This window comes from Haliotis asinina, chromosome 2 (assembly GCF_037392515.1).
Source record: "Haliotis asinina isolate JCU_RB_2024 chromosome 2, JCU_Hal_asi_v2, whole genome shotgun sequence".
NCBI lineage: Eukaryota > Metazoa > Mollusca > Gastropoda > Lepetellida > Haliotidae > Haliotis > Haliotis asinina.
In genome coordinates, this window is record NC_090281.1 from 4,592,746 (window position 1) to 4,728,435 (window position 135,690).

Here is a 135,690-nt window from a genome sequence, read left to right on the forward strand (position 1 = left end):
TTGAGATCCCTGAAACCTATGTGTGTGTATGTTGAGATCCCAGCACCATATGTGTGTGTATGTTGAGATCCCTGAACCCTATGTGTGTGTATGTTGAGATCCCTAGCCTGTAACGTATTCGTGAAACATGTGTTGGGTTTGGTTTTACTAAATGCCCAAATATTTCTATTTTGAAACCAAATAGAGCAATGTTTTTCAGGTGATGGTTCAGTTGACATGAATGAGTTCCTAACACAGTGGGGCGACCTAACGCTCATCCCGGTCCAAGTTGGCAAGTAGAAGCTGTGTCCCTCGATGAGACATGACATTTGTACACTAAATAAATACCGTAGTGTCTAATCAAATTCTGTACACTATTTGTTTTATCGTTGAAAGCGATCCGTGTCAGTGTATAAGGGCATGTCCAGGTTATCCAACCAACCACCTCTTAGGATACTATATTCCTTAATGTGTCTATGTCTTCATGTAATGTACCATTCTGTGATGATGGTACAGATCCTGCTAAGAATGAAATGACGATGAGGGACGAGTGTAGAGACATCATGTCCACGGCCACGTCAGTCACATTTCTGCAATATCATAAATGACAACATCATCAAACTGGACCGGACAATCCAGCGATCGATATTTATGAACATCCACGTGGGCAACTATCCACGCCTTTGGGGTCGGTGCTAGGATACCGCTAGAGCACATGGGAATTTCCAAATGACAAAAGTGCACTGTGCTTCTCTTTAATCATGGGCGTCATCAGTTCCATTCACCTAGCGGGACGATGGGGTAGTCCAATGGTTAACGCGTTCTTTCGTCACACTAATGGTCCCGTTTCGATTCTTCACAAGGATACGACTTGTAATGCCCATTTCTGGTGGCTGTGTAAAACTATTACGCGCCAAACTAAAGGAATATTCATTCAACATGGCACTAGAAATGGTGGGTTCGTGTTTTATCTTTGTAAACTGACTGACAATGGCATTATGCTAATCATGGTATAAGTATGAATATAGATACTGATTTAAGGAAACCGTGAGCCAGCTATTTGTGAACCTGATCACATGACACAGATAACACGTTGACATTGCCAACAGTATGGTAAGTGGATTTTTTCTTTGTGGATTTTAGAAACCAAACTTGAATAAAACATGTATATCGTGATCACATCTAATTTCAAATACATTTAGGAATAGACGACATGGAATTGTACGTCTTAATACAATTAAGTAAAATTTCCTGTCAGATTAGAAATAAATAAATCATTTGTACACAAGAAGCACAGAGTTCTATAATCTTGTAAAATGCAAACAAATATATACTATTAGCCTACCCAGCCTGATCACGACCAGTCTCTTTTATCTTGAGTGGTACACAAGGTGACAACATAGGATTTGTACAGGGTGCTCGACATACAGGTCACGAAACAGAAACATCGGCTGAAACGTTCGCATGTGAAAAAGGAAATAAATTAAATAATCCATAGAACAGTTTAAATGATGTACAGTGAAGCCTGCTAAATCCGGACAGTAAACGTATTATAGAGATGTTCCGATTACCGGGGTTGAAATTAACGAGATGTTGGTGTAGTTTACATGTGGGTCAGATATCTCAGTGTGTAGATAGCGTGTTATCAGCACTTCTAGCTGGATTGTGGAAGAGACAGGTGTGTTCGGTCACATCCGACAATCAAAGAAACAGGTTAATTCTTGTACTTTTTACCTGTGAACATTCTTCTGATATGACACGGACTGTCCACTGCTTCATTGTATAAAGGATAAAGTCTTTGATCAAAGTTGTCACGTTTGCTTCATTGACACACATACTACCTCTCACAAACACAGTTACACACGCACGCACGCACGCACGCACGCACATACAGACTCTCTCAAGCATACATCTCTGACACAAGGATACTCACAGTCTTGCACCAGTAGACACCATGCACAGTGCTACTACATATACTTTCATTACATGTTAATACTCACTTATTAGCTATTAATAACACGTACTTACAATCAATACCACTAAACAAGATGTGTTTGTCTCCTTTGTTGACGGAGCTGCCTCCGAGCTCCGAGGTGTGAGAAGGTCAGTACCCTTATAACAAAGTTAAATAATGGTATTTGTTGTTTACCTGCCTTTCATTCGGCATTACCAGGAATACAAGGACGGGTTGGCTCTATGTAGAGTGTCAGCGTTAAACTTCGGTAAGGTAACTAACTGGGCTAGCGCCCCAATTGCGTCACTACACAAGTGAAATAACATAAATAATTGTTAAATATGGTATTTTGGGGGTTACCCTTAATTGTTCAAGTACAGATGCCAGTGCTTTTTGATGAGTCTCAATAGGGGCTCGAACCAAGACCCCGCAGAGTCAGACACCTAATCGCCATCACACTAAGTCGCCTAACACTAGCAAATAGCAAATAACACGGAATCCAATGAAGCTGTCTCCGCATGTTATTTAACATACTAACCGATGACATCACACTTTCAGACTAGCCTGCCCGGGATATCGTGTTTAGTCGTCGTCTCGGCTGTGGCCCTGGGGTGAGCAGAGTCCCTGTATGTTGATATGTTGTATTGTTACCATTGTATATCGAGGGTACCTGACATTGCTTGATGTGACCTCCACTCTGGTCTGGTGAACCGAGCGCCTGGGCAGAGAGCGATACGTCGGAGTCCCGTTACATGATGTTACCTAGCCTCGGGGTTAAGGTGGCAATCCCTGGTAGGTTAGTCAGTGTGCCGCATGTGAGTCGCTCATCCATGTATTTTCACCGTGTGAGGCGTCACCCTGGTATTGAATCATTGTTGTTTTTTTGTTTAACGTTGTTCCAACTATATGGCAGCAGACTGTAAATATTCGACTCTGTCTTGACTATCCAGTGATTGACATCATGAGCGTCCATCTGGAAAAGCAGTGGATAGCAATGACAGTCAAGAGACACATCAATGTGGTCACCTGACTGTTGCTGCTGGCTAAAAACACGTGGCTATAGTGAGCCATAGCTCCCGGTAACTTCCCACTATACTTGCTGGTCCCAAAGTTACAGTCCACACATTGCCTACAACAAAAGCGAATATTTATGTAAACACTTGTAAAGGTATTATGAAAGATACATTGTCCGTCTATATTTCGTTTACTGTTACATAATGGCTGTGTTAGTGTTGAACTGACGTATGTGTGGTGTTCGGCTGGCAGGGTGATTGGCCACCCCGGGCGTCCTCCACTCATGGACCCCACCCAGGCCAGGCAGTTGTTTCATCTGGCCGAGATGAACAAGACAGCGGATGGTTTTCTCACCAAGACGGAGGTTGCCGACATCTTTAGTGCATTTGATGTTAACGGTGAGCTCTGACGAAAATAAGTATGGTTTAATGCGGCCCGACGAAAACTACCAGATCTATTGATGAAAAATCAGATCTGTTTCCGGCGGATCAGTGATATCAAGTCTGTATGCGGTATCTAAGTCTGTATACAGTATATATCCGGGTAGATCAGCGATATCAAGTCTGTATGCGGTATCTCAGTTTCTACACAGTATATATCCGGGTGGATCAGTGATATCAAGTCTGTATGCGGTATCTAAGATAGACCAATCCTACATCTGTGTATTGCCAGGCACATATATCACATTCATATCTCGGTGGTTTAATGATATCGACTGTACGTGTACTACTGGCTGAAGTGTATAAGTCCATGTTTAGGTACATTAATAAGATTTTATATATTACTGTAAACACTAAGTTTACTGGCTCATTGTGCTATGGTGGTCGATGTGCAGTTTCTTTCCAAACCAGTGCACGTATCGGGTTCTCGTGTGTTTGGAGCCCACCCTGAACATAAGCATGTCAGCACAATCCCTGGAATCGTTTGTACACTTAAATCCAACATTGTCAAGTGGAGTTATGTCCCCTCAGCCTCTCACTACGGTTCTGATCTAAGTTCTGTCTATATGTCTCATAAGACGTTGCTGTGTCTGCAGGAGACGGGATAATCGTGGAGACAGAGTTCACAGGTCAATGGCAGAGCCGAAATCTCGGCAGCGTCCTATCCGCCGTTTATCTCTTCCACCGCGCCGACACCGACCAGAATGGCGTCATCACCCGAACACCCGACATGGACCGGGTTTTCAGCTACTTCGACCTTGACGGTAGACATTTTGATACACTGATAAGCTAAGAAAACCAGCTGTATGATGAATGTAGACAGTGTTTCACTGTCAGACGGTCCTCTGGCTTGCTGTAGTACGGGTATTTAGGGGATGGAGTTGTCACGATGTCTCGTTTTGCCCAATATGTAGCCAGTGTTGTTCAAGTTTGACACCACTCTTTGCATGCTATGAGCTGTGCAGATATCTCCCAAACGGCGTTTCTTGATTATTCAATAGGAAGTCACATTCATAATCATTCCGTGCGGTGGGGTAGCCCAGTGGTTAAAGTGTTCACCAGACACGCCAAGCACAGGCAAACTGTAGCGGAAATGGGGGTTCCGCAGCATAGGGAATATGACCTGTCTTCTTATATGCGAGCGAAGCGAGCGAAGGGTGCCAACGTACTTCCCTCGCTTCGGATCGAAAATGTTTTTCAGGTCAAAATAAAATATGGCTACCATCAAATTTACACTCACATTTTGTCACTTGTTTGTGCTCTCAGATTTCCTACTCCATGTTTTATTCAACATTTTAAACGCCACTCGTGGTATTCAGATCGTTCTTCGCCTCCATTACCCCAGTCAGCTTCCGGTTGAAAGGAGTGACGGGGTAAGAATAAGCAGATTGTTAGAATTTTCGTAACATTTATTCTACATGAAAACCAATTCTGGCGTAATAGGCGAATGAAGCAGGGGAGGCAACTGTATGTATTCCATATGGAATAATACCCTCCTGTTCCTTCACTCCGTTGAACCTGAAGCTGGAAGGGGGAATGGAAGCAAAGAACGGTCTGATATACCACGAGTTGCGCTTAAAATGTTGAATAAAATATATTTCACGTGAGTAATTTCTCAACATGGGTTGGGAAATGTGAGAGTACAACCAAGGGAAGAAATGGGTATATACCTTTGATGGTGCCGATATTTTATTTTGACATGAAAAATATTTTTCGAACCGAAGGGAGGGAAGTACGTTGCCAACCGTTGTTCGCTTCGCTCGCATGTAAGAAGACCGGTCACTTTCTCCATGCTGCGCAACCCATTTGTGCTACAGTTTGCCTGTGCGCCAAGGACCGAGGGTGCATGGGTACAATGTGTGAAACTCATTTCCGGTATCACCTCACCCATATCCGGTGATATTTCTGAAATATTGCTAAAGCGGCGTTAGATAGAACGCATTCACCCACCAATCATTCAAGAGGATGCCAGATGGATACATGATGTAAAACTGGCCCATGGATTTCTCACACTGACAGCAATAAGTGAAGCTTCATAAAATACCTTCCAGACATCACATGTGAAGTGTGGGTGAGTGAGTGAGTTCTAGTGTGAGTTGACTGGTTTGTAAAATGCTAAATGTAAACGTGGTTGACGTTGGCAGGAATATAAGAAGCGTCATAAAATATATTTCGGTGCTCAAATCTCCAGCTGGTGGGTGAGTGAGTGAGCGGTTGGTGTTTCCTGCAGCCGGAATCACAACAAAGGAATAACGTTCTTGACATCAATCACAACAAAGGAATAGCGTTCTTGTTATCTTAGTTTTCAGTCATATTGTACATTATTTCCAGATAACGGAAAAGTCAGCGAACCCGAGTTTGTCGTCGTTTGGGCGAGTCTGACTTCATAAATGGAGCATACACATGAGGACAGATACACTTTCATTATACTGTGGAACACGAGTAAACAGGAAATAAAGTGTTTCCAAAACCTGAATTCGTTCTTTTGGTGTAAAATTTACGTTTCTGAAAATTAAGGGAGGACTGTTATGAGGTAGACAGTACCTGTAACAGGTCCCACCCCCCACCCCCCCACACTCTTTCACACTTTCGCAACCCCGTACGATAAGCGTGGTACTATTTAGGATCTCACTTTCGATATTGTGACAACACATGTTTTAATATATGGGTTTAAGTCACAGAAGAGTTAACAACAACATGGCAACATGCGAATCACATATAACAATAAACCCATTTAGCGTGACCAACGACCTTTTACGGCACGGTTACAAACAGATGACGACATCATGGCTGCCACGAAATAATGGTCTTAGTTAAAACTTTGTAAAAGAAGAAGAATCTCGGAAGTTCAAGCGTTAATTACATCCGTGCAGCTGTCACAAGGAGCTCGTCACGTACACGCAGGTGATGAAGGCGATACGGGTGGATGAATCTCAGTTGGGTATTACTACTTAATCAAACACGCCAGGTGCAATGTAACCTTTGAAAAACAAGCAACAACCCGTGAGGTGTCACTGCTTTAATGGTGGTATTTTACCCACCTGCTGTTTATAAAACCACGATGGGATGCTCCAGTTACCCGATGGCTCCCATACAACAGGTGTAATAGGCGATAACATTCCTACAGGTGAGGTTAAATTTTACAGATAACATTTAATGGACACATCACGTCTCTTATATAATGGTTTAATCATGTCACTGACTAGCGATTCATTGGTCCCGAGAGACACGAGGACTGGTGATTGTGTATGCATTTTGGAAAATAGGGGAAAGCTCGAAAGTTAATATTTTTTGTGAAGAGCCTCTTTGTTTCCTTGCACCCCTTTGCATAGCTCTAAGATGAGTGTCTAAATTAGTGGGAGGAATTTGGTTGTTTGGTGTTCATCGGTATCGGCTGAAGCTGACGATGTCCAAATTCCATTGTTTCGAATTTGGTAACTGACCCAGAAATCGAACTAGAGCAACTTACACGCAACTGCTTACAAAAGGTATTAAATCACTGGAACCAACTAAACATTGCCAAATAACTATGTCATATGTCATCCACTTCTAGGTAATCCTAACACAAAACTATAATACAGTAACAACATTGTTTCAGTATAGTGAGTGAGTTGAGCTTTACTTGTTTGCTTTTAGCACTGTTCAAGCGTAATAAGCATATCACAGTCGGGGGCATCAGGAATGGACTTCACTATAATATTACTGCCCGATAACAATTAGAAAATCTAGATAAACAGATAAACAAGTGAAAGCATTCAAAAGTGTTTTTTACTTAAAATCTTTTTACTTTAGTCTATCGAAAGTATCAATTTTTGAGTAGCCATGTAACAATGGTGAGGTGAGGGTCTATGGGTACAGAAGTAAAGATATAGGGGTGATGGTCTGAGGGTAGAGATGTACAGATGGTGTGGTGATGGTCTGAGGGTAGAGATGTAAAGATGGGAGCCACCATGTTCTTACTGCTAATCCGTAGCCACAGGTGAGATGGTGATTAAAAAGGTAGAAAATGTTAATGAGATACGCTGAGCCTATCAAACATATGTTCACAAGTGGCTCGCGAAGAATATCCGGTAGTTCAAGAACAGCGAACCTCCTTATCAATATGTCATCTTGTTTAGTGTTATATGTCACAGATTGCACGAGGAAAACTGCCACATGCGGATCTAACGAGTAATGCGCTTGATAAGGTTTCCACGTCCACAATCAGAGACCTCTACAGGTAAGTGGCAGAGGAGGAAAGAAAACGTTGCCATACGGTAAAAAGATACTTCGTTTAAATATCCTCAAGAAAGATCATGAGGATTAGGTTTTGCAAAGAATAACTGTCTATGATGCAGAAAAAAACTAGTTGTTGACAGTAAATAGAGGAGGGTCGCAATGAATTATATAATCATCCAGGAACCATTCGGTTTTTACTGGAGGCTTGTGGTTGAGCGTTCGCTTGTCACGACGAAGTAATGGGTTCGTTTCCAGCCTATTACATAGTACAATGTGTACCCATTTTGGTGTCCGTGATAAGTTGCTGAAGAACTTACTCACCCACTCCATTCAGTGGGTTTTGGGAGGTTCTCTGATGTCCATTATTACTTGTTCATTACAGGGATGATGACCCCCTTCTTTCTTTGTGCCTGTCTTTTTGTAGCAGGGTGAGTAACTACCGAAATATGAATGTTCCAGTCCAGTTATTGACTTGGAATGGCATTGTGAGCTTCTGTGGTAGGGGCGGTTATACAGGATGGGGATAGTTGGGGCGGTTATACAGGATGGGTAGTTGGGGCGCCTATACAGGATGGGGACAGTTGGGACGGTTATACAGGATGGGGATAGTTGGGACGGTTATACAGGATGGGGACGGTTGGGACGGTTATACAGGATGGGGACAGTTGGGACGGTTATACAGGATGGGGATAGTTGGGACGGTTATACAGGATGGGGATAGTTGGGACGGTTATACAGGATGGGGTAGTTGGGACGGTTATACAGGACGGGGTAGTTGGGACGGTTATACAGGACGGGGTAGTTGGGACGGTTATACAGGACGGGGTAGTTGGGACGGTTATACAGGATGGGGTAGTTGGGACGGTTATACAGGACGGGGTAGTTGGGGCGGTTATACAGGACGGGGATAGTAGGGATGGTTATACAGGACGGGGTAGTTGGGACGGTTATACAGGATGGGGATATTTGGGACGGTTATACAGGATGGGGACAGTTGGGACGGTTAAACAGGATGGGGACAGTTGGGACGGTTATACAGGATGGGTAGTTGGGGCGTCTATACAGGATGGGGATAGTTGGGACGGTTATACAGGATGGGGATAGTTAGGACGGTTATACAGGATGGGGATAGTTGGGACGGTTATACAGGACGGGGTAGTTGGGACGGTTATACAGGATGGGGTAGTTGGGGCAGTTATACAGGATGGGGTAGTTGGGACAGTTATACAGGGTGGGGGTAGTAGGGACGGTTATACAGGATGGGCTACTTGGGGCGGTTATACAGGATGGGGTAGTTGGGACGGTTATACGGTATGGGGTAGTTGGGACAGTTATACAGGATGTTGTAGTAAGGACGGTTATACAGGATGGGGTAGCTGGGACGGTTATACAGGATGGGGGATATGCGGGGCGCTTATACAAGAAAGGGGAAAATGGCCGTCGGCTGTAGTGGATTCGTGGTATGAAAGGCGGTTATACGGGATGGAGGGTATGAGGGACATACAGTATGGGGTAGTTGGGGCGGCTATACAGGAGTGGGATAGTATGAGCGATGTGGAAAAGACTGCGTGGTGATGTGAGAGGAAAATAATGTGGAAACAGATACGTGTACAATATCCTTGGATGGAATGTACAGAAGGATGACGTAACGGCCGGGGAATAGTTGAGGTGCAAGGAAAGGACTGAGGGACGGGTCGGGTAAGAATGATGGAGGCGTTGGGGACGTAAGTGTGTTAGTCTGACAGCTGACATTCAATGACTGCTAGCTCCAGTGGTCCGCATTATCCCCGACCTCCTATTCAGGGTTGCGGGGCACCCAGCTAGACCTCCACTGTGGGACCTGAACAAGGCCAGACAACTCTTCCAGCTGGCTGAGAAGAACAACGGTGTTACAGATGGTGTCCTCACAAAGACAGAGGTCGTTCGTATCTTTACAGCTTTCGATGGCAACGGTAAATAACGGTCAATTACAATACGTACCTGTATTACCAAGTTTAGCAATACTTACTCCCAAAAACGCGCACCCATCCACTCACATCCGCATACTCACATCCATACAGTCACATCTATATACTCACTCTCATACACTCACACCTATATACTCACTCTCAAACACTCACACCTATATACTCTCACTCACATACTCACACCTGTATACTCACACTCATACACTCACACCTGTATACTCACACTCATACACTCACACCTATATAGTCACTCTCATACACTCACACCTATATACTCAAGCTCATACACTCACACCTATTGACTCTCACCCATAGACTCACAGCTACATACTCTCACTCATACACTTACACCTGTATACTCACACCCATACATCACACCTGTATACTCACACTCATACACTCACACCTGTATACTCACACTCACAAATGGTCTTACAGTCCAGTGTACCCTTTCAAACCACCGTGTGGCTAATTCACTACCATTAACATCTTGTAATTTAGCTTATCTTTAAACAACAAGATTCAACATTCGGCAGAATTAGACACAAATGATTCTCTATGATATTTTCTAAACGACCATTAAGGGAGATAACTTGGGATGACTTAGTTTATGTTAAAAATGAGCAAATTTGAGGTTTTGTAAACAATTGAAAAACATAACATTTTGTTTCTTGGATATATTTATTGACACAAACAGCCAAGAAAATATGACAACAATTATATTGCTCTGCTTATACTTCTAATTATGTAAGTCAGGTCTAACATTTCGAAGCGATATGCCATGTGTCACGTGACACATTTGACGGGGTGTACGGTACGTACACCCAGGAAATCCGCCTACATCGCCTCGTATGCTTTGGCCATTAACCAATCAAAATTCGACAAATTCAGCTTAAGGGTAGTAAGTACATGTATTGCCAAGTACAGCAATGCGTACATGTATTACAAAGTTTAGCAATACGTATATGTATTACTTAGTTCAGCAATACGTACAAGTTTTCTCAAGTAGAGCAATAGGTACCTGTATTACCAATATTAGCTATACGTACATGCCTTACCTCTCTTACCTAGTTTAGCAGTAAGTACATGTATTACCTGGTTTAGCAATACGTACATGTCTTAGGTAGTTTAGCAATACGTAAGTGTATTACCTAGTTTAGCAATGTGTACATGTCCTTCCTAGCTGAGCAATACGTACTACTTTAGCAATATGTAACCTATTACCTAGATTAGCATCACAGATGTATTATCTTGTCAAGCAGGTTTGGCTAGGAGAATTCTTCAACGCCTGTGATGAAAGGATATGACTGTGTTACAGTAGCTTGATGTTTGCAGGTGATGGGCGCGTCACTGAGACAGAGTTCACAGCCTACTGGCAGAAGAAGAATCTGGGCGATCTCCAGGCCGCTGTCTACATGTTCCACCGCGCCGACACCGACAACAACGGCGTCCTCACCGTCACTCCAGACCTCGACAGAGTCTTCAGCTACTTCGATACAGATTGTACGTAGTTCATGAGCGTATGCAAAGGGAGATCTAAGTCCTTGTGCACTTACATTAACCACACATTCTGATCTGGATTACTGTTAAAGACAGACTAGAGAAATAGTAAACCTTATTCCCCTAAAAGGAAAGTAAGTAGGTAACCAACGCTTTTTCAAAACCTTTGGAAACGTGATTGTAATCAGTCACTTTAATCGAAAGGCGATTTGAATTATAACAAATTAGAAATGTTCATGGTTTAATTGACTGTAATGACTATGGCTGTGGTCCGACAGTTTACGGTTCCCTATTCTGTTTGCAGCCAACACCAAGGTGAGCGAGGCTGAATTTGCTGTGGTGTGGTCAAGTCTTACCAGCTAAACCATTGTAGAAACAAGCCTTAATCTGGAATAAAAACCTCTTTCGCTACACTTCTATTGATTGTTACAGTAAAAGTAACTGATGAAGAGACTAATTTAATGCACACTTATTCTGCACATATTTTTTGTGAGCTATTCGTATGACTTCCCTCGATATTTTGCCTTGTGCCCAGTTATTTCGGGGGACCAGAACTATATAGTCTCTCTGACGATTTATTAGCTGCACAAACATGTTAGGAAGCATTAATAATATTTTTTTAAAGTGTGTTCTCAGCCTTAAAAGAAACACAATCTCCTGCAAAATATTCATGATCTTTAACTGAAGTTGTTTAACATATACATAACAGCAAAAACAACTGTTTTTGTCCAGGATGAACATATAAGACAAGCATGAGCAAGACTATTATGAGATTACAGGTTTTCTTTTGCTATTCAGTACATTATGAAAGTGACGTTTAACAGATGTTCAAACGTGTTTTATCTGCGACTTCTGGACTAAGTGTACTTGTTGTGTGTAGATGTGGATACCGGTCACATCAGTGTCTGGTATCGGAGAGTTAGTTATCCCCTGTATCTCATGCTTGTCAGTCAGTCACGTTGGGGATCGGTGGGTAACAATGGGTACACCGGCTTTGGGCCATGGAAGTCAATGGTTATGACTCTGTTATTCACACTACCTTCCGTAAAATGACTACTATAAAAGTAGAACTACTACAAAAGTGATACTACTGACTATTGCAGTAATAGTTACCAATTGTGCCTATTACCAGAATTCATAAATGGATTTTAGTTTAGGAAGCGCATGATCGTCTCGTCGATTGTGTAACAACACACAAACAAACACAAAGTCGATTTTGCGCAGTCGTGTGAGGACAGAAACAAATGGTACAGGTGGAGCTGGATTTGATTACCCGATGTCATCAAAACATGGTGTCATGAAGAGGACAAAAGAAAGTGGTCGAGAGAGAACAAAGGACATTGACTTTTAGTACTTGTCATACACATTCACCCACATGCACTCAATTTACCACCTACCCTCTCACACCATACACCTACACTCATGTTCTCACACTTACATACTCACACTCATACACTCAAAACCATATAGTCACAACCATCATACTCAAAATCAAACACTCCTGTTTACTCACACGCATACATTCACACCCATCCATCCACACTCATATACTCACATCCATATACTCACACTCATACATCCACACCCATATACTCACATCCATCCATCCACACCCATATACTCACATCCATCCATCCACACCAATATACTCACATCCATCCATCCACACCCATATACTCACATCCATACATCCACATCCATATACTCACATCCATCCATCCACACCCATATACTCACATCCATACATTCACACCCATATACTCACATCCATCCATCCACACCCATATACTCACATCCATCCATCCACACCCATATACTCACATCCATACACTCACACTCATACATCCACACCCATATACTCACACTTATACACTCACATCCATATACTCACACTCATACATCCACACCCATATACTCACACTTATACACTCACATCCATATACTCACACTCATACTCTCACACCCATATACTCACACTTATACACTCACATCCATATACTCACACTCATACATCCACACCCATATACTCACATCCATCCATCCACACCCATATACTCACATCCATCCATCCACACCCATATACTCACATCCATCCATCCACACCCATATACTCACATCCATACATCCACATCCATATACTCACATCCATCCATCCACACCAATATACTCACATCCATACATCCACACCCATATACTCACATCCATCCATCCACACCCATATACTCACATCCATCCATCCACACCCATATACTCACATCCATACACTCACACTCATACATCCACACCCATATACTCACACTTATACACTCACATCCATATACTCACACTCATACATCCACACCCATATACTCACACTTATACACTCACATCCATATACTCACACGTATACATTCACATCCATGTACTCACACTTATACACTCACATCCATATACTCACACTTATACACTCACATCCATACACTCACACCCATATAGTCACACTCATACATCCACACTCATACATCTACACCCATATACTCACGTCCATACACTCACACTCACACACTCACAGCAATATACTCAATCTCATACACTCACACTTATACACTCACATCCTTATACTCACACTTATACACTCACATCCATATACTCACACTTATACACTCACATCCATACTCTCACACCCATATACTCACACTTATACACTCACATCCATATACTCACACTTATACACTCACATCCATATACTCACACTTATACACTCACACCCATATACTCACACTTATACACACACATCCATATACTCACACTTGTACACTCACATCCATACTCTCACACCCATATACTCACACTTATACACACACATCTATATACTCACACTTATACACTCACATCCATATACTCACACTTATACACTCACACCCATATACTCACACTTATACACACACATCCATATACTCACACTTATACACTCACATCCATACTCTCACACCCATATACTCACACTTATACACTCACATCCATATACTCACACTTATACACTCACACCCATATACCCACACTTATACACTCACATCCATATACTCACACTTATACACTCACATCCATATACTCACACTTATACACTCACATCCATACTCTCACACCCATATACTCACACTTATACACTCACATCCATGTACTCACACTTATACACTCACATCCATATACTCACACTTGTACACTCACATCCATACTCTCACACCCATATACTCACACTTATACACACACATCTATATACACACACTTATACACTCACATCCATATACTCACACTTATACACTCACACCCATATACTCACACTTATACACACACATCCATATACTCACACTTATACACTCACATCCATACTCTCACACCCATATACTCACACTTATACACTCACATCCATATACTCACACTTATACACTCACACCCATATACCCACACTTATACACTCACATCCATATACTCACACTTATACACTCACATCCATATACTCACACTTATACACTCACATCCATACTCTCACACCCATATACTCACACTTATACACTCACATCCATGTACTCACACTTATACACTCACATCCATGTACTCACACTTATTCACTCACATCCATACTCTCACACCCATGTACTCACACTTATACACACACATCCATGTACTCACACCTATACACTCACATCCATGTACTCACACTTATACACTCACATCCATATACTCACACTTATACACTCACACCCATATACTCACACTTATACACACACATCCATATACTCACACTTATACACTCACATCCATACTCTCACACCCATATACTCACACTTATACACACACATCCATATACTCACACTTATACACTCACATCCATATACTCACACTTACACACTCACACCCATATACTCACACTTGTACACTCACATCCATGTACTCACACTTATACACTCACATCCATATACTCACACTTATACACTCACACTTATACACTCACATCCATACACTCACACTTATACACTCACACTTATACACTCACATCCATATACTCACACTTATACACACACATCCATACACTCACACTTATACACTCACATCCTTATACTCACACTTATACACTCACATCCATATACTCACACTTATACACTCACATCCATATACTCACACGTATACATTCACATCCATATACTCACACTTATACACTCACATCCATATACTCACACTTATACACTCACATCCATACACTCACACCCATATAGTCACACTCATACATCCACACTCATACATCCACACCCATATACTCACGTCCATGCACTCACACTCACACACTCACAGCAATATACTCAATCTCATACACTCACACTTATACACTCACATCCTTATACTCACACTTATACACTCACATCCATATACTCACACTTATACACTCACACCCATATACTCACACTTATACACTCACATCCATATACTCACACTTATACACTCACATCCATATACTCACACTTATACACTCACATCCATACTCTCACACCCATATACTCACACTTATACACACACATCCATATGCTCACACTTATACACTCACATCCATATACTCACACTTATACACTCACACCCATATACTCACACTTATACACACACATCCATATACTCACACTTATACACTCACATCCATACTCTCACACCCATATACTCACACTTATACACTCACATCCATATATTCACACTTATACACTCACATCCATGTACTCACATATATACACTGACATCCATATACTCACACTTATACACTCACATCCATGTACTCACATATATACACTGACATCCATATACTCACGTTTATACACTCACATCCATGTACTCACATATATACACTGACATCCATATACTCACGTTTATACACTCACATCCACACTCTCACACCATACCCTCCCACACATATACTCACACATATACACTCACATTCATACCCTCTCACACTTTACCACCGTTCAACACCGACACTCATACTATGGCCAAAGGTTATGATTCGCTGCCACAGCCATGAACTGACAAACACAATGCTGGGTCACTTTGTCTTTGTTAGTGCCTGCAGACATCTCTAACATACAGCTTATCAGTTGCCGACTATCTGCCATATGTGTTGTTCCATATTTTCACATCCGTTATGAGTGCTCAAAAATGCACCAAACTTCCCCATTGAACTAGAACTAAACCAGCAATATGTATGTAAGTATACCCAGATTACATTAATGTTGTCTGTCAAGTGTCAGTTGGAATCTGTATTTGTAAAGAATAATGTAACATTGGAGTGAGTCCACCTCGCTTGCCTATGGTCCATGTGGCGTGTCTATAGTTTAGCATGCCACAGGACGTCAGTAGGGAGTGACTTCGACCATGGTGACTTGTATGTATAGTAATGATATTCAATGCAGTAACGTACCAAAGACCTTTCAAGGGGCAGTACATTTCCAAGACTAGTACAGATTATATATAGTGAAGTGAACACCATTACTGAATGAAATTTAAACGAAGCGTATGGTTTCATGAAACTGAGTGATGCTGGCTGCATAACATGTCGGAAAGCGAAATCTATAAATGAAGCAAGTGCAGTGAGTGAGTTTGGTTTTACGCCGCTTTTAGCAATATTCCAGCGATATCGCACCAGAAAATGGGCCTCACACATTGTACCCATGTGGGGAATCGAACCCGGGTCTTCGGCGTGACGAGCGAACACTTTAACCACTAGACTACCCCACCGCCCAGAAGCAAAGTACAGATTTTCCCAGGTCTTACTGGTCTGGTCTTACTGGTTCCCTTTTCATTTCAAATGGGCTTGTTTGTTACTATCAAAATGTTATATATTCAGAGACTAGGGGTTAAGCAACCTCCGACCTGGGCCTAGATTTTCGAAGCTCTTATAGCGCTAAAATAGTCGTAAGTTACTATGGACTTACGACTTACGGCTATTTTAACGCTAAGACAACCTCGAAAATCTAGGCCCTGGTTATTACTGGATGATGAGTTCAGTCCATGCATGTGAAGAAAATGATTACTCCAGTCAAACTCTTACCTACTGATATGAGCACTGCAACTGACAGTCATCTTCTCATATGTTGGGCGATGATCAGGGCCCTTATTCTCGAAACGTTCGTAGCCCTAAGAATTCTTAACTATGATTGTAGCCAATGTGTTAAGAATGTTCTTAAGAAGTTCGTAGGGCTACGAACGTTTCGAGAATAGCTAGCCTGGTGTTTAATGGTGACTCTAGATCTTGTTCAGCCCGGATAATGCAACATCCGGCGTGTTGTTTCTCAATACATTGTATGGAACGTGTTTTTTATTTGAGCATATGAGTTCACAATTCAACAATACACCTCAGCATACAAAGTGTTCAGTAGTTCAATAAAAATTCCCTCACTAAATAGCTGAAATTGTTCTGATTCTGTTTGTGTCTTAAATACACGACACAGTTGAAATTAAAGTTCAGGGTAACAGGGTCTGCACTTTAACTAACTCCATATGCTTTCATGCACGTATAACTCTCGAACAGGTTACCATTCTCAAAATAATTTCGGTGTACGTTTACCTTTGATCACTGAGAGTTGAATGTATATCTTTTTATAATGTTCCGGGTTTGTAGATCCTCGGCTTGCCCATTCTCTGTGTGGTCATCGCTTCAACTTCAGCTTTGATCATGCCGAGAGCGAACAAGACGACCACACCCGACCAGAACACCCATCACACGGGACCGTGAGTTCACCTCCCACATCAACAATACCTATTTCAGTCACTCTACCTGAACAATCTTCTCCACAGAGGATACATTCATCCCAAAATTTAAGTGAAAGATGCACGGGGTTTGGAACCATTAACCTGTCAGCCCTCGAAAACAATTTCTTTCCCTATCTTTAAAATGTAATTTTGTTTTGCATTATTATATGATATTTGTATAGCGCCAATATCCAGCTCTGATCAGCTGCGAGTAAATGCAAGTAATGTAGCTTTCCCATCATTACAAAGTACCCATTCACAGCCTGGTGGACTTGGGCATATAGTCACAGTACCTTATCCAAGTTTACAACATGTTGCTGGAACCGCAGCTAGGTGTTTGCACATATTCATATGGCCACCGTCTTGTCACATAGCAACGGATTCGGGAGTTCTTTTAAGCGCACAGGGATTACTAGTCTGGTGTCTTAGATTGCCGACGAACTCATACTGTGATGTCATGCTACATACCTATTATGACATCAAAATGAAGAGGTACTTTTCAATATTTCAAAGTTTCCGATTATATTCGGTTGATATAGAGAATATGACAGGCTCCGCCCACTCAAGCTGTCATGGACGTGTCATCAGAGGGATAGTGGACGAGATGTAGGCATCAGAAACAGCATGTGATTACTGATGAAATTCTAATTTCCCCAACAGGTTTGTGTAGGGTTTTTGTAAGGGGTTAGGATAGGTGTACAGGAGGGGTGTTCGTTCAGGATGTTGCATAATGCCTGGACCCGACTTCGACTGATTACTTGAGTCAGCCTCCTTTCTTTCTCAAGCGTGTTGTATATCTCGCCACTGTACCAAGACGATAGCAATCTCTGCTGTAATACAATACAAACCAGTAGTGCCCGGGATAATCAGACAAGCAAACTGCAAGAAAATATTTGAAAGAAAGAGAATGGAGAATAGAATGTGTATTGTTTCCAATGAACCCACCAGTGAAATGCGTAACAGCATATCTCTGGTTAGTGCATTCAACAACGACCTGCGTCTGCTGTACTTGTCCACAGTGTTTTGTATGATACAGGTGTGTTTCCACTTCCAGGGACCACATGGACCAGGTGTCTGTGGACAGCACACAAGCCAGGACTGTCTTCCGGGACCTTACACTGGGAAATAACACTCTCAGCATGCAGGACCTAGAGAGATTCCTGAATAGCTCTGATACAAATGGTAACTACATGACTTGCCAAAACATATTTACCTCATTACATATTTCTGGAGATGGGAGGGCACAGGTAAATGAGTGGTCTCATGCCTTGTATGTCGCCTCATTGTGTTTTCTACCTTAGCACACATAAGCTTGCTGCTGGATGCCTATAACGTTTTCTCGTTGTTTCATGAGTTGGGTGACCAGGGAAAAAATATGGTCATTTTCCTTTCACATTAACATTATCTACGCATTCAGTGATCATGGTTGTTATAGAATATCAGGTTGTTGTATTCCAAGGGGAAACGTTCAACGGCCGTGACCTTTCCAAAAACTCAAGGGCAGCTAATCTTAGTTTCTACGCAGGATGAAATGATGTCCCTTGGCACATTATGCTGTTCCGGTCAAGGCTGCCATGCCCTATGTGTTTACTGATGTGACATCGCAGAGCTCCACACGTTTGCTTTCGATCACGATTTTGTCTTTTAGTTTAGCATTGACATAATCTGCCCGTGTATAAACAAATTTCTTCCTCATTCTGAAATCTAAAAGTGAGTCGGACAAGAGACAAGTCTTTTTAATCCATACATTTTAGATTAATACAAGTATTCCTCAAACAGGAAAATACATTTGCCGTGGCTTTTGAAATTTGTGTAAAAAGGAACAATAAGAAATATAATAATTATTGTCAAGGAAATAGGGTTAAACGTACCCCCCCCCCCCGCAACAATTAACATACTATAAATAAGTATTTAATACACATACGTAACATTATTATTATTCATATTTACCTATCATATCTTTACAAAACCATTACTTGCGTGATATATTTTGTATTCTGCGCCAAATCCCCCGAACAGCTGTGAATTACCTAATGCCATGACATCAACTGACAAATCATACATTTAAGTACTACGTCATGAGGACATGTTGTATATATTTTGGTATTTTGTAGTAGTTTAATACTTTCATAAAACATTGATAGGTATTTCTGTGGTTGCAATATCACATGATATCGTCTATGTGATCATTTCCTTCAAAGATTTGTCGGATTATTTCTCATGACAATTCTGCAAGGTGCAACTGATTGAGGTATGTGTTGCGTGTTTAATTAAACGCTTCCACTTTTTTCGCGCAGCTTGCTATGAGCACTTGCAGACAACTGTACACAGGAGTCGAGTTTAAGAAATTCGTGCCTCCACCGTTGAGATATTCAATCATTGTTAAGATCGCAATCTTGTTGTCTTGCAATGATGACGATGGCGCTAAGTTCAGCTTTGTACACGTGGATTAGGGCAAGTGTATGGAGACTGTAACGCTGATTGTAAGACTGGTTGTAGTAACAAGGCATGTGCAACTGTTCTCTGGTCATGTACCACCGGATTCGTTGGTTATTTTAAGTGCACGGGATTGTGTACTGTACACTAGGGGTTGTGACAACACTGAAAGAGTCTGCACATAGTTGACTGCAAGATTTTTACACCCGGTCACAACTGGGCTCGATCCCGGCACCTCAAACTCGCTACCATGGTCCTACAAAATATAGCAGCAATAAATGGCATGTGAGGGGTTCATATTAACATATGTTATGTGTACTTTTATCAGATGACGGCCAGGTGACAAGTGACGAGTTTCTCCAAACGTGGTTCCAATATAACGTTGGTTCACTTGTCAACGCAGTCGCCTTCTTCTTCAACATCGACGTCAACAAGGATGACAGGATCACCGCCGATGTCGATCTCAAGTACATATTTAAGATTTTTGATAGAAACGGTAGGTTGAACTATCAGGAATAAGAATTTGTGTGAATTGGAGCCACTTGTATATCGAGTTATCTTGAATTCGAGATAAAAGGAGTGCTACTACAATTGTTTGTAGATACTGACTGGTCTGTTTTGTTTCAGCATCAGCATCTGGGATCTTTGAGCTTAGGGTTTAATAATGGGTTTTAACAATAAAGATTAACAATAGGGTTTAACAATGGAATTTAACAATGCCGTTTCACAAAGGGGTTGAATGTCATATTGTAGCTGCCAAGTCCTACTACTACCGGTTTCAAACTCGTATATCAAAAGAATGCCATACCATAGTTTAATATGGATATCCCACAATGGCACAAAGTGTCTTCAAATCCTTGTTTCATACCTTACTGCAAGGCAAGGTAACAAAACCTTTACAAACAGTTTGGTTTGACTCGACCCTTGACCTTCCGTTCATCGTGAGGACGCTCTGTGTACTGATTACGGTGGCAGTCAAATAGCTCAGTACAACATCACCTTCATGACGAGGGGGTTGCTTTTCCCCGTTGTTTTTCGGATACTCTGTCATCTCTTTGTTTCCTTGATAACTGATGCTTCTTTCCTACTGTGGCATCTTTTCATGATTTCTTGGTATCACGGTACTGGTGAGTAATTGACGCTTGATATTAACATGGTACGTAACTGTCAATAGGATACATATATGTCGGATGCATGCAGAAAGCTCCTCTTTCTAAAGTTACTGCCTGTTAACGATGACTTTGTTTCTCGACAGACGACGGTGCCGTAGATGAGGCGGAGTTTGTCGTCCAGTGGGTCAAGTTGTCATCTCTGTGACGATTAACCGAATACACACAATTCACAATTACCAAAAATAAACTCTTCTTACGTTACTTGTCTTTGCTAGTCCATTGTCTGACGCTGCACCTACCATATTCCAGGAGCAAATAGTTAGGTTCTGACCAGACAACGTCATCACGTACACGTCATCAACCGAATCACCGAGACTGGCTAACGGATTGCCGCGGTTGCCTCCTAAGATCTAACCCGAAATGCCCGGATGTTGTAGGTTTAGGTCTTCTGTTGTCGCCTCTCCACGGAAGAACCAAACAATTGTTCCAATAATGGCGTGCAATTTTGTGTGTACTCAAGCGATGAAGATTTGTCGGTGATAGATGCATGTATATTTATTTTTAGTATCAAGTTGGAACGTACACTGAGACGCACGTTTCGAAAATATGAAATCTCATGAAAATAGGCGTTCATGTTTATGTCTTCAATTTAAAACCTTTACATAAGAATGTTACGTCTATTTCGCTGTTCAGGACATAATTCCTCTTCAACGCAAACGCACTACCACTAGCACTATGAGATCAAATGGTCGATATATAAATTAACTCCATTCGCCATCCAAAACGTGGCCCGCGGAGATATTCATATGCAAGGTCTAGCCACGTCTCCAGGGAAACTGCAGTGCAATGATCTCTTGATGAATTACACCTGATACCAAGTTGCAACTGAATAACGTAAATAATTTATTTTTATTGATTTATTCTTTATTCCCACGGGCCGAGATGTACTGGAGATCCTTAAGTCTTAGTTCACAGGTGTAAATATCCATTCATGTCATCATCATGTTGTTCCCGTCATCTAGACGGCACCCGGATCATTGGAATCTATTGTGACGTCAAGTCGAAGTGACGTCATACTAGAAAGGATGTCTACCTATTTGTGTTCTGAAACACCGTTGACCTTCATAAAAATCCCATTTCAATATTAGTCAAGTATGAATAAATTGTGCGTTAGTATTAAATTCTAAATAATTAAGAGATTTAGACACATTCGAAACTGGAAACACTCTTGTACACACAATCAAACTGGATTCACGAAGACTGATATCCAGGTCGAGATTCCTGTCACCTCACTGTACATCTGATTTATAAGGCCGTTTATCCCTAGTGGCTGAGCTTCCACTCGGTTAACAAAGGTTTGGACGTAACTTAATCCTCAGTAATGGTCTGGTGAGCAAGATGGTAGTGACATGATCCGCGGACTACACATCATTGACAGGGCGACTTGTGGTTGGAACGCGCAGCTGGATGAAGAGGGGTAACACAGTGAGAGAGGTAGGTAGTGTCCACGGGGGTATATATGCTGCAAACCTGCCCAGAACACTGGCCTCCGGTGCATGGGGGCCAGCTGGAACACTGGATATCTGTCCCGTGTAGACGTCGTGTTGAAAGGAAACGGATGGTCCGTTGTCCGAATCTACAATGATATTGCGCGAAAGGGAGGGCTAGCTACATCTATGTGTACATTCTGATAAGACAGGAGGTCGGGCGAAATGCGTGTTTGCATGTACATAGTGTCAAGACTTTGTAACAAGATAGCACCTCTGAGGATGTTGTTCCAGTCAATTGAATCCTCACGACAGACGACATGGCGTACATTAAAAACACAAGTGTATGTAATCTAGGCTGGTATGTTTGTTCATCTTACTCTTACATATGTACTCGTCCGGACAAATGACAGCTCAAACATTTGATGTTTGCTAATGAGCTAGAACTAGCGGTCTCAGCTGACTGTGACAGTTACAGCTCAAGTTCTTAGTTTTGTCTACACCAGATTATCTATAACTTAGGGACTAGATAGGCCATGTATGAAAGATAATGTAATGACTCACATTTCAAACGATCCGCAAATATATTGATAAAAATAACAGTTTGAAGGTGTTCACGTCATGTACTTTAGCAGAGCGTGATATCTGTGTGACACACACACACTGAATAAAAACAAATAATTCCTTAGCACAGGTATACTTTGTTCAATGCTGACCGGTTTCACACCGTATTCTCTAGAAGGAATATCTACTGTTTATACTGCCGATGTTGCATACCTTTTGTAAAAACGTAAGAAGTCACCGGAGCGTCAAAAGTGAATCTGTCATCTACAGTATGGTTCAAAATTATTGAGAATAGCTAAAGCATTTCATATTATTAAACGAGAACAAATCAGATAAAATTGAATGTATTGTGAAAGTGAACTGACCTTTTCATGTTGTGTAGGTAACAATTTAATATTTTATCAAGTCTCCTTGAGCTTCACGGCACAGTCTAAGACGTTTAGGCATACTTCCTATCAGAGAGGTTAGTGTCTCGTGAGTTATGCTGTCCCAGTATCGGGCCACTTCTCTCTTCATGTCTTCAATTTTTGTCAACCCCTTTTGATTCACACATTCCTTCATCATCCCCCAAATGTTCTCAATGGGATTTAAGTCAGGACTATATGCAGGAAATGGTAATGCAGTCACATTTTTCTCCTGAAACCACTGCTTGACATGTTTTGCGGTGTGTTTAGGATCATTATCTTGCTGCAAAATCCAGTCATTTCCATAAAACACATGTGCACTTGGAAGGAGAAAATTATCTAATATGTTAGTGTAGCGTTGACTTGTCAGATTTCCCTCAAACACACACAGCGGGGTCGTTCCTAATAAGGATATCCCTCCCCATACATGAAACTTTGGGCTGTATTTAGGTCGTCGATACAACGGTGCTGACGCAGACTTTGTCCATATTTTCACATTATTGGGATATACCCATATTGAGCTTTCATCAGTAAAAATCACATTTTCCCAGTCAAAGTTTTCATGTGCCAAACACGACTCAACACGCCTGTCTTTATGTTCTTGTTTCATGAGAGGAGAAGGAATCCCAGTCTTTTTCTCCCATCCAAGATCAATCAAATTTCTTCTAACTGTACATTTTGATACAACTGTTGATCCCCTTTCTATCATTTCATACCTGATGTTGGAGATGCTTGCCCTTTGCTTTTTAGACGCTAAAATTCCCAGCCGAACGCGATCTAAGAAGTCCAACTTTCTGGGTCTCCCTGCTCCTTTCTGGTGCCCCAAATCCTTTCCCTCTTTAAAATTCTTCCTAATCCTATACACAGTAGAGAGAGGAGTTCCTGTTCTCTCTGCCAATGTATTTACATCATCAATTCCTTGATTACACAACTCAAAAATCAACCTTCTTTTATCTTCAACAGACATTGTTGACAGTGCTGAGGAAAATGACGTCTGCTACAAATTCAGGGGAGGTAACTCTAATTGTACTATACTCAGTAGGCCAAGAAGAGTTACCTCCCTTATACCATTACTTAGTTTTAAGTATCAGTGAATCAGTTGAGGTGTTAGGATAGCTCAAAGTAAGAAGAAAAATTCTCAATAATTATGAACCAGACTATATTTGCCTCTGTTGCACCTTCAACAGATATCTGCGTGTCTGTCCGTGATGTGCCGCGCTTTTATCATCTGTATCATCATCGCAGTCGACTGTCCTCGACTGGGGCTCATGATCTCTCCCAGGAAGGTCAAAGCAGGTATGATATTAATAATTAATATTATTTCTGGGGGTAAAATATATCGGTGCACGTATTGTTGTTTTAGGCATATGTTGTTAATGAAAACCCTTATAAGGAAACCTAGGATAGCCTAGTGGTTAAAGGTTCGCTCGTCGTCGGTTGGGATTCCTGACACGGGTACAGTGTGTGAAGACCTTTTCTTATGTTCCCCGCTGTGTTATTCCTGGAATACTGCAAGGCGTTAACCCCCTGGATGCCGAGGTTTTTTTTCAGGCGCACATTTTCGTAAAGTTTGAAAAGTGAGCGTTGTGCGAGAATTGCGCTCGCGTGGTCCTGGATCTGCGTACGACTATAAAATTACACACAAATGTAGAATATTTAATTTCCTATCCGTTGGTATAAATATAACTGCGGCTACCTCAGGGGTTTGAAGAATAGACACTACTGAAGGTTGTCCAAAACTTTTGTGTGCGCTAAAAAACGGTAAATTTCTCCGTTTTTTATCGTGCACCGATAAAAGCACTCTGCTATGATTTTTTAAATTTGTCATCTTTACCTAAAGTGTGAGCGAAGAAAATATAACTTGATATCTGAACGACATAAGTGTATATGAAATGGATGTATGTGCTAATGCATAACGTCACACGCACAAAATAAAAAGATCCCTGAATCAAGGAGAGAGTCCTCATAAACTCCTGTGTACCCTTGTCAGCGAAAACGCCATTTTGAAAGAAATCGGTCATCGGTAGAGATGTCACACGTCAACATTGTTGCACATATTAGGTAATTTCTTTGGGGTGAAGGTCGGTTGAACAAGAGAATACACAATGGCCCTATATCAGTCCGATTGCACTTTCAGTATTGTGATGTATATTTTGCGTATCGTTCAGATATTTTTTCATGAAACTGATTTCAGTATCTGCATATATCCATGTTCAACATCATATCATATGTGGATACAGGGTATGCGTTTTATTCTTTGAAAGCTTTTGATTGTTTGAATAATATTTATATGGGAAATTGACTCAGTCTATACCACATTTTAAGCCTCTACACAAGTGTTGGAAGATCACGCGTAGACATTACTGCAACATGTGCTTTAGTTCCTGTGATGTGCAATATTCAATACGCTGGGACAAATATTGCAGTTTCATATGAACAGGTTAATAAACAGCGATTTAATTCAACCTTATAAGTAAAACTGATAATATTAATGAAAATGATTTGTACATTGTATGAAATGTATAGGCACACATATTTAAAGGCATTGTCTTCTTAATTGCATTGGTTTGTGTCGTTTTTATAGACAGAACAGTTATGAAAATTGACTGACCGGGTGCAAGTTTGTCAAAATCGTTGTATGATTCATTATCATTGTTTTAGGTAATAAAGTCAATTCAAATTCGATTAAAACATTTTTTAATGGCAGAATACCTAACTCAAACAATATTTATACGAAAATTGTTTTAAAATATATAAACCAGGCCATGTCTTAATTTGGACAAACTTTACGTCCATATTCTAATAGTTCCATACTGAAAAAGCGATCTCTTTGTACCTTTCATTTCACACTTATGAAGTGAAATAATCACATAATCATAAGAAGAAAAGTCTATTTCCTAAATGAATATTCAATGAATATTCAGGCGTTATGAAATGTTAATTTATGCCAATTTGATGCCAGACAGGTGCGCGTGTTGCTCACAATAAGATACGTAGTAAAACCATCTAATTGTTGATATATTCAGGACACTATTTCAGTGGTAAAACCATTCGTTTTATGTTTTGTCTAAAAAGTGTTGAATTCTGACACAGAAGCCGAGATCTTTTACACATTGAGTGGAAATTAGGTTGGCTATATATACTAATCAGCAAACCAGTGTCGTCTTCTTCCGACGTCACAAAATACACAAAACATGGTCATAACTTTCGGCTTAAATAATTACAAACAAAACCAATCTCAATGTTACATCATCGATTGGACGAACAGGAACGATCATGGCAACGGCGGTAAACAAACAAGTCCACATGCATCGTGATGGCGAAGATACCGTGGCTCCATACAGCTTTTTGATATTGCACTAGTGCAACCTGAACTACAAAATGTACCTCATGTTTATGGCTATACTTTTTACCTACTTGCACATTGTCTATATTCATATTTTACTGTGAAAACAGACTTCATCTGGGAAACAGACTGATGATCCAAACTCTTGGTGCAATGATTACATTGACAGTGATTGAAAGACAGACTCTTTTTTTTCTTGTGATGAAATTTCTTAAAAGTAGTATGAAATTATCATACCAGACCTAGAATAGTTTTGTTGTAGTGATGTTTTGAATATGGAATATCAAAACTACAAGTGACAGATAATTCATTGTTGAGCAGGAGGTGCAACCTGTGTTAGTCTGTGGCATCAAGGTAATCATGTAAGATTTCCTTTTCCTAATACTGAGCTCTGCGGTGAGTGGTTTTTGTTGTCCAGTTTGGAGCTATTTCATTAAGATTTCAATCTGGATTTTTTCATTGCCATATGTATATGGCAAAGACATATATATCAAATGCTTCCAGATCTTAAACAAAAGACTGCTCAGTCCTTGGCATTGTGTTATTCAAGGAAGACTGTTCTTGGTGTTTCTTGCTCTATGATGGTTTAGACTATTGAACACTAAATAATTGGAGTATATCACCATCAGACACTTCAGCAAACACTCTTTGAAAGTTCAGTATAGGCTCATTTCATATTGTGACATTGCTCCTAAACCCAGGAAAAGACAATAAGGCAGAATAATTTATATTTACAGAATATGAAGCCTTTGTCTTTCACCAGAGACAATACAACTTATTATATGTATATGGTTTCTTTTTTAATCAAATGATAACGCTAACATTTTCTGATAAATATACTGGTACTGCAACAACATAAATGACATTAGTCATGTGTGATTCAAAATAATTCAGCAAACAAAGGGGTACTGTTAAAAACAAAAATAGCTCATCACCCATTTGTATTTGATGTACATTTTGGCACGATATTATAAAGAAATAAAATACACAAAATAATATGTAACATCTATCCATATGTTTTATGGCATACACGTAGTTGTATTAAAGAATTGTGTAAAAATGTCAGTTTTCCACATTACTGAAAGACATTAATTAAAATTTGGTTATTTATACGTTGCTAATGCATTGACAGATCCTGAGTGTCTTTGCCGATGTCTATTTGGGGGAGAAAAATATTTGTCATATTATTGATATCAATTAACATATGAACATATATGAAAAGATTTAAAGTTGTAACCAGTTATGAAACATAAAGCAATGACAAATCTATCATAATTATTCAACAAGAACGTTAATTTATTGCATAAAATTATGAATGTAATTCAATTTGTTCTGAAGTGAGACATATAATTTTTCCAATCATGTAATATGAACGCAATATTTATCAAATCATCCCCGATTTCATGTGAAACTATAACTAAAAATATATTTTATTTTATAAAACATGTGAACTGCAGTTGCTATTACACTACATCGTCACAAAAAGAAAAGCATGAATGTTATTTTGAAACACAAATGCCATATCCGCGCGCACCTGTTGTTGAGAATGATGTTTGTAAACGTTTTTGTGTCGGACCATGTGAAAAAAAGAATAAGCTGGGATCCACATGCATCACAATTATATCTTTGCTATCTCTACATTCTGTAATGTGCCTAATATGAACAAAAATTCAAATTAAAGATACTGAAAAACTTGCATCTGCAGTGTTGATCGACTACTGTTTCCGGGTCACGGGAGCATACAAGGTCAAACTTGTTCGGCTATAAGCGAATTATATAGTCAAAAATACACCCAGAAATTTCTATCTATGAGCTGCGATTAATCATTTTAAACAGTTATTTGTGCTAAATTTGGGTTTGTTAGACGAAATATCTCCTACTTTTCTGTTAATATTCAATAGCGAATGAATTTCATCAGGCAATCCCTGTCTGTGACATCACATCCGGTGACCTTTGCACTTACTAGAAAACAAATTAGATTTCACGATCTTAATTTTCGTCTGTCTCTCGTCATACTAAACAGAAAATGATACATGGAACACTTGTAGAATGAGAAATTCTCCCTCTTTCGCCAGGTCTTACACAGATGAGTTTTGTAATCTTTCTTCTGACCCAAAAATGAAGGAGTTGGACGAAGCGCGCCATGTTTGCTTTTCGTATGTGTAACACGATCTAACACCGGCTCTTTGCGAGTTTGTGCAAACGTCAATGAACCATAACACTTGAAATTTGCACTCATGAATGTTTATAAATCATGTATTTTATTCTGTTTTTTTCATGACATGACACGTTTAAATAAACGCAATAGTGCCTTTTCAGTAAGACCAGTCATGACATTGAAAGTATGATTTGTTTACGACGAACGTTTTTGATTATTTATTACAGAATTAATTTTTAATTTGTTGTCGCGCGGATATTTGCCGATACAAATATACGAAATTAAAGTCAGATACTTATGACATATCAGTAATAAGAATAATGAAATCGGTTTGCGCTAATTGGACGTTATTCGGTTCCTGATTCGGCTGTCAATCAAGTAATTAAGGTAAATTCAGGAAAATTTACATTATTTAAGTTTGTCTTGTAATTAATATCTGTACGTTTGAAATTATCTGGGCATTTTTTGATAATAATGTTTATTTTTCTATCTAATATTAATGAACTGAATATTTTTTCAGTTGTTCCTTAATTAGTGTCACACCAACTGTTGGAAATCACTCACCCTCTTATCAGCGCCTTATGCTGCAATTAATTCAGCAGGCTAAAGGTTAAGCTCGAAAATATCTAATATTTATCGTTTGCTGTGATTTTGGCAAGAGGCCTTTGTAACCACGACATTCTCGTCAGGTCCTGAGAAGCTGCTTGCTTATGTTTATTTTATTTCAAATTTTACTCATGGTAATAATAGTGGCGGTGGGGTACAATGGGTACAATGTGTGAAGCCCATTCTTGTGTCCCCAGCCGTGTTATTGCTTAAATGTTGCTAAATGCGGTATGAAAACATACTCACTTTTGGTAATAAAAAGGGGTTATGATATGACAGTTTTCCTTTCGCCAGCCATATCAGCCCTCCTAATATCCCTCGCTTCAAGTAAATGTCCTTGAGCAGTGTTTTCTAGCAGTACACACGTGCACATTACACTCCTTGTCCGTACAACCACCAATGGGGTCAGGGTATGTGTTTGAATTAACGGAAGAAAATCACCCCAAAACAACCCCCAAAAATCCTTTCACACAAATATACAGTTTTGTAATAACTGGAAAGTAAACTACCTTTCAACCTGTCTACAAGACGGTTCACGGAGACCACTGAGTAATTTTGAAATGAAAAAATGAAATAGGTTATTAATAGTCATCTTATATGGAGATGTGTATAATGTACTTATATTAATGTTTGCTTTGAATTGATTGTTGATAACGCACATAACACAGTTAATTTGATTCACCAGTGAAACTGTTGAACTCTACGCAGTTGGGTAGCACTGTAAAAATGTCATGCTTCTTTGCAAATTGTCGGGAGATCCTTTCTCATAATGTCATTGGACCATACATTACTAAATGTATACCGAACTGCCCGTCTCTGTTCCAGTAATAACAGCTAGTGCAAGGGCTTACAACACTGGGCAGTCAGCTGACTTCAAGTGTCAACTTAAAACAGATCACTTCACCGTATACGACCTCCGTTTTGTGTCCGTGCCTGCGTCACTGGCGACCCGTGGGACGACGAAGGTCGAGGACAACACCACCATGACGTTGTCGGTAACGTCACTATCGGTCAAGGACACCGGGACGTTGTATTGTGTCACCAGCAACACAACCCTAGCCAGAAAACAGATTTTTGTTGGCGGTAAGTAGACTGAGTGAGTATAGTTTTACGCCGCTTTATGCAATATTTCAGCAAAAATCACTGATCACTGCCAGGGTCAATAGAAATGGGCTTCATACATTGTGCCCATATGGGGAACCCGGTTCTTCGCCGTGACGAGCTCGTCATGCCGAAAACCCGGGTTCGATTCCCCACATGGGCACAATGTGTGAAGCCCATTTTCTGGTGTCCCCCTGTTGCAGGAATATTGCTAAAGGCGGCGTAAAACTAACCACTCAGTCACTCACAGACCAGACAGAGTAGCAACAAATACCATCTCTTAACACGTCGTTTATCATGACGCAGTCAAACAATAAAATAATCTCTCCCACTCGTACCAACAACCACTCAAACGCAAACGTTTTATTAAAAATAAGTGTTTAACCAAAATCAAACTAAAGCTATGACGTTAACGAGGTTTCATGAAATGTCGGTCTGGATTTTTAGAATATATTTGTGAGTGGCCGGACCCTTCTGCAATAATCTTCTATCACCGCAAGGACAACTGTTGGCATCACCTCAATGACAGTTGTTTGCATTGCGACAAGAGCAACTATCTGTATTACTGCAAGGGAAAGCGATTACTTTACCACAAGCGCAACTGATCGAATTGCTGCAAAAGGAACTGCTTCTATTACTGCAAGTTCAACTGATCGTGTTACTCTATCATTGCTTACATAGCACCCCCGGTGGCGGCTTACAACATCAGCTGTGTTTCCCACAACCAAGAGGAACTTATGTGCCAGGTACAGGTGGCAACAAGGCAGCCTCAGACAAAATGGACAATCGAGTACACAAACAGGTAGGCCAGGATCTGTTGCTTGAAGTGTACGGAGTGGCTGAGCATTTGTGAGTACATCACGGTGCGTATACACTAGCTGAACATTTATGGACATATCTAAGTCGTTAGTACGTGACGGTACGTACGCACTAGCTAAACATTTATGGACATATCTAAGTCGCTAGTACTTGACAGTGCGTACGCACAAGATGAACATTTTTGGACATATCTAAGTTGTTAGTACTTGACAGTGCGTACACACTAGCTGAACATTTATGGACACATTTAAGTCCTTAGTACTTGACAGTGCGTACGCACAAGATGATCATATATGGACATCTAAGTCGTTAGTACTTGACAGTGCGTACGCACTAGCTGAACATTTATGGACATATCTAAGTCGTTAGTACGTGACGGTACGTACGCACTAGCTAAACATTTATGGACATATCTAAGTCGTTAGTACTTGGCTGTACGTACGCACTAGCTGAACATTTATGAACATATCTAAGTCGTTAGTACTTGACGGTATGTACACACAAGATGAACATTTATGGACATATCTAAGTCGTTAGTACTTGACAGTGCGTACACACAAGATGAACATTTATGGACATATCTAAGTCGCTAGTACTTGACAGTGCGTACGCACAAGCTGAGCATTTTTGGACATATCTAAGTTGTTAGTACTTGACAGTGCGTACACACTAGCTGAACATTTATGGACACATTTAAGTCGTTAGTACTTGACAGTGCGTACGCACAAGATGATCATATATGGACATCTAAGTCGTTAGTACTTGACAGTGCGTACGCACTAGCTAAACATTTATGAACATATCTAAGTCGTTAGTACTTGACGGTATGTACACACAAGATGAACATTTATGGACATATCTAAGTCGTCAGTACTTGACAGTGCGTACACACAAGATGAACATTTATGGACATATCTAAGTCGTTAGTACTTGACAGTGCGTACACACAAGATGGACATTTATGGACATATCTAAGTCGTTAGTACTTGACAGTGCGTACACACAAGATGAACATTTATGGACATATCTAAGTCGTTAGTACTTGACAGTGCGTACGCACAAGATGAACATTTATGGACATATCTAAGTCGTTATTATTTGACAGTGCGTACGCACTAGATGAACATTTATGGACATATCTAAGTCGTTCGTACTTGACGGTACGTACGCACAAGATGAACATTTATGGACATATCTAAGTCGTTAGTACTTGACAGTGCGTACACACAAGATGAACATTTATGGACATATCTAAGTCGTTATTATTTGACAGTGCGTACGCACTAGATGAACATTTATGGACATATCTAAGTCGTTAGTACTTGACGGTATGTACACACAAGATGAACATTTATGGACATATCTAAGTCGTTAGTACTTGACAGTGCGTACACACAAGATGAACATTTATGGACATATCTAAGTCGTTTTTATTTGACAGTGCGTACGCACAAGATGGACATTTATGGACATATCTAAGTCGTTAGTACTTGACGGTACGTACGCACTAGCTAAACATTTATGGACATATCTAAGTCGCTAGTACTTGACAGTGCGTACGCACAAGATGAACATTTTTGGACACATTTAAGTCGTTAGTACTTGACAGTGCGTACGCACAAGATGATCATATATGGATATCTAAGTCGTTAGTACTTGACGGTACGTACGCACTAGCTGAACATTTATGAACATATCTAAGTCGTTAGTACTTGACGGTATGTACACACAAGATGAACATTTATGGACATATCTAAGTCGTTAGTACTTGACAGTGCGTACACACAAAATGAACATTTATGGACATATCTAAGTCGCTAGTACTTGGCTGTACGTACGCACAAGCTGAACATTTATGGACATATCTAAGTCGTTAGTACTTGGCTGTACGTACGCACTAGCTGAACATTTATGAACATATCTAAGTCGTTAGTACTTGACGGTACGTACACACAAGATGAACATTTATGGACATATCTAAGTCGTTAGTACTTGACAGTGCGTACACACAAGATGGACATTTATGGACATATCTAAGTCGTTAGTACTTGACAGTGCGTACACACAAGATGGACATTTATGGACATATCTAAGTCGTTAGTACTTGACAGTGCGTACACACAAGATGAACATTTATGGACATATCTAAGTCGTTAGTACTTGACAGTGCGTACGCACAAGATGAGCATTTATGGACATATCTAAGTCGTTATTATTTGACAGTGCGTACGCACTAGCTGAACATTTATGAACATATCTAAGTCGTTAGTACTTGACGGTACGTACGCACAAGATGAACATTTATGGACATATCTAAGTCGTTAGTACTTGACAGTGCGTACGCACAAGATGAACATTTATGGACATATCTAAGTCGTTATTATTTGACAGTGCGTACGCACTAGCTGAACATTTATGGACATATCGAAGTCGTTAGTACTTGACGGTATGTACACACAAGATGAACATTTATGGACATATCTAAGTCGTTAGTACTTGACAGTGCGTACACACAAGATGAACATTTATGGACATATCTAAGTCGTTAGTACTTGACAGTGCGTACACACAAGATGGATATTTATGGACATATCTAAGTCGTTAGTACTTGACAGTGCGTACGCACTAGCTGAACATTGATGGACATATCTAAGTCGTTTGTACTTGACGGTACGTACGCACAAGATGAACATTTATGGACATATCTAAGTTGTTATTATTTGACAGTGCGTACGCACAAGATGAACATTTATGGACATATCTAAGTCGTTAGTACGTGATGGTACGTACGCACAAGATGAACATTTATGGACATATCGAAGTCGTTAGTACTTGACGGTACGTACACACTAGCTGAGCATTTATGGACATATCTAAGTCGTTAGTACTTGACAGTGCGTACACACAAGATGAACATTTATGGACATATCTAAGTCGTTAGTACTTGACAGTGCGTACACACAAGATGGACATTTATGGACATATCTAAGTCGTTAGTAGTTGACGGTACGTACGCACTAGCTAAACATTTATGGACATATCTAAGTCGCTAGTACTTGACAGTGCGTACGCACAAGATGAACATTTATGGACATATCTAAGTCGTTGTTATTTGACAATGCGTACGCACTAGCTAAACATTTATGGACATATCTAAGTCGTTAGTACTTGACGGTACGTACGCACAAGCTGAGCATTTATGGACATATCTAAGTCGTTATTATTTGACAGTGCGTACGCACATGATGAACATTTATGGACATATCTAAGTCGTTAGTACGTGACGGTACGTACGCACAAGATGAACATTTATGGACATATCTAAGTCGTTAGTACTTGACGGTACGTACACACTAGCTGAGCATTTATGAACATATCTAAGTCGTTAGTACTTGACAGTGCGTACGCACAAGCTGAGCATTTATGGACATATCTAAGTCGTCAGGAATTGACAGTGCGTACACACAAGTTATATAATGTTTGGTATGTGTCATAACATTCAGAGTCATGGTATTAAATATAGGCTTTTGTATTCGTATAAACAACCCATTGTTAGAGCAATAGCCTTGTAGATTAGTTTCCGCTGAGGTTGCCAGACACGCGATCCATGTGATCATAAACCACCCATCACATGACTTCACTGACTGTTCCCATCCCCAGTTATACATCTTGTATTGTGACCTCAACATTTTGCTGATCAATCACAGCTGATCCAAATTCGAGGTTTTCACCCGCATGTATTGTCAGATTCAAATGTCAATAATATTACCAACTTTCTTGTTTTGTTCTCGAAGGACATGGCGGGTCCTTGTGAACCATACACATGTAACCCTAGGTCTTTCATAGCACTGTTTAATGATGTTGTACGGGGACAGTGAGCTCTTGGATGAGCTATGGTAAATACTGAATTCGTAGTTGAAGGCAAAGAATTTATATCGTATGGCATGACGGCGGGTTGTAAATGATTGAATATGGACCAGACAATCTTGTGATCAACAAAGTAGTAAATGTTATACCAAGGAGCAATTACTGAGCAAGACGTGCTTTTCTGTTAAGCTCTTCAAAAGTGGCGCGGCTGTGACATTATTTTTTCATTTTCTGGGGATTGACTTGATGCCTTATGTTTATATTTATCAATCGGGATAAAATATTTCCAACCTCACAATAATATACTGAACAGCAAAGAAACGCATTTTCGAAACAAATGAATTGTAATAAAGGAAACCGTTCATGGTCATGTCTTCTATTTGACAAAAAGTCAAAGTTCAGCATAGTTCAATGAACGTCTTATATATCTGACAGAGGTTTGAGGGGAGTGTACAGAACGTGTAACCGCTCTACAATATGTGCCATCCACATCAACAGCATGGACGGCGACAAGATCTTCTACCCTACCTACCGTCACACGTTCCGCGTGAACGCAACCAATCGTTATGGACGCGCCACAAAGACGTTCGAAATGGACCCATTTCTTGTTGGTAAGTGTATAAATAACATTTGCCTAGTCGCCATTGTACAACAGGTGGTAACTGGTGTTATGTGTGTGTCTTCCATTCCTCGATGTCTTTAGGAATGTCTCCAGCAGCGGGTCTCCAGAGTATACCAGAAATGGTATTCACACAATATTCGGATTCGAACCCGCGCCGTCGATGTGACAGGCAAACGTGTTATCCACTAGATTACTATACCGGGTCTTTGTCTCTCTTAATGCATTTTCGTGCATCGTGCATTAATGCTTTATTAGAAATGTTCAGCTATATAACGACTGTCAACACCAGTCTGGACGACATGGTCTGGTAACTGGTGTCATGAGCATCGATCTACGGAACTGGAATACGATGAGATGATGAACCAGATCAGTCCGATAACCCGATTCCGCAGGCCACAGCTGACATCAATCATGAAGTCATGGAGCACAAACCTGTTCCATGCCTTTTCATGGATCCAGTTACATCTGTGATTGATTCTTTGTTCACAAGGCAATGGGAGTAATTAAAGTGTGCATATGTCTCAACAGATGTGATTACTACATAAAACGCGAGTAACCGCTGACTTATCGCGTTATATCATTCAAATCGATAGCGAAAGGTGACAACTTCCTGCTGAACTGAACCTATGTTGATCATCCTACACCAAGCAGTCACAAAATGTAACTGTTCTAGGCCTAATTTGCCGCCCTCGTTGAATTTCTGAAGCATTTTCAAAAATTATTTCAAGTGAACCTGCACATTTTCCAAATAGTCGCGGACCCCTGCCGTTTCAAATCTGAGTCCCTCCCTTTTGCATGCGTACTCATTTTCTCTAAGCGTTTCAGCCAATGATCACAGGGACTGACTGGACGTTTGGATGTTGCAGTGTACTCGCAATAATTGTCCTACCCTTGTTTGGCCAATGTAACATGAGTAGATATAACTGTTTGAAAATGGTTTAACGATAAGATCTGGTAAGTGACACGAACGTGCCAAATGGCAGTTTTGAAACGACTATATTCAAACAAACAATTTATTATGTCACAGAGAAGGGATGCATTGTCTTCGTTGTAAATCAAGACGTTGCACGTTCAAGGTTCTGATAGAGCGGAACACAGGCATAGGAGTAACAAATGTCAGCTGCATATAGATGTTCACTTTACCTCATTGTGGCAAACGTAGCATATACTGCATTGAAGAGGTCAACGTGACCTCCTCTGTACAGGGAGCGTGGTGTACACTGCATTGTAGATGTCAAAGTGACCTCTGAGGGAACGTGGTGTATACTGTACTGAAAAGGTCGACCTGACCTCTGTAGAATGAACACCGCATTGAAGAGGTCAACTTGACCTCTATACAGGAACATGGTTTATACTGCATTCAAGAGGTCAACCTGACTTCTGCACAGGGAACGTGGTGTATACTGCGTCTGAATGTTCGTTTACAAGACGTCTTAAAATTTGTTATGACACACATGACGTTGGTTTCTTAACTGTATATTCCTAATGTATCCCAAGAATTCGTGGATCCATTTGCTCATGGTATAAAACTGACAGAAAGATCTTTAAATAAATTCTGAAACATTCCTTATTATCACAAAATTTAACAGTTTTTCCTTCACTGTCGTAGATTTTGAAGAGTCAAATTGCTCATATCATGGTTTCAGTGCATGTGTTGAGGCACACGAGTGGCCTAGCGGTTTAATGTTCCGCACTCCAAGGTGTTGAGTTCAATTCTTTGAAGTGACCAGACACTAGGTGGTCATGGCTTCGAATTCCGTTTCCCTCTGATATGATACTGTTAGCCACCATCGTACCTGGGTTCTTTGGGGCCACCAAAGTGGTACACGTCCAGAACCTACATCAACCCGGGCTTCCCTCCAGCATCAAACTGACACACGGTGAAATATAACTCACTCACACTAGGGGTTGAATGGGTTTTGTTCGATATTTCCATTTCAATTCACAGTTTCCAAAACACAGTGTTACGAGCCTTCTATTCGCACTCTGTAAGGAATCTGACTGACCTTCCTGGTTTTAATTCAGTGAAGCCGGATCAAGTACAGGATGTGATAGCTTGGATCCTCAACAGCACGTGCCTCAATGTGACGTGGAGGGACGCCAGCGACTCTGTTGTGGCTGTGCAGTATACCGTGACAGCTGACACACAGCAGGTGGGTTACACGTGTCTATTGCTGAGCCTCACACTTTGGCATATGGTACAGTGGGTAGTTGAATGAACTGTGCTTTATATATCACAGATCAGTAGTGTTACATGTCAATCTTCTATTTTAATAGAAGGCTTAACCAGACCTTCTGGGTCACACCAGGAATGAGATTGCACTCTAAACGTAATACAAAGTATTGTGAAGAAACTACACAGTTCGTGCAAGGCGGAGAGGCAATGTAAATTCCAATAGCAACAGAAACACATATATAAATGTATAATTATAACATGTATAAAAACAGAAATACAGTGTTGGAAAGGTATGTGAAGTGATCAATGTAAGTGACTGTTAAGTCTTTGAATGTCATTTAGAAGTGTAAATACATAAGAATGAAGATTTTATGGATATCAATAATGGATATCCATAAAATCTTCATTCTTAAGTGACTGTTATATTGGTCTTTGCTGTAAGTATAGTTTCCAAATTAGGCCAAGGATATATCCACCTAGAGAACTGTCGTTTACACGATTTAGGCAGAACTAGATAGAGTTAAATCTCGTCAGTTCAAGTCGTCATTCCGTTTAAAATATTCATACCGTCTAACATTATTGACTCTCATTGTAACACATCAATACAGTTAATACATGTTCTCTGTTCGAGTGGTTCATTATTACATCGCCCTGCTTCCTCTCATGGGAACGCCGCTCAGATTCAATGACGTTTTACGGTATCAGCATAAGATCCTTCTCTGGAGGGGTAACGGGTTAAATGTTTGACAGGACGGTAATCTAATCTTTGTCTGGAAACAGTTCCATTGCCATAGACAAGTTGCATGAAAACGTATGACAACCCTGACCTGTGATGTGATTTAGCATTAAGCAGGAAATTTAGTGGGAAGTAACTGACAGAACAGCATGATTGCCAATGACAGTAGAGCTGAACAACGTTGTTTCAGTAGCTGCAAACGAGTCAGCATTGCCTGACGTCATCGATTAGTCAGTGTTTGCCCTGTCATTTTCATGGTTTCACGGCATATGAGGGCGTGACAATGGTTCCTCCTTTCACGGCAATGGTTTCTGCATGTTTGCTATGGAGCAGTTTCTAATTTTAATCATGTCCTGATTTATTCTTTCGTATTTCAAAAAAAATATCCCGTCCAAATTGATTCATAGTGGATTGATAGGTCAAATGCATGTTTTCTCGACGCATTTCAGAAAGACATGGTTCTCTCTAACAAAGATCCTGTATGCATATCGTATCGTTTAACACATGAGTTCACCTTTTGTAGAGTAATAATGTTAAGAGTAAACAATACAAATGTTGATAAAAAAACAAAAACAAAACAAAACGAAACAAAAACAAAAGAAAGCTAAAAAAACCAACACACAACAACAAACAAACACCCCCAAAAAGAAATAAACAAACAAACAAAACACAAAAAACAACTATCTAAACAAACAAAAAAACCCAAAAACCAAAACAAATAAAATAATAGTTTCCAAAACAATTACACTGACAGGACAGTAGCAGTAAAAATATAATGGCAGTAGAAATAAACTGGACAACAAATTTGAACACTGAGATTTCATTTTTGTTTGAGTATCTTGCGTTTCTTTTGGTGTTCAGTATATAATGGCAATATAACATAAAAGTAGCAATGGGAGAATTGGTAAGGGCAAGATGCAAAAAGGGAGTTACCTTCACATACCTGTAGGTTGTAACGTGAGGCACAGTTTGTGGCAAGGATCGTGCATTTGTAGTACCTTCCAGAACTCTCATTCTAAATATAGCACAAGTCTAAATATAACTTAGCAGTGCTCCTTCGTGAATATCAAGAGAAACGCTGTAATGTACTTGAAAGTGATCACACATACCTCGTCCGAATGTCTTGTTAGTGGAGCAAACTAATGACAGGGTAATTAATGTGTGGTACATTCAGGCGTAACAAAGTATATGTGATGTACGTAGTTTTATTCAGGTGCTTGTGGCTGGAGATGACGACAGCAAGACGCACTGGGTCATCGTGTGCGACTTGCTCCCCTACAGCAGGGTGGTGGTCTCGGTGACGTCACGACCTCTACAGGGAGGGTATCCAAGTGACCCGATATCGGCTACACAGACCATGCCAGAAGATAGTGAGTGTTACATTCGAACAATATATGTTTGTATTCGAACTATTTCTTTATTAGAACTATGATTATGCCCCCCCCCCCCTTCCCAAACAAAAAAACCCAGCCAAACAAAAAAATTAACAAAAGAAAAAACAAAAACACACACATATACACACATACGCACATATGTACACACATGTACACGCATGTGTGTATATGTTTGTGTGTACGTTTGTAGTAAATGGTAGGTTTCTGTACAATATGACTTGTTTAGGTGGCATTGCCTCCTGTATATCTGATTATTCATTACGTTCTGCGTATCTGTTCAGATGACCATTGCTAGCTTGATGATGGTTCAGTGGGTCATTGATTGTTGTTTGCCTATTTGGGAGAGCTGTATTTGTATATCTGTTCACGTGTCTATTGCTTGCTGTGTAGTGTTACGTTCCATATTGATTGCGATCTGCCTTTTTCGTGAAGCACCACGCGAATTTCCCTTGATATATTGCTTATCGACGGGCTGTTGTTTCAAAACATTTGTTGTTAAACAGGTTTGATTGGAAATTCGTACGGTGTGGTCGCGTATTTCCCTTTATAAAATACAGTGAGGCGTGAAAAGGCATTCACGCTGCCTTATAAAACAGAGTCAGATTACTAAATAATCCGATTTATTGATTTCCTAGCATGCCATGCATTAATCATTGTTTACATTGTTGTCAAACCACTACTGACATACTCAGTAATTATTTAGTCGTTGGATGACATATTCGTCAACGTCTTATCCTAATCCTCAACGGGACTACGGGGATCTCAGCGTCACATCTTTTCATTGGAAGCATTACGTCTTGGCACCTTTGTTCTTCAGGACCCTCACCGCCTGTAATCCAAGCATGGTCGTACACAACACTGGCAGCAGGTGCGCGGAGGAAGGTCGCAGTTTACTGGCAGGTACGGTTCAAGAGTACGTTCGGAGAGGAAGAATGCAGATTGTGATCTTAGAGCAGTGGGAAAAGTGAACACACTCAATGTGGACTTTTTATAGTACATTTGTATTTGTCTATTTCTAAACATTGGGATGCTCAAAGCGCACGGTCTCATTGTTGTCATCCCGGATAACCCTGTGAGGCGGTAGGAAGTTAATAGTTACATGACATATCACACCAGGTGCAGTGTTTCGGGACAAATGACCAATGTGTTTTGTAAGCCGAGAGATTAAAAAAATGTTAATGCTTGAGGTTTCCCAATACCTAACACGCTTAGATATAAGAACTTTGCATACACAAGTAAAGTTACTAAGTGTTTAATTATTTCAGACCTGAGTGTATTCTTTACTCTGATGTAAAACACGTTAACAGTTTCTTGATTTTGCTAATAGTAACAGTTCTTGGTAAAAGTGGCATTGCTTATCAAGTATGTATATCATGTATACAAAGGGGAGACCAGAAACACAGTTTTATACATCCAACATTCACTATATCCCGGCATGACAAATGAAAGTACCCAAGGCGGTGTTGTATAAAACCTTAGCGCTAAGACTACCTTAGTCTGTTAAGGTATGGATGTTACGGTCATCTTAGCGCGTAGACCGCTTTGTACAACAACCCCCAGGTGTGTCGCAAGTCCCATGATACCAGCTGAAAATTTGAAATACTTTGACCCAACACCCTTTTGTTTGTATCCTCTCACAGTTGATGACGTTCGTCAGTATGTTGATATTTTGGTGATTTACAGGTATAACAATATTTCAGTGTCACAGATGATAATCAACATAGCGTTTGTTCTTGAATGTATAAAAGACACATCCCTACAAAGACGTAGACCCCATTTGGCGCCCTACGAAGGCCTTATCCTCCTCGTCCAATGCTATCTACCAATGCCTTTTCCGCCTCATAAATATTGCATACCAACGTCTCCTCCTCCGCGTCTCATGACGCATACCAAGGTCTTTTCCGCCTGGTCTTATGTTTACCAACGTCTCCTCAACTAGTGATGTGTACCAAGGTCTCCTCTCCTGACCTAATGCTGTCTACCCAGGCCATCTGTCTTGTTCCATTTATGTCTACCCAGGTTGTCTGTCCTGATCCACTGTTGTCTACCCAGGCAATCTGTCCCCATCTACATTTGTCCATATAGGCCATCTCTTCTCACTCACTGTTGTCTACCCAGGCCATGTGTCATCATCTACCGTTGTCTACCCAGGCCATGTGTCATCATCTACCGTTGTCTACCCAGGCCATCTGTCATCTTCTACCGTTGTCTACCCAGGCCATCTGTCATCATCTACCGTTGTTTACCCAGGCCATCTGTCTCCTGTTGTCTGTCTGTTCAGGCCCTCTGTCCTTACCAACTGTTGTATACCCAGGACAACTGTCCTCAAATACTTTTGTCTATCCAGGTCATCTCTTCTCACCCGCTGTTGTATACCCAGACCACCTGACATCATCTGTTGTTGTCTACTCAGGCTATCTGTCCTCACATACTGTTGTCTACCCAGGCCATCTGTCCTCACCCACTGTTTTCTACCCAGGGCATCTGACATCATCTGTTGATGTCTGCGCAGGCCATGCAATCTGTCCTCACCTACTGTTGTCTACCCAGGCCATCTGTCCACACCTACTGTTGTATATCCAGGCCATCTGTCCACACCTACTGTTGTATATCCAGGCCATCTGTCCACACCTACTGTTGTATATCCAGGCCATCTGTCCACACCTACTGTTGTATATCCAGGCCATCTGTCCACACCTACTGTTGTCTACCCAGACCATCTGTCCACACCTACTGTTGTATACCCAGGCCATCTGTCCACACCTACTGTTGTCTACCCAGGCCATCTGTCCACACCTACTGTTGTATATCCAGGCCATCTGTCCACACCTACTGTTGTATACCCAGGCCATCTGTCCACACCTACTGTTGTATATCCAGGCCATCTGTCCACACCTACTGTTGTATACCCAGGCCATCTGTCCACACCTACTGTTGTATATCCAGGCCATCTGTCCACACCTACTGTTGTATATCCAGGCCATCTGTCCACACCTACTGTTGTATATCCAGGCCATCTGTCCACACCTACTGTTGTATATCCAGGCCATCTGTCCACACCTACTGTTGTCTACCCAGACCATCTGTCCACACCTACTGTTGTATACCCAGGCCATCTGTCCACACCTACTGTTGTATATCCAGGCCATCTGTCCACACCTACTGCTGTATATCCAGGCCATCTGTCCACACCTACTGTTGTATATCCAGGCCATCTGTCCACACCTACTGTTGTATATCCAGGCCATCTGTCCACACCTACTGTTGTATATCCAGGCCATCTGTCCACACCTACTGTTGTCTACCCAGACCATCTGTCCACACCTACTGTTGTATACCCAGGCCATCTGTCCACACCTACTGTTGTATATCCAGGCCATCTGTCCACACCTACTGTTGTATATCCAGGCCATCTGTCCACACCTACTGTTGTATATCCAGGCCATCTGTCCACACCTACTGTTGTATACCCAGGCCATCTGTCCACACCTACTGTTGTATATCCAGGCCATCTGTCCACACCTACTGTTGTATATCCAGGCCATCTGTCCACACCTACTGTTGTATACCAAGGCCATCTGTCCACACCTACTGTTGTCTACCCAGACCATCTGTCCACACCTACTGTTGTATATCCAGGCCATCTGTCCACACCTACTGTTGTATACCCAGGCCATCTGTCCACACCTACTGTTGTATACCCAGGCCATCTGTCCACACCTACTGTTGTATATCCAGGCCATCTGTCCACACCTACTGTTGTATATCCAGGCCATCTGTCCACACCTACTGTTGTATACCCAGGCCATCTGTCCACACCTACTGTTGTATACCCAGGCCATCTGTCCACACCTACCGTTGTATATCCAGGCCATCTGTCCACACCTACTGTTGTATACCCAGGCCATCTGTCCACACCTACTGTTGTATACCCAGGCCATCTGTCCACACCTACTGTTGTATATCCAGGCCATCTGTCCACACCTACTGTTGTATACCCAGGCCATCTGTCCACACCTACTGTTGTATATCCAGGCCATCTGTCCACACCTACTGTTGTATATCCAGGCCATCTGTCCACACCTACTGTTGTATATCCAGGCCATCTGTCCACACCTACTGTTGTATACCCAGGCCATCTGTCCACACCTACTGTTGTATATCCAGGCCATCTGTCCACACCTACTGTTGTATATCCAGGCCATCTGTCCACACCTACTGTTGTATATCCAGGCCATCTGTCCACACCTACTGTTGTATATCCAGGCAATCCCCAGTAATCAGCAGCATGGGGTGATCCGTGGTTTCCGTGTGATGGTCCACCGGAGGAACACGTCATTTGTGACTGAACACATTGTACCCAACACCAGTTTGTCGGTCCTCGTCGACGCCAACCTCAGCATGTCTGTGGAGTATGTGATGTCGGTGCAGGCCTGGACGGATGTAGGCTACTCCGATGTCACGGATGCATCGAGAATCTCTATACCTGTGGCATCTCAGAGTAAGTCAGTTTTATTTTACACATTATCTAGAAAACCTGGCGGTGTATCTAAGGGGGAATGAGACAGTATGCAAGTTTAGTTCATGTCCCTGTTGAGGTGTATGTCAAAATGCCTGAGTGCGTGTCATTTATATTGGGGAAGAAAACTGAATTTGTTGAGATCATTAGTAACTGGAACGGTGCTGACAAAACACAAAACGCAAGCTGGATTAACAGGTTACCGCTACCGAGTCTGAGGGACATAACTCAGTACAGCCGTGGTCCCTATCGCCGCTAGCAATAGTCCACCTATTTTCGTGTTGTGATTTCATCAAATCAGGGCAGGGTAGTCTTGTGGTTAAAGCGTTCGCTCCTCACACTGAAAACCCGGGTTCGATTCCGCACATGGGTATAGTTTTTGAAGCCCATTTCCGGTGTCCACTGTCGTGGTATTGTGGAATAGTGTAAAACGAGGCGTAAATTTAAACTTACTCACTCAAATCAGACGGATGTATCACATCGTGTTGATTTCACTGATAAGGTGCAATCGTTGATCCGGCATGGGTGGTACATACACACAACGCGCCGGGTATTACTTAGTTTTCTATTGAATGGATGTTTTGTGGCACTTTTCAGAACAGACTGCAGCAAGATGGGTAGACGTCATATTCGTGCACGATGATGTCTATGACATATACTGGGATGCCGTCTTCAGTTCGGCGACATCAACGACACTACTTCACTGGTGTTATGGCCAAATGTCAAGTCCAGGCTATGTCTCTTGTGAGGTATGTATCTTACCCAAACTCATAGCCTTATTGCTGAAACACGCATGTTGATAGGGTCAGGAGTTATTACCAGTCCTACACTTGTTGTGTTGAGTAAAGGGTAAAGATGATGGGGTGGGTACCTACTGTGGAGGACGATCTAAGATGAAAGATGAGGTGAAGACAACTAGAGCATCAGAACCTGGGGATAGTTCTGGAGAAACTATGTTGCGTGTGACATATACTCTTCCAAACAAATCGGGGATCTATATTTTTTTGTTTACGATTAAACATATTTAGGACATTTATCGGAGCCAGTCAGTGTTGATATGATATTATTGAATGTTTCGAGAGTGCATCACCATTGCACTTCCTTACAGCCATAGTTATTTCGAATGTAGTCGATGTTGAAAGATGATTGGTGGATGGCATGTAATTTGCATGTATATGATTTTCATTTTAAAACAAACGATTAGAAACAAACACTAACAAATGTGTGATGCAAGATGACTGTCAAAATAACTCTTCTAAGTGATTTCAAGACCTTCTTGAAAAAACGTCAAGATCAAGAATGGGACACCCATACAGGTGTATGGGATGTATGGGGCTACTGCATTGTGCACGTATATTTTATCAAATAAATTACAGTAATATGCTAACTCCAAGTTAGCTACAGCTCATGATGCAGAGAATATCGTTCTGCAAATTGATCGGCCAACGGTCACGAAACCATTTGCAAGTTGCTGACGAGGTCGTATTTCCAAGTAATGAAATACTCTAGAATGAAGGCAACGGCTGACTTCAGTGAACCAAATCCTCTGGAACAGACAGAGAGGGGTGAGGGATGATGGATGATGGATGATGGAACGGCTACACAAAGAAGGGGGCAGAACGGGGGCAGAAGAAACGAACGGTCAGGGTCAGGAGAGGAGGAAGATCAGGGACAGACGAAGAGGAAGATGAGGTGCAGGGTAGGAGGGAGATCAGGGGATGAGTGGAGGAAGATCAGAAGCAGGAGAGGAGGAAGATTAGAAGCAGGAGAGGAGGAAGATCGTGGGCAGGAGATGGGGAGGAAGAGGGCAGAAGATGAGCATGATCGGGGCAGGAGAGGTCATATAATAGAGAATATTATATGAGTGCCCATGTCATATTATGTTAACGACAGTGTCTAACGAGTGTCTAAAAGTTGGTATTTCACGAGCAAGAGCGAGAGATATACTGTTATTTAGGCACGGGTATCGTAAATATAGCATGATATGGGCACAAATATATAATTTTCTGTTTATTACCGAAGTCGGCGGCACGAATATAATATTCTGCTTGTTACCGAAGTCGTCGAATTGAGGAAAATAAACCCACATCAACAAAATAGGCATATAGTACATAACGTCATAGAGGAAACATGGTGTCACGTCAGCATGACCTTTTGCTGTAGGGCATTAAGATATGAACCGCGATATTTTAGCTCTCGTGGGTAATAAAAGTCTTCAATCCCTTGTACGTATTGACTTGTGTCTGTGAAGACGTTATATATGTGCTGTGCATGTTGCAGAGCAATATCCGCTCCAGGATTGAGGGAGAAGCTGATGGACATGGTGTAAAGGCGAATGTCGAAGAAAAGTTCGTCACCACGTGCAGTACATGTGTCTGGCATTTTGGAGTTTCCATGGAAACAGACGGAATAAATACTGGAATCGTATGGAACAAATGCAAATTCCACAAATTCGAAGGTGATTTAATACCATCATGCAGAAGTGTTTAATCTAACTGGCTTGGTGATTTCCATCATGCTAGGTCTGTATGTTTATCAATTTGTCAAAAGGACACAGTAACGTATTTGCTAAATTGGCACCTTCATTGGACCTGTATTGGTTACAGCGTCTGCCGGTGATGGCAAGGTCCGTGGTACGAACCCTGTAGGGCTGGGCCGGGTAACCCGGATAGACGAGTGGGTTGTGTGATGATTTTCACCCGGATACTCGTCTCAGTACCCGGACTCGTTATGATCATGTCACTAATAGGTTAAGCAATGTAATATGTTTTTAATGGGTAAGGTTGTATTGTTTTTGAAGATTCAGACATAATTTACAGTCGAAGGCTTTGAATAATGTGCATGGTAAGATATTTGAAAACTCGAAATTTTTGCCATTTCTTTCAAATTGGATGTCAGTAATCAACATAACGGGTATGGGTGTAGGGTAAGGTAATGGGGTGGGGTGGGGGTGGTGTTGGTGGACTGGTACCCGGGGGTAGTCAATGTGGACTCTTCCCAGCCCTAGAACCCTGAGTACGGCACACCAAAGATGGCATTGAGAAGACATACCAAAGACATTTCTCGGCATTATTATAATATTCCTTGTTGACTTATCCACGTTAAACAGACACAAGTCTGTCACATGGTATGGAAGTGCGTTAGGGCTATACAATCACACACACACACGCGCACACACACACGCACCTGGAAAATTCGTGATAAAGACTAGATTCATCGTCAACTTGGAGAGACTTGCTGTGAGTTATCTCCCTTCTTACCACGTAAAGCTGATCAGTGACCGGTACGTGCTCTAGTTCTTGTTCGCTGTTTTTAGCACCGCTCGTCAATGACGTCGTCGTGAACAGACTGTCGGATACATCGGTGGAGGTGACGTGGGGCGTGCCGTGTCGGATGAACGTTGGCAGACCAGAGTTTATTGATGTTGCAGTTATACTTGGGAATACTGATCGGGCACGTTGCGAAAACTCTCACCGTGAGTATACATCTCTATGTGAAATTGAGAGTTTTTGATTGAGGTAATATAAACTATGTGTATCAAAACTGAAATTATAATTGGTCAGCTTTGGCGGACAACAAGGATCATTCATCCAGATATCATGCCGACACATGAGTCTCAGATTCCCAGATTCGAATTTTCTCGTGTGAAAGTGAAACAACTCTGGTTACAGAGAACTCCAATTTCTGGTTTCATAAAAAATGGTATTTACACATGAATTTAAATTTTAAACTTTATTAACACACTATTTCTGTATTTAATGGCGAGGTGTAGGCAGCATGACCTTTATTAAGACGTCAGTGACTGTCCCTGTTTGAGGAGGTCGAAAGTAATTCCCAATGCATCCGGCTCACTGGTTACATCTGTTATGTGTGTTTTACGCTTGTTTTGTGTAGTTCTGTAACGTATGATGAGATTGATGTAATATCTTTTCCGTACCAGACCGCCAAAATCTTCTAGCGACAGAGCCTCGTTTTGAGATTCCACGATTTCAGTTTCTGTCTGTCTGTTCACTGTACGACAGTGGTTGCAAGGATTAGAAGGAGCGTAATGTTGCAATATACACGTGCATGAGTGTATACTGATTGATATTTATGTATTTAGTTAAATGAGTTTGTCTGAAATCTCTGAGTAGTAGGAAAAGAATACATTCCGCATCACTTCCGGTGGTGCTCTGACGTAGCTTCCGGTTCAAATGTGGTGCATCGAATCACGCGACGTCGTCTGACCTCGACGTTGTCATTGTTCTCGGGGTCAAGTCGATAACTGGGACGACGGTAGCTCTGTTTAACGACCTCCCGTCCTCGAATCGTGACGTCCATATTACTTCGAGGTCGACTCTGATAAGTTTTCGAAGACGTTAACGTCGCTCGCGCTGAACTCTCTTCGGGGTCGAGATTGACGTACGTTATGTCATTTATTATTTACGGGGGAGACATATATGTATATATAAGGGCATATCTTTGTGGTGTTAGACCGAGCGAAAGGAACCTTTCGTGTCAAGCATCTTCGTACCAGCTCCTGAGACTTGTCTAGGAAGTACAATGTTATTATTATATATATATATAAAGGAAACTAGACGAGTGAGCATAAAGAAAATTCCTATATATCTAATTTAGAAAAGCAATGAAAACAAGCATGGGGAAATGTCGAAGAATAACTGCAAGCGAGTTTTACAGGAGAAGACTGGAAAAGTTTGGCAACACCAGAATGAAAGTAAGAGAACTCCCTCAGAATGAACCGCTGAAAGTAATAAGCAGAGATATGATCGCGATAAATGGAGAGACGGGAACTGTCCAGTTATTCAAGTTTGTTGTCCAGAATGAAAGTCTTACATCGGGCGACAGAATGGAAGTCCATATCTCGGAGAGATTTACTGACCAAGCTGCAGAGAGTACTCATGTTGTTCATCAAGGTCAGATTCGAACCAGGAAAGGACACATGGTTAACGAGCTATTGATCTACGTAGTTGAAAAAGTCGAAACCTGTTCAGGGGAATGAGGGATTGTCTATCAACGACAAACAGTCATCAAGTTCTTCTATCATCAATAGTCAGATGAAAGAATCCGCTATCAACAATAAAGAGGACGATGAAGAAACAGCTATGTGCAGAGGACATGATATTGCAGAGGAAACGGGTTCCACCAGGTATATCTTGTGCACTATCTGTGGCGAGCCGAATCATGATGCTCAGCATCCCACATAGGAAGATGAACACAGGTTTTGTGATACCTTTGGCAAACGCACGCACGAGGATTAGTCTGTTATCAACTCTCACGTGATGTAATCCTGGCGATGAAATAAGACGTGATGTAATGTCAAAAGAGGAGAGAGGGTGTTGTACCGTATAACAGTGATGGTAAAGAGTAGCTAGCTATTATTTTCAATATCAGTTGTTTAATGATGAAGAACTAAATCATTGTGATTCATAATCAAGATTGTGTTGAATCAATGGTGATATATATGTAATGTAATATATTAATTAAATAAAATGATGATATAGACGTGACTTGTTATTCATCTGTCACTGAAAAAATGGTTTGACTTTCAAGTCCTTGTATCACCTAACAAACATAGTCATTTTTGCTGATGTAATTGTTGTCTTTAGTAATAGGTAATATGTAATATGTAATAAAAATAAGTAACTAAAACTGTTTATATAAGTACGTAGAATGTATCTCACCTCAGTATACCGTGGACCATCGAAAATGACGGACTGTGAATATCAGAGTGCTGCTGCTGCTGAGGAGTGTGTTCAACTCACGGGTGTTGAGCATCCAACAGAGAAAACAACGTGTGAAGATTCGCTTTACTCCCCGTTCAAAAGAAATGTCAGAATGAAGAAGAAAGACCTCCCTCGTGGTGCATTAGGCCTATTGTTATCACTTTTAACTTGTTCTTTTATCGCGGAATGGACTGTCTGACGCACCAACAGTCGAATGGAGAATGTTCAACCAACTGAGACGTCTCCGATGGTATTTGTTACCCGTAATGATATCAACACCAGTGTCATGGGATGCCCTGACCATTCGTTCATCAAGTTACCTTCCTCCACAAGACTCAGTGTATGCAACGTTCGTAACAGAACGATCCTGGACATTCGTCTGTTTTTCACACAACAAGCCTACTATCAAAGGCATTGCACTTTTATGTTGACTGAATAGAAAACGTTACTTCCATTGCTACCCTTCGTCCGTCGTGAAGTGCGGTCAAATAATCATCCTGTTACGCAATGAAATTAATTAACCTCACATTTTATGACATTGGTGTTTCAGGCTTATGATATACACGTTGCACTATTATGATACAGATGTAATCATTCAAACTATACGAATAAAACAAATGTGTTATGTTGCTATTTTTGTTTTCCTAGCAATTCATAGTGTTCATAAAACGTGTGATAGGTCTACATAACGTAAAAGGAAAAAAGAAAGGTATATAACAGATTGTTGGCAATATGTTATGTAAAATATGTGCATCACATCAGTTGTCCATAGAAGAAAAAAATTAAAGTTACCTACAATGATTTCAGCAGATAGTGTAGACAAGGTAAACAGTAAATAACACTGTAAATGAAAGTCGAGTGAAATCACCATTATTTGAGTCTATGACAGAACGACACCATCTACCTATGGACAGAAGCAAATTCCGAATGCTAGACCTGGGAATGTCCACGGAAAAAAAGAATGGTATTCTATAGCAGAAACAACATAATCGAGCTTGCGTTACGTGGTCTAGCATTATTTTGTTCATAAACGGAATGATGTGTGACCTTGATGATCTCATCACAATAACCCTTGAGCTGTGAGATTCCGCTGAATGAGAACAAGATCTGTTCTACCACTGAACGAAATGGCCGCACACACCATAACGTCACCTCACCAAATCTGTTGACGTCCTGAGCTCGGGATAATGTTCATGACATCGTCTATACATGCGTGATCTCCCGTCTTCACGTCTCAATAGAAAAACCGCATGGTTCCGATGGTTCGCCAGGATATCTTGTAGGGTACTTGCCAACACTGTTTGTAGCCCATCTGTCCAATCTCACAATTCTGTTGAGCCTTAGTAAGTTTAGTCCTGTCTTTATATCACCACAACCTGTTTTAAAGCTGTCACTAATAAAGTAACGAAAGTTTCATCATAAAGAGAATAGACCTATGCTATTTCTCTCTCTCTCTCTGTGTGTGTGTGTGCGTGTGCGTGTGTGCGTGTGTGAGAATAGTACATAATTAATAAGAATAAGGGAGAGAGTGAGTGAGTGAGTGAGTGAGTGGGTAAGTGAAAGTCACGGTGGCAATATTTCAGCCATATCGTGACGAGAAAATAAGAATGTATATTAATATGAAAAATACAATTTTTAATGTCAAGTGTAAAACATATCTAAATATATACTGTATTTTAGACATCATCGAATAACCATGCTCTACTTAATTCGAAATACGTTAGAGACTGTATGTCTCTTTCATACTGAAAAACCTTACCAGTACTTTTAGATGATACAATCTAGATTAATCTATCAATATATCTCTATACCTAAAAATAATTTTGTGTTCCTGAATGCATTTACAAAATATAATCGGAAAATATCTTTGAAACTGATAAATATTAAATCTCTCATATTAATAGAGTCACCGTATATCTCCATGTCTATGTCTTCTTGGTCTGGAAGTGTAAGGTTGTGGGTTGAAGCTGTTTTAAGTAATGTCTAATGATAAGAACGAGAACGAATTCTGGCAAGTTGTGAAAGCTTGACATGTTGATCTGAAAGTGGAAAACATATACGTATTAAAAGCTAATCAAACATTATTACATGTTGTACTCTGAAAACATTGTTACAATACCTTCTTCATGACAATGATTCCAATATTCACATTTTATTCATGGTTTGTGTGATACCACAGAAATAAATGGCGGTTGAGGTTATTAATTTAGGTACACTTATAGTACTTTTGCTCGCTCAAAAGCCACACGGAATAGTCGTGTTTTACATTTCTTTGTACTTACCAGTAAAGTTGTAAGTGTTCCGACGTCTGTAGGGGCATTCTTTTTCTGTTTTGCTCGTTCTAAAAGCCATAATGAATAGGTGGCTTTTAAACGCATTGGACATAGCAGCAGTCAGTCTCTTTCTATTAAGTATTTTACTATATTTTTACATTACCATTGTTTATTTCAAATGACCGAACAGCTTGACATGAAACACCAACTCATTTGATATGTGATTTAGTATGTGATGCCAAGGTGGACCACTTGCTGTTTCTAAAATGTCTCCGAATCATGTCTGATATAACGACAAGGTCTTGTTCGCTTGCCTGATGCATGTGACTATTTACGAAATGAATTTGACGAGAAAAAGCATATGCCTGAATGCATAATATGAAAAGATTGGATACCTTCAAATATTCAGAAAGGATCACCTCCAATTAGTGGTAACTGGATATCATAACACAGTAAACTAGTAACCTAGCCTCGTAAAGGACTAACTGTCAAACAAAAATCACCAGCACCTTAGTGCTACCATTAAGAATTGCCGGGCTTACACATAATTGTTGCTAAAAAGATCGGACATGACATCAAATTTTTGTTATAAATATGATTGTTTGTTATAACCTTTATCATGATAGGTTTGCAAAATGATTTGCAGAATGTAAACATATACAAATGACAATCTACTCACATCAGGAGTATTTCTTTTATTCGACAAAATATGTTTGAACAGTGAACAGTTTTACACTGATTCCAATTTTCTTAAGTTTCCAGGTACACCATGGCTTGATTTGCGGTTCACGTACAATAGTTTTACACCATGTTTTTCTTTAGCATAATGATGATGCTTCGCAAGGAGATGGTTTGGTACCTCCAAACTGCGAAACTGTCTGCAACCACTCGGTCTGTTGGAAGAACGCAAAACAACAAAGCGAATCATTTTCAAAAGGTTGGAACCTTGTATGACAGTTCCATTATCCGGGTTTACAAGTTCCAGTTTATCTGTCACTCTCAAGTCACCTGAATCTATTTTGTTTTTGAAAAATAATCGCAAAACCATTAATTTCCTCACTGTCTTTGTAGAACATCCTTTGTCATTGTGTTGCTGCCGATTGTTTCACTCGCTGTCTGATGATGATGATGATGATGATGATGATGATCCTGATTCACTAGTGCGTGATTCGTCTGAGGAGAATTCTGCTGTTTTCGAGTGAACATCAACTGTTGGTAAGCCCCTCTTGTCGAGAGTATCATAGGTTTCGTCATTTTCAAACCTCAGCGTTAGATTTACAGATGACAGGTACAAGTAATTGAATGAATTACAGCAAATTTGAAGGAATTGCATCTCAAATGTAAACAAACGCAGCCCACTCGCGAAACAATTGCAGCGATATCGGTAGTTTAGCGGTAACAACAGAGACACATCGTCCCTATCGGAAGCAATGTCGGTAATACTGGAAACACACTCGGCCATTTTCGGAGATTTTTCGGTCGCGAGCGGAAACTCACGCAGCAAAACATGTGTTTCTGTTATTACCGTAAAGTTTCGCTAGTGGGCTGCGTTTGTTTACATTTGAGATGCAATTCCTTCAAATTTGTTGTAATTCCTCCAATTACTTAGGGGGGCCTGAGGTAGGTTTGACTGGCTTTTATACAAACGGGTACAATCATCTGATGTGCAATGATAAGCTGACGTTTGTGACGTACACTTACTTTCTTGCTGGCTATTTCTATTCGAATGCACTTCCTGTGACGTGAGAGTCGAATTTGATGAGAGAGCGTGGTATACAAGTGCAACAGCAGCTGATTCTTGCATATCTGCATCATTAAATCATCTTCCTTAGGAAGTGTCTCTAGAAACTGAATGTTGGAAATTGAATTTTGCATGTCATCGTACACATCGTGCCAAACTGCATAGCAATACACGACCAGGTTGGGCGGTGGTTCAAACATATCCTTGACCTGTTCCAACATCCGTTTCACCAGATGGGTTTTGCCGGAAGAACTTCCTCCTGTGACAGATATAGTCGTTGGTATTTGAAAACGTTATGGGCAAGTGCTTTCTGCAAAGGCAGATACATCACTAAAGTGATCCATGGGTGTACAGTACCGATGTTTTGAAACAACTGAAGTCATTGTCTCCCGTCCACATCGACTTATACCACGTGTTTTCACTCACAACATAAAGCAATTTCTTCCTGGTCTATTTTTTATTAATGTTTTCTGCGAGTACAACGTATAGTGAATATTACAATGATCAGGATTGAGAACTGTGTTATGAACAGCATTTGGAACATAAAACAACATTCACTAATATTACAATGATCAGGATTGAGTACTGTGTTATGAACAGCATTTGGAACATAAAACAACATTCACTAATATTACAATGATCAGGATTGAGAACTGTGTTATGAACAGCATTTGGAACACAAAACAACATTCACTAATATTACAATGATCAGAATTGAGTACTGTGTTATGAACAGCATTTGGAACATAAAACAACATTCACTAATATTACAATGATCAGAATTGAGTACTGTGTTATGAACAGCATTTGGAACACAAAACAACATTCACTAATATTACAATGATCAGAATTGAGTACTGTGTTATGAACAGCATTTAGAACACAAAACAACATTCACTAATATTACAATGATCAGGATTGAGTACTGTGTTATGAACAGCATTTGGAACACAAAACAACATTCACTAATAATACATATAGGTATGGATAGTACACGACAAACACGAATCTGTATCTGAAATAGTGACAAATAAACGTGGATACGTATTCATCATTCATGAAATGATCATTCCTGTCGAACTGCGGTACAATATCAGGCATGCGTGAATTTGCTTTGAATTTTCATAAAAGATAATACAATGTAAACAGCCCACAGGTATTCAAGTTGTAAGATTGTATTTGTTCTGTATTGCATGTGTAGGAGCTGCTGTTCTCATACTTCACGTAGTGATCAAATACGTTATCAACAGGCTGCTCCGCCAAACTGTCAAAGAGTTCTGCTTTGTGCCCTTTGAAATACATGGCAATCCAGTGACGACCCTCTCTTTGTTTCACATCTGTATTAACAATAAGTCCCACACCTTTGGCACGCAAACTAGGGGTTATAGTGGGTAAAGTATCTTTGGAGTAAACGCCCATGACGTGAGATTGTAAACTCGGATCACACTGTATGGAACACATAAGTTGAGAGGTCTTCATTCTGTTTTTTTACTTCACAAACACGTTGCGGGCTTGGTCGATTTCGATGAGTCAAGATGACGCCACTCAGTGTCCTGGTGAGCGCCGCTTCCAGATTTCACCAGGTTCAGATACTCGGAATCTGCGCACATTTTGTCCATGTAGAAGACGAACAAGGCATTCCCCATGAGAAATGCCTGTCTGCTGATGCCATTGCCCTTGTCTTCCTTCCACAGTCCCATGTCGTCGAGCATGTTGACGTAACAGACCACATCGTCTGCTTCGGCGGGTTGTCCCGACACACTGACTCCGTCGATGTACAGCGTCATGGACGACTTGAAATCATACGGATTGTCGGTGTAGGTAGTTGAGTTCTTTGCTTTGCGTCAACATTCCTGTATTGACAGATCCTGTGACGTCACTGCTCTCCAGATCCATGTCGACTCCATATCTTTGAAGAACAACTGTGTAGTCAACTGAGCGTTTTTAGCTTCCGCGCCATATCCCAGCAGGACCTTCACGATGCTCTTGTAGGCGCAATGGCAACGTTGATCTGTTGCGAGAACAGATTTTGTTGGAATAAATTTATGGGCGCCACATTCTCGCCCTCGATCAAAGGCTGCATCGTTGATTTGGCTAAAGGTCGCACATTCACGATAGTCTGATAAGGAGATAAAGTGAAGATTTGGGCACCAGCTCTTCGAATTCTTTGTCATTCAACAGTGACGTGTCGCTATTTCTGTACGAATGTGCGTTTTAAACTGAAGATATCCTTTCCTTGCACAGGAGTACACTTGAGTGCTTTGGCCGTCTTGGAACCGTCGGGGTTGTTGTCGGTCCGGCTTATCTTCTTTGTTGTGACGTCCCTTTCGCCCTCCTTGCGTTTTAAAGCCTTCTGCCTTTTGTCTCTAGCTTCCTCTCTTTGTACCTCGCTTTGGGATTCCGACGTCGTTTGCAAAGTGACCTAGTTGGATTATATTGTTGTCGTTGTTGTTGACGAACCGGGATCACCAGCTTTTCTGCTTTCCCATGGAGCAGATGAGATGTTTTCCTCACGTGTTTGTTGTCGAAATAATGTTTAAACTTGGTGTGGTCTGGGAAATGCGGCGGACGTGAATCCATGGTTTTTACTCCACAAACGGAGAGCGTCTTAAATGAAGTGTGGCGTAGGTCTCCTCCATTATGATTGAAGCTGTGGATGCATTTTCTGACTTAAAGTACAATTCGATATTGTCAGTTTCTTTCAGTTTACCATGAATGTTAAATTCAGTACCAAACGTGTAGGCAGGTCCCTGTCTCAAATCGATGCGTCTCAGTACGTCTACAATACGTCTACGTAAGAACCCGTGACTTTGAAAGATCAACCTTTCCAAAGTTCAGCTCCGTTAAGGACAATGCCCAGAATCCGTCGAAGACTAACCGTTGATTTTATTTGACGCGAAAATGATGGGGTGTATTAGCCGGAAAGGATGTCGTTTTAGAGTCAGAGCTTCAAGAAACACATACTTCTCCATATTTATTACACTTCTTTCAGTTCGCTTTCTTCTACGAGTCAAAAGATTTGGGCCAGCCAACCCAGCGTACCAGAACATAGGTCCTTCCATTCACCTTTTTCCTTTCAAGAACTTTCTCGAGTTGCCAGAGTACATCCGAGGCTTTGCTGACTTTTTGAAGCTCGTTCCCATAAAAGGACCCAATCACGGGTTCATCGTGAAAATCTTTCAGTTTGTACTGAGGAAACCCCTGTTTCCGGTTACGTTGAGCCACTTTAAACAACTCCTCTGTCCACTTGAGGTCAAGTTCTTTGCTATCCTGAGATATGAGATGCTACCAAGATCGTCCACTTTAAATAAGCATTTCTTGATTCTAGGTTTGCTGACTTTTCTTAAAGGTTCCAGGTAGATGTGATTCCATACTCTCACTTCATTGGTGCTATTGACTTGTGCTGGTGACAGCTTGGGTAGAGATGAATGTAGGGTATGGTTGTAGTTGTACACTAAATCCGGTAGAGCATCCAGGTAATGTTTGGTGTTATTATCGGTCATGTACCGCGTAATCAACTATTTCAGTGTTCTCTTAAAACGCATAATTACTTTTTATGTTTTCGTTGCGAGCTATGGTGAGCTTTATTTTTTGTGTTTTGTTTTTAAAAAAAACGTCTTAAGTACACCCTTAAATTCACTTTCACCATCTACTTGCACTTTCCTGGGACGTCGTTGCTCAGGGATGTTTTTGAAAGCACTTAAGACAGATTCTGGCTTTTTGTTTGACAGAGGATACACAAATGCAAACCTACTTAGTATGTCAATAGCCACAGCAAATACCGTATACCTTGCAATTGATTCTCTTTGCTATAGTGTGATAGATCGGCAAGGTCTAAGTCGAACATCTCATTGACGAAATTAACCCTCACTCTCATGCGTTGGAATTTATGTCTGACTGGTTTGTGTACACTGTAAGCATCTTGGTTCTTGACAAACCATTTCACCTTCCTCAGTTTAACATCAGCCGGTCTATTCGCCCTTAACACATCACGCAGTTTGCATGGTCCATAACAAGCTCCCGGTTTGGAGGGGTTTCGATTAGGTAATAAGTAGTTTATTGACCCTTAAGCATTCTGTTGCTACACATTATTTTTGAAAGTCTTTAAGCAAAGGAAGAATCGTCTCTATCAACATTTCTTGTTTTGTTTAAATCTGTTTTCCAAAAATTACATATTAAGCACACACGATTTCAAATCGTGAACATATTCTATTGTTTTAAACTGTGAGTCTCGATAATCTTCACATTGATAGGGAAGCAAACTGAAAGCAGTTACTGCATTGAAATTTCAAGGATGGGTCATCGGTCAACAAATTCATCCATCTGTCAATCACGTGATCATCATTCACCTCGGTCATGGCGCAGTTAAAGTATCTGTCAAGTTGCTCCTCTTCTGACATGTCACGACAAGTATGAACTCGTTCTTCATCAAACATACAACCAAAACACAGTTCCCATGAAAGTCGTTTCACGATTTTAGTAACTTGGAAACTATAACACAGTCAGAAGTCCTTGTGCATGTTTTAGTTGATTCACCATGGCAACTTCGTCTGAACACACAGGCACTCTCCTTGAATTTTTTATGATCACGCGTTTGGCAGCTTTATGTTCATCTTGAAATTTTCCCCTGGCATCTTTCACGCACTCTTCACGGTCTTGAAACCATTCACTGGACTGTGTGACGGTGGACTCTTTCGGACAATTTTGCTCACTCATCACTTGCTTCAAGGTGTAGAAGGTTGCTCGGTTGTCTGATGTCATGTTTAACATTCACTGATGATGAGAAACTATTTCATGAGCAAAAATCTCTTCAATTCAAACAGGATAATGTTGACAATTAGGTTATAGTTTGATGCAAAACCAATACGAACCATTCTGTGCTTCTTGTTTCCATGATATCTATTCAGCAAGTGGAGTTGTAAACTTGTTCTTGTTTCTTGAGTTGTGTAAGAATAACTAGTTTAGTTTGCATTGATGTGAAACCACTGTCTCCCATTGGACGGATTCAAATGAGTTACCAACTCAATGTTAAAAGAGAATTTCCACGAACCATGGTCTTTGGTGGATTGTAAGTGTAAGCTGAGTTAAATACGAAATTCCATTGTTCCTTCAAAATATTCATACCATCCAACAATATTCAGACATAATTAGATAACATTCAAATCATCGTAACTTACTCAGTTCCTTTTGTCCTCTATCATTCCTTTGAATTGACTTATTCGCAGTATTCGCACATCTCTAAGTAGTCCTTCACAGCTTCCAGTCATCCTGTAGTGGTACATTTCCACTCACTCTGTTTTAATAACAAACAAACTAAAAAGTGAGTCATACAATTTAACATATGAGTTTCTGTCATACATGTATCTGTTTATTTTTTTTAACAGACAGATTTTTAGTAATAGTTATTGTATAGTGTTTGTTTCTGACATATATGTTTGCGTTTCTATCGTAAATATTTTGTTGCTGACATGTGAATTTCAGCCTGTGTCATGTATTCAGTTTTATTCTGGATTTAGTGTTTAAAAACTGATAAGTCATTTTGAATTGGTTTCACGATATATTTTCCAACATTATATAACAAGATTATTTTGATATCACTTTATAAGTTAAAAAATAATGAACAGTAAAATACCTTTTTTTTCTTTTTTCTTTCAGGAGCGCATGTTGATTTCACTTCATGATGTAATCGATGTTTGCTAAACACATATTGCACTACTGAGTGATTTTATGAAAACAAATTCTTGCTTTGAATAAGGAAGATACAAAGTCCTAAGTTGGATTAAATCCATATGGTCGAGACCCGATGCCATTTGCCACAATGTATCGCTTGCCATCGTGTGGTGACAATGCCAGTTTAGTCACTCTGTGTAGAGTGTGTTGTGAATAGATCGAATCTGATGAAAAAGTACCCATGTTTTGTTTGTGTTTAAAAAGACAGTCTTTATACATCTGGTGGCGAAGGTGTTTTTTGACACAGGCTTTTTGCACGCCTTTGACCCGTTCAGTGGGAGTTTTGTCAAAAATAGTCCAACAAACTCTCTGATGGTTTTACCACCCACTTCCTCTTTCATCAGACCGATGTCTCTTTCCATGGAATGAAGTGGATGGTCTTTGGGATAGTTGGAGGTATCAAATTATGAGGTGAAGGTTAGCTAACATAAAGTCTTGAGGATCGCGGAGAGGAGTATCCACAGGGGCCCAGATTTGATAAAAGAAACTATCCGTGTCTGTCATAAGTACCCTGACGTGATCACTAGCATATTCCTTTAACATGACATGGTAATGGAAGTCGTAGAGAAGTCTTTTTGCGTGTTCCTAAATAGTGAAACCCACGGCAACGGGTTGGTTCAATGTCACAGACACCTTCTCAATGCTCCCTACAACCCAAAATTCCGAACAAATATTCATGCTCATGAAATTAGGCTTTGATGTGTACTTCCTCATCCTTTCCTCGGTAGTGATCAATTCAATCGGGTTGTAATTTCCTACGTTTTGTAACTGTTTTCCAAATACAGCATTTGAAAGCAATTTAAACAAATCTTACGGAAAGTCGTCTGTGGCTTCTTTTCGTTTTTGTGTGCTAAAGTCTATATAAGGCTTAATCCATTTAGATTGAGTAAATTTCAAAACTTTGTGTACTTTTGTCAGTTTCAGACCCAATCGTAAATATTGTTGCAATGTTCCGAAATAAATGACATAATTCTGCTTGTCTTTCAATGTTGAAGACAGTTTCGTTCCCGTGGGTGGCTTGCTCTCGTTCTTCTTTCCCAAGAGACCTAAGTCTACGAGCAGTTCACGATGACAGGGTGACAGGTCTTCGAAGGGAATGCTTTCTTTGGTGGGAGCGAGGGGTAAGGACTGATGGATTGAGTGAAGATGACGTGGGTATTCCAAATCACACTGTAAAATGTAACCAGCGTCACCTTCGGGATTGAGTTTCAACCAATCGATGACATCTATTTCATCTATCCATTGCTGTCCATTAGCTCCTTACAAATAGTCAAGATCATAATACATCAGGTAAGATTTGGGTTTGGATGTGTCAAAATCGAACTTATGTTTGTTGTTAGCTTGGGCATGACGATAATTGATGCTAGCCACACCTCCTCTCACTGTATTGGAGACAAAAATTGTACACGTCTGGATCACGCCTGTCATCAAGAGACACGCGTCCATGGCCATCCCCGGGAGGTTGAAGTACCGACAAGGATCGAGATTGTAATATGAATGTCAGAATATTACGTAAATTCCATTAATATTCTGTCTTGGTAGAAATGGATACAACACAGGGTTTCAAAATTACAACAATGCTTTAGACCAGACAATCGCATATCGTTGTGACATTTTAAGACAGGAACAAATAAGGGTCTTTTTACACTGTTAATTATCACTTAATCGTTCATTCATTCATTAGTTCAGAGAACAATGCCCACTCACTGTTAACACAGGTGTCCACATGGCATACAATAACACTCAGGCTTTCATCTCCAACACACGCAAAACTAGTGTAACATATGTATAGGTAAATATTTTGTGTGTAAAACCACAAGATATACAGATGTCTTCGTCGCGATCGTATCCATCACGAATGTTTTTTAGAAAGCGATACGAACGTCGCGAGCGACGTTATCGTCATCCAAAACTCATCAGAGTCGACCTCGAGGTAATAAAGACGTCGCGATTCGAGGACGGAAGGTCGTTAAACAGAGCTGCCGTCGTCCCGGTTATCGACTTCATCTCGAGAACAATGGCAATGTCGAGGTCAGACGACGTCACGTGATTCGATGCACCGCATTTGAACTGGAAGCTACGTCAGAGCACCGCCGGAAGTGGTGATAGCACCATCGGAAGTGGTGCGGAGCATATTCTTTTCCTACTACTTCCTAAGGACTGCACTAAGTTGCGTAATAGGACGGAACCCAGTCACCAGGAAACGAGACTGCTGTGTGTTTTGACTTTTGTCTCAGTTTTTGTGTCGATCATTACAGCCTTGATACTCTACCTATCCCTTTCTTACAGGCGGGGGTTTCGTCCCCATGTCTGACGCTCAGTGACACCTGTTTTGCACATGACACTGATATCTGTCTATATTTACAATTGCAGCTGTAAAGGTGGCGGCAAAACACGACGGTGACTCCGTCACCCTGAAGGTGGGCGGCTCCTCCTATACCGTGTGCGTCAGAGCTGTAGGGGGAGGAGTAAGTGGACCCTGGGTCAGGAGGAAAGTCACCACCCCGGTGACTGTGGGTAAGTTGGTAAACTCACTGCTCAAAGTGTGGGCGTTCAGTGGCAACACGGTCTCTGACAGGTGTGAGGACCTGTCCACCACAACGACCACTTCAATACTACCAATCTCCCCTCCACCATCACCAACTCCAACGACAACGATATTAATATAAAACACTTCTTTCTGAACAAACTATTGGATAATTAAACAACACGAAGTTTGAATGATTGAAATTTCATTGCTGCTACGTTGTCCTGTGGTTCAGTTCCAAACTCAGCAATACCAAAACCGCGTCGTCACCCTAATGTATCTGGAGTGGACTGAAAGCGGTATCACTCCGAACACCCAAAATATACCCAACTCACGCGTACACGCATTCATCGCAAGATTATTGTAACTCCACATTAGACACTACTTTCCCTTGCGACTCAGTATCCCACCTCTGACAGGGATAATCAGATGTCAGTAAGCACTTACTGGCAAACATATATAAGAGGATGCGTTTACGAGAAGTAACGAGCACGGGAATGAGCAAACCCATTTGATTTCTGAAAGGTCGAGTAGATGCAGGTTAGTGCACATGTCGTGCATGACGATGGAATCTGTTCCGCGCGTTGGAGTTTGCAGTTCGCATTGCACTCGATAGCAGACGACCTGGGTCCCCTTCGTTCACAATGGCAAGCGCCAGTTGGCGACACTCATACATACTAATACGGGTCAATTGCCAGGTCGGCGCTCAACGTACTCCCCTTTGCCCGTATTTACACACATTTTGAGAATCAAAGTTCCGTATGTTTGAAAGATAAGAAACATGCCTGTCATAAGTGGAGGCGTAGACATCAATACGTTATTCTTTCGTGGTGGGATAGCCTTGTGGTTAAAGCTTTCACTCGTTCACGGGTTCGATTCCCTATATGGGTACACTGCATGGTGCCCTTTTCTGTCGTACCCAGTGATATTGCTGGAATATTGCTAAAGGCGGGGAAAAATATTTAAACTCAATCATTCTTTTCTTTCGACTCAAGAGTGAGAAACCACACAGCAACAAAGCAGAACAATTTTTTCCACAGGTTTCATGAGCAATCCCATTTCACTGTCAAAACAAACAAGGGTCTTTTTACACTGTTAATTATCGCTTAATCGTTCATTCATTCATTCAGGGAACAATGCCCAATCACTCATTCACTGGTAACACAGGTGTCCACATGGCATACACTAACATGCTTTCATCTCCAACACACGCAAAACTAGTGTAACATATGTATAACTGAATATTTTGTGTGTAAAACCACAAGATATACAGATGTCTTCGTCGCGATCGTATCGGTCACGAATGGTTCTGTCAGTTTGTTTTCGACTCAAGAGTGAGAAACCACACAACAACAAAGCAGAACAAGGTTTTCACAGGTTTCACGAGCAATCCTTGTTGTTTTGTTGCGCAGCTCTCGTACCGCGGGAAGTGATTGTTTGGGTACCAGTCAGCTGTTCAACACTTGCAGCAGCCATCTTAATAACGTAAGTCTCATAATCGATTTAGTTGTGGGGTAATGACTTTTAAGAGCAGATGTAATACTCTGAAGGTCAATATGGCTGCAGTCATTTCTTTATTTGTATGTATGGTGATACATATCTATTGTTGGCATATTTGATGGCTCTGCTTTCAGTTCCATATATTACTGCAGAAGGAAAAAATGGTTCGCCAAGATTCAAATCCAGCTGCCGACCTTAATTAACCGTTTGGTATGTATCTTGTGGTTTCTTTGTTGGTTATTGTCGTACGCAATATTTAAGCTCTACGGCGGCGGTTTGTAAATAATCGAGTCTGGACTGGACAACCACAAACATGAGCATCGATCTACGCAGTTGGGATACGATGACAAACATTAACCACGTCAGAGAGTCTGTACCACCCGATCCCGTTAGTCGCCTCCGCATAGAAATGAGAGGATTTGTTTACTCCTCATAGTGTGAGCCCAGTGTGAAGCCTGTGTGAAAATTATTAATTTATCACAACTCTCTGCTTGATGTCTGAGAAAAGACAAAGCTGATAAAACACACTTTTTATGCTGACAAACGTAGATGCATGTCCAGGGTGAACGGGACTCGAACCTATGATCATACGATTGTGGCGTGTCCAAAGGGATTGAATGAAACTGCTGAGTCGCATATCTGTTTTAGACATACGTCGATAGATATTCGGTGTAATGCGTGAGTAGCTACTGCTTGTGCTTTTTGTTCCATGTTCACCATTCTCTAAACTCATCTCACTGACAAGTTTTGCATTGTGTTGCCAGGATAGCCCAGCATCAGAAGAAGGCCGTTTTCTTCCTCCGATGAATCTTTCCTCGGAGACGTCGACAACTGCCACGATGAAGGTAATACACCTGTGTTTAGGTTTTACCACGTCCCGGAACATTCCAGAAATGACTTTGGATAGCAGACATGTGCACAGATTCTACCTATATGGGCAACTGTCGGAAAAAAACCGTCCGTGTTATTCATTGTCCCACATATTTGTAGAGGGGACTGGTTAGCCTAGTTGTTAAAGCATTCGCTGAATCTTGCTAACACCGGCGTTAAACCATACTCACTCACTCACTCTTTTATATTAGTATGATCAGTGTGAAGGACAGATTGACAATAACAGCAGTGCATTGTTCCACAGGCGAGTTATCGGGATACGTCCAAGACAGTGTCCAACTTGGAACCCAGAAACGAAACAGTGGGTACAGGCCTCCTGACCTACGTCATTGCAGGGGACGACGTCTCCACAGACAACAGCATCGACATTTGTGTGGACATGTCAAGTTTATCATCAGTGGACGGAAACCTCAAGCGCGTTGGTGAGAATCCTGATAACCTGGCTAAGAAACATCGGATGAGAGCGAGCAACTTCACCTTACAAGACTGTCACTCTGAAGAACATACAGGCTATGGGAGTCGGTCCCCGTCGAATGTGTGGCTGCAGGGAAGCTGTGGCTGTGCCACTGGGTCAGTGGAGTTTTCAGATTATGATGTATGTGTTGGCGATCCCTGCGACACAGATGGAAATGGCCTGGATAGTTATCATACGTGCTCCTTGGTTCGTGACCCTGTGCAGCACGGTGTTGGAAAGCAGCATGGCCTGTCAGACACGTGTCTGAAAGATGCCAACATGTGCATGTAAATGTAACTGAGGACGCCATCAAGGCAGTCTGTTATAGATTTATAACAGAGATGTAAGTGTTTTATGCCCTTATACTGCCAACTGGTCACCACGGCGATTGGTTTCAGCATGGTTAACTTTCACCTGAATCAACACGATATTGACAATTAAAGCTTGATATTGAAGACTCTCTTTCGTCAATTCCATTCCAAAGTACTGAGCAACAAAAGAAACGCAACTTTTGTCAGTATGTTTAAATAGAACATGAACGCTTACTTTTATGAAATTTCATTTTTTCGATGCTTGCGTTTCTTTTGCTGATCAGTATGTCAAAGACGTATTTGTGTGTTTAGAAATATTAATTTAATATGTTCTAGGACAGGAACCATGTATTCACAGTTATACCACCAGCACTGACCGTTTTTCTTTGTCTCGGGACACCATGTCTCATGTTTATAGCTACTGTAAACTCTCTGAGGCTGGACGACAACTTATAATCTTACAGTCCCGTGTATGAGACGAAACAGATAAAAATCTTCCCACTATCTCTGTAAAAACAGTTTTATTGAAATATTCTACTGTCATTGTGGTGCATGTCACAATGAAAACAAAGCGATTCCGTGTCCACGTATGACAGCTGTATTTATATTAACCAAGCGACACGTATGCTAATTACTGTAATACACATTATTGGGCGAAACTAAGGAAGTATTGAATACAGTCTGTTTGATCGTGTCCTTGAGCATTACCCTGGGCTCCTATAACCACCCGGTGTTCAGACATACGTCCGGGTTGGTGGGTCATGTGACCCCTGACTTATACCTGTCCGACATAAATACGACCCGTATTGATCAGAAATGGAATGTCTTCAGTTCAGGTCAAAGGAGGGGTAAAGTGTCCAAGCACTGAGACATTGCTACACTTTTCCTGACTGGACAACTTGTCGATAAAAGGCTACGGAGTCTTTGGGTGTCCTAGGTCTCGCGGGGTCGGAGAAGTCGATGCTGTAGATGCCGAATCTCTCCTTGTAGCCCTGGTGCCACTCAAAGTTGTCAATGAGCGACCATAGGTAGTACCCCCGGACACGGCACTTGTCCTCGTTGATTGCTGAGGATATAGAAACAGTCGAGTTATCAGACGTTCGCCACAGCTCCAATATCATCATGACATTGATTAAGGAACTCAGCGTTTACTTCGGAACAGCAGGCTCGACACACCAGACGTATGAGATATTTGTACTTCTACATGTTCCCTAAGCTCGTATGTCAAGGGGAAAACCAAAACAACCATCGAGGGTACATCAACCCATGGCCCCCGAGAGACCAGTGAACAACGTACTTCAACGTATGTCAATTTTAAACTGTTTGAAGCATGGGTGTCGGATCGTACACTTCAGCCAACGTGTGTGAATCAAACGATTCGAATCTTGAATCTTGCTGTTTTCCTCTAAGGTATTGTCTTGGTGAAATCGCGGCGGTGTACTTCCCCTTCTTAATATTCACAGGGACTACATTTAAACGTTATGTCAAAACTTATTTATTGGAATGCGAGACAACTCCTTTCGTGGTCGTCGCTAGTTTTTGCAGACGACTCAAGAGAAACAAATCTAGAGTTATCTGCATTCGCAAAACATCGCTAATGTCCGTGCATCATATGTGATTCAATGTTATTCGAGGTAAAGAAGTGCTGTCACGAAGTACCGAATGAGTTCCCATTGGCAGCAGCGTAAATTGCAATATGCCTCGCTTGTAGGTGGGGTACATTAAACATAATAGAAGAGAGCTTAGCTAATCAGAAAATGACATTTACAGTGTTCCCAGAAATTATTGAGAAAATCTTTGTTTTTTTTCTAATGATGCTAAGATTCGAAAAAGGGCTTTCACTATGCACTAAGCATACTAAATAAGGGAGACAACTGTTGAAGGCTTAGAAGGCAACTCATTACGTCAAGAGTTATCTCCCTTGTCTGAGCAGACGGCTTCCTGTGTTGACATGGCAGAATTTACAGCAAGAAAGAAAAGAAAGCTCATTCTAGATGATTTTGAAAGGAGTGAGGCTGATGCTAAAGTGTTAGCTTGTAGACATGGTCTTCCTCTGTCTACAGTATACAGAACTTTGAAGAATATTCAAACAGGAACCAGGATAGAGCACAAAGCAGGGGCAGGTCGGCCTAGGAAATTCAGTGTTGTGGATCGCCGAAGACTTGGGCAGATTGTGAGTAGGGGCAAATTGAAAATAGTTGAGAACATCAGAAATGAAATGATTAGCAGAGGAACTCCTCAGGTATGCAATGAAACAGTTAGGCAGGAATTACAGAGACTTAATTGGGTGAAAAAACGTGGAATTCCCTCGCCGTTGATGAAAGATGCACAAAAGGAAAAACGTTTAAACTGGTGTCGGGCTCATGAAAATCAAGATTGGGATAATGTTTTCTTTTCGGATGAAAGTTCTGTTTGGCTTTTCCCTAATTGTGTGAAAATTTGGACCAAAGATACAGTCAAACCTATCTACCAGCGACCAAAACAGCCCGAAGTTTCACATGTGGGGTGGCATATCGGCTCGCGGAGTGACGCCATTGTTTGTTTTCACGGGAAACTTGACAAAAGAAAGATACGTTGACATTCTAAATGGTCACTTTCTTCCGACAGCACAAACATTGTATGAAGATGATTGGATTTTCCAGCATGATAATGACCCAAAACACACTGCGCGCTACACAAAACAGTGGTTGTTCAAGTTTTAGACTGGCCCAGTTACAGCCCAGACCTAAACCTAATTGAGAATGTGTGGGGTGTCATGAAGGACAGAATAAACCAAAAGGGACTGAGAAATATTGAAGATATGAAGGCCGAGGTGGTCCAATATTGGGATACCCTGTCACACGATTACCTACAAACTTTGATAGGTAGTGTGCCTAGGCGTATTCAGGCATGCATTGCTGAGCGAGGAGGTCTAACAAAGTACTAAAACAACACTGAGACTGTAAAAGGATGATGTTTTAACATGTTTATGTAAGTAAAACGCCAGACGTTAATAAACGTATTGAGTTACATGACGCAACATGATTCTCAATAATTTCTGGGAATACTATATTTGTGAGGTAACATAGATCAGAACGTACCTTTTGATAGTTCTGTCAGATGTTCTCGGAGGTACTGGATCCTGTCTGGGTCATGGAGAACTCCTGGCTGCGTGGTGAAACCGTTCTCGGTTATATAGATGTCGGGATCACCGAAGTCATTCTTGATGGTCCCAAGCAACTTCCGCAGACCCCAGGGTACAGAGTACAACCAGTTAGACACAGCTCTGGGAAGCAAGCGTTAAATATTACTACTACAAGCTTAACTTAGGTGAAATGAGGGTTAAGATGCGACTAACGGGATCTGGTGGTCAGGCTCGCTCATTTGGTTGACAGATGTCTTTGGATCCTGATGCTGGACGTAACCCTCTGAGATCCCATGTCGGTCTGACATGTATGACCACACCACCAAGTCATACTTACTCGGAACTGTCTTTCTGGTTTGTCTCCTTAATGCCTGCTAGTAACAGACAGAGTAACACAAACGACTATATTTTCAGTGTATTGAGATGACGCGACAGGGGGTAGATGTCAGATGCAAAGTGTGACTTGGATATGGTCCACATCATCTACATACTTAATACACAACCTGTACAGTTGGGTCTCTCATGGTGAGACTTCTAAATATATTTGAACTATCTGCTCATTAGGTTACAATAACTCGTCATTCGATTCCCGATCAAATCTTATGTGATCAAGGTAACAACATTGAATACCTTATAGTAGACATTCAGGGTACATTTCCATGCTTAATGCAATTGTGGCAAACATTATGCCCCCTAATTACACTTTCTACCATATGTTCCCATATTTGCAGATAAACTGACTTCCCTGTACATGAGTTAGTGACAGGTACCACGACTAGGGCGAAGCACCCTCTAGACTTCTGGCAAGTGTTTTATCGCTATTGCTTTTATGCTGTAGTTCGCAATGCAGCAGCTATGTCAAAATGAACCCGTTTTAGTACCAAGTCTTACCGTGGCCATGATGGGTCTGTCTGTCCTTCATAACTTTTGTCTCCTAAATAGCCTGGCGTGTCCTCCATCGGCTTACTGGCGACAAGTCGAGTCGTGTAGTAGTTCAACCCGAAGAAGTCGCTGCTTCCTGAACATTTAGTGAGTGAGTGAGTGAGTGAGTGAGTGAGTGACTTAACACTGGTTCTAAGATGGTATCTTGTCAGCTTAATCATAGACAGGCGTCATTATGTGGATGGGTAAGGAAGGAGCCGACAATACGAAACGTCAACGGATATAAGTACTCCTATCTCTCTTACGTGAACCGTACCATATTAAAAATGAAAACAAAATTTGAATTTGGCGGAGTTGATTGATACTACACGGTATTTGTCTACCGCTTTCAATGTCGATACACCTCTAAAACCTTTCAACACTTTAGCATTCTGTGACGAAATGCATGCTATTGAATTACCCCTAAGTTAAATCAGCCTTAGTTGATCCCTGTTGAGTCCATAGTTACCTTTAATTCACCACAGACCACTACTAACACCGTTACGTAAGGGCTGGTAAGGATTTACCTGATGCTATGATAGTCCTTGTAGGATATTTTTGCACCACTGCAACATATCTGCAAGAAAGCTACTGGACCGCTGCAAGGTTTCTAACAAAACGCTACACTAATACAAGACCACAGTAACATTTCCGTAACAACTCTATTGGATTATCATACTAGCTCTACAAAATATTGGATTGCATACAGAGCTCTACAAGAATTCCACTGATCACTGCATGATTTCTACATAAATGCATCTAGATCACTGCACGAACTTTACAAAGGTTCTGCCGGATCACTCAAGAGATTTGTAAACAAGAACATTAACAATTACTTCAAGGTAACACCACTATCGCATGTCTTTACACACGAAATGTAAAGGACCAAGACAACTGGACCATGACAGGACCACCAGATGACCCACAAAGGAGTACCCGAGGACCACCACAGGACCACCACAGGACCCACAAAGGAGTACCCGAGGACCACCACAGGACCACCAAGTCAAGTAACCACAGAGTTCAAGTAACCCAAAACATAAATTCGTCAGAATCCTAGGCTTGTTGACACCGTCTTCATAAATCTCTTCATAATGATGATCTTCCCCCAACAAACCTTTTAACAGAGAGGACTCAACGCTATTAAGGAAGTAAGCGAAAAATCAGAGCCGTGCCACTGCAAGGATTGCTACCTTTAAGATAAGCCTTCTCCTCCTCAGTGAACGTAGGTAGACGAGACTTGCCAGGCTCACTCCGACTGCTAATTCGCTCCTTCAGCTCCTCGGGATAGTCACCGTTGACAAAGATGGGGTTGGTGAAGAGTCCTATTTTGATCTGGAAGTACCGGAGACGGGCCTCAACGTCAGCTGGGTTAGATGGATCTTTAGGCTGTGACCAGTCACAGTTCAGGGTGATACCGATCCGACCTGATGGGCACATGGGAGAGAAACAGGGCGAATAAATGCATGTTTGACTTTCCAGGAGAGTGCGTTTAGTTTTACGCCGCCTGTAGCAATATTCGAACAATATCACGGCTAAGGACACCAGAAATGGGCTTTAACAAATGCACCCAAAGGAGGAATCAAACCCAGGTCTTTGGCGTGTCGAGCTTTAACAACACGGCATCCCCACCGGTAGGTTTTGTACATAACTATTAATAAAAGAGTCATTCCCCCTGGCAAGCAGTATGTCATCTTGTAAACTTTCCCAGGTTCTTTATTCTTTCTTGTCCATAAATATTTAAGATACTATAAAACACAAACTTGGTTTTCTTTTATCAACACTATTTTCGACAAAAGTGCCCTCTCATACATTTTTGAAAACTCATCGATCTTGCATCATGCCCTGCTTCGATGGTTGATACAACACTAACCGATCAAATTCATCAATACTGGCTATCAGAAATTAATGCAAGTTCAATAGGCATATACTACATACTTTTAAAGGAAAAACCAAGGTCTGAAAACGAACCTTTCCTAAATAAAGTTTTATAAAAAATTCTACGTTTCTGGATAAATAATCATAAGATGCTGATGGACAAAAGGCCGATATGTCTAGGCTACACAAAGTTACCTTTCTGTGTAGGTCTGTATTTCTCGTCGTAGAGTCGGTAAGCCTTGCCATGGGCCCGCACGACGTTGAAGGAGACGGGGTAAGGGCCGATGTCCTTGAAGTCAGCTCGGCCGGGTGCGTGCCAGTCAAGAACGTAACCGTGGTCGATGAAGATATCGGGTTCGTTGAATGTGATCCAGAACTTGACCTGGAGTATGAGCATGGCATGTCATGTGATCTGAATTTCTGTGGAACTAGATGACCCAATCATCAACGTTTGTTTTCAAGCCTACTTCCCATGACTACTTGTTTAACCTCAATGATTTGTAATATGTCGGAAAAGACCAATGTGGTATTGCGTGTCTCTAACATACCATCAACTGGGCCACTCTAATTCCAGTTATAAGTGTGCTAACGCCACAAGCCTACCTGATTTCACCAAATGGCAAACGTTACCGGCTTGCATGAGTCGTGACATCACAGGCACCAATGTGTCATTCCAACGTTGTCTCTAAGCGAGACACGCCGCTGTGCTTGACATTTCCTAGTCAGATACCCGACAGCTACTACAGGTGTTCAAGAAGGGCTTAACTTGTACTTTTACAGGCGGGTGGTTTATGGCGCTTATCACAACCGACTTGGTCGGTTGGTTGGTTTTACAGTTTCAGGGCGACTTGGGCCAGTAAAAAGCCTATTTGCGCCTGACTTGGTCGAGGCTTGCTCGAGTTGCCTCCCCTAAACTACTTCGCACTCATAACCGTTCAAGCCTTAGTCCATGTGGATTCAAATGAGAATGATGAATGATTAAACATCTCGAAATGGGGATAAGTCCACAAAACATAAATTAGACACATGGTCCTAAAACCTCTCTACCCAACAGGATCTGAAATCTGACGTTTTCGGCTCGATCGCGGAAAATGTTGTTTCGAAACTATCATGTAATAGTGTGCTATTTTCACGCTTCTCATTTTCTATTTTCACGATAAGCAGACGCTCTATCGATTAGGCTATCCTTTGTTCCTAAGAGATGATGACCAACGAACACCAGTATGGTAACCGTTCAAAGTTCTTGAAAAGTAGTCTGCTTGGAGAGTTATGTCTATATTTTGCCCTACCCAAAACAACTTGACAAATGTTGACATGTGGACACACATATGGTGACCACGTACGTCTGTCTTATACAGTATCGTACACATATGTAAATCCAGATGTACCCAATGTGTCTTGAAAATATTCTCGAGCATATGAGGACTAACACTAATTACAGAGAATGGGAACTGACTACGTTACAGCAGTATCTATTCGTGACTTGTAGACGTACACCTAAGCGTATTCGCAGCTGTAGTTGCAACTGTAGACGTACACCTAAGCGTAGTCACAGCTGTAGCTGCCGTTGTAGCCGTGGATGCCTCTGCAGTTGTAATCTTACCCGGTCCCCGAATCTGTCGAAGCAAACGTCAGCATACTTGAGGAAGTAGGGGATGATGTCCTCGCTGGCCCAGCCCCCCACCTTCTCCTCCAGGACGAGGGGTAGGTCCCAGTGGTACAGCGTGACGGACGGCTCTATGCCGGCGTCCAGCAGGGCGTCAATCACGCGGTTGTAGAAGGCCACGCCCTTTTCGTTCACCTCGCCGGAGATAGGGTCAGGGATGATTCTGGGCCAAGCCAGAGACATCCTGTAGCTTGATACCTTGAGTGGGATACACAGACCGGGTGAGAACGTAGTGGGAAGAAATGATATTATTCTGACCAACAAAAGAAACGAAACTCCGGGACGCAACCGTGTCTTTTTGTCAAGCTTTTAAATGAAATACATTTCACAAAAATACGCCTGAGATTTAAATATATGAGATTTAATTTTTTTCGAAATATTTTATGGATGAGAACTTTTATTTCGGGAACACGTCGTAATGCATATTATTGATGGCTTTCAAGAAACGTTAACTGTATCACGAAATAAAAGAAATTGTTATAACAGTTTGACAATATTGCACATCCCAACTTCTTAAGTGCCACTCAGAGAAGGGTTACAGAGAGATAAGGCACTGACATGTGACTGTCCACCTGAAGCAAATCCTGCTCTGTGAAACAAGAGAGTTGGAGAGACAAGTATTCATTCACCTCACTCATGCAGGAAGGATGACATAGGCCAATAATGTTTTATATACTAACAACAAGGATACTGGGTATTGATCAAAACTGTCAGTACCCTACACGGTTGGACAAAACTATGCTGAGCACGAGGACAAAATAACGCTTCATTGCATCCAACCCCATGGTTTGACGCTCATGATGTCAATCACTGGATTGTATAGTCTCCATCAGAGCATTTGCAAACCACAGATATACAACTATAAAGCTACTGAATGCGGCGTTATACAAACCAACATACGCAAAGAAAGAAACATGACATGGTCCAGCCCCCACTGGTGGTCGGTATATTACTGGTTTGCAGTAATTAAATCCTGTCTCTCAAGCATGTTATCATAGTAACCAAGTCATAACCAACACAACTATAGCCTGTTTGTAGTGAAAACGTACCGATGAATTAATCTTTAAACAAAAAAGCAGATCAAATAAAGTGAAATCAAAATTGCGAATTTCCATGGTATGACGCCTTTTCCATTTGAATATTTAAATCTCAGAGTTTTATTCAGCTTAAGATACAAGTTGTTTATCAAACGATCATGGTTTCAAATCGGTATCATTGGTTTGTATGATAAGGGGTGTGGACATTAATGAAACACTGAGAACAAGGAGGGTTAACGCTCATCACATACCGCGCATGCATTTATTTCACTGCTACAACTACTGCGCTTGCCCCTTTGAAACTATGATCGTTTGTTCAAAACAAATCTATGATTTAAATTCTTAGTGGGCAAGGTAATTTACGTTTTTGTTTAAAGTGAAATTCATCGGTACATTTTCACCGCAGACCATAACCATATATCGCCAAATCCCGCCTCACACCAATACGTCCGTCCGACTCACCCCCAGGTCCTTCATGAGGGCAATATCCTCCGGGTACTTGTTGTAGCTGTCGCAGGCCACGTCACCAGACGCGCCCTTGTCTTGCATCAGGGATGCATCGTGGGTAAACACGTCCCAGATGCTCAGACCCTTGCCTAGGACAGTGAACAAGTGAGGTATGACAGGTACTGATCATCAACGTGGAGTCACAATTCAATAACAGATAAAACACACAGAGTCCAGGTCCGTCGACATGGTACACGCACCCCAGTTACGTAGATCGATGTTCATGCTGTTGATCACAATCTCGTCTGGTCTAGACACGAGTATTTAAAAACCGCCGCCATATAGCTGGAATACTGCTGAGAGCGGCGTAAAACACCAATCAGCTAGCCAGTCAAGTATACACTCACCGTCCTGGTCCCATGCTCCTTCTATCTGGTATGACGCCGTTGCCGTCCCCCACACAAAGTCGGAGGGAAACGAGTGCGTGCCTTCAGCCATTTGGATTTTGCAACTCTGGAACACAACGCGGAAATTCACGATAAAATATGCAATGTATTACGTGGCATTTGACGGGATAACAAAACGTTTATTTTCGTGTTTATGGTGAAGGTGTACTGCATCCCTTGTGTCTTGCCAGTGATGTGTAGAGACTTCAGAACAAAAGATATATTAAACCTTCCACTGATTTTGTATAAGTTTAGGTCACAGGCATATTTATCCCATCGTTTAGAATATAATTCATGCAAAATGATAATTGTATATATTTTTCACAGCTAAACGTATTTGTTCGATTGCAGTCTGTCGTTTGCTTCGGCGATTTTTATTCAAGAAAACTGAGACATGAATTCCTATGTTTCAGTTGATCTTATGATATAAAGCTGTGATGCAGGTGAAACATGCACGGATGATATCTGTGATAAATCAGTTGCTCTAGTGTGGAAGTTCGCGACAGCATTATTCCTGTCAGGCAATGAACGTTACATTTCATATGGCAGACAGCAATTGGATATTAGTACCAACAGACGCCACCCAGCTCTTTTCAATTCAAGCCCACTGCTTGTTAATAAAATGAACGCATAGCTGGAAATATGCTATGAATAATGTTTCCAGCAAGCAAAAGTGGTGATCAAACTGGATGGATCGGACATAAAAGAGAGCAAACCAGACTTTCATAATGAGTTAAATCTTTTGCTTCGGAAAGGTGAAACAAAATTGTATCAGAATAACGTTGTTATCAAACTGAAAGATGGCGAAAGGAAAATATCTCCTATATGCATGTTTCTTGTACAAACATGGGGAGTTTGGCACAGTTTGGGGGCAATATTTGAAAACTAAATCTGTTCTTGACTCTATCGAGGACAGTGGGGTAGCCTAGTGAATAACGCGTTCGCTCGTCACGCTGAATACACGGGTTCGATTCCCCTCATGGGTATAATGTGTGTAATCCATTTCTGGTGTCCCCGCCGTGCTATTGCTGGAATATTGCAGTTTTTCGCGGCGTAAAACTAAACACACTCACTCACTCACTCACTCTTGACTATATCCTGTTGCCGTTCCTTATAGTAGTCATTATGCATACATGCTGCATATAAAATATTGTTTGATATATATTATCAGAAATTATGACGGAAATAGTTCCATGTATTCACCCTTGACGTTGTGCCCTTACATGCATTGTGTCCTTATATACATTGTGCCCTTACATACATTGTGCCCATACATACATTGTGCTCCGCCATATGGCTGGAATATTGCTGAAAACTAAATTCACTCTCACCCGTGTACCTTTACATACACTGCGTCCGTATATACAGACTATGGTGACCTACATACGTATCACTGAGTTGCCTTTACGTGGGTTATATCAACACATTTACCCATATCACTCAAAGTGGGTTAAAGGATAATAAAGTTTTAACTTTATTGAATTTTTTAACTTTATGCAGGATGACTCGGTGTACTACGAAGTCTTTAAACTCTAAGCAAATACTGCTCCACAACACACTCATCTAGGCACAAAAAACAACTGGTGATTTATTGAAATTCCCTTCAAGATTGATCTATAGTTTACCTTATTTGATTAAAGGCGAGTTTCGTTTTGACGGCTTGTATGGTTGTTTTCGGGGGACGTGGGCCAATTAGAGGCATATTTGCGCTAAACACATTGACGTGAAATCATACTTAGGCTCGCCAAAAGGAATCAGTTTACAGAAAAGAAGCGACGACACTATTAATATTCATTTCGATAGGCGTATAATGTATCGAATAACCCCTGCTTCATGTTAAGGATTAAAGACCTAAAGTAATCACTTCCATTTCTGAAGCATGAAATGCTCATTCATTAAAAAGCATGAGGTTAAGCGTTAAAGTGGTATAAAAACACAGAATGAAATCTGTTTAAGCCATCTGGGAGTCTGACTAGATCATATTTGCCAGATGGCAAGACAAAAGCCAAAACTGCCCTTTGCACTGACCCATACAGAATATTGAGGCCCCAAACTGTGAAAGAAAATATACGCGGCGTTGAAAGAGAGTGTGACCTCCGTTAGATTCCAATTTTATGAACAAGTTGCTACGAAAAACCCAAACAACAATATACGTGTATTCCTTTCTCTGTTTACAGAATATATCCAGCGTTCATGACGGGAATGGATTTAGACTGAATGTGTAAATGTACTGCAAGAAATAATCAGCAACAAGTCGCCATACAGAGAGATGAACATCTTCATTCTCACGTGCTCATCACGACATAACTAATAGTGCCACGTGCATGCTGAATGAGCCAGTAGAAACTTTCAGCAATAATCATTATCATCGCTAGTAGGTTGGAACTACTAAATATCAATGTCCTTGGTATTGATATAACTGAATACATCACGTACATTTTCGTTGACCTTTGAGGAAAAAACGCCACCTCCCTCAAACGATAAAATTGCTGCAAACACACAAATATGCATAAATACATGCACATATTAACACTATCATTTATCTTCGCATAAGATATTCAACCACATGAACACGTTATAGAAAAGAAAAATATATACGGAAATAATTCGCTCCAAAGCGTCATTTCCCTCTAAATGTAAGGTAAAGTGACACATTATCTTCCTTTGTTTAACAGCGTGCGTATTTATCAGGTGAGTTTGCAGAGTGTGTCCCAGTGTAGGGGGTGATATGTCAGAACCCAGCTCGGTACACACTGAACCTGGTGTACCGGTCAGTGTCAGCCGTCGTGAAACACACATCGAGGTCTTACATATTGCTCCTTCAGGATTCTATGGTTCTGTTTTTCAAACAAATTTTGTATGTAACCAATTTTTGAGTTTATCACCCTGCAACCTTTCATCTTGAAATAGAGAGGGAAGGGGAATCTTTGAATATGAAGACGCATAAAAAAGTATCAAGTGGTTCTTTACTGTCCTCTAACAAACGTTGACGATGCCAACACATACCTAGCAAAATATGCTGCTTACATCTGCGTTACGGTTAATATTCCACGCAAGAGGTAACATACGCTCTACACAATGCATACAAAGTGTTTGCATACGCCTTACGTAATGCTTATAGAAGCTTTTCAGGGAATTCAACATACGATCTTCATCGTAATCAACAGCGTTTACCCACCTTTACGTTTGATTAATATGCACTTTTAGTTGTGCTTCCACTGCGCGTCTTGGGTAGTTACTAGTATTACATACGCCTCAGTTAAACTATGATAGTACTTAGATATGGATTCCATATGACAGCCTTGCATATGTTTTCATATTACTTTCACACGCCTTACGTACGTGGTACATAGGCTTTCGTGGTACTTTCATACGATATGAGCACACGATACACGGCTTTCGTGGTACTTTCATACGATATGAGCACACGATACACGGCTTTCGTGGTACTTTCATACGATATGAGCACACGATACACGGCTTTCGTGGTACTTTCATACGATATGAGCACACGATACACGACTTTCGTGGTACTTACATACGATTTGCGCACACGATACACGGCTTTCGTGATACTTTCATACGATATGAGCACACGATACACGGCTTTCGTGGTACTTTCATACGATATGAGCACACGATACACGGCTTTCGTGGTACTTTCATACGATATGAGCACACGATACACGGCTTTCGTGGTACTTTCATACGATATGAGCACACGATACACGGCTTTCGTGGTACTTTCATACGATATGAGCACACGATACACGGCTTTCGTGGTACTTTCATACGATATGAGCACACGATACACGGCTTTCGTGGTACTTTCATACGATATGAGCACACGATACACGGCTTTCGTGGTACTTACATACGATTTGCGCACACGATACATGGCTTTCGTGGTACTTACATACGATTTGCGCACACGATACACGACTTTCGTGGTACTTACATACGATTTGCGCACACGATACACGGCTTTCGTGGTACTTACATATGCCTTGCTTACATCTTACATACGAAATTACATCAGCATACAGTAACACAATTACTTCTGTAAACGTAATTAAAAATTCAGTTAATGTTTCCAGATTTTACAAAAGTAGTAAAGGCTCTATGACTTGATTTACTCTTCATCAGAATGGGCTTCACATTGTTCTCAGTCATAAATGGGGAAGCTGTTTGTCGTAAGAGGCGACTAACGGGATGGTCAGGCTCGATGACTTGGTAGGCACATGTCATCGGTTCCCAATCAATGCTCATGCTGTTGATAACTGGATTGTCTGGTCCAGACTCGATCATTTACAAACCGCCGCCATATAGCTGGAATATTACTGAGTGCGGCGTACAACTAAACTCATTCACATTATTCTCATGTGGGAAATGGAACCCGGATCTTTGACGAGCAAAGGCTTTAGCCGCTAGGCTACCCTACCACTCCTTCATTCAATAAAGAAAATCTGCTAAATAATTGAAAAAGTAGAGTGGTTAAATTTCTGTTCAAATATTGATTCACTTCGCTTTATTCGAGACAAAAAGTAATTGGTTCGATAATAAAATATCGATAACACTTGACGATGTCAGATTTGATGTACAGCTTTGGCAATATATTTATTGAATACTACACTGCAACTCAAGTGTTTGTGTGCTGATGCGTTACGCCCGCGTAGGTCAACAATAAACTGATAAAACAAGACTTGTACACATCTCATTTGGTCAATATATTCCTCTCGGAGCAAAGCGTCCTTTTGTAAACAAGTTCATGATGGTAGTTCAAGAGTTACTGTAAATTGATGTAATATTGTAGTGGCACATGCAGGGTTGGCTGTGTGTAGTTAATCAAATTGTTGGCAATATGGAGATATATGTTCTGACTAATATTGACCTAAGACTGTTTGATAACCTTTAAAATGCAAACATGGAATAGTTCTGTCAAAAGTGTAAATTATCAAATTCATTTTATCCGAGAAATGTTAACCACTGTTACCAAATAGGAAAGTATTCCTCACTCACTGTCAACATAACCTGAAACTTGGTATGAATCATTCTACATGTGGTACATTTAAACTTGCAGTTCGTATGGGGGAACCAACGCATATCCTAAAAGCACAACGAAAATATGTCACAGAAATTTGTAGATTTTATACACTGTTTGGACGTATGCCATGTTTTGCTTAAATACCAACGTTATTCAAGTCTGAAACTTAAAAACTTCCTTGACTGAAATTATTTTATCTGAAAACTTTGATGCTATATGTGACACATCGTCCCTATTTCATGGCAGGTGGTTATAGGACCACAATTACCACATTGACAGGCGAAATTCATGCAACCACAATTTGCGTGTAATTGTGGCTTATTGGGTTTATATGGGTATGGTGTCATCTTCCAAAGAGCATAGCCGGGAAGAATGTTGTTATACGATCCCCGGATCAGCGTATCCTGTCATATAACCGACACAGAGAACGCGTTTACGAGAAGTAGTTTGTAAAAGGGAAAGCAGATGTAGGCAAGTGCACGTGCAGTACATGACGATCACTCACCTCACGACACTCGACTGAGGAAAACACGGGGCCCCTTCGCTCACAACTGCAAGCGACAGAGGGTGGCAGTCATTCATGCTAATGTGGGTCAATTGTCAGGTCGGTGCTCTACTTATAATTGTTTGCCAGTAGGGCACACAAATTCGACAGCTGACCATGGATGCCCAGTCGTACCTGCTGTCAGTTTTGTAAGAGCAGTGAGTGAGAACAGTAGCTATCCACTGAAACGGACACAAAACTGCACAGCGAACCGGGAGGATAGGCAAACGCACTTTTACAACCCTTGTTGTAAGTTAATACAGGTTCACGATCGCGAATGAGGTGAGGGAGGTGTGACCAGCGGAATTGCACGTGCACAGATCTGCTGGGGACGTGCCAAGGTACAAACTCAGCCAACCTTACCCTCAAAGGGCTTCGTTTAATGGGTCCTATTCACTGAGTAGAGTTGCCTCCCTTGATCGGACCAGAATCCTGAGTCTGTGGGCTCGAGTCAAGGTTCGCTATAGTTTTTCTAGGTTTGTCAGCCCCGGTCAGTGGTAAATGTCTGAGATGCCCTCCAACGTGAAAAAACTCTACACGCCGTGATGTAACTGGAAAACTACTCATGGAAAGCGGCGCTAAACCCAACTGTTTCAACGTTTGTTCGAGCAAGGTGATGACTGCCCTCGTGACTCAAAGGAGAATATAAAAAAATCAAAGGGATAACGCCACCATGTGTTTAAACTGCGGTGGACTTACGCTCAGGAAATCCATCCAACAAACACCTCAGGCCGCAACATGCGAATTTCCCATCTTCAAATATGCATCTGAACATACAGCAAACCAGACAATAATTACACATAAGAAGTATTAACCGACTTATATAGTTTCTTGAACACATAAATACTGGTGATACAACTTACCTAGCCGACGCCTTCTGCTGTTGAATCTGTTATCGTAACCTATATAACGAGAAGACAGTGTCCTTGACCTTCTGTCAACTTGCATCAAAGACCCGTAGCAACTATCATTATCGGGGTCGTGTGAATGTCGTGATCTTTCCCCTTCTCTGTACTCTTCATGAGTGTCAATAGTAGATTCCTTAGTGGGTGACTAATTGTACTATCTGTCATTATCTCCCTTGTTCCTGATAACCGTTTTAAACTGACCCATCGCTTATCAATAGACGGCACATGCACGTCCTCAGCGGCGACTGTTGGTTACTGACTTCGAGTGAGACCAAAACGCACAGGTGATCTGATAACCCATTCAGATATCATTACTCCAACACAGTAATCTGTTACCCCGATACAGGTCGCTGAACTAAAGTAAACTGGCCAAAAAGAAAGACTTACACTTGCATTTCGTATTTTGTGAAAAAAACCGAATTTACACGAATGAAACGGAAAATGTGCACAAAGTTACCTGTATCAAATTAAGGTATAAAAGCTAACCAGGTTTATTCTCTTACACCAGTTTAATCGACTGACAACCAGGAACATACCTCGTTTAACACCAGAGCAGAGGGAGAGAGCCATCGGTATGTTACAGATGGAACACTCACAAGAGCATGTGGCTTGAATCATGGGATGCTGCAAATCCACCGTCGGAAGACTTGTACCAGTACCACGGACATACCAAAGAGTGGTATACTGAAGGTCACTACCCAAACCAGAAAGAGGACCGTCATTTACGAAGGTTTCGCTTGAGGAACCGATGCATCACTGTGACATCCAGTCAGCAAAAAGGCTGTGGCCTAAGGACTCGGCATTCACGGTCTCGGTGCCAATCGACCTTTTAGGAGCATGACGCGAATGCCGATATGCTAGACTGAGATGAACCAGGACTGTGCGACACTAGGAGCAGCGAAACTGAAAATTGACGAACGCAAGTTCCGGCTCTTTAGGGTCTCTCCACAACTGAATAGTTTTGAGAATAACTGGGACGTCATTTTGGAAACACCAAAATGAACCATTGACGAAAAACGCTTTGGTAGCTACCCAGAAAAAGGAATGGCGGCGAATTCCTAATCAAGACGTCAGAACACTCACCTACTCAGATCGACGCTGGGTTCGGGCCGGCATCACTGTTAGGGGTGGCCACTCCCGTTACTGAACAATATGTGCTGCCCAGAAAATTGTAAAAGCTCCCAATCGATTCTGCATTGGTGATCGTATACTGGATAAAGCACTCCAATGTCATTCGTGTGATGAATGATTGCTTTTGCAATAAAACATTTAGTGTTTTCATCTCAACTGCATCACGTTCAGCTTACACTCTACAACTGAAACGCTTCAGTACTGAAACATTGTTCCAAATGTTGTTTACACAGTTCACACAAACACCCACCATATTATAGTCTTCAGTGCATGGTGGAAAGTGATCTAAATTATGTGGTAGTGACAACTCACACATCTCTACACAAACTTACATCTGTCATGGCGCTAATGTTGCATCGTACTGCAAGGCCTAAAGCATGCTGGTATATTTTACAGGTTATGTTGTTTTCTTCGTTTTCGACGTGGTGCCGACGTTGATAACAAACCACTGCGATAATGTTTGATATGTGAAATAGCCCCCACGTTTCTACTTCGTATGTGTTGTGTTTGACTTTGGTGGTTACTCTTTGGATGAATAGTGATTGCTATTGTGATTAGTAACTATGTGTGGTTCTCTCTATTGGTGGCTATTACTAGAGGCTACTGTGTGCACAGTTTTCCTGTTGGTGGTTACTACTAGAAGCTACTATGTGTACGCGGTGTTCCTGTTGGTGGTTACTTCTAGAGGCTACTATATGTACGCGGTGTTCCTGTTGGTGGTTACTACTAGAGGCTACTATAATTATGTACGCAGTGTTCCTGTTGGTGGTTACTACTAGAGGCTACTATGTGTACGCGGTGTTCCTGTTGGTGGTTACTGCTAGAGGCTACTATGTGTACGCAGTGTTCCTGTTGGTGGTTACTACTAGAGGCTACTATGTGTACGCGGTGTTCCTGTTGGTGGTTACTACTAGGGACTACTATGTGTACGCGGAGTTCCTGTTGGTGGTTACTTCTAGAGGCTACTTTGTGCACACTGTGTTCCTGTTGGTGGTTACTACTAGAGGCTACTATATGTACGCGGTGTTCCTGTTGGTGGTTACTACTAGAGGCTACTATGTGTACACGGTGTTCCTGTTGGTGGTTACTTCTAGAGGTTACTATGTGCACACTGTGTTGCTGTTGGTGGTTACTACTAGAGGCTACTATATGTACGCGGTGTTCCTGTTGGTGGTTACTACTAGAGGCTACTATATGTACGCGGTGTTCCTGTTGGTGGTTACTACTAGAGGCTACTGTGTGCGCGCGGTGTTACCGTATGCGGTGTATGTTTTACGCCGCTTTTAGCAATATCCCGACAACAGCACGGTGGGAGATACCAGACATTGGCTTCACACTTTGTACCCATACAGTGAATCAAACCAGGTACCCAGCGTGACAAACGAACGGCTATTCCACCCCCTATTCAACTAAACTGACCGGCAAAAGAAACTATACGATGTATTTCAAGAGGTCATTATCCAGAGCACCTAGGCACATAATGATACTACAGCGGTGTTAACATGATCTTTACTCAACCCGAGCTAAAATCACACGAATATAACAGCAACAAGTGGCGTCACATATACTCAAGTTCACTTCAGTTTTCTGTCAGAGGACAAACAGGTACTGAGTTACACACAATAAATGTTCACTACCATCACTTTAGTGTCCTCTATGTCCACCCCTTGCATCAATACAGGCATGAAGCCTCCTTCTAGCCGAAGAAGTCAGATGTTGGACAAGGTCACGTGTTACGCGCCATTCATCGTGGAGGGCTTATGCAAGCTGGTGTCTATTCTTTGGTGGGTTAGGGCGTTTCCGAACGCTCCTCTTTAGTGCACTCTACATGTGTTCCATCGGGGACAGTCTGGAGAATATCCTGGCCACTGTCGAAAGTTGTTCCTCTCGTCGCGGCCAACGACGAACAACTCTGGCCCAATGCAATCTCTGACGTCTGTGTTCCGAGGTCAACACTTGTCCTTTGAAAGATTTGTAGGCTCTGATACCTGCAACCCAAATACAGATATCCGTGTATCCACCATGCATTGACTGACAGGCGACCAAACGAATTCACCGCTGATGACGTTACCGCCAGGAAACGGTTTCTCGGGTGTAACGTCCTCAAATACTGTTGGTATTCTGCTGTAGTTGTTACTCGCGGTCTCCTACTTTTTGGTCTGTCCTGTGTCTGCCTATAACGTTGTAGCAGTCTAGAGACGGCTACACGGGTGCAGCCGAGGGTTCTTGCAACGTTGGCGAGTGTCAATCCCATCAACAGCATACCTATGCCCTCTTTCACGTTCAGCTCCATATCTGTGGTGATGTATCTACAAAAATATTATTTCTTTTCAATTTGAGAAATGGTACTTCTGATGTACTTTCTCTTGCCGGTCGGTGTTTTATCACGTCAGTAGTGACTACATATAGCCTTGCTAATAAGCATAAAAATATTTTCCTATTTGGAATTTTCCTGCTCTGTCGACCACTTAATTGACCAGAGTCTCTTGACGTTTTTGTATATTGACACCACGATTGAAGCATCGACCCAGTTGTGAGCAAATCCAGTACTCTACGGGAGTCACAATAAAAACAGGTACACGGGCTTTTATATTTTCTTCTGATTAATCCCGATCCCTGGGTAGAAGTTATTTTCATGTGTGTACATTTGATGAGAGCAAGTTGACGTCCATACGTATTGGTTACGCTGTATATGATACAGTTTGCGACGGACTGCGCCTATACGAGCAAGTCGTAATGAAACGTAACGCATACTATTCAATATGATTTTATGTGTGGGACGGACAATGCCTGAGTCACTTCGTTAATCTCGGCCTGGGATCTTGGCAAGAATAGGAACCAAAGTGACACAGGCAACATAAACTGGGAAAATAGATTTAAATGTTAATTTTACGATCTTTTGGAGTGGGCAATAGTGTTTGCTTACATACTCAGGTTATATAGAGAACATTTCATTGTATTTATTTGTATAAGTGTGGTATGGATAGACTGAATGACAATCTGTTTCCACATCTGTTTTTATTCCAATGGAATATATACAGTCGCTCTCTTGGGTGGGCTATGTGTATGAACGATAAAGTATGGGGCCGACATGACTGAATTGTTTTTGTCAATCTCTCATGTGGCTTACATTTAAGCAAAAATATTAACAGCTGTTGCTGTCATATATTAATTGTCTCATGAAGGTAATCTCCATTGATAATTCTCTTAATACATATAAACGCGAAACCAACAAAATGACTAAATTCTTTCATCACAAATATATATATATATATATATATATATATATATATATATATATATATATATATATATATATATATATATATATATATATATATATGAAATAATATATAATTATTTACTTTTTACAAGTGTGGTTTCAGAGATGGATCACTTTCTTCAGGTTCAGGTTTAATTCCCTTTATTGGTATCAGATATCGAATTTTAAACTACTCGCTATAACAAAAGTTAACATCTTATGGAAACTTTTCAAGTTAATACAGTGTAACAGTAAATACAAAACGTTCTGCAGAATTCAGATCCCAAAAGGATCTATGGTACCCGCATCAACTACATCCCCATCGAAACACAAATTATTGCATTATGTTTACCTATGATGAAGTTTGAGTGTATATTTTCCTTTGCCAAACATAGACGATGGGGTAGCCCTGTGGTTAAATCGCTTGATCGTCACGCCGAATATCCGGGTTCAAATCCCTACATATGTACAATGTGTGAAGCCCAACTGTGGTGTCCCCAGCTGTGTAATTGCCGGAATTGCTAATAGCTGTGTAAAACTATAATCACTCATTAACTTTGCCAAGTAAACCTCAATTAGCTGATGTAAGTGTACATGCATGACTGATCACAACTGCACCTCACACTGACGAAACTAATAGCCTAGCATATGTCAGGTGTGTAATAAATAAGTGAATAACATATATATATTATAAACTGCAAAATTAATATAAAGTCTCATTGATCTTCAGTGATTGACAGCACAAAGAATAGGTGAAGCTAATCGATTTTAACGCTCACATATTAAACCTTCACCGCTGATTAAAATCAGGAACCTTCTCTACTTAGGATCAGCAAGTTGACGCGGGGACAATACATAAGCATACAGATCTATATAACCTCAAAGTTCCCCCTGCATTATTTCACTGAGCCTGGGAGGCACAAGGAGCACGTTGATGTGTATGCGATCGGTGTTGTTAAACATGATCCTATTCTTGTGTACCCCGATCTGCATAAATAAACAACTCGGCCGGAGCACCAAGCAACGTCTAAAGACGAAGGAGCATTCCATTTGGAGGTCGCCTTTGGCCGTGCTCAATATTGACAGTGCAATGTTGAACGGTAAATCACACCAGTACTCTTGAGATCTTAAACACTCACAAAAGCCTGCTACGAGCAACAAACAGACGATTGCGGATTGCCGGCGATCTCGATTTTTATCGACCCTGTAACGAGACGTAAACGAGATCGAGAGTGAAACTGACAATACTTCATTTCATGTCAACTACGGTTGAGAGCAGACGACATCTGCTTCCGGCGACGGCGATTAGGCAAAATGTCTAACTCGTTTATGTACGATAAGGTTGTGTCGGTTATATCCAAACCACCCGAGAAACGACAGGATTTTGAAGTTCACACTCTTGTGTCATGGTTTCGGAAAAAGTCTCAAATGTGTTCGCAACTGAAAACAGGTGAGTTGACACTACCAGTACTGTTGACATGCCACATATGGTAGACGAAGACAGATGTCTTTGGTAGTCATTTTCTAGAAATATTTCTTGTATTCTGTGTACTTTGGTTCCCATGTTCGTGATCATATATACTGGCTAGATATATTACTTGGACATATGGCGAAACTTTAGACAATTGCCCCGTAATGCCCAGACATGACGTGGTGAATATTGATATCAGATCTTAACATTATGAATGATCCGTAAACGGTGACAACATGATTGAATTCAAATGAACACTAAGTGCTTCCCTAGTTATGGGTATTTGTGTGATCTTCCAGTTTTAAATGACTTTTAATATCAGTGGTCTTTCATATTCATATTCAGACGCCATGCTGCACCACAAACCAGTTTCTAGAAAGACTTAAGTAGCGTTTCGTTTGAATACAAAGCAGGTTGGACCCCAGAATAAATAGTGAGAAAACTATTTCCATATTCCATAATAATTACAAATCACGACTTAAAGTAGAACATATATTCAATTGGAGGAGACCGGATTTATTAATATCATGTATTTATAAAACACTATCACATAGTGATGCTCGCGAAAAACTGAGCGCCCCTTGTCCCACCGGTGACACCTCATACAAACTCTTACATCAGACATCTTCTTTGTAACTGATGCATCAAATTTGGAAATGTTTAAAAACAGAGTTGTGAAATGAAAAATATGCAACAAGTTTGTTGAGGTGAGGAAATGTATTGTTTATTATTACTAAACATCAGGAAGTTTACATTAAATAGGTTTACGGTACATAACAAATTGATACAAAGATCCATATTCAGAAGTCACGAACAGTTGGAGCACAAGCAAGTCATATTTACGTCAGGCAGTGATAAATTGTCACACTCAAGCCCTTCTATTCAATGTAACACGCGGCGATAAAACGACGAATGAGAGTAATGATTTATCAGGATCTAACTAGATTCCTAATGCATTTTTCAAGGTTATGAGAGCCAGTTATTACTTCTAAACCACCTGGCAACAGTGTTTGTCAATGTAGAGTACTGACAGTTTATACGAAGTACCACTACGTTATGAGAGTACGGCTGACGTATGCTACCGGAGGGTGGGTCTTTGAGGATTGACGTACGGGTGAAAGTAATTCAGTGCATGTTTTATGTCGCATTTAAACTGATCAAAGACAAGTTTAAGTGTGTACAAAGTCGGGAGAACCGAATACAGGTGACAATAGCAAGTGCGCTTTCTCACAGGTCATGTTATGGACAGGTATGAATGGAGAGCGTACGGTTTGTTCGTGCAAGGAATGCACGCTGTTGTCGCAGTGTACTAGTCACAAAGGGAGTGGAAATGTTATGTTATATAATGCCTACAATCATGGGTCATCACAGTTTGTTACATAGGAACGTGCATGTATATGTACACGTGTACTTCCTTTCGAAAGCTTATACTCACCAGTAAAAATATAGCTATTTACTTCAGACAAGTGTTCTAAACGAAAATTCTGTAAAATATGAATGTTTAAAGGCACTGTTTAAACATGAACTGATGTATTGTAAAACAAAGTCGAAACGTTGAAAGGATTATTGTGATAAATGATAAAAATCAGTCAGAATTAACGAATGTTTAACAAAGCTTTACACCAAGACGCAGCAGCACACATGCAAAGTCTCAAATGTTTTTTCAGCAATGTGATGCATGTTCCTCGATCAGTTCATCTGCAAAAACATTTGAAAGGGAGTATAAATGTAACTCATGAAATCTTATCAATATCTAAAGGTTAGGATATCCTTTCAAAGGATGACAATAATTTTAAGACGTGTAAATAGTATATCACTTGAATCTATGTGATATCCTATAAACCGTGTTATGTTAATGTAACGGCATTCAAATTTCCGAGCAATGGGATTCGAACCATATACCATCAGATTCGTAGTCGGACGTCTCGTCCACAGCACTGTCAATAGAATCACTCTGTAAAGATGTCATCTATTGCGGGACACCACGCCCTGCTATGTTAGGATCTGTTTCATTTACATACAGTTCAATGAAAATGTTAAGATCGAGAGTGTTTTAGTTTACATGTAGTGGAAACCTTTTCTACACTGTAGGTCCAGACACTGGACATCAAAACGTGATAACAGTTAAAATTTTAAAGTGTGCAAATTTCTTGGAAATCAGGTTTGGCAGACTCGCTGACTTGGTCAACACATGTCATTTCATCCCATTGCTTAGACTGATGTTCATGCTGGTGGTCTGTGGACATCTGAGTAGCCACCAGAAAAGGCGACTTAAGTGTCAAGAACCATTGATCGTTGGTTCGAATTTCATAATTGATTATTTTTCCTGGTTTGTCACCGTAGCCATGCTAGTACAGTTGCCTGCACCACTTCGCTCTTCTCAAGCTGACATCCTGTGATATAACTGAAATTATGTTTAAAGAGGCGTAATCACAGGAAAAAGTGACTGACTGGTTGTTGGGGATTGATTGGTTGACGCTGATAATAACATTGCAGAAACGACACAATGTAGCAATTATCCGCCTCAGATTGTTTTCCACCGTGAACGATTATGCTTGATTTGCAGAATGAATGTCAATTAAAAGCTAATTTACTACACAGGGGTACGAATATTTTTTTCTTTCGATTTAATACCATTCTCGGACAACGTTAACGCCAAACCTTCCCAATTTTGATCCTGAATTACTTTTGACGTATGAATATAAAGCTACATGAAGTAAAAATTGAATCATAATAATAATTAGTAGTTTTTCCACCATGCTGCCTGGGAGAAGTAATTGAGGACAACTGTTAGCTTGTGGATGAACATGAATCGATGAAGTTAAACACATGAAGTTCGAACAAATTTAACACACGTCATATCACTGTGTACCTCAGAGCAATCGATTGTTTTCAGCTGATTAAACATTGGATTTATTGTTTTGGCCACATCCAGTTTTCACGTGTATAATGTTTATATTGTGTTTTGGGGTTTTTTTGCCCTGCATTTTATACACATCCTTAGCCTTTTGCGTGAGACAATTAATAACATTGTTGAAAGGACATTGCTTCAAGATGAAACAAATGTTTGTGTCGATAAGACGTCATGCTACAAACGGAATTTCAACAAACAACGAAAGGCCGAGAATCAGCTTACAGTGAGAAGTAATGAAAAGTAATTCTCGTTTATTCATTCCCCTAAGGGTAACATCGTATAATAAATAATACATTTACCCAAGCAAACTGCAAAATATAGTTACGATAAGCTTCTATCATAAGCTGGCGGTATATTGGGTCTAACGGGTGATAGATTAGGCTGGACAAATCACCAAATCAATCAGTCACACTTAGTTTCAAACTTCATCATAACGTAATTCATAAGAAGATAAATATGGAAGTCAAGGTACAGACAAACCTGTCCAGCATATCTTGCCGAACGTTCTTCAAACAGCTACTAACAAGACAGGTAACCGGCCCGGTATGAATAATATGGGACGCTTTGGTAAAACTAATAAAATTTCCTGTGACATAAATGATACATTGGACAATCAATACCCAAACAATATACTATCGAAAAATGCTCTGTCGAAACCATGCTAGATCAAAGGTCTTCTATCAAACATGTCAGTTTGATGCATTCTGTAATTTTGAAACTGTCTTAATTTCAATTTCAGAAACGTCAGGTCCCTCTGTTTATTCGACAGAGCATACCCCAGTCCACTCGGTTGTTCTATCACAACCATATGTCATAACGTGTACTGCTATAACTGGAAGCTAATAAAAACTAACGGTAAACGCTAATCAATTTTTCTCGCCTCAAGCAGTGCGTAAAACTGTTTCCACGTATTGATCAGTGCCACCCGTCAACTGCCCATCCATTCTGGGGAGAAGGACCTGTCAGGGCGGCAGAGTGTTACTGTGGCGAAGCAGAGTTTGTCTGATTCAACACAGCCGCGTGTGTTAAACACACAGCTCCAGTGGGTCAGTGACTGAAAAACAGTTACGTCAGATTTAAAGTAATTGTTATATGACGGCAATCTGTGACTATTCGAATATGAACCTAAGAAATCAGTGATTGATAGTTATAGCCTTGGCAATCGTCCGTTCTGTTTTAAAAAAAGGTGAGAATAGGTGTTGTGGTTTGATTGCCAAATTTGTCGCTGAACATATTCGAGAAGATTGTCCGATTTTCGTTTATGTTTCTGCCTCTGATCAACAATTGCCCGGTAATCACTCCTATCATGGTAGTCTTGTTTTGTTGTGCTCAGTAAAGCTTTCACAGACTCTCGTGGTGGGCATCATGATGTCTTATAGAAAACTGACGCTTTGGTGACAGAATTTTGTCCGATGATTTTGTCCTATTGTGTTTTGTGCTACATGTATATGTTCCCGAGTGTTAGGTGAAAAATTGATGTGCCTTGCCAAACTGATGGAACAAACCAGCCCATTTGGTATGACCACTGTGTGATAGCGATCCACATACACATGCCTGTTACATGATCCAATCATGCCCATTTCACCACCATGCCGTCTTGGCCCAGTACTCAATACTTGGTCCAGTACTCAATACTTGGCCCAGTACTCAATACTTGGTCCAGTACTCAATACTTGGCCCAGTACTCAATACTTGGTCCAAGCCTTGCCGTTTCGTACTAAGACGCTATAGTGTGGTCGCCTCGCATTTAGCAGATACTTCTGTATGGTTATGGAAAGGATATTTGCTCTGTTAAACCCGTGAAGATCTGGTGTAGAATTGGTCTTCAGCAACCCATGCTTGTCATGAGAGGCAACTGACGGGATCGGTTTGCCAGGCTCGCTGATTTAGTTGACACATGTCACCCGTTACCTATTGCGTAGACCGATGCTTTCGCTTTGGACCACTGGATTGTCTGGTCCAGACACGATTATTTACAGACCGCCGCCATAAAGCTAGGATGTTGCTGTGTGCGGCTTAACATTAAACTCACACACTTATAACTGAGCAAAGTATGGCATTATTGTGTGGCGACATGATTTGTTTTCCAACCTTTGGATAGGCAGAGTTCAGTGGTGTATTATTGCTCAAATGATGACAACCCACCGTCGGTTTCTTGTAAGACAGCTTTCTTGTGTAGACTACAATAACAGGCTGGGCAGATTTTATAATCACGTTCAAAATGCGATGTGACTTATCTGCCACAAATATGTGGTCTTACTGAATGTTCAAAAGACAGGTATATAGGTATATTTACAACGACATTAATAAAAACGAAAGATAATATAAAAGCTGACATCACGTTATGATAGCAATAGAAACAACAGGGCTGTATTCATATAACCTATGAGAGGCACGCACATAATGACATAATGGCGGCTTCAAGTGCCACCTAACACGCTGTAGATTTATGGCTTCGATGGAGAGCTATTTTTAATGAAGCTTCCAATATTGACAAGTGTTATCCAAACACGTGCAACTTACGCATCTATCAGGGCTTCTAATATTCAGACGACTGGACTTGTACTGCTGAGAACCTTAATTGTAGGTAGTTGTGTCGTGAGACTGGGTGTTTAGGATAACCATATTTGTCATGTCAGAAATGTAACAAATCACACACGCAAAAAGTCAACAGCGAGGTACCTGTTTCAAAACTGAAAAGGGGAGACGTTGTTCAATATTTTGTAATCAATTCAACCGGAGTGATCCCATGGGTCTGGAAATCCACTGTCAGAGAAACACCAGAACGTTACTGGAAAAGATTCAGAAAGAAAAATATCTTTGAAACGTTTGAATTTGATCACTGTAAACAGACCTAGTTACATTCGTACATACACAAGAATATCTACACTATACATGAGATTGATATGACTGGCTCGTGGCTTGATCACTGGAAATAGATTATACTTTAAATTAATTTTGAGATACCTGTCTCTTTCTGCCGTCTTATGCTTTAACCATGTAGAGTGTCAACCTCTGACCACACCCCTAGACATTACAGCAACACATGCATAATTACAGCTTGTAACATTACCTGTCCATTAACAACACAAGTTCCATGTCTGACATGTATATAAAATCTATTGTCATGCATGCCAGAATGTTATTACCAACAGATCAATGAATGTTCGTGTCCACATTGTAATGTGAGGCATATATGCCACAATCGCCCTCGCCACACGCTAAATCATTCATAGGAGAAAGTAAGCAGTTAATGGGAAATGACATGGGCGCAGCAAACGTCCTTGACTGACACCTCCAATGTATACATCAGAAACTCATTTGTCAGTACGTTCTCGTGCCAAGCTAAGAAAGAAAGATCCATGTGTAGGACCAATTCTGCTCCAAATGCAAACAATCTAATTAGCAGAAAAAACAAGTTGCTCTCACGGGGTTAATCTTGGAGTAATTTGGTTGGTTTCGCTGATACTGAACCGATAGTAAATTATAAGAAACTGATGTGTTATGGAAATAGTAAGATTGTTAAAATATGTAACTTTTTTCACGAAATTATTTTCCATGTTGTTGTAAATATGTTTTTGTAAGTAACTCATATAGTGCCGTTGGTGGTAACTTTGAGTGACTTTAGGCTGATTGATTATATAGACATGATAGACATGAACAAAAGCCCCGTCTTTATAAAAAATACATGATTTTAGATACTACCACCAGATGTTTGTTCGTTATGCTTTTGCAATAATTGTATTGTGACAATAATTGTGACTTCAAAGGTCATATAAATAGTTGCCAGCACACTGCCAAAGTAAGGTCATACCATTCATATGATAACCGTATATTACCATGGTATAACCATTACTTCTTTGGGTCGTCACGATCAAACGTGGGTGTGGACCTTTTTGTCCGCCATTGTGTTTTGTTCCGTGTGTCCATTCATATGATTCTATAGGGTGATGAATTCGGATTTTTATCAAAGTCATTTTGAAATGTCCAGGCGCTTTCTTAGATTGTTTTCTTTCTGTTGAAATGAAATTATATAGTCAGGTCAATGACGTGTTAAATGCAAATTCCAAAACAGCGTATCGGTGTTGAATACATTGCTTCCCGCACAACTAACTCTTTCTTAGCCTATATCTATGGCCTGAACACTCTGGCAACCGCGCGAAACAGCGACCTCTCAACGAATATCATGAATAAAGAAGCCACAGTTCCTTATTCATGCCGGTATAAGTTGGTCATACCTCTCACTCACGGTGGGCCGTCAATGGGTATTGTCACAGCCACCTACAGCAATGGCCCGTGAAGTGAAACAGAGAAAATGCAAACTCGTCTATATATAGTTTGACGATACAGTCGCAGAAATTTAGTGCTGGTTATTTTAATCTATCGCATACACCTCCCCGACCCTCATACGTCCTCTTATTACTGACATAGCAACTGTTTGCAGGGACAAAAGCAAGACAAACACCATCAAAAGTCAATTTGATTTTCGATACACAGACAGCAACAAGGACACACAGCTGTCAGGAAGGTTATACCCATAGATTTCTGTACACACAAACTTCACTCCCGCCCACAATAACAAGGGACTTCACACGCGTATCTTGACAGCCTTGATGAGTACCCAATCTAACGAAATTAAATGAACATGTTTAATCATGACATTTTGAAAGCAGTCGCACTTATATAATGTACCTATCAATTAGGTCCCACATCCAAGGACTTTAGGGGTTTATTAAATTATCCTCTATGCCTGTGAACTGTTTGTATTTTTCCTCCACTCCGGTCGTGACTTAGTTGAAAGGATTTACTAATATACCTTGTACAAACTCGGGGACGTCTCGGGCCTGTTATTGGGGTGAGAATTACCTCTACAGACACTCGGACTGAACCTGTTACGCTAGACATGTCAAAAGGTTAAAAGTGTGTTTGCGTTTCTATTTAACACGGCGGCAAGGTCTGTGAAAGGTTCCGCTAAAGTCAACACATTTCTCGCCTGTTGTGGTACTACAATGCAGAAGACATATTTTTTTCAAGATATTGGGTGAAATAGGACCTAACATCACGGTCAGTGTATGGCGAGTGAGTATACTGACTCCGCAGTCCTTTTATATAATGAGGACCGCAAGGCAGGGCAATAACAAGTATCATCTTTTAACATGATGGGCAGGAACAGACCGACATTTGGCTTTTCGGGTAGGACATTGTGTCAACTGCATAACGGTTCACTAGTTATACTGGGCTAAATATACTGGACAATAAAACCAAGGAGTCGAAGGTAGAAGGTATTACCAATACAGTGTAGATCTACTATCAAGTAAATAACTAGAGAGTGATTGAGTGTGTATAGTTCTACGCCGCTTTCCAGCAATACCATGGCGGAGAACACCAGAAATAGGCTTCACATATGATACCCATGTGGGGAATCGAAACCAGGCGGACGAGCGAACGCATTAAACACAAGGTTTCCATACCGCCCCATCAGCTTACTAGTAAAGGCCATATGCTTATTCTGTGGTCCATCTAGTTATTGTAAATTTCAGCAATATTTGATAGATAATACCACATTTGGGGAATTGTAATTTTATTCCCCCTTACGCTTAACAATTCCGATAGTTATTAAACATGTACATCACGCCATTTCAATCCCAGTTCCCATTATTTCGGAAGCGTGGCATAAAACTGCTGATGATATGATCCTTCTACAGGGACAACACATACGTTGATATTCATGAGTTTCCTGAATCTCGCCGTCAAACAAATTAAGTATTGTTTAGCCCGATAAAATGACGTATATAATTACTGAGGCAAAACAGTGATATTAACATGTTATTTAGAACGATGTCGTTATGTTTATTCATTTATGGCTGACTTTACTGACTTTAGCCTCACAACCACACCGTCTTGGAGCAAAACTGTTATTAAAAGTTACTTCTATTATCATCATCAATGCTCATCTCGAAGTGAATCAATGACGTCCGTGGGCGGAACCAGCCTTTTGAAAAAGGCGGTGTTGCACTTTTGTCATATATATCTTCAGACCCCTACCCACCCCGGATCCGCTACTGACGTATATGGCTTTGAGGATATTTGAGGACCCATAACCTCGTGATACCCAGTACACCAGTGCTTGCCTCCACAAAGAGAGAACCAAACTGACTTGACGATAGTGTGTTTTTTATGTGATTTGATAAATACATTTCCAATTAATGGTGTTACAGTCGTGTAAAAAGAACTGTGGATTCTCTTCAAATTGTAAGAGCTGGGTGTCCGGGAGACCAAGATCTCGTTATTCCCGCATACCTGGGATATTTTCGACTGTAATTTACAAAGTTCTCTCATTTATTCACTGTGAAGTCCAACTATGTCAACTCACACTCGTTCGGACATGTACCTAATATTGATATGTGTTACACTAGATAGATACTTGACGTCATTTCTTGCATGATACATATGCAAATATTTTAAACATCAACTTGTGATTTTATCAATTCAACATCTGAAAAGGCGGTAAATTTTGAAGACCTGATTTCCAAACATATTTGGAGAGTGAGTGAGTTTAGTTTTACGCCGCACTCAGCAATATTCCAGCTATATGGAGGCTATCTGCAAATAATGGAGTCTGATCCAGACAATCCAGCGATCAACAGCATGACTATCGATATGCTCAACTGGGAACTGATGACATGTGTCAACCAAGTTAGCTAGTCTGACCACTCGATCCCGGTAGTTGCCACCTTCAACAGTCACGGGTTACGGAAGGCCAATATTCTAACCCTGATCTTCAGGGTCGATATAGATAGATTGAAAACAGTCGTATCAACGCTCGAATTGCCCGAAAATCATAATTATGCGCATAGTAAAATTGTCTCGACATCTGTGCAATCACTAAGAAAACTCAAACTCTGGGATATTAAACTTCGGCACGTCTACATATACCAAAATACGCCTCAGTATATTAATCCAGACCTCGTATTGAACTGCAACCCTCGGAGATTAACCAACTGTCACTCTTTATGGGATCCTAGACGGACATGAACACTAATCAGTCTTTATCTTTGTACAATTAGTCCCGTACTTTGTTTCGAATCTTTAACTGCAGAGAATAAGAATACATTACAATATGTTGATATTTTCATTGCATGTTCAACACTTACTATATTACGAACATAAAACCGGATCCAGGAAACGACGGACAACATACTTGGAAAGCATATTTGAGTGTGCAGACATTTCTTTAAAAATATATTGTTCTAATCACTGATGATATTTAGCTGCTTCGGCGCTTGTAAACAGATCCTTACATCTACTTGAGGCCGTCCCACTAGTTGACGGAGTGAGCCCTCTGTGTGTCTGGCCCATTACTCAGGTGATTCTCCAAATCTTCATTTGATCCAATTGATCACAAACGACTTCTACGTGATCAGAGCGTGCGAACTTTCAATCCCACATATCTAGTAGCAGGGTGTGTTGCTACAAACACAGGACTGCCGGGAGTTGATTGAAGAGCAGACTGTTTGATTCTGTCTGAACATTATCTGTCGTTTTCTTCCGCAGTGAGTGTTGAATGAGTAATGTCTTACGCCGCTTCCAGCAATATTCCAGCAATATCACGACGGGGGACACCAGATATGGGCTTCACACATTGTACCCACGCAGTGAATCGAACCCGGCTCCTTGGCGTGATGACCAAACGTTGTAACCACGAGGCTACCAACCGACATTCTTTCGTCATGAGGATGTCAGTTTAACCAGTCCTAGTGAAACTTTGAATGTATGTATGTATGTGTGTTTGTGTGTGTGTGTGTGTGTGTGTGTGTGTGTGTGTGTGTGTGTGTGTGTGTGTGTGTGTGTGTGTGTGTGTGTGTGTGTTGAGATAAATGTTTATCTAACCATACGCCCCTTCGCTACTCTACCATTCTCAATAAAAATATTCATTGAATAAATCTAGCCGGCTTCAGTAGATCTGCCCATCCATCCCTGTATCATGTATTGTGGTCAGTCTCTTCAATGTTGTCAGTACAACAAATACGAATCAATATGAATGTAAATGAATCAATTAAAACTTGAACAAATCCTGACTAGTTGTTAAATAGGACAAAGCCGGGCCGTCATCAAGTACGTGATGAAAACATGCCTCATCGTGAAGAAGAAAGAACGACATGACCAGTCAACAAGTGTGGATGCATTTGAGAAATGACATCGGCTTTGTCGTTGTAGTCAATACTACTAAGACTCAGATCGCCATGTATCTTTACTGCTGCACACGTGCTAGGACTCTTGAAGACTTAATCACATCAGTAAGGGGATACACCAGAAAATATTGGTTAGGAGCATGTTTTCTTGAGAACCCACATAAATATTTGAGAGCAAAATTACGTCATTAAGCCCTTATTGAGAATAATACTTGTTGTGGTCGGCAATGAGACGTTCTGGGAGTTACGTAGGGCAAGTGGTCCGGCAATAGACTTCTATTCATCCCAAAACATAAAATGGATTCAAGCATCAAATGGGGATGAACTAACACATTGTCAAGCTTTGCCAAATTGTTGAAAACAGTCATCTGAAGGACCAGACTACAAACTGATACCTGTGGCATATACATATACGTAGTCACTGGATGACCTCTTCTTTGTTTCATTTTAGGCAATAGAAATTGGTATATACAGAAATTGGTGTACACAGGAATTGGTGTATACTGAAATTGGCGTTTCCCAATTAGTATTAAATGTAGTCCAACACAATAAGGCTTATATAAAATCGTGTTCGTGGCTTTATTTACATGCTGAAAATATGCATTAAACGTTGTCTCACCGCGTTATTTATTAGCTCTTTCATCTCTCACTCACTCACTCATCCACCCATCCACCCGGGATTCCAGTCCGGGTTAGATCATGTACTATGTAGAGAAGTGTAACGAATAATATTGAGACTAAATTTATTGAGGCTGAGATATTCAATAACCTAGATCGGGTGGTCAATTCTGGTAACTTAATATTCCGTGTCGTTGACGAGGGACGTTGTGCATTATATCAATCACTGGTTTGTCTGGTCCAGACATCCGGTTTACAGATGCATGGCAGAGGATATCTATGATCTAATTGTCTTAGACGAAAACGGACTTGGCCAGCACGGTTGGAACCCACATGGTCTTGTTCTTGGTTCTTGATTCACACAACTATAACGTGCCATAACATGACAGCAAACCCTATTAATTTGTTTGAGCACCACGAGAAGTTGTGAAGATGAAGGAAAACCAAGCTGCATGGACAGTCAACTTCTTTATTGCGATGAGTTGGACGTTTCGGTGTAGGTACTAACACCGTCATCAAGCACGTGAGACCATGCACGATAACGGTCTTAGTACATACACAGAAACGTCGCACTCAAAGAAGTTGACTGTCCATAAAACTTGGTTTTCTTTTGAACCTTATGGAATTGTTCAGATTGTTCGTACTTTCTTTTCAGAATGCCCAATTTTTGATGAGCAAAAATAGTTTTCACAGTCTAGTACGGATTTTACCTAACATGACTGTAAGTGATGCACGCTAAATGGTGACTTCGTGTCATATAACTACTACACTAGTACTGCTGCCCTGGATATTTCAGAGTGATAAATTGAGCGAACTGGAGAGTTTTACGGTCCACTGTCAACGATAACCCGTCCACGTGGTGAGCTGAGACACGCCCTGTACCACGACAACACTGTCCTAGTGGTTTATCCACCAATAACAGGTGTATGAAGATTTACTGTAGCAATTACCCGCAGCACGCCCAGTTGACCTGCAGTTATCAGTAATTACAACATCTTCCTGTAATGTCAACTGTTTCATTACACTGGTTTATCGCCGCTCAGAGTAAGGCGGTATTATTGGGTAGCACACCTTTCAAGTGAAGTTTAATGTGAGTGTGTAAGTGATGTTTGATGTAAAGGAAAGCAGTGTTGATCGATCAGGCTGGAGATAGCAATCATCTGCCAAACTGTTCTAATGTATGGAGGTGAAGGGTTCTGTCTCGCATGGTGACATATTGTTGGCAACGCATGTATTTCTCAAGTCGGAGTGCGTTTGGGTGCAAAGAAGTTTAAACAGGAGCGACCTAATAACAAACAATTGAATGAATAGTTTAAATACAAATGAAACATTCGGAAACAATAAGCGTTTTAAGGTTAATATTGGTCAAATAGTTGTAATTTGTGTAGAAAATCCCGTTATGTTTACAAAGATTCACATTCCATTGTACAATCATTTTGTAAGAGAATGGCTTAGCTATGGATAGAAAAATCATTGTCAGCATGTTTTATGTTAATCCGGTATAGGAATGGTGCAGTGATTGCTCTTCCCTTTTGGATAATTGCAACAATGGTAATCTAGTAATGAATGGTATGTCTGTTTTGTATTTGGTGATGTCTGCAAATCATTACTGTGTCATATGTTTTGTCGTATTTTGACACAAGACAACATGAAGAAACTCCTTGCTATATCACCGTCATCGTGCTACATTCGTTCCTTACACAGTCGGGCCTGTCATTTTAACACAAAGCACCCCCTCGCCCAATATATCGGGGCCCGACATGAGTTGCTGGCGGCAGACCACAAGTGTTTACTTCTAGTTTTAAGATTAAGGCACGACGACAAACATACTTGAGCGCTGTGGAGTGTACATAGTAAATACACGGCCATTGTTTCCAGGGCGTGATGTAAATGAGAGTGTTAGAGCTGGCTGAATGTGGTTGTGATCACGCTCAACAAACATATGATGGAATTATAAATGAAATCGAAAACCTGCACGTGACTAGAGTGATGATTTAATCACACTTATATCATGCACACGGAGATATAATCACATAGGTCTACTTAGAGGGAAACAGGTGCGGTCACCACTTCAAAGAAACACGATCATTATCTATCCTTGAGTTGATGGTGCATGGACAGGTGACGCAACTTGGGCAGTTATCGGCAGTCCTGCTGGAAACTAACTGTATATTAATGGAAACAGCAAAACTTCTATCATAGTGGTATATGTAAACTATCATAAATGTGTTTGAGTCTGAATTCACTGTGTACGTTAATTACGCATCCATTCATCAAGGCGAACAAACAGTCTTTTCGAATTCTATGACTAATTTTCATATTCTAGTTATGAAGAAATCCTCAACTTCCCCCAAAAGTTCAAATATCCAGCGAGGTGTTAGGAAGGCCGCTGGTGCCTTTAGAGTTCGAACCATAATATATAGTTACAGTTGTGGTTTGTTATGTCTGGGAGTGTTGAAGAGCGGAACCACCCATCCATGGCGTTATCTATATATACTCACCTATTTATACACACGCACGCACGCGTACACACCTTTGTTACGCAAAGAGGGGAGTGTATCCTCCATGACAGTGACAAACACATGCAGCGGCAAGTCAATCTCTCACGAAACAACTATACGCCAAACACTGGCAAATCAAATTACGAACTAGGACACGCACTTGTTACCGATATGTGTGACGTTGAATCATTCACCTTGAAAAAACTCATTTTTCTTGGTTTTGTTGTTGTTTCTTCAGGTAATTACGACCTAGCTTACTGTGGTTATCCTGAAAGCAAAACTACACATACAGTCTTTCCAAAAGTTATCACGTAAATACGATTGATTAATCAATACATTATATATTCGAAACTGAATAGCTGCCCGGCCATTGTGTTAATGTTTATTTAACTGCAAATCTCTTAATGTCAGGCAGGTAGCCAGGGTGGTATTCTCCCCAGGGAGGAGAACACGACACGTTTGTACATTGAATCAGGGACCGCTGTAATAATTCTAACGACATAACCATTCACTAGAACGGAATCTAAATTGTTTTAGATTGCCATTTTCCTCTTGAAAAGTGAAATCGTCTCAAGCTTATTTTGAACGAAGCTATATTCAGAGTGAATGGCAAATGCTGATCACAACACGGAAACGATCAATACTGCAAAGATTACTGGTTGAAAGTGTTTATTTATTGTAATTAATACTAGCTTTGATTAATCCATGTCACTAACAGCAGCACACGCATAAACTCGTCTTAGAGCTTTGTAATATGACACATGCAACCTGGCAAGATTCCTTGACAGGAAGGCAAGTCAGTGCATCTCGGAGACCAGCAAAATTGCACACTCTCTTCATCACCGTATTGTCTGGTCCATAATACTGTATTCAAAGGCACTCATCCATAAATTAGAATAGTACTGTTCATAGCGTCAAGTAACAACAACAACAGCAGCAACAACAACACAAACATGAAAGGGCGTTCACGACTTGTGAGGCCAAAGATGGTCCTTTCCCGATATCTTGCAAGGGACTCACAGCAGTATTAGACCGGCTTACATGGCCATAACAGTGCTACTGTTCTCACACTCCTAGTTACACATAGTATAAGGAATCAGCGAGGCACATATGGAGATATTGGATTATTAGATATTACATTGACAAACTGGATCAATATGTCTTGCCATAAACTGCCTTTCTCTGTGAACCTGTCACAGGTGATTCTAAATAGTGTACAACCGTGATTGATAGCTCTCCCTCAATATCCATTGTAGGCGATAAAGAAAATGGCCACCATATTGACGACATCAAATCACGACATAACACATCCAGATCAAACGGTTTGCCAATGGTTTTGCATTCACTTCAACCGACGGCCTGACAGTTCTCGTGACCTTTATTTCCACGCGGTGTATTTCACACATACACGTCTTTCAACATGTTTCACGGCACGGTACTTTCAGTAATGTTGCCAGGACGTACACGTGTTTCATACATCACGCCATACACAATCATAGAGACGTATCTTACAGCGATCTTACGTGTTTGTGACTCATGGTTGCAGTGACGACGGTCGCCAAGTCAAAGAAACTGAAGCACGTACTTCGTCAGCACTGCGATCTTTGAGGGCGACAGATCGATAAATGTATTTAATTCGGTTTAAGAATTTGTACATAGACGTCCCTATTGCCAAAATAAAAATGTTGATCATCCAGAAAGGTGTGTCATGTCTATAGCAGATACGTCTATAATGCCACTTAAAAATGCATTCAAATTGACGTGATTACAGGTTTCTATGACTGGAGGCACAAGGACAATGTTTGTTAGCATATCAGCATCGTGAACTTGTTAGACTCGCATCACATGTTGTACCTCTCCCTTAAGGATGCCACGTCATGACGTTCCGGTCACAGATGTTTAAACCTAACTCACTCATTTACCATGGCAAAGCATCGGCTTTACGATATTCATAACATTCACATTGCATTGCGGAACGATGCCTTGTGTTCTTGTCTACGTTAACGTATTAGAGTTACGGCAGATGTAACTCGGGAGCCGTAATTCTACGTTAACGTATTTGAGTTACGACAGATGTAACTCGGGAGCCGTAATTCTACGTTAACGTATTGGAGTGAAGGCAGCCGTAGTTCAGTAGTCGTAACTCTACGTTAATGTATTGGAGTTACGACAATCGTAACTCAGTAATCGTAATTATACGCTGGGTCTTTTGAACGGAACAGAATGCAGTAGCGCTCACACAGGAGTATTAACCGGCAGTTGTCACATATTCTCGGTGTTGCGTTTTGCTTGTGTTTGCACATGTGAGGCCCGACAATACGATTGTTATTTTTGAAAGGAAATATCAATAATAGCTATTTCATTTATTTTATGTTTGGGTTTAGTTACAACTGTGTATTCCAAATGGTTGCCCAACCGTGAAGGTTAAACACTGTCATGTAAACACACCACCACCTTTGACACAGGCGGGCTTTTGTAACATACGTTATCACTGAAGCATTAGTCCCTTGTACAAGCCACAGTTGGCAGAGTCATGCGTAATCCATTGTAAGCTACTGCCCCTCAGGCATGCTGGAAAAACTTCCATCGTATCATCGAATGATCGCGGATTCGATGTGCGGATTCGCCATGTTTCTGTTTATAGGTTTATGGTAATCCATGTCCGTGTTGTTTTGGCTTCACTTAAGTGGGAAAGCTCTAAGACCTGATTAGTCCGGACTTTCCTCTCACATCCAGCCGACTGGCTGTGATACAATTGAATCACGTACTATGCGAAGCTCAACAAGGACGCTTAAACTCATGCTTCCGATGCTTAAACTCGTGTATATTGACTTCCTCGCTATATTGCAATAGTCTGTTCTCATGCTTCCGATGCTTAAACTCGTGTATATTGACTTCCTCACTATATTGCAATAGTCTGTTCTCATGCTTCCGATGCTTAAACTCGTGTATATTGACTTCCTCGCTATATTGCAATAGTCTGTTCTCAAAAGGATTGTGGAAAACTCCTTCACATGTCTCCTCAACGTGTGTTCGGATGCAATATTCGCACAAACTTAATTCAAAGGGTACGCATACAAGTGCCTGTAAAGTTGTATTTTACGAATTTCTTCCAAACTGAGGAGATACTACGATGCAGCTGAAGGTCTGCCGTAACATGTTCCATGGAACAATCCGTGCTGGTATTGTGGACGTTAAGAGAATAAGAACTTACGTCCCTTATAGCACTATTCCAAAAATATAACTTCACTAAACGTTATTCTGGGCTTCACAACTTGTAAACTCCTACGGAATAGAACCCATACCCATACTCATAGCGTCGTCTTGGAGACCACTGTAACCACTCACCCACCGCACCCACCGCACCGTATGCAATGAGACATAAAACCGATATATAGCCTATATATCGGTGTGGAAAATGCCACAATCGAAACTGGCCTCAGGAACAACGCCAATAGTTTGAGTCTTCAATGCGCCCTAGTGCCAGATCATGTATTTCACGTACCTCAATGAACCTCTTTCTTACCAAGAACACTCTCGTCACATAGGTATAATAAGGTTAAATCATGACACAGGGAATGGTGTTGATATTGTAGCAATGGTGCTGTTGACTGGCCTAGTGTCGAGCAGCACAATACAGGTGGTGTACAGTCACCCTAGTTTACCTGTAACATAGTGTAATTATATGGGTGTGTGACGTCTGGATACTCTTCACGGTACCCGCATTCCATGAGCTCTCGTCATGGCCACTGCTGTTTCCGTATCAACGGAATTATTCATGATTCTTGCAGCGAAACTTCCTCGTCATGTGGTGTACGTGTCAGTTGCAGTTACAAACTACAATCACATATTACTTTTTTAATTTTCAGTCATTGGTTGATAATATTAAACATGGAAATGTTTCGGAATCATATTTTTCAGTCAATCTGCCAAGTACGAGGGGATGTCAATAAGTTTTGAGCCTTGAGCATTTTTCATACCCAGGTGTCACAGCCTATGGTACGACATTGAACTTTGGGGTGTAGCTGATGTGATATATAAGTTTTGGTATCCTACTCTCAGAAGTTATTGAACAGCTCACATTGACAGTAAGAGACCCCCTCACGGCAGTGAAACTGAATAAAATTGAGTAAAGAGCTGTAATTAAGTTTTTAGTTCTTGAAGGAAACTCGGCGAAGAACATTGAAGAAAGGCTTTCAGCAGTTTATGGGAAGTCGTCCCCTTCATCTGCTACCATCGAACGATGGGTCAATGAATTTAAGCATGGTAGAGAGAGTCTTGAAGATGACCCCCGTCCAGGTCGCTTAACAACAAGCACTAGTCAGGAAAACATTGACAGAGTGCATAGATTTGTGCTGGAAAATCGTCGAATCACACTCCACGAGTTAAAGGGGACCACAGGCATTTCACACGGATCCATCGAGGCAATTCTTGATGAACATCTCGTCATGTCTAAGGTGTGCGTAAGATGGGTGCCAAGAATGCTTACAGATGAAATGAAGCAAACAAGGGTCACCATAAGCAACTCCATGCTAACCAGATACAACAAGAATCCAGAAGATTTTCAATTTAGGCTAGTAATCTTGCTGCATCCCCACTACTCTCCAGACCTGGCACCAAGTGATTACCATCTGTTCCCAAATCTCAAGAAACACTTGCATGGTCGTAGATTTCAGGATAATAATGAGCTTATTGCTGCTACTGAGGCTTGGTTTGAGGACCAAAATCGCGCCTTCTACAGAGATGGCATCAGCGACTGGCAGAAAAGATGGAACAAGTGTCTTGACTCACAAGGGGACTATGTTGAAAAATAAATGTGGTTCATACCAATTTTTTGTGTTTTTCTATGCAAGGCTCAAAACTTGTTGACATCCCCTCGTAATTAGAATTTTCAGTCCGACTGAAACCAGTTGTAAATTGCCCCCACGAATCAAGCTTTTTACGCAGTATTACAGATGCACAAAAGTTGCAGATATACCAGTATTATGTTGACCTTACGACAAACATCGTGACCGTTTGTTTTCAAATTGTGATAAATGTTTCACATACAAGTATTCGTTGACCTGAGCTTGGTGTGCATTCCGTGTCAGTGTCTTCAACCTGCCTCCATCACCTGGTGAGTGTAATGTACACCAGCATCATAACTATATATAGTCTATAATATAGACTCAGTGTATCTTGACCATGTTTCAGATATCGTGATGGATATCATCAGAAACTGCCAGTTTGTCAACAAGGTCCGAGATGACGTCATCATTAAACAAGGGGACAAGGGGGAGTGGTAAGATATAAACACTGCAGGACTGTCCCATTTTCGTCTGATATCTGAATCTCACGCTTGATTTATCTTCAAAGTGTAACGTCCAGGTTCAAGTCTCACAAGGGTACAGTGTGTGATTCCCATTTTCTGGTGTAACAGTAATATTGCTGAAATATGAAATATTGCTAAATGTGGCGTAAAACTAAATGCATCCACTCAGTAACTGTTCAAAGAGAAAGAGCAAACAACGGTATTGTTGAGCGTTTCTATAATCAGGTAGTTATGAACATTTACCACTGAACTTGAAGCACTCGCCGAAGGCAATATTATCAAATAACAGTCACACAGACTAGTTCAACACAACGATAGGTATTTACAGAGTTTGTGTGATCACATAACCCTGATCTCCCATCACATCTTAGTGGGTGGTCATATGAGGTCAAGCAGGGTTTAAGGTCTTTGCATTCAAGATTATGGTAATATGTGCAGAGCCTCCCTCTCTCTCCTCTCTCTCCGTCTTGTCTGTCTGTCCGTTTGTCTGTCTCCCTCTCTCTGTGTGTCTGTGTATATGCTTGATTTCCCACCATTACGTATTCCTGGATGGACACCCAAGTCAAACAGTTTAGCAGTCATGGTTGTATTCCTTAATGTCGGGGTAACAACAAAGACCATAATAGCACGTCTATTGGTAAACAGGAATTCGACCCATAGAACTGCCTGTCTCTGTGAAATCAGAACAGTTAGCACCAAATCATCAATGATAGTTTCACCCTTATCCCGGGATTAAGGTGCCAGTTACCTGTACAGCAGAATACTTGTGACTGTTGCTGCCTGTTGGCACGATTGTGTCCAGTGCGACCGATGTTTGGATATTGTGCTTATGTACACGAGGTAGAGATTTCAAACGAAAGTGGTTTTTGGTCGCCAAGAAATATAATAATGCACTTAATTTATGTACGCGAGCAATATCTATATGAATGAAGTACCTTAACATTGTACATACACTGTACGTGCGTTTAAACGTCCACAAACGTTTAACCAGGTACATCTCTTTATTATGGGAAATGCATTGTTAAATACCGCCAGTCTACTTACTGGGCCACACACATGTGGTTGTTTGTATGTTTGGTAACACCGCCGCCGCACTATTCCAGTTATATAACGGATGTCTGTAAATAATGGAAGCTTGACTTGATAATCCGGTGACTGAAATATGCGTCCTGGGCATCCATCGGCTGAATTGAGATACGATAACATCAGTTGGTCGCCTGTTACCACTAGCATGGGCTGCTGACCAACAGCTCTAACCCACATATGCACAGGATGAATGTAAAAGACGACAAAATGTTATGGATGTCAACTTCTTCTTTATTGTTTTTACGATGCAGGTTTCTGGGTTGTTCCTTGCCCCTTCGTCAGGTGGATGCTAACTAACAGTTAAACAGGATATATATACTAGTAATGTACATGAAGACAGAGTGATGATTTTAAGCATGTATATGCAATTAAAAATAGCAGATAAAAAAAGAATTCATCTCTGTTCATCTGTGGGGCTAATCTCTTGATATTGATAGCTTCTGAAATTTTGCGTCGTTGCCAATCATGGATGTTTGATACTGTGATGGTTGTTGTTTACCAGTCAGTAGAGTGTGACGGATTGTTCACAATGTGTTCAGAAAGGGCTGACTTTAAATGTGATTTCTATACTGAAGTTTGTGCTCTTTCAGCCTAATGTCAATGGGGTGAGATGTCTCTCCTACATAGCTGCTGCCACAGTCACACCATGATCTATGTATATGAAAAACAATGATACAGACAAGTCACATGACACTCTAGTATGAGTTATGTTGATGATATACGTTACGTCGTCTAAAAGCGCGTGTAGGAATAAGGCTGAGTTCCTCATTGCCTAAATCCCTTCCTGCAGGGTCTCAAGGTCACATATAATATCGGGGATACATAATTGTACTGCATCAATTGAAGTTTTAAAACTGATGCGTTTCGGTTAATAGACGTTGTTCCACTATTATCTACCCGTGTGTATACCTAACACCTGGTTTCAGTTTCTACATCATCCTCGGCGGCCAGATTTCAATCTACATCCTCAACAAGGACAAGGACGGCGAGGATGAGTCAGAACTGGACATCATCTACCGGAGGGGCAAGGACGGCAAACTGGACAGGAGCAAGCTTGGACACTTCGTCACACATCTGGGTAAGTGAGCGAGTTTCGGAAGCAGTTTAGTGATATCCCTGCATGTCAGCTTGATATTATTTGGAAGCTAATATATTATTAGGGTCTACAAACTTGGTGAAATATACAAACATTGGTCCTGTAATGCCAAGGATCATGACGGAAGTGAGTCATGGAAACTCGTCACCAGCAGTCCCTAACACAAATAAGGGAGACAACTATTGGAAGGGAGTTCAGGCGACCCGAACAGAGTAAGCCTTCAGTGGGATGACCCCAGTACTCTGAATCCACGACTAATTCATGTTTCAAATCCACTTGCCGAATATCGAAGGTTATGGTCTCTAACACTAAACGATATAACTTATGCAGTCATAATTATGATCGTTTGTTGCATAGTATTTTGAATATTTCAATGCAGGGTGAGCTTTTTCCTTCTCTACTTTTCGCATTTTGTGAAAAAAACCCGGATTCGATTCCCCATATAGGTACAATGTGTGGTGTCCTTCGCCATGAGATTGTTGGAATACTGCTATCACTAAACAACTCACACAGTCACTTACTCATAAGGATTTGGAAAGAGATGAGCGTATTCTGACCTGCGAGTGGTAGCGGTTACAAACACATGCAAGTGCAAATCAGTTCTTCGCCTGAAAACCTGTCCATTCATCTGACTTATTCACAAGTATCTGGGATATCGTTTGTAGATGAATGTTTTATACTCTTGTGTTACACTGCCTCACACCCACGTCACTGCTGACACGCTCATACTTCTGGATACCCGTAGGCGCTGGAAGCCCGTTCGGTGAGGTAGCCCTGGCCTCAGATGACTGTATCAGGACTGCCTCGGTTATAGCGGACGAGCGGACGGACTTGGTGGTGGTGGACAGACAGCTATACAACCGGTCAGTCAGGGATGTGCTGGCCAAAGAGTTCAGAGACAAGGAACGTTTCATAGCTAGCAACAAACTCTTCTCCTCTTGGCCCCCTAAGTACCGCAAACAGCTTGCCATGGCTATGTACATGGAGACGTACTCGTATGAGGCGACACTGGTGCGACAGGGAGATGACACAGAGAATATGTACTTCATTCTCAGGTGAGGGAAACCTACATGAAAACGTGACCTCATTCGTGTATGACGTGAGTAGGTACTTCATTCTTAGATGAGGGGAAAGGAAACGTTGAGTTTAGTAGGGAGGGAGAAAAATGCGAACGTGTACTACTTCTTTAAAGGTCACATGCAACCAAAAAATCAAGAGATGAGATGGTGAACTATTGCATAGCTGGAAACTGTCATTCGCAAAAGTACAAGGCAGGACTTGAAACTGACAAGGGTTTGCACCAGTTTCCGTAAAATCTAGTCATCCGAGAAAAATGGATGTAGTTTGTTTGCAACCCACAGACACAAAAACATGTCACGTGCACAAGTATCACACCTGCATAATTTAGTGAATCGTTTAAACTTTATTTTCAACTTTATAGGTTGAATTGGCATTTTTGATGATAAGGGCTTACCGAAAGGTATCAGAATCCGCAAAGTTGTGTCTTACGTTGCATGTGACCTTTAAGTTAGGGCACACATAATCAAGAATCATGCACAACCCATTCTGATAGATTACACCGTACCTATAACAGCTGGGCCTAGTGAAAATATAAAGAATACACTCACTCTAATGACGCCTTCCTGCATGATTGAACTGCCTTGAAGTGGTACGAAGACAGGGCACTGTATGTGAATGTGTGTTCTTAATTAATCTACCTGCAACCCAGAGCATCACACACGAAATAAAATAAAAGGAGAACTTCATTTCATTTTTTGATGATGATATTCTGGGTAAGATTCGTGGCTACCCAAGCTATAAAGCACCAGGTAAGCTCACCAGGTTCACTGTGTGTCATCGTATCCCAGTTGCGTTCATAGATTCGTAAAATTGTTCTGGTCCACGCACTTCGTGTTTAGTGTTGTAATTTTCTCCTTGCAGTGGTCAAGTGGAAGTCCAGATTGACCCCTCGCAACACCCGCAGCAATACAGAAAGATATTCCTGGCAGCTAATCAATCCGAAACTGCCAAGTAAGCATTTTCTTTAGCCGGTCTCGTAATGACAGTGCATAATCAATGTTTCCAAACGACTCCCTGTTGTCATACAAACTGACAACCAAACGTTGCAAGTACTCGTGTTGTGTCATCTTAACAGTTCCAGTTGGAATTGATGCAGGGCACGTACCTACCGGAGACACCTTACAGCTAAACGTTTTGCAGACAAACCGTTACAAAGCTTTATCGGGATGACTCTAGGACTCGAAAACACGATTATATGGATGGGGTGTGTTAGTCAGTGTGTGTGTCGAATAAGTATGTATATGAGTGACTGCGTACCTGAGTTGGCACATGTGTACAAGAGGGTGTCATATATATGTATGTGTGCGTGCGTGCGTGCGTGCGTGCGTGCGTGCGTGCGTGCGTGCGTGTGTGTTTTCGATACATATAGTAATGTATGGTGCTTACGATGCCATATAAGAACCTAAACGTTTGTCTATTTAAGGTATCGTATGGCGAATTATTGCACGTATATATTCCCAAATGCATCAATAAACAATGTACACAAAGGCATTTATGTGCACAGATTGTTGAAAAAGACGGACAAAGCACGACCCCCGACCGAACACCACAATAGCAACAACATAAAGAAGAGGGACAACTTCAAAAGCACGAAGCTATGCTACCTTGGTATCAACGAGAGTGTGGGTAGGTGATGCCTTAAGACCTGGATCTTCCACAGCATGTACCTGAGCACTGGGCGCAACCAGTCAGGTCACAAGTATCCTATTGGTATATCATCCGGAAGAATAGTAAATGAAACTATGAAACAACAACATAAATGATAGGGTAAACACTTTGAGGACATGGTCTTGTTTTAAGTGTTGATGTTTTTTTTTGTACACATTGTCAGTTTCATCTGACGAGTTTCGATTTAAAAACGGAATTTCGAGTTTCGTAATATACGGGCACTTCAAGTGCAAACTGACACTGGTCAACTCCGCTTAAGGTTTCGTTAAACGGACACCTAACTTCTTAACTCAAGCTCCTTGGACCTGCCTAAGACTTGAACAGTAAACTCCGATTACACCGACAGTCAGCAAACAGAAACAAAACTTGCACAAACAGTTCATTTAATGGGGAATACTGCCATTGCCTATTTCTCTTGAAACTGTCAACAGTGTGGACGTACGGGACCGAGTGATATTAAAAGGCGGATATTTATGGCCATATAAAACCGAAATCAAATACGTCCCCTTTTCGCACCTCGCTGCGTGGTTTAAACGGTAAAGTTAAACATCTGTAGTTAGTCATCTGGCAATACATCGGTAGAAATTAATCTCATTGTGTTTGCATAGGTTTGTAATATTTGCGAACGAGTCTGGTATTGAAGTGTTGGTTACTAAGAGGAGGTTGGTGTAAAGGGGGCGTATCTGACTTATCGATCACCTGCTGTTATAATGTGCGTGGTGGGGTGTGTTTCTGCGCCAAATCATGTGAAATGCTTTTGTGGACTCAATATTTTTAACAAGACCTACGCAGTCTGAGTATTTACAACAGACAATTATTATGCGCTACGACTGGTGTGTCTCACACAGACAATTGGGGTCCCAACCACAACAGTTTATTAAAATATTTTCGGCTTTTGAACGTATGGATTCACGTACGGTGGAAATGTAGTAATGACTGAGTTAGGAGTGGTATAGTAGACGGCGAGGTAGTACTGAGGTAGACGGCGACGTAGTACTCAGGTAGACGGCGAGGTAGTGCTGCGGTAGACGGCGAGGTAGTACCGAGGTAGACGGCGAGGTAGTGCCGAGGTAGACGGCGAGGTAGTACCGAGGTAGACGGCGAGGTAGTACCGAGGTAGACGGCGAGGTAGTTCTGAGGTAGACGGCGAGGTAGCACAGAGGTAGACGGCGACGTCGTACTCAGGTAGACGGCGAGGTAGTGCTGCGGTAGACGGCGACGTAGTACTGAGGTAGACGGCGACGTAGTACTGAGGTAGACGGCGACGTAGTACTCAGGTAGACGGCGAGGTAGTGCTGCGGTAGACGGCGAGGTAGTGCTGCGGTAGACGGCGACGTAGTACAGAGGTAGACGGCGAGGTAGTGCTGCGGTAGACGGCGACGTAGTACCGAGGTAGACGGCGAGGTAGTACCGAGGTAGACGGCGAGGTAGTGCTGCGGTAGACGGCGAGGTAGTACCGAGGTAGATGGCGAGGTAGTTCTGAGGTAGACGGCGAGGTAGTACAGAGTTAGACGGCGACGTAGTACTCAGGTAGACGGCGACGTAGTACAGAGGTAGACGGCGAGGTAGTGCTGCGGTAGACGGCGACGTAGTACAGAGGTAGACGGCGAGGTAGTGCTGCGGTAGACGGCGACGTAGTACAGAGGTAGACGGCGACGTAGTACTCAGGTAGACGGCGAGGTAGTGCTGCGGTAGACGGCGAGGTAGTGCTGCGGTAGACGGCGACGTAGTACAGAGGTAGACGGCGAGGTAGTGCTGCGGTAGACGGCGACGTAGTACTGAGGTAGACGGCGACGTAGTACTCAGGTAGACGGCGACGTAGTACAGAGGTAGACGGCGACGTAGTACTGAGATAGACGGCGAGGTAGTGCCTGAGAAGACGGTGGTATAGTACGAGAGTTGACGTTGGGGTAGTACCCGAGAAGATTGTGGTGCAGTACTGGTGTAGACGGCGAGGTAGTACTGGGGTGGTTTAGTACAGGAGTAGATGGTGGTGTAGTGCCTAAGTAGACGGGGGTGAAGCACTGAAGTAGACGGTGATATAGCACTGGCTAGACTGTGCGTGGTGTAGTGCTTGGGTAGAGGGTGGGGTAGTACTGGGGATCTGAGTGACCTACTGATGTCGACGTTCTTCTAGTACTGCACAGATGAAAACGCATCACTGTCAACGGACCTTACCTTACCGGTGTGGAACAATGGGTAAAATAATTACAGTAATTTGTGAATTCAAATTAGTGAACGTTCAGCCGTCTCCTTGAGAGGCCGATTTGGTGTTGGTACAGCCAAGGCTGTCATTGCACAATTCGATATGCTACTGCTCTGTTGCAGGGGACATTGAGATGCTCTTGGATCTGAAGACGTACATGAACACGGCAGTATGCAAGGAGAGGACGGAGGTCCTGGTCCTCGAGATGAAGCATTACGAGAGGTTGTTCGTTAGGAGACATCAAAGGACAATAGAATTAATGAGAGACGAGCTCGCCGTCAAACTAGAAACACGCATATCTCTCCTTGCTCAGAAAGACGATATTCCTCTACTCGGCTACCTACACAACAGAATCCTGAGCCGCTATAAACCTCCACCCCCTGTAGAAAAAGACAGACGTGAAATGACTACAGTTTCTGCTGCTGAAAAAGAGTTTCTAAACCATCGAGGCCCATTAATAGACATGTTCGGGCCAGGGAGTGTGTTTTACATGATACGGGTCCGGGAGAAGACAAAAGAGAAACTCAGATTGAAGAGACATCGGAAGGTGGACCAGATTCCACCAGCTCATGTTCACAGTGTTCAACTACCCCAGAGCATGCTGTTGGCGGCTCAGAACGCCCGGGATCAGGAGGATGGACATGGCCGAGATGGACCAAGAAGTTTCAAGAGTATTCAGAGTTCCCATCAGCAGGACTCCACCGACGACTACGGAGCCGACATGGACTATTATGTTGACGACGATGCTGAGCCACTGTCTATGGGGGTGACAATAGACCAAGATGAACACGACGCCGCTTTGACAAACTTAGAAGAGAGAATAAGACTTTGGTTAAAGAGAGAAAACCCCAAATCCAGGTCCAAAGTTGCTCAACTCCGAAGACTTGCGCTACAGGTAAGGTGCATTATTACATCGTTGGCCTTCACTTTAACCACGAGGCTAACAAACTGGCCCTACGGGGAATAACATACACAGATAATACCCAGAGGATTGTAATTTCGGAGGTGACATTAAAATGTAACATATAAACATATGTATTGAGGTTAGTGATAGTGACATATATTGAAGTAAAATTACTGTCAGATATTGATGCAAACCTTCTCACAGTTACTGACAAATATTGATGCCAAGTTGCTTACTGATTATGTCACGTTACTGACAAATACTGATGTGACGTTACTTGCATATATTGATGTCAAGTTACTGACAGATATCAATGTCAAGTTACTGACAGATATGACATCACGTTACTGACAGACATGGATGTCACGTTACTCACGGATGCAGGTGTAAGACTGCTGACAGCATGACTCCTCTGCTTCAGGATATGGACATACAGCCCCGTCCCGGGAACCGTGTGGTCATCCGTCGTCGTCAACCCACAAACATATCTCCTCTTTTAGACGAGGAACCCACCAGGGAGAGAGAGAAGGAAAAGATTTCACACCTGAAGATATTACTGACCAACTCATAGTCTTCCACTGCGTCATCACTGTTCATTTGTGACGCTATTTTGCGATGACTTTCAAGAAGTCAAGGTTTTATGCTGCAGTTCATACGTTAGGGCATACGCGATGTAACATGTCATACTGTCTGTGTTACTGTAAGAATAGGGTATATTATTTGATTTGATACAGCAAAGGATGTGACATGTCTGTGATATTAATACACCTGTGATTGGGGAGAGGGAAGACGGGATAAAGAATGGATAGAGAGTACATGTTATATGACGCAATGGGCGAGGAAATGTATCTGATATTACACAGTTTAACTGGGATATACCTTTGATATTACGCACCTGGGAAAGGATACATTTTCATGTGACGTATTTGGGATAGAATCTTTCTGTCATATTTCATGGTAAGGATAGCGTACATCTGTGATGTTACTGTTCTGGATAGGTGAACTCTTGATTTAAAGAAGGGACAGGATAAATATCTGAATAACAGTCGGGACTAAACAGTGCTGTGTATAACACAGTTAGTGTGTAACATGGCGTGAGGCGATTTGTATACATTGGACCTGGGTTTAACGTAGATAGTGTAAACACTTAAAAGACTGTAAGTGTAGGGATAGGCTATCTAGGCAAAGTGAATAACACCGAATGTGACTGACTCATGTTAATGACAACAAAATATGGATATCTCCCAATGTCCCACATTGTGCGAGAACACAGTTAACAAATGTGAAGACAAACTGATGTTACGTTTTCAAAGAAAATATTTACATTAATGTATATTTGAAAACATTGCTGCTAATTAGGGCAGACATGAAAACATTGCTGCTAATTAGGGCAGACATGAAAACATTGCTGCTAATTAGGGCAGACATGAAAACATTGCTGCTAATTAGGGCAGACATGAAAACATTGCTGCTAATTAGGGCAGACATGAAAACATTGCTGCTAATTAGGGCAGACATGAAAACATTGCTGCTAATTAGGGCAGACATGAAAACATTGCTGCTAATTAGGGCAGACATGAAAACATGTAAAAGTGTCATAGTAACGGTATTAGTCATGTGAGATGTCTACCTCTTCGGCTGGATGCCATATCCGACATATCCGTTGTTCATATCTTGAATCAATGCTAAACATTCGTATTTTTTTAATAACTGCATTTACAAGAATCTGTCTGGTCATCTAAAGAACAGTGCTTAAGATACATTGCGTTTTGTGTGCATTAAAACTGTGTAAACGCATTCGCTGTCTGACTAAATTGTCAAATTGCGTTATTCGAAATAGAAACACTGGCACTTCAATTCACTTATTTATTACATGAGTTTGATTTCCTTCTTGGACAGTTTTTTTGTTGTGTCCAGGGCGTCTTCATTCTACAGATTTCAGAACCGACCTACAAGCCTCCAACACTAGTGTTGACACGTGCGTGTGTTTTTGTTACATACACCGCACCGACCGTGAACACATGTGAAGTATAGTAGGGAGGTCACCGTGGTCCGAAACTGCTAAGTGAACAATCTTTGATTACTGACACCTGCGTGTGTCGAAGTTCTGTAACCAGGCCATGACCTTTTTGTGCCAAATATTGAATAAAGCTACCATCAATCCTGTGGCATTCTTCCTTTAGGAGAACGTTAGAATGCATCCCTACCCGTAAGTATCGATTTAGTGATTTTGTGAATCGATTAGAGTGATCGGAGTATATAAACTATTCATGATGGACGAGGTTGTAAATAGTCACGTACGGAACAAACGGACAATAAATGTTTTATAAATAATAACCCCAGTTTTCTTATTGAATATTTATGGTAAATGCTATTTGTGGTTGTGTTATTTATTCTATAATATCTGTCCTGAAAATAGTGGCTGTCAAACTATGAGTGACAATAACCTTTGTTCCATGCACACTGGAGTACCAAAAGTGTCGTGGAAAGTCTCGCACTGACCCTGTATACACGGTAACCTTGCCTTACTGGACAGTGTCTAATGGAGGCATGTATACCAAGGGCATCGTATCCACTGAGAAACTTGTTAAACAGGATCCCACATGCACGTATCGGGAACACATTCCCATACATATCAGTGTAATGCTCATTGAAATACAAAGGCCAAAACTCTCTCCACTTCCGAATGAAATAGGAATCCGGACAATACAGAGTGAGTGAGTTTGGTTTTACGGATACTTGTATCATGTGGGGAATCGAACCCGGGTCTTCGGCGTGCCGAGAGAACGGTTTAACCATTAGGTTTCCCAGCGCCCTTTCGGGACAAGAAGAAAATGGAATGACTTTAGCGTGTGGGATTCAAACTTAGCCAAATAAGACACGGATGTCGTAGATGTACGTCGTTCCGTTTTATATGCTGGTACTGGGTCACTGCACAGAGGTGTTACGTCAAGTGACTCACAGCTCAAACTGCCTTGTATCAACCGCTGAAAATCAATACAATATATTCGCAAGACTAGCACGTAGCGGTGCTGGGAACCCTGTGTATATGACCGGTTTTACAATCCAGGGACTAAATGTCAAATCTAAACCACTGGAGCCCGTTTCACAAAAACTTTGCTCTACGATTGTCGTAACTCTTTGTTAGGTCAGTAACTACTACGATCGCTAAGAGAAGCGAGGTCCAGATCAAAATACAGCAAGTCTGCAATCAGGCGTATCGAATCCGTTTCATTCAGTTCACTTAAACACAAAGAATATATCTGGACATAAACTCGTAAACTAAACATGGAACTTGAGTCGAAAAGATTACCGCGTCTTCGTTATCCTCTATCATAGTCCTTGACAAGTTCCGTTTGGTGTGAAGGAAAAGATATTTGTGAAATGTTAATAAACGGATCGCTAAAAAAACATAACAACGGTGGAATTCAAATTATTATTCGTTCAATAATCTCCTTGTATCGTTGTTTGACGTTGTTGTTAGCACCGTAACAACATAAACTGCAACATCACTTTGCAGATCTAGAAATATTTCAGCAACGGTACATGTACCTAGACCAGTGGTGTTCATCTATTATCAGCGTATGTCTACAGACAGATTTTATGTACGCCTCTATCCGTTATTTGTCCCATGGCATTGGCACATGCACATATTTGGCACTAGACGTAAACATGATTGGTTCTCAGTCACTGTCCCAACTTCCCCATGTCAGAATGCGGATAGTTACTGAGTGAGTGAGTGAGTGAGAAAGTGAGTTTAGTTTGAAGCGATATTCCAGTCTTATCACGCCAGAGACACCAGGATTGGGGCTCACCTATTGTACCCATGTGAGGAATCGAACCCGTGACCACGGTGTGGCGACAGAACATTTTATCCACTAGTCTACCCAGTATGCTACGTATCAGATCATGTTTTCCCAAGTTGATAAGTTGTTAGACTTTGAATCTGAGTGCTTCCATACACTACTTCGATGATACAGATTAAATATCATCAACATTAATAATTTGTAAAATCTTTGTGGTTATCTGTATCTTGATATAGACATTCCGTGTTATCTAAATACCCTATGATGTGTCTTCTTGTACTATATGCACATTTTCATAGAAACACAGCTGAAAACTATGAACTTCTCATGAGCAAGTTGGAAAACAGACACCTTTTTATGCGTATACTCTGCCACGGGACCACGTATCACTAGGGGCCCACACCTTCCTGATCCCACGTTGTAATGGCTGTTTCATCACTAACGAAGTCTAGTGCTTCAGGAGGCCAGGAAATGATAATGGTTTTGTTACTGTTTAACACCTCACTCAGAAATATTCCAGCTATATGACGACGGTCTGTAAATAATCGAGACTGGACCAGACAATCCAGTGATCAACAGCATGAGCATCGCTCTACGCAATCTGGGAACCGATGACATGTGTCAACCAAGTCAGCAAGTCTCACCACCCGATCCCGTTAGTCGCATCTTACAAGCATGGATTACTGAAGGTCAGTTCTAACCCGGATCTTTACGGATGGGTTGATAGTCTTGTGAATAAAGCAAACAAAGCATTAAACGTTCTTGTTAGCGGATTGAAAGTTATATACCGTTTAGACCTATTCAAGTTTTTATTTTATGTCCTGATTAAACCAACCATTTTGTGTGCATCTGAGGATTCCCGGGTGGTTTGTCATTGCAAAATGTCGTGTAAAGTCTAGCAAACATATCTTTTGTGTTAGTTATAATTGCACCAATTTGACTGTATCAGCTGAAGATGGAAACATAATGTTTCGTTGAATCTTTATTGCGAATGTTTAAATATCAACAAATGCTGGCTTAGACTTCTTGAATTACCAGAAAACAGACATCCAAAACAGTGTCACTTTATGCTACACAACCTAAACACTATTCGACGCATAACGTGGATATATCATGCCATAGTACTTAGATATCGAAATGGTTGTATTTGGAAGGCATAGTGGGTAGGCAATAAAGAGTTGTTTTTGTTTGAATATGAAAAATACATAAAAATATATTTATGAGTAATCTCTATTCCAAAATATTCGTAATTGTTCATCACTGGATATTTATTCTTAAATTATACTATCGTTTCGCATAGAACCCTACCTACTAAACATAAAATCAAAAGATGCACGGCAAAAAAAATAATTCATTAAGTATTGCGAACTACAAATGTACTTATTTACAAGAATGAAGAATATTGGTAAACGTGATGGTTTTCCACCTGTGAGTCATTTTTGTAATGCACTTATAATTATACAAAAAAATGTTGGCGACACGTCTTTTTATAAATGCCCAGTACATTATATGATCTTTGACAAAAAGAATGTAAAAAATTTAAAAATAATAATTGAATAATAACTTAATACTTCATTCCTTGCTATGCAGTAATCACTCTCGCCTCGCTTATTGTCTTACTCAGAATATATTTTGCGCAGTTCCTTTCCATAGCATCATTGCTATTTAGTGGTCAGTTCTTGATTTTGTTTTTTGCAAACTGACATTTTATGCATTTGGACCCATGGTCTTTCGACTGACTAAATCATTGAATAGATAAAGATATTCTGGAGCACACGGAACTAGATCCTCGATAAACTCCGGGGTATACGTTACGATAAATATGAAATTTCACATTAGTGAGAGACTGCAGTGCTAGCTCCAACTTGTCAACTAGGAACTGTCTGATGACTTGTTCCGTATTCTCTTCATGGAATTCTCCTGGACTATCCTTACTTTTGATTTCATCTATCCCCGAAAACAGCAAGCAAGTTCTCTCATTTACCTAGACTGTATGTCTAGTATCGCCTCTTGTTGGGTTGATATTTCCTCTTCAAGGAGGCATATCTTGTCTGCTGCCAGTCCCACATCAACGTAACTGGACTCAACATTATCTTGAAGCACCCTTAATTGGCCCCCTGTAGACTCGTGATTGTCTTTTATCTAAACACTTAGAGATGAAAGTTTATCCTCATACGCACCCTTCACTGATTAAATAATTATGTGATGTTTTATGATCCATATGATCGAGCCGTACCAGCTTTTGGTATATTACCAAGTATTGGCGCTCCATTCTCGACCTGAGCGCACTGAGTTGACCTGCGTCGATGCTGGGGGTCTGTTGCAGGTAAGTGGGGTTCATACCTGGAGGCCCGGCGTGAAAACCAGTACCTGCACGGGTACTGGTTCCCTGATTCTGAATTATGATGAGGTTCACTGGAGGAAATGTACAAGTAAACGAATCGGAGTTCATATTGTTATACAGTATCTCTCTAGTGACCTGTAGTTGATCACTTGTTCTTGTATGCTCCGTTTCGTCAGAGTCAACACTGAGGTTACTTGTAATCACCGTTCGTTGGTTTTCGTTCCCTCCTGGTCACCCTTTCTCACTTATTTGACTTATCCGCTTACTTCTTGTTTGTTTAAGCCTTTAAACATCAGTGCCAGACACAATGTACAAAATACAGATCTTATCGCTATTTCCATTCAGGTAAACCACCAGCACACATTTCCACGAGAGCTAAATGCGTATGTCCGGCGCCACAGCTAGACCCTTATCACCAGTGATGAACTAGCAGCCCCTTTGTGGTCGACACAGTCGTAACTTATTGTGTATAAGGCATTTAAACACGTTTAAATAACAGGACAAAACAGACTGGACATATGTTTATGATCCAATGTTATCTTAGAATGTACGTACTCTGAAAGAAGAACTATATTGTACGAACTGAACTGTCTGGTTTTACTAAAACAACTGTCTGCTTGTACTTACTGTAGTCTAGCATGACTATTCGTACGCTCACTGAACTCTCGGTTGCTACAGCATTTAACACCAACCATGGACTGAATTATTGATATACTCGCTCTAGAGAGAAAAACACTAGTAAAGTTTTTGTACTTTTACGCTTAACACAAGAAGTACTTGAGACAAGATCATACTTGGGTTTTCACGAACCCTTTATCCATTAATCATCCCCAATGAACGCTATGAAGGAATGTAAGAAAAGCTGACCTTTATGGATACTTTTAGTTTTCTGTGCAGACCTTCGCATCAATTCAATGTTCAGCATAGAGAGAAAAGATTAGATCACCAGCATTAAGTTTCACAATAACCACACCACGTAAATACACACAATGGTATTATGGTAAATAGTTTTTTCGTTGTGACATCAGTGTAGCTAGGTCATAAGTATTGTTTCTTGAGTTTGAATGAAGTGAATTAGAAACTAACTTCATGGCGGTTTGCAGACGTGCCAAGGGAAGTAATTTTGTCCGCTAGGCGGTACTGTTTAAGATATAAATGAAGAGGGAATTTGAAATGTCTTCTCTCTTGCTCTAGTGCTCTTGCTCGGCAGTGTTCACATCATTTAACTTTTACTTCCTTTAATCTCTTTTAATATGCATGATATCTCATATTTTGTTGTTTTGTTTGTTGCAGATGGTGGTTGTATTTGACCGTGATGGTTGTGAATTAAGCAAAGTGTCGTACTTGTGAGCACTGTTTGCTGCCTAGAGTCGAATGTACTTACTCAATTTTGTAAACAGGTTTAATACCTGCGTTATCTTTATGGGTAGTTACCAAGTTTGGTATGTACAGCTGATTTGCTCATATATGGAACCGTTTATGGTCAAGTTACAGAGTCTCTTTAACACTGGTTTGATGTGATTTCGACTTATTGAAATGCCAGGCTGTGAAACCTTTATAATACCCTGCTATACATTGAATGTATTATAATTGTTATTATATATTGAGCAACAATGTTTAGCAAACAAGGCTTCAGAGCCTTGAGAATACTTTAATGACTTTCCTGTCCTGAGGTGGGACACTGCATCGTGCATCCTGTTGTAAATTGTAAATACTGTAAACTTCATAGTAAGAACTTTAGTATTCGTCGGGAGGGCACAGTTCCAGAGTTTTTTCCCGTGTATGAGTGAGTTGTTATATCTGGTTTATGTGGCAGGCTAGTTCTACTTAACATGATGAAGTTGTATTGCATGTTGTGTGATCTGCATAAGTGTTCACTTTTGCTGTAAACGGAATAATCCCTCAAGTGTGTGTCCCCGAGGGGATATTCCAAGGTGTTGTGTGTCTGTTTGGAAGGGGAACAAGAGCCCGATTTCGTACGAGGAATATATTTTGGTCAGTATGGGACATATGAAAAAACAACCCATTCAAACGCCTTTCAAAGAGTTCAACAAATAATGGTTCAAATAAGGTTGCTTCTTTCCACAGGTTTGAATAAAAATTACAGCTGGGATGGGTTTTTTTTCATCCTCAACCATGTCAGAGCTACATATTCTGTGTCTTTGTGAGGCAAAATTTACCAAGTTCTAGATCTAAGTGAAACGTACTACAGCAAAGTGTACTCAAGGGATTAGGATTAGGTAACAGAAGCATCTGCCTGTAATGGCAGAAATATATATTGACAACTATTTACTTTAACTGACTGATTGTAATGACACAGATATGTAATTGCAATGACAGAACTATCTGACTGTGCTGACGAATCTGTAGTTGTACAGAGTGAGCTATGTTTGGTAATAGAAGTTTGGTAATTCTGCAGTAAAACATTTCAAACCACTGAAACTCGAGCATGCATCTATACTGGCAGTTCATTCAATATTGTTTGTCTATTAGGTTCAAAGCATTGAATTAAGAACAGCTACCACCTCCCGTGCAAGTCATCAACATAAAATGACATGGATTTGGCACACCTTACGAAGTTACCCAGAAAACATGACCCGAGAAGCTCAGCAGTGGAGCCCAGAAGGCAAGAGAGCGAAAGGACATCCTACTGACAACATTATGGAAACCTTTCGTCCCAGTGATCAACATCATGAGCATTAATCTACGCAACTGCGAGAGGATGACGATTGGGATATGATGTAAAACAAGTCAGCGAACCCGATCATCAGAACCGTTAGTCCTCTCTTACAACAAACGACACGTGACACTATATATAAGGGTTTTGGCTCAGCGTATTTCTGATATTTTAGATAAATCTACGTATTGACGTCTGGAGTACTCCAGTCAATGGCAGATTAAGCAGCTTGACATGGTTTACAGGGATTTGCTGTGCGCTTCCATCACTCTCTCGTTCTGTCAAAAGGGGAAAGCAAACACTTGGCAGCGCTAGACCTGAATGTCCATGGTATGTGGACTGGGCCATGAGACCAGCGTTATGTTGTAGTGCAGGATATCTAAAACATTGTGAATGCTCCAGTCATTCCATGAAGCGGCAGCAATAATATGACTAACGTGCAATACGAGACTCCGAATTACTCCGCGGCGGTTTTACCTAGATAATACCTGCGGGAAAAACAGCAAGGTGCAAGATTCGAATCGTACTATTCACACAGGTTGACTGAAGTGTACATCCGATACCCATGTTTCCGACAGGTCAAAATTAACTGAGGTGTTCGGTAAGATAAATACGTTGTTCACTGGTCCCTCGGGGCCCATAGGATGATGTTTGTTTATGTTCTAAACATAGAGGTTACATCACCCCATGACCCCTCGTGACCAATGATCACAAACAACTTATAATGGTCAATTTGATAGTGACACTTCGACACGGTGCATGGCAATGTGCCAGTTTCCAAGCTAACCCCACCTCCATCTCCCTCAAAGATGTGGTCAATTACTCTACGACCTCCACACTGTTGGGTAACTGCAATCCCTTTTGTAATGACCCCTTCAGGTTTGGTAAAACAATTTGGCCTGTACATGCAAGAAAAGCTTCCAGAACATTCTCCAGCACCCTTGGTCAGACGACACTAGAATATTCGTCAGTTGGCCTAAATTCCAAGGCAGTCTTTTGTCCCAATATAAAAACCCGCACCACCCGTCCTCTATCTTTACAGAAAGGATGTAGTATAAATACAACACTGTTGTACACAGTCAACAAACAGTGAAAAATAACATCCTGTTAGCAACAACTACTCTCCTTTCATCCCTTTAATACACGTTTGTGCACAGTGATTCAACAGACAGAATGTCACGACAGTGTAAGGAAAATGGCACATATTGGAACATATAGCAGCAACGATAAACCCAATACAGTGAAACTGAAAACCAAAGCCTTCCAGTAATGTCAGTTCCGGAAGATTATAGACCACGCTTGACCTCAAAACCATGTCGTTATTTACGCTTCCATACTACTCGTGGCATCAGATGGTGATTGTTCAGGACATGTAGGTACTGTTAACATTCATCGCTATGAAATGAATAATTTAATGAATCAATATTGTTTAATTACCTAGTTGTGTACAAATATTGACACTAACTTCAAAAGTATTCCCCAGAATCATTACTTCAACGTTGTTTACTAAGTGAATAATACATAGTACTAACTACATATACTTCTACATGTATAAATTGGAAATCGTATCAATAAAACACTAGTTGACTTGTCAAACGTTAGTACTGTAATTGTGCTGTGGAAATACACGGATGATCTCGTTCTCCATATGGCCACCACTTTCTTGTATATATTCGTATATTCTGTGTGTTATATCACGGGCACTGCACTGTGCTGCCACAGTATTACACAGTGAAGTCAAGTTAACTACCTCAGTTTGAATCAAGTCAACCTTCGCTGTCAGAAAACGTTTGTGAACTCGATTTACTCCAGTGTCGAGGAGAATACACGCATACTAAATGCTTCTTAATACACGGGTGTCTCCTAGAACGCGATTTGCCTTCACCAGTAAGGGGTTCAACCTTGAAATACATGTACACCCTGACCAAGGATATTTTACTGAACTACGCTCTCAGGTTCAACAGAAGTTTGTAACAACACTCGCGTGATGTGCTGTCTTTGTTACTTGGAAGTGTTATTCATTGTGTAACACCGTTTTAAGAATGGAACATTGTACAGTACGGCCCAGCAATGTGCTGTAATTAGACTCGTGCTATATTTTGACAGATTTCTTGAAGGGTATTACACTCAACAGCCCTTTCCACTTTATTGTGGCCTAGGGAATTGAAGAATCTTCCTGAGTCATTTTCTTAGATATATCAGGACATACAACTTTTGCCTCGCATCTGAAATTAGATCTCAAGAACAGCAACTCTGTGGAGACTCTGTCTACTATGTAAACTAGCCAATTGTTGCAGTAAGGTGACTATCACCATCTCTGCCTTTAATGCTGTACCCACTGCTTTTGAATAATGCCGACTTTGGGTATCAGCACGAAACTCCTTGCAAGACAATTAACGGCCACATTGTGAAGATATAACCCACCGATCCAGAACAACACTTAATTAGGCTTAAGGCCGACAATAAAACATTTATGAAACGTCAAGTGAAGATTCATTGTCATTTGACCCACAGTTGTAGAGTAATATAACAGAATCGCTCTTGAGAACATAACTTACTTGGGTTTCACTACGCAAATGGAAGTCTGATGGCTCGAATCAATACTTTAGAAACACATCTATTCTTCAGTTGTCATCAGACACTTCAACGGAATGGTGGAGCGAAGAAGATTAAAGTCAATGAAAGATCACGAACACACAATGCTGACATGTTAAAGTTTTGCGTGGGCAGCACAGGGGACCGTCATACCTATATGCCTTTATGTGTGATGAGCAGTCCCACGGTGAAGGTCTAAACCGCCAACCGGGGATTGCTTGTAAGTACGATGATAAATACGTAGACACTTTTTGCGATCAATGACAGGTTCTTATTGTCATTCTACCATCAACACACTTTCCACACGATCTCTGGAGGACGCTGCTGTACTCTGTTCTCTGTAAAATGCAAGCCTGCTGGTTAAAGCACTACTTTCTCACATGCATCTCCTAAATAATACGTGTTCTGAGAAAGCCATTTGTTTGTTAAACGTTGCTGGAAGTTTGGATGTAGTGATAGTGACTTGGTGAACACTGTATAACAAGTTCTCCAGCAACATTCCGTCATGTTTTCTGAAGGTACCATGGACACAGGCGTGGCCTATTTGTTGGTCACACTGTACCTGACCACCGGTTTATGTGGTTCTCCGGATTCTTGTTTGGCGAACGGGTTGATCAAAACAGGAAAATACCTTCAACATTCTGACTTCGCTGAAGATCGACACAGTTCCATATTCTCATGTGCTGTGGAATGCTACAAATATGGATTTTGCGAATCCTTCAACTTTAATACAAAAACCAAATCTTGCTCTCTAAACTTTGAAGATGATATCTTGAGACCTGCGAACTTGATTGCTCATGAGGATTCTGTGTACAGCAGTATTGCTGGATGGCCACGGGTGAGTCGAGCATCTGTTTTCAAATGCAAGGTGTACACTTGCACATTTTTACATATAAGTCACAGTCAGTAATTGTGGAAATGTGATCATTCTTTAGCATACACGACATTGATAACTCACAGCTTAAGTGTCTTTTCTGGAAATATACCTACACCATTCTGGAACTGACACTGGATAAATCTTTTTCTAGTGTACTCTCCTAATGCAATGGGACCATTTTCCATGTAGTTATTACATGTATATCCCTTTTATACGCATGTGTGCCCGCCAAAATGGTTTTACACAGGGTTTATCTGGCTCTGTAATGAAACAAACGAACTAGACCGCACCATTTTAAGGCTACAGATTCTCGTTTACGTTTTCATTGTTTTGCTCAAGGTGGCGGCACCAGGGCCCTGTGTCAACCAGACTTGTGGAAAGCACGAAAAATGTGTGGTAACACGAGTTTCCAGCACTGTCTGTGGTAAGGCTTACACAACGTTCTCATTTCTCACGCAAACACTGACATTTTCGTGATGGCGCTACAGTCCCTGCAACTTGTATATTATTACGTTTAGGCAGTAGGAGTGACTTTTAACCAAATGTTGAATCGTCATTTTGAAGACAGTACACAGTTCGTTTGCCTTTTTATCATTGTCACTAGACAACCCCGGCTATTCATCAAATATACACTTAAAATGTTTTTAAAAAAGTATTGGAACTGTACTTTCAACGCACGATTGTCGAAAATTGGAGATATATGGGATTAAATCAATGTTGATACAATAATAATGGGTGGTTTTTTGTGCACGTGTAGGAGGCTCCCACGTTGTGCACGTGTAGGAGGCTCCCACGTTGTGCACGTGCTTCCCATGCATTGTGTTTGCGTGTGGCGATACCGATAATGATGCTGCATACACAACATGAATGTCATTGTAACGTTCGTTAATGGGTTTTCTTTCTACCAGACTTCACTGTTACCCTACGTTTTGGAAGAGTATAGCTTTTCTTTTAAAGTCACTTGTTGTTGCCCCGAGAATGGCACTGATGTAATGATGTTTACATCGGAAGTACATTTTTTTCACAGAAAGAAGCAAATACTTGTGATGAATAAATAAGGTCCATTTGGGTCGATCGTATTGATAAAAACAATGCCCTGGTCCAAAGCTGTCATTACAGGACCCAGAACTCTATACTCTACCATTGATAATATCAGTAAATTTATCTTTAAACGGGTGGAAAACTCTATGGCTGTTTTAATGATTTTTTCTATTCTGTCAACAGTCTAATGCTTTGGTATTTATTTTGAAAGGACAGATAGAGTGTTAGAGTACCAAAACGTGAAAGCCTGTGTGTATACGTTGAATTACGGATACAGAAACGTGTTTGAATGTCCTCTATGGATGCGTCAAGGCTGTGTTCTTACTTCGTTTCTGTCCTCATTATACAACGAATTGGTAAACGAAATCACATTCATTTTTAATAAATGATGTTCAGTTTTTTCCTGTCTTACTCGAAATACGGATGATGTTTTGTTTTTCTTATACTATATATGGAATCCAAAAGCAAATTAGTATATTACAGAATAACGTCAAATCATGCAGTCTTAAGATTAATTTAAACGATACAAAACTTGTTATATTTAAACATAGAGGCGAACGTTAAAGTTTCATCATCGCCCAACTGCCTGGATATGTTCTTTGTCTAGAAATTTCACATCTACAAACCAGCTGTTCAGCTGAGCTTGTTCAAGCTTGAAAATCATTCATGTCAACAATATTTTAAAATCGTTGACGCTAAAACCCTTCTAATACCAGTGTATGGTTTTGTGGTTTTGGGTACTGGTTTAAATGCGTCGAAAAAATACTGTTGCAAGCACGTAGATCTGCTTGGGGCATCTGCATATCGCCAACTAGTGATTGTACAATGTAGGTTTTCCCAAAATTATTGATAAAATCTTTGTTTCCTGGAACTAATAATAGAATTTTAAAATGGTTATTATACTATGTAGTAAGGTACTAAATATGGGAGACAACTCTTGTAGGCTTAAGAATGAACCTAACTGCTTCAAGAGTTATCTGCCCTGGTTTAGCAGACGGCGTTTTTTCTTGATATGGCAATGGTGTCAACAGAAGAGAAAAGAAAGCCTGCTAGTAGGTAATGTTCTAAGGGGTGTGACTAATGCAAATGAATCAGCTGGTAGACAAGGCATTCCCAGAGCGCTGAAGAATATTCAGGTCAGTACAACGGATTACCGGCGACTTGGTTAGAGTATGAGCTGGGGAAAATTTAAAAGCGTTAAGAATACCACAAATGAGATGAATGATACAGAAAGCCCACGGGTATATAATGAAACCCTGACCAGACTTATCAAGTCGTAAGTTGGTCAGAATTCCCTCACCGATGATGAAAAATGCACAAAAAGAAAGATGTTTAAATCGGTGTAGAGCTCACGAAAATCGAGATTGGGATTGTGTTTTTTCAATTATGATGGAAGTTCTTCCTGGCCTTTTTAGGAACTTCGTGAAAATTCGGACAGACGATACCATGAAACCTGTCCGCCAACTCCCAAAATTTCACATTGGGTGGGATATCATCACGTGAAATCACGTCGTGTGTTTTCACAGTAAATTTGTTTGCAGGATCAATATGTTGACATGTTAAATGATCACCTCCTTTCAACTTCCCGAACACTGAAAGAGCATATAAGTGGATATGGCAGCACGAAAAGTGGTTGTCGGGCGTAAATGTTCAAGTTTTAGACCGGCCCAGCTTCAGCCCAGATCTTATCACTATGAATGTGTGGGGACTAATGAAGAAATATTGATGAAGTGAAGAAAGAAGTGGTCAAATTTTGTGATACGCTTTCACGCAATTGCTTACAAATATTGATCCTTAGTGTACCTAGGCGTATTCAGTCATGTATTGCAGGGCAAGGAGGTCTCAGCAAAGATACCAGAATTGTTTTCAGCAAGAATAGACCAGGAACAGACTAACTCGAAATGGTTGTATTTGTATTTAAAGTAAACGTTATGTGTAAAACATATTTAACAGTTGTTAAATGTTTCTGAAGAGTTACAGTTCAGAAAGTACAGAAGGTCGACACGTACAGTATCCAATTCTTGGACCTGGGAAATTTTCCACTTAATAATCCTTTCCCCAAAATACTTTGATGGTCATTTGTCCCAGGGCTCAACACAAAATGAAACAAGTTCTTAAAAGTATCCGACAAATAATTTAGCCTCTAGGTATTCCCAAGCTCGACCTTACAGTTGCAGTTTTGAGCGATGACTGACAAAAATTATAGTTCCCACTCGACCCCTTGTACGAATATAAAATTGTCAGTCCCTTGTTACAAATGAAACTGTTGTGTTGTGTTGACACAGAGGCCAGTACGTCCTATGGATCTACGTACACAACAGAGTTCATCATCTCCACTTGGAAACTTAACTGGACTGACTCAGCAGCTGAGTGTCAGCGACAACACGGATCCTTGGCCTTCATTGACACTCCCGAGAAACGACAAGATGTAGAAAGCCTTATAAAAACAAAAGGTTAGTATACTCATATACGTCTGACAGTTCACAAAGACCAGCAGCAGTTCTGAAATTTTACAGCAAATTACGTCTGCACTGAGAGGGTAGTGAGCAATAATGTTCACGACAGGTTTTAAAAGCACATGGCAAAATGTGCAAGCGTGTCATTTTTCAACGGGCTCATCTGAAACTATGTTTAGTTCAGTCCTTGAACATCACAAAAGTATAAATAGACAACGTATCGCATGGCATGCATTCAATACAGTTTGAGGTGATAATGGCTTTCTTGAGTTATTCACATTGAATGAGCTTCACTCCAGTGGTGAAATTTTTGGTTGGATACACAAAAATGTATAATTTTAAGCAGTTATTTCCCCTTATCTGGCTTTTAATCATACTTCATGATATATTTTGGCCTCACAAGCATTTACCCTGAGGTAAACCTGCACCAGAGTTATCACATTTGACTTGAGTATGCTGTTTTAATTTGAGATAATGTTGATATCGTCAGCAACATATATTTTTTAATTTTGAATATTAATCAAGTGTGAGTTTACTATGTACAAAACTCTTATGAACACGTTTTTCCATTGATGAATCAATATTTGTTTTACATTCCTGCTCTTCAGAAGTTAATCAATGTGCCAGATATTACACACTACCTTGAAAATTAATTTCCTGCTTTATTTCATATCAGTACTGAAATACTATGTATCTTTTTTCTAAAAAAACCCCACACACTGAATAATGAAAGTATACAATTTACTTTTAAGAGAAGTTTTATTAACATATTACTTTTGACAGATGGTTCCATAAGGGGGCGCCACTTGTCAAACAAATGCCCTGGTGACTTGCTATTTTCATTACATAATACATTTTTCTACAAAATGATAAAACATTTAGCAGTTGTTGACATTTTGATATTTGGTTTGCAACCTCCCTAAAGTGTTGGCATAAACGCTTTTAAATAAAACATTGAAAACCGTGATGCTTCTGCATCATTCATGCACTCTTAAATCACCGGTTTGAATGGCAAGGTTCACTTATTTACTGAACACAGGAGTCATGGCAAGGTTCACTTATTTACTGAACACAGGAGCCATGGTGAGGTTCACTTGTTTACTGAACACAGGAGCCATGGTGAGGTTCACTTGTTTACTGAACACAGTAGCCATGGCGAGGTTCACTTGTTTACTGAACACAGTAGCCATGGCGAGGTTCACTTGTTTACTGAACACAGTAGCCATGGCAAGGTTCACTTGTTTACTGAACACAGTAGCTATGGCTAGGTTCACTTATTTACTGAAAACAGTAGCCATGGCGAGGTTCACCTGTTTACTGAACACAGTAGCCATGGCAAGTTTCACTTGTTTACTGAACACAGTAGCCTTGGCGAGGTTTACTTGTTTACTGAACACAGGAGTCATGGCGAGGTTCACTTGTTTACTGAACACAGTAGCCTTGGCGAGGTTCACTTGTTTACTGAACACAGTAGCCTTGGCGAGGTTCACTTGTTTACTGAACACAGTAGCCATGGCGAGGTTCACTTCTTTACTGAACACAGTAGCCATGGCTAGGTTCACTTGTTTACTGAACACAGTAGCCATGGATTAGAAGATGTGGACGTCTACACAATGTTCAGCAACGTTTCTTTTGTCCTACAGTATGTACGTCATACACACCTTCCGATCTACCTCACTGTCCTTGATTGTTACTTTCAGGTCACTACGGTTCATTTAGCATTCTGATTGTTCGTGAAACGTCAACGTTGTATCCAGTTATTGTCTGTTGTAGGTTTGACAGAGTATGTGTGGTTAGGGGCGTCGGATGTTGAGACAGAAAACACTTGGGTGTGGTTGGATGGACGACAGTTGGACTACACTGCCTGGTCAACCCATAACCAACAACCAAACAACTTTAAAGGAAAACAGGACTGTCTTGCCGTTATATACAACGATGCCAAGATGTATTTTGACTGGTTTGATAACGATTGTCTTCTACAACAGTATTTCTTGTGTGAATTCATACGGAAGATTTAAAACCAGGTGCTGTGATTGATTTGATAACGGTTGGTTGGGAAAAAACTTTCGCCGAATGAATATCCTAGCTAGAGCTGTTATGGTTTATCATATTGTATGATCTAATACAATAATCCTGAATATGAATTATTTTTCTATAAGTAAAGTGTTGAGTGGTTCTCTATGAAAATACCACTATAGTGTGAGCAATACGACCAGTTCTAAGACCCTTCGGTAGAACAACAAAGGCGCAGACAGTACTATATGAGACGATAATGGACACTGTTTGCATTACGTCACTATATCGCCTCGTACAACCTCCTACATGAGACTACTCTGTGTTACCTCGTTTGTTGGTTTGCAGTTGTTTCACTAGGCTAACATCATGTCGTGCAGGACATTAGTTTATGTGTTTCTACAGAGATAATGTCTCATTTATACAGCGGCACGGCAACGTATACAATGTTTACATTCCCACAATACATACATGGAATGTCGCATGACAAGTCAGCTTCATTTGGGTGTGGTGATCTATATTATGTTGGTAGTAGAAATGCGTCGTTCATATTGCATCATATAGTTTACGTTCACCACAGCTGCAGTTAGCATTATTTAGAGAATATAATTAACCTAACGTAAACTGTCATCAAACTGTTTATCATTTGTTGTTTTTCTGTTTGCCCTGAACGAGGATTGATAATTTATGTCACCGACACCGTCTCTTTTCTGTTTGTTTTCTGCCTAAGATATATGTACGAGTAAGTATATAATTAAATTTGGCATTTTACAACACAGTACAGTTCGCTCTACTCCCATGAATAGTGTAATAAAACACACTTTTGCCCTGGACTGTTATAACGTTAAAGCCTCTGACGCAAGCGCTATCTGCAATAGTAAAAGTACGCTTTATTACTCTATACATGTACCCTGAGCGAACTGTATTTCTTGAATATATTGACTAAAATAAATCTAATGATACATTATTCCATTTCTGTTAGTTCGACATGGTTTCTAACAAATTGTGCGTGTTAACGTTTGCTTTATGTCTTCTACCGAATGTATTGTGTTATGTGGCAGTGCTGTTTATAGTGTAGCAATGTTCCAAGTGTAATACATTGTACACGTGATAGTCAGTGTGCTAGGTTTGTAGAGAGTTTGTAGAGAGTTCTGTAAGGTCCTACCACTGCGGTGACTTTTCGGGCCAAGCTAAAGGGATTTGGATTTAGGCGGGTGTGTGAGGGGGCCTCTCATCTCTCATGACATCTCAGGTGACCAGAAGACTCGCATTGTGTGTGATGACCACTGTACCCTGCCATCCCTATATTGAACAGCAAAAGAAACGCAAGTTCCGAAAATGAAATCTCATAACAGTAAGCGTTCATGTTTATGTCTTCTCTTTAAAAACTTGAAAAAACCCCAGAGTTTCCTTTGCTGTTTAGTATAGTTGCAAGTTGGATTATTGCTGCTGAGAAGGGAATATTCAGTATCAGTATCTTTATTTCCCTCATCATTGTTCTTGTATCACATTGTCTTATAATTTGCATTGCTGTATCATTTAGATATAACAATGAGATACCTTGGGGTTAATTTGCTATTGTTGTAACGTTTCAGTTTGAACATGGGAATAAAACCGTAACATATACAAAACATAACGTGCCTCTGAAATACCACTCAGGTACAACGCAGTGACTTGGTACCAATTTCAGGAGATGTATCTAGTCAATTTTAGCGAATGAATCCCGGATAGAGCATGTTAATTTCAAAACTTAATGTGTTGAAATTACTAGCTCGCAATCGTATTGTTCTTTCACAAACAAACAAACAAATACACACCACGAACATATCGCATATTTGAATTTTTTTTCTTGATAATGACAATCATTATATTTAATTACATTGTTTACGTTTGCGCAACACGCCACAGTGAGTGAGTGAGTTTAGTTTTACGCCGCTTTTAGCACTGTTCCAGCAATATCACGGCGGGGGACACCAGAAAATGGGCTTCACACATTGTACCCATGTGGGAAATCGAACGCGGGTCTCCGGCGTGACGGGAACACGCCACAGATATCGTACCCGAATGTAACGTTGACCAGACCTCGTAA

At 41.0% G+C, this 135,690-nt stretch overlaps 8 protein-coding genes across 11 annotated transcripts in view; 7 read left to right on the forward strand and 1 right to left on the reverse strand.

Moving 5' to 3' along the window:
* LOC137272206 (insoluble matrix shell protein 5-like) overlaps nucleotides 1–344 on the forward strand; it is a 3,016-nt gene extending 2,672 nt beyond the window's left edge. The window contains exon 5 of the mRNA XM_067804562.1: nucleotides 200–344. Coding sequence (XP_067660663.1) covers nucleotides 200–279 — 80 coding nt within the window. The 3' untranslated portion in view covers nucleotides 280–344. The remainder of the gene's footprint in view (nucleotides 1–199) is intronic.
* On the forward strand, nucleotides 200–5,863 carry LOC137272205 (uncharacterized). The gene is made up of 4 exons (XM_067804561.1): nucleotides 200–2,544; nucleotides 3,200–3,345; nucleotides 3,984–4,151; nucleotides 5,719–5,863. Exons 1-4 carry the CDS (start codon nucleotides 2,474–2,476, stop codon nucleotides 5,775–5,777), a joined length of 444 nt encoding a protein of 147 aa, XP_067660662.1. The 5' UTR covers nucleotides 200–2,473; the 3' UTR covers nucleotides 5,778–5,863.
* A 1,637-nt stretch (nucleotides 5,864–7,500) lies between these two features.
* On the forward strand, nucleotides 7,501–11,483 carry LOC137272207 (uncharacterized). 2 transcript variants are annotated; one of them, XM_067804564.1, is made up of 5 exons: nucleotides 7,501–7,606; nucleotides 7,988–8,033; nucleotides 9,409–9,557; nucleotides 10,908–11,075; nucleotides 11,377–11,483. In XM_067804564.1, exons 1-5 carry the CDS (start codon nucleotides 7,561–7,563, stop codon nucleotides 11,433–11,435), a joined length of 468 nt encoding a protein of 155 aa, XP_067660665.1. In that variant the 5' UTR covers nucleotides 7,501–7,560; the 3' UTR covers nucleotides 11,436–11,483. The 2 variants fall into 2 exon arrangements, with proteins under 2 accessions (XP_067660665.1, XP_067660666.1); XM_067804565.1 differs by lacking the exon at nucleotides 7,501–7,606 and adding an exon at nucleotides 7,622–7,643.
* A 4,741-nt stretch (nucleotides 11,484–16,224) lies between these two features.
* LOC137273157 (uncharacterized) lies at nucleotides 16,225–21,649 on the forward strand. Of its 2 annotated transcripts, none has more exons than XM_067805641.1 (5): nucleotides 16,225–16,295; nucleotides 17,710–17,819; nucleotides 18,895–19,022; nucleotides 20,605–20,772; nucleotides 21,532–21,649. In XM_067805641.1, the coding sequence occupies exons 1-5, from the start codon at nucleotides 16,290–16,292 to the stop codon at nucleotides 21,591–21,593; spliced, it is 474 nt and encodes a 157-aa protein (XP_067661742.1). In that variant the 5' UTR covers nucleotides 16,225–16,289; the 3' UTR covers nucleotides 21,594–21,649. The 2 variants fall into 2 exon arrangements, with proteins under 2 accessions (XP_067661742.1, XP_067661743.1); XM_067805642.1 differs by having other exon boundaries at nucleotides 16,255–16,295; nucleotides 20,605–20,743.
* A 1,116-nt stretch (nucleotides 21,650–22,765) lies between these two features.
* On the forward strand, nucleotides 22,766–66,481 carry LOC137272208 (leukemia inhibitory factor receptor-like). Its single transcript, XM_067804566.1, has 17 exons — nucleotides 22,766–22,882; nucleotides 25,031–25,139; nucleotides 30,779–31,036; nucleotides 31,736–31,856; nucleotides 36,176–36,351; nucleotides 38,388–38,515; nucleotides 40,488–40,644; nucleotides 41,486–41,568; nucleotides 44,935–45,169; nucleotides 45,785–45,936; nucleotides 47,468–47,645; nucleotides 48,504–48,662; nucleotides 63,028–63,171; nucleotides 64,594–64,666; nucleotides 64,816–64,891; nucleotides 65,446–65,526; nucleotides 65,817–66,481. The coding sequence occupies exons 1-17, from the start codon at nucleotides 22,856–22,858 to the stop codon at nucleotides 66,315–66,317; spliced, it is 2,658 nt and encodes an 885-aa protein (XP_067660667.1). The 5' UTR covers nucleotides 22,766–22,855; the 3' UTR covers nucleotides 66,318–66,481.
* Nucleotides 66,482–66,836: 355 nt separating this feature from the next.
* LOC137272209 (lactase-like protein) lies at nucleotides 66,837–82,499 on the reverse strand. 2 transcript variants are annotated; one of them, XM_067804567.1, is made up of 10 exons: nucleotides 82,308–82,343; nucleotides 82,144–82,211; nucleotides 75,818–75,923; nucleotides 75,426–75,559; nucleotides 73,864–74,124; nucleotides 72,456–72,642; nucleotides 71,576–71,809; nucleotides 70,353–70,479; nucleotides 69,418–69,602; nucleotides 66,842–67,403 (listed from the first exon to the last, which is right to left on the reverse strand). In XM_067804567.1, exons 2-10 carry the CDS (start codon nucleotides 82,156–82,158, stop codon nucleotides 67,213–67,215), a joined length of 1,440 nt encoding a protein of 479 aa, XP_067660668.1. In that variant the 5' UTR covers nucleotides 82,159–82,211; nucleotides 82,308–82,343; the 3' UTR covers nucleotides 66,842–67,212. The 2 variants fall into 2 exon arrangements, with proteins under 2 accessions (XP_067660669.1, XP_067660668.1); XM_067804568.1 differs by lacking the exon at nucleotides 82,144–82,211 and having other exon boundaries at nucleotides 66,837–67,403; nucleotides 82,308–82,499.
* Nucleotides 82,500–87,755: 5,256 nt separating this feature from the next.
* On the forward strand, nucleotides 87,756–118,129 carry LOC137272210 (uncharacterized). Its single transcript, XM_067804569.1, has 8 exons — nucleotides 87,756–88,195; nucleotides 107,635–107,722; nucleotides 109,765–109,916; nucleotides 110,680–110,989; nucleotides 111,876–111,965; nucleotides 112,519–112,640; nucleotides 115,011–115,783; nucleotides 116,214–118,129. Exons 1-8 carry the CDS (start codon nucleotides 88,060–88,062, stop codon nucleotides 116,361–116,363), a joined length of 1,821 nt encoding a protein of 606 aa, XP_067660670.1. The 5' UTR covers nucleotides 87,756–88,059; the 3' UTR covers nucleotides 116,364–118,129.
* Nucleotides 118,130–127,737: 9,608 nt separating this feature from the next.
* On the forward strand, nucleotides 127,738–133,606 carry LOC137274751 (collectin-10-like). The gene is made up of 4 exons (XM_067808089.1): nucleotides 127,738–128,052; nucleotides 128,431–128,515; nucleotides 131,418–131,585; nucleotides 133,362–133,606. The coding sequence occupies exons 1-4, from the start codon at nucleotides 127,738–127,740 to the stop codon at nucleotides 133,604–133,606; spliced, it is 813 nt and encodes a 270-aa protein (XP_067664190.1).
* The last annotated feature ends 2,084 nt before the right edge of the window (nucleotides 133,607–135,690 follow it).

Excerpts from the sequence above, each read along its gene's own strand:
- LOC137272205 (XM_067804561.1), top strand. The coding sequence starts at position 2,474 with ATGACATCACACTTTCAGACTAGCCTGCCCGGGATATCGTGTTTAGTC. Across the intron at positions 2,545-3,199 it reads GTCTCGGCTGTGGCCCTGGG|GGTGATTGGCCACCCCGGGC; the intron begins GTGAGCAGAGTC and ends TTCGGCTGGCAG. Across the intron at positions 3,346-3,983 it reads TAGTGCATTTGATGTTAACG|GAGACGGGATAATCGTGGAG; the intron begins GTGAGCTCTGAC and ends CTGTGTCTGCAG.
- LOC137272207 (XM_067804564.1), top strand. The coding sequence starts at position 7,561 with ATGCGCTTGATAAGGTTTCCACGTCCACAATCAGAGACCTCTACAG. Across the intron at positions 9,558-10,907 it reads TACAGCTTTCGATGGCAACG|GTGATGGGCGCGTCACTGAG; the intron begins GTAAATAACGGT and ends TGATGTTTGCAG. Across the intron at positions 11,076-11,376 it reads CAGCTACTTCGATACAGATT|CCAACACCAAGGTGAGCGAG; the intron begins GTACGTAGTTCA and ends TTCTGTTTGCAG.
- LOC137273157 (XM_067805641.1), top strand. Across the intron at positions 19,023-20,604 it reads GAATAGCTCTGATACAAATG|ATGACGGCCAGGTGACAAGT; the intron begins GTAACTACATGA and ends TACTTTTATCAG. Across the intron at positions 20,773-21,531 it reads TAAGATTTTTGATAGAAACG|ACGACGGTGCCGTAGATGAG; the intron begins GTAGGTTGAACT and ends GTTTCTCGACAG.
- LOC137272208 (XM_067804566.1), top strand. The coding sequence starts at position 22,856 with ATGAAGAGGGGTAACACAGTGAGAGAG. Across the intron at positions 40,645-41,485 it reads ACAGACCATGCCAGAAGATA|GACCCTCACCGCCTGTAATC; the intron begins GTGAGTGTTACA and ends TTTGTTCTTCAG. Across the intron at positions 65,527-65,816 it reads CGACAACTGCCACGATGAAG|GCGAGTTATCGGGATACGTC; the intron begins GTAATACACCTG and ends ATTGTTCCACAG.
- LOC137272209 (XM_067804567.1), bottom strand. Across the intron at positions 75,560-75,817 it reads AGGAGCATGGGACCAGGACG|GCAAGGGTCTGAGCATCTGG; the intron begins GTGAGTGTATAC and ends TCACTGTCCTAG. Across the intron at positions 69,603-70,352 it reads ACAGACCCATCATGGCCACG|AGCTGTGTCTAACTGGTTGT; the intron begins GTAAGACTTGGT and ends CTTGCTTCCCAG.
- LOC137272210 (XM_067804569.1), top strand. The coding sequence starts at position 88,060 with ATGTCTAACTCGTTTATGTACGATAAGGTTGTGTCGGTTATATCCAAA. Across the intron at positions 111,966-112,518 it reads AATCAATCCGAAACTGCCAA|ATTGTTGAAAAAGACGGACA; the intron begins GTAAGCATTTTC and ends TTATGTGCACAG. Across the intron at positions 112,641-115,010 it reads TGGTATCAACGAGAGTGTGG|GGGACATTGAGATGCTCTTG; the intron begins GTAGGTGATGCC and ends GCTCTGTTGCAG.
- LOC137274751 (XM_067808089.1), top strand. The coding sequence starts at position 127,738 with ATGGACACAGGCGTGGCCTATTTGTTGGTCACACTGTACCTGACCACC. Across the intron at positions 128,053-128,430 it reads GTATTGCTGGATGGCCACGG|GTGGCGGCACCAGGGCCCTG; the intron begins GTGAGTCGAGCA and ends GTTTTGCTCAAG. Across the intron at positions 131,586-133,361 it reads AAGCCTTATAAAAACAAAAG|GTTTGACAGAGTATGTGTGG; the intron begins GTTAGTATACTC and ends TGTCTGTTGTAG.